The 135,094-nt window shown below is 39.7% G+C and overlaps 6 protein-coding genes across 6 annotated transcripts; 2 read left to right on the forward strand and 4 right to left on the reverse strand.

Moving 5' to 3' along the window:
* Nucleotides 1-6,686: 6,686 nt before the first annotated feature.
* Nucleotides 6,687-28,998, reverse strand: LRP3 (LDL receptor related protein 3; the record flags this gene model as incomplete). The annotated part of the gene is made up of 7 exons (XM_079541228.1): nucleotides 28,920-28,998; nucleotides 25,301-25,348; nucleotides 19,064-19,202; nucleotides 11,532-11,740; nucleotides 10,165-11,251; nucleotides 9,304-9,436; nucleotides 6,687-7,490 (listed from the first exon to the last, which is right to left on the reverse strand). The coding sequence occupies exons 1-7, from the start codon at nucleotides 28,984-28,986 to the stop codon at nucleotides 6,687-6,689; spliced, it is 2,487 nt and encodes an 828-aa protein (XP_079397354.1). The 5' UTR covers nucleotides 28,987-28,998.
* A 15,857-nt stretch (nucleotides 28,999-44,855) lies between these two features.
* On the reverse strand, nucleotides 44,856-54,355 carry WDR88 (WD repeat domain 88; the record flags this gene model as incomplete). The annotated part of the gene is made up of 11 exons (XM_079541277.1): nucleotides 44,856-44,993; nucleotides 45,351-45,443; nucleotides 45,859-45,927; nucleotides 47,629-47,711; nucleotides 48,271-48,455; nucleotides 50,466-50,595; nucleotides 50,836-50,974; nucleotides 51,469-51,532; nucleotides 52,899-52,984; nucleotides 53,553-53,663; nucleotides 54,242-54,355. 11 exons carry the CDS (start codon nucleotides 54,353-54,355, stop codon nucleotides 44,856-44,858), a joined length of 1,212 nt encoding a protein of 403 aa, XP_079397403.1.
* Nucleotides 54,356-55,743: 1,388 nt separating this feature from the next.
* Nucleotides 55,744-68,668, reverse strand: GPATCH1 (G-patch domain containing 1; the record flags this gene model as incomplete). The annotated part of the gene is made up of 20 exons (XM_079541246.1): nucleotides 55,744-55,765; nucleotides 56,949-57,094; nucleotides 57,633-57,757; nucleotides 58,203-58,313; nucleotides 58,648-58,855; nucleotides 59,572-59,741; nucleotides 60,101-60,234; nucleotides 60,501-60,628; nucleotides 60,898-61,079; nucleotides 61,451-61,741; nucleotides 62,089-62,293; nucleotides 63,267-63,346; nucleotides 63,981-64,128; nucleotides 64,939-65,184; nucleotides 65,519-65,577; nucleotides 65,766-65,863; nucleotides 66,207-66,367; nucleotides 66,787-66,872; nucleotides 67,167-67,301; nucleotides 68,596-68,668. The coding sequence occupies 20 exons, from the start codon at nucleotides 68,666-68,668 to the stop codon at nucleotides 55,744-55,746; spliced, it is 2,808 nt and encodes a 935-aa protein (XP_079397372.1).
* Nucleotides 68,669-74,465: 5,797 nt separating this feature from the next.
* On the forward strand, nucleotides 74,466-99,683 carry RHPN2 (rhophilin Rho GTPase binding protein 2; the record flags this gene model as incomplete). The annotated part of the gene is made up of 15 exons (XM_079541589.1): nucleotides 74,466-74,522; nucleotides 84,041-84,156; nucleotides 85,736-85,864; nucleotides 88,660-88,735; nucleotides 89,790-89,867; nucleotides 90,355-90,479; nucleotides 91,392-91,558; nucleotides 93,694-93,881; nucleotides 95,162-95,318; nucleotides 95,786-95,905; nucleotides 96,003-96,197; nucleotides 96,786-96,862; nucleotides 96,959-97,105; nucleotides 97,921-98,076; nucleotides 99,432-99,683. 15 exons carry the CDS (start codon nucleotides 74,466-74,468, stop codon nucleotides 99,681-99,683), a joined length of 2,040 nt encoding a protein of 679 aa, XP_079397715.1.
* Nucleotides 99,684-102,625: 2,942 nt separating this feature from the next.
* Nucleotides 102,626-104,503, reverse strand: FAAP24 (FA core complex associated protein 24; the record flags this gene model as incomplete). Its single annotated transcript, XM_079541430.1, has 4 exons — nucleotides 102,626-102,868; nucleotides 103,364-103,516; nucleotides 103,824-103,963; nucleotides 104,392-104,503. 4 exons carry the CDS (start codon nucleotides 104,501-104,503, stop codon nucleotides 102,626-102,628), a joined length of 648 nt encoding a protein of 215 aa, XP_079397556.1.
* A 412-nt stretch (nucleotides 104,504-104,915) lies between these two features.
* On the forward strand, nucleotides 104,916-123,229 carry CEP89 (centrosomal protein 89; the record flags this gene model as incomplete). The annotated part of the gene is made up of 19 exons (XM_079541278.1): nucleotides 104,916-104,954; nucleotides 105,812-105,918; nucleotides 107,132-107,287; nucleotides 107,848-108,055; nucleotides 109,222-109,324; nucleotides 110,052-110,080; nucleotides 110,532-110,586; nucleotides 111,616-111,834; nucleotides 112,171-112,313; nucleotides 112,672-112,722; nucleotides 113,817-113,900; nucleotides 114,776-114,879; nucleotides 115,288-115,403; nucleotides 116,464-116,644; nucleotides 117,306-117,473; nucleotides 118,130-118,271; nucleotides 119,082-119,171; nucleotides 121,733-121,902; nucleotides 122,998-123,229. The coding sequence occupies 19 exons, from the start codon at nucleotides 104,916-104,918 to the stop codon at nucleotides 123,227-123,229; spliced, it is 2,397 nt and encodes a 798-aa protein (XP_079397404.1).
* Nucleotides 123,230-135,094: the final 11,865 nt, after the last annotated feature.

Raw genomic sequence — 135,094 nt, forward strand, 5'->3', positions numbered from 1 at the left:
ACATTTGCCCTTAGATCAGAAGGCTGAATTTAAAACAGGAGGGTTGGGTAGAGCTTATCTTTGAATTATATACCAGTCTCCAAAAGCTGTTTCAAGATGTCTCATTTCATTTTTAGAAAGTTTCATCCGTGCTCCCAACATCATGTATGTTATTTTTTTTAAGGCTTTGCAAAAGTTACTTCCTAGCGCACACTATTTCAAGCCATAGAAATCACCATACGGAGCTTGGAAGACAAGTTCATATGCTGACTGAAATTCAGCAGCGTGCTTAACTTTGTTCAGGTATGACTTTTTTCAAAAAATGAAACAAAAATCCCACAGAAGATGTAACCGCTATTACTTCTAAGCCCACTGAACAAAAGCAAAATCCCAAGACAGCCGACACTACAAATATGTCAAGAATGTTGCATGATTCAATGCAGAAAAGACAGCCTTTTCCAAAAGAAATGTTTTGTAATTTTGAAGTGTTTGCTGTAGTGATACAGCTCTTGCTGATTTTTGTTTCCTGCAGCATTTTGATGTCCCCTTTACTGATATGTAAATCATGATAACCTGTGTGTTAGCTTTTCTGAAGGAGAAACTCCCAAAGAAAACAGAGCAAAGAACATCTCCACCTCAGCTGCAACAAGTGCACCTTCTCCAGGTCATTTTCTGCAGCTTTCATACAGTTTTACAGTCATCTCCGTACAAAATAAATTGGCACCACCCTAGCTGAATTACACTAATAGAACAGCAGTGTTAAAATGAGTTTAAAGCTTTAAAAATCAATCCATTTCTACACAAACCTGTATTTTACATACTATTATATTTATGTAGCAGCACACATACACAAAGTATGAGAGGCTATAATGCAGAAAAATACTCTGCTGTTCATTCTTTTAGTGCTGGCAATACCATTTGGCAAATTTCACAGTAGTAACAGAGGTAACTTAGAGCTCTAAGCATCACCTGTAAGTTAGCTTTTGAGACTGAAGCTAGGAGGAGCTGTGTTGGATTGTTCTTATTGCATTATCACCATACGATTATCGCAGATCACATTGTCATTGTGCCATGCAGTGCACACAACAGTGGGAAAACAGTCTGTCTCCCAAGAAGGATGGCATCCCATAGGCAACAGGAGCTGTGGGGCACAGGCAGGAGAACGCAGGACTAATGAGGCTGAGCTGCACGGCACAGCTGCTCCTGCAGGCTCCACTGCTCTCCAATGTTTTCATGACCTCCGTATGGGAATTGGCTGCTTCCACATGACACCGGTACATCAGGCAAAAGACCTTGATCTCAGCAAGGTCAAGATAGAACACTCATATCAGTTCAGAGCTTTTACCCAACTCAGCAAGGATCCATGAGTCACTGTGTATTTAATATTCCACACACAAGCATATTAATTGGAAGTAATTTTATAAATACGTATTGAAAGATACACAAGCAATCTTTCATCAGCCGAGCTCAATGATTTGCTGTCCCACACAATTTTCAGAGGTCTTCAGAAAAGATTTTCTCATCTTTCATTCTCTAAGCTGCAAATTCTGGGAACAAAATACATTTTCTTTTTGGCTCTTTTGGGAGCCAAATGAATGACAAGACAAAAATTACTGAGCTTCTGAAGTATGCATCATAAATGAAAGCTTCGTTTAATTAAAAAAAAAAAAAAAAAAAAAAAACCAACAGGGTAAAGCCTTGCTTGGAATTTGTCGTTTCCTAAATCTGAGTTCCAACTGCTTTGGCTCCTCGCTTGGGAGCAGGCCCGTGTGTGGAGCAGGGACTGTCTCCTGTTACTAAAAACAAAGCATCTTTTGTTTAATTTTAAAACTTCTCATTCCTCAACACTTCTCACCGTTGCTCTTACTATGCAAGAAGCTTCCGCATTTGGACAAATGACAAAGGAAAATCCAAGGAAAAGGATTTGAAAGCAGGCAAGGGACACTGTTTTTATTAGAGATCAAAAATAAATGTCTTATAAACCTGGGATAAGAGATAGGAACTGAAAGGAAGGAAACTTGGCACACCAAAGCAGGAAATGTATGAAGTGCAAAAAAAGGGAAACTTCCACCACTCAATCCAGCTAAGACTATTTGATCCCTGAAGACAAGAACACAAGAGCCAGAATCTGAAATGAGAAGGGTGGCTTATTTAACAGTTTGCTATGTTAACAGACTAACAAGAGACATGAGATGAGGCATGCTACCTGGAAAGTTTGGGTCATGGACAGAGAGGCTGCATCTAAATCCTACTGCCTGCTCGGGAGATGAAAAGACACTTCCTGTTCTTAAATAAGCAAAAGCAATTCTTCTCTCAAAAATCTGTTAAAAGAAATACATAAATTACTTAAGACTTTTCAAGCTAGCTCCTTGGTTTGTCACAAGATACATCTGTTGTGCTACACAGGCTTTCAGCAAACACTGCTGCAAGTGCACAGGTATCATTTATTACCCTGTCTGCCTTTTATGGGCTCTATTCATTTCAGCCACGTTTACATCAGTATTAGGGTTGTAGTATTACTGCTTGTGCCACTGCTATTGAAGCTGGATTAGCACTTCGTGGTGAAGGAAAGCAATCACCCTTCCTATGAGGTGAGGCACTGTCAGCCCTCTATATCAAGCTGTGCCCTCCTATCCTTCATGGTTATGGATAAGTCCTGATGACCACGAAGTCTGTACAATTCTCTACTACACAGATAAATACTTCCAAGTTTGCAGAGCAAACTTCTGCCAACACGAAAGAACTCAGCCTATGCCTTCTACTAAAAAAAAACAACCACAGCAGAATAGAGCCAATGACATAAACAAAAGACATAAACACTGGAGAGAGGAAGCATGAGCAAAACAAATACAGCCCCAGCAATTGGCAGTGAGGTGCTATGTTTCAGGAACAGGGCTTTTTGTCTGTTTTTTTCTCTGCAACAGAGTCATAAAGAATCATGTACTCCACAGCTATGTTTTGTTATTTGGGGTATATGTGTTCGTCTTTTAAAGACATCTGTACACAACAGGAAATTGCTACTGGTAAGATTTCACGTGTACTTTCCAAAAAAACTGACGCACATCTACAGCTTCAGATACCAGCAAGAAGCATACAGCCAAAAAAAAGAACTACACACCAACTTCAGATCTTCACACCAAAGGCTCATAACTGACTCACCATATGGAGTCAGCAATGGGCAGTGCTAACAGATTGGCACTCTCAAGTGACAGTCAGAAATCCACAGTCTCTGGACACATTAAATTTTATTAAAAATTAAGAGATTGAAGCAAGAGCAAAGTATGATGATGCCCAGCATCTTACTTGTATTGTATCATTGTCCAGGAACCAGCAAACACAGGTAACCACGATGCCATACCTGAACCATACATCTGTACATACACATTATGGTAAAATGTATTTCAGTGAATATATACAACACACACATACCAAAAGAAAAAAAGAAAAAAAAAAGGCAGAGAACAGAAAACAAGTACATTTAAGGGATGTTACAGAGTCATACACAAGCTGGAAAGTGTTGCAATTTCAAACAGAAATACAGCCCATGTTTTAATAGCAATAAAAGAGTAAGAGAACACTTTAGTCGTGATGCTGCCGGTGAGAGGTTCTTCTTAGATCAGGAAAAGGCTTAAATATTCCTCTCCATTCAGAGTTATTTTTAGGAAACTATTTTTTAGGGAGATTGGACAGTGGAGTTTTGTAGGGTTTTTTGGTGTTATTTCTTTTTTTAAAACTTTTTCCCTTCTATGAAAATACTTAACGCAGAAAAGCACTATTGAAATATTTTTTTAAAAGATAAATTCACTAGCTCATTAGGTTACGTAGTCATTGAAGTGCAATCATAATTTTCCACTGAGCAAAGAATGAAATTTTCTGTTCACACTTCTGGCATAGTAGCAGTTTTCCACCTTTTTTTTTAGTAAGTTCTGAATATACGGAGGCAGCTTGCATGGAACAGAAGCTGGGTGAGCTTCAATGACAGTTCTCTGCTTAATGCTTACAAGGGGTGGAGAAAGGAGGGGTAGACATATACTAAGGCAGACTCTGAGTTTTCCATCAAGTGTCAACATTTCAACACATTTGTTTGTACCCACAGCACACATGCACACGTTTCTTCTGCAAAAGTGACTCTTGCCTCCAAGGAATGGACTAGGGGAGCTAGGAGAGAATATTCCATTGCAGAATACAAAACATAGGTGTTTACAAAAGCACCAGACTTGTATGTCTCATTTATGCAAGGCTGTAAATTCCAGCAGTGATAGCTGTGAGTATTTCTGTACACTTCAAGCATCAAATTTTCATTAACCTGGATGTTTGTCAGTTTCTAAATATAAATCCTTCTCACTGAAATTTCTGCTGAGTTACCAAATGGATCAGTACGCAAAATATGCATTATATATGTAAGAAATTATGTTGTTACATCTTAAAAGAAAATACAGTTCAGGGTTGTTCCCAGAATATAGAGTAATTTAAAGTATATATTTCAACTCTAACATTTCAACATATTTTAACTTCAAGAGCCTTACAGTGATGATAATTTAAGGCATAGTATGATCAAAATTATTTTTCTATAGTAATACATTTCTGTAAGAGAATTAAACAAACACTTATTCTGAAGATCCTTCATATCATCACAATATTAACCCTGAAACAATCCTCCTCCCCACGAAGATTAGGCTTACTGTTTTAAAAATAAAACTACTAAGTATTTAAAGTTACCTTTGGGAAAAAAAGATGACACTAAAACCTGCAGCCATCGATGCAAACAATCTGGCAGCATGATGACTACAGTACACAGCAAAGGTGGAATGCATTTAAAATGTTTATAAATGCTATGAAATTAACATCTTTCAACGCTTCATTTTCCTTGATGAAATGAATTCTGATCACAAAAGCACTTGAGAAGAAATGAGTAGTACTTAATGTAACTATGACTCTTGCTCATTATGCATTTTGCTACAATCCTTTCTATGCTCTTACAGACTTTGAATCTTCCGCCTCTGGAAAACACACTATGAAACCAATTTGCAACTGAAAACAAAAAAGTAATTTCAAAGACGTTCCTTCACATTACATTTCAGTAAAGCAAAAGTCTTAATGCTTATTTTTTTAAAGCACTCCCACAGGAAGTCCTAGTGGAAGATTCAGGGCACATACAGTCCATTAAAAAACATCTCTGACACTTCAGTGTAAACTGTTCACTGCAAAAGCCTGCAAAAACACCCCATTTCAAGTCCACCCCAGCTTTACAAGCTGAAGTTACCAGTTAATAACTTCAGGCAAGTTGAATTCCTACAGCATTAAACAGCATCAGAGCACTTGGATACTTACAGAGGAACAGCTGAGATAACTTCTTTGTAAATTTCTGTATGTAGCATTCCAGTTTGTTACTGCCTCACCAGAGGGCCAAAACAGAGCTCCTAAAAGGGCGGGGAGAAGCCTGGCTCACGCTGGTTCATGGCACCATCCTACCAGCAGCAGGGCCAAACTATCAGACCATAACCAGCTGTGACTGCACCAGGTCATTCCTGCTTCAGTAACGTCAACTTTCTTTCAGGTAAATATCTTGCTTGCTTCTAATTGCACTCTAAATTTAAAAAAAAAAAACAAAAACACAAAAAGGCACCAGTTTAAAGCAGTATACAATTCACACAGTGTCAGCTTTGAAACTGGCACTGTCCTACTTCAGTTCTTAACAGAAAGTAAAAGCAAACCCCTATAACTGACTAGAAAAACAAGTTTCAAAAAGCTGCACCTAGATAGCAGATTTACGAGAAAACTTGTGAAGTAGATTTTATTACAAAATAAAGAATCCAATCCTGACAGTTACCAAGTGCTCAGTGCTTCCTACTGCAGCTAGCTGTGAAGTCTCAGAAACCTTCAGAGCACAACCAAAGAGGTGTAATCATAAAAGTCCCTGAAATCAGAAGGGAGGAGAGGAAAAAGGGTAGGAAGACAGCAAGCGATTCTTCAACCTTTGCTACATCACTTTGAAAAGAGTAACATATGACAACTAAAAAATATTGTTGCAAATGGGGTTCAATGCATTTCACTTGTACTGAACATTGCTGATCTCTTACTACAAAGCCATAGCAGACAGGAATGTTCTGCATACTCTATATAGAAACTTTGGTTCTAGTGGATGTTTCAAGATCTATATGGCCATCAAAACATTTCTGAAGGGAGCAAAGGAAGCAAGCTACTTCTAGAAATAGGGAAAAACAAAGGATTTTATTTCCTCTCAAACATTTTAATGATATTATTAAATTTTAGTTAAATAATGATGCCTAAAAGGACAATGTTATTTCTCGACTGGTACTCACAGTCACAACAGGTGCCTGCTCCAAGTTCCAACAGTGTTAATTTCTGTAAGACCACTTGAAAAAGTAAAGAAATACCAACTCCCTGAATGGAAAGTCAATAAAGCACAGAAGAAATAAACAGTGGAGATGCCTCCCAACTACAGTGACATATTCTTGCTCTCTGAGCCCCTGACATCACATACTGGCCTACTTCTGCCCCCACTGGAGTTTCAGGAATAGCAACAAAGAAAAACTTGTCCCATTTAGTCCTGTGCTGTACTCCTGGGGATTAAAGCACACCAGTTTTGATGGACAATCTGAGAGCAGAAACCACCTAAAATCAAAGTGCACAGTCATATAAACAATGAAGTTACAAAGTTTACAGGGTCAAAACAAAAGCTTCTACTAGCAAACAAGTAAAGACTCATCATCACTTGTACTGATTTCAGAGAGGGGAGCAGAGGACTCTAACATTGGCACTTCCACGGAATGGCAACAAGCCGCGTGAATACCCAAAGGCTCCTCCCGATGGGAGCCAGGGCAACACCGGCTTTGTCCATCCACTTGGATATGAACATTCAAGGGGCTATCTGAATAAGCAGACTCCCACTTTAAGGGTAACCTACATGGCTCTTCACTTGGTGGATGACTTCTACTTAAATTATTGCCCTCTAGGACAGTCCTCCTGGGTGCTGACCCTCCACGGATCGCTTCTGTGACACTTTCAGACAAAGGATCTCTGAAAAGCTTTCCTGAATCCACTTTATTGGGCTGCTTGAGCTCGCTGCCCGAGGTCTCAGCACCTACAGATTTATCAGCGTGTCCAGACTCAGGCTCTGCTTGCGCAGCAGTGCAAGTGTTCTCTAAGACATTCGAAGGCAATGGCTCTGTGATTTCAGTCTCCGGCTGCAAGGTGCTACATCCAGCTTCTTGCAGGTCACTGGCGTGGGCGTCTGCCTCTAAACTAGGTCCTTCAGGTGAAGGCGGAGAACTCCTGATAGTCCCATCAGCGCCGTTGATGATTCCATCACCCAACGTCGTCTGCGAAGCGCGGGCAGGTGTCAGGAGTGGGATCTGTCCTCTCACCCGAGGTCTGTGGAAGAGTCTGTTCCAGAGTCGGCCAAGGCGCCGCCGAGACGAGCTTCGTCGTGACGAGTGACGTCTCATCTGCCTCCTCATGGCTGTTCGGATGTTCTGCAGCACGGAGGCCTGTCACACAGAGGCAACCGATTTAGCACACACTCAAAAGACTTCTCCCATAGCTCATTCACTAAGATCTCCATTTTAAGAGAATCCTCCTCATTAAACTTGTATTTTCTAATGAACTACTAAGAATGTCAAAGCTAGCTCTGTCTCTACCAAAACATTCTCCATTAAAATGTTTCCTTAATGAATTTAATTTCTTCTTGTTTGCCCAGCGAGATGCTTCCCACTTGCTATCAGATCACCACCAAAGAACAGGCTACAGACCACCAAGTCCTCTGCCAACAGAAATAGCAGAGGATTCTCAAACCCTGGTAACAGTGGAGAAAGGCAAACATAGTACAGCTGCACCTGAGTAACAAGCTTCGAGTGCTTTATCACACTTGGAACTGCATCACAGTGGGATAATTTTAACAGTTTGTGAGAGACTTTTGAGAACTCAACAGTAAAACATCAATATGACTTAACGGCTTCCCAGTGTAATGTATTTGTAAATAAAAATTAATTCTAGAGTTTCCCAAAAATACTGTTAGAGACCTACTTTCTTATCACCTCAGACATTCACAGTTTCAGCTTGGAAAGCTCCTTTTCTTTTTTTTTTTAATTTACTTTCTCTATCTCTGTTCATTCTGTCTTGACATACAATAAAACAGCATGTTTTTCTCACTGCTGATCCCTAGCAAATATATTTAATGTGTTCAAAACTACCCACAGCAACAAGATACAAGACTACGATTCTACAGCTCAAAGTAAAACATACATATTTCAGTAAGAGCATTTCCATACAGTTAGCGGAGCTTCTCTGCTACTGACAGAACACAGTTCCAGACCAGTTCTATCTTATAGATATGTGAATATCTTATATTCACCCTCAGTAAATTCGCAGATGACACCAAATTGGCTGGAAGCGTGGATCTGCCTGGGGGTAGCGACGCCCTACAGAGGGATCTGGACAGGCTGGAGAGCTGGGCTGGAGCCAATGGGATGAGTTTCAACAAGGCCAAATGCCGGGTCCTGCACTTCGGCCACAACAACCCCAGGCGACGCTACAGGCTTGGGGCGGTGTGGCTGGAGGACTGCGTAGAGGAAATGGACCTGGGGGTATTGATTGATGCTCGGCTGAACATGAGCCGACAGTGTGCCCAGGTGGCCAAGAAGGCCAATGGCATCCTGGCTTGCATCAGAAACAGTGTTGCAAGCAGGAGCAGAGAGGTGATTGTTCCCCTATATTCAGCACTCGTCAGGCCGCACCTCGAGTACTGTGTCCAGTTTTGGGCCCCTCACTGCAAGAAAGATATTGAGGCCCTGGAGCGTGTTCAAAGAAGGGCAACGAAGCTGGTGAGGGGTCTGGAACACAGGCCATATGAGGAGAGGCTGAAGGAGCTGGGAATGTTCAGCCTGGAGAAGAGGAGGCTCAGGGGAGACCTTATTGCTCTCTATAACTTCCTGAAGGGAGGTTGTAGTGAGCTGGGGGTCGGCCTCTTCTCTCGTGTCATTAGTGATAGGACCAGGGGGAATGGTTTCAAGCTACGGCAGGGGAAATTCAGGCTGGACATGAGGAAGTATTACTTTTCAGAAAGGGTGGTCAGGCACTGGAATGGACTGCCCAGGGAGGTGGTGGAATCACCGACCCTGGGGGTGTTCAAGGAAAGACTGGATGTTGCGTTGAGGGACATGGTTTAGTAGGAGCTATTGGGAATAGGTGAACGGTTGGACTGGGTGATCTTTTAGGTCTTTTCCAACCTTAGTGATTCTATGATTCTATGATTCTATAGCAGTCTGGCTGCTACTAGGTTCATCAGCACTCATGTCACCATACTTGTGATGCATTGTACACAGGGAAGTCTTCGACTGGGGGGATCAGTCCTTGTGCAATCAGCTGCCCATAGGAAGGTGGAGCTTCCCGACGCACAAATTCTGCCTCAAGTCGTGTCATCTGGGTCTCAAATGCTCTGGGAACAGAACCACAGTAGGAAAAAAAACAGAAGAGAAGTTACAGTCAGTTTGTCCTGCCTCCTCTCACATTAACGCACAGACACAGTGCAGAGGGCTTCAAACTAGCAGCAAAAAGGCAAATCTTTACCAGGGCTCTGTGCAAAACCTTATCAGGATGCTAAAATTAATAAAAGGAACAATAGTAACAGTGAATCAAATCAGTAAACCCAGTCTGAGTTTGGACTCTGAAGTAACTGCACATTTTCCAATAGGCCAACTTACATCAATAAAGGTATTAATTTGTTCTGCTTATTTTTGGAAAATACAGCATGAAGCACTGCAACAAGCACACATCATGGACAGGCTTGGTGCATATGACAAGAGACAGGCACCAGGAAGTCCCTTCTGACTCTCTCCAAAAGGGCACAATCACAGTCGCACAAACATACAAAGCACAGGCAAAGAAAGGAAATTTCTCAAAATAGTTTTGATATTTGTTAGATTCAGGTCTGGCAGGCTACACAAGAGATGCGTATTTTCCACAGATCATAGAAGAGTTGACATTTCCCCTACTTCTGAAAATCTCAACTACTCTTCTCTAAGCCTAATGCAGTGAGTACTACTTAACATATTTCACAGTATTTTCTGAATTCTTTGTTACACAATTTACTTTTTTTCCTCCTTTAATCAAAGAAATACGCAGTCTGTTACTAAAGAATCATAAAACCAAGATGTTTCTATGTACCTGTATTCTCTAGTCCTCAGGGAATATAATTTAAATGCACAACCCAGCGCTATCACCAGCAGCAGGCCACACACGAGACTCCCGATCAGAGCAGCCGTGATGACCTTCCTGGGAACAATCACCAGGCAGTTGTGCTCATCGCTTCCATCCTGGCAGTCTTCTTGACCATCACAGCGCCAAGTCTCAAAGATACACAGATTTGTCCCACAATGGAAATTCCCTGGCTGGCAAGTAAAGCAGTTTTTTTCATCTGAGCCATCTGGGCAGTTCTTTTGGTTATTACAGCGGTCAAGTATTGAGTAGCAAAGCCCACTGTTTCCTTCACATGGATATTCATTCTTCTGGCAAGCTGGACAGTTCTCCTCATCTTTGCCATTTGGACAGTGCCACCAGCCATCACAATGTTGCTTATCCGTGAAACACTCCTCATCACTTCCACAGGGGTGTTCCCAAGGAAGACAATAGCCTTTCACCTGGTAGGTTGCATTGAATCCATGGCCAGTGCTCTTTGAGCGAGCATGATACGAGACTGTGAGCTGGCCCTTTGATGACTCCACGCTCACCGGATGCCTATTGTTGTGAAATGAAAATGTTTGCAGTAATTTATCACCTCTCTCTTCAATGCCATCATACACCTTTACGTAGTCATTGTAGCCTAACTGCAAATCAAGCTGCAACAGAACATGTCGATTATCTTGTGTATCCACATACCACGTGCAACGAAGGTCTGATTTGCTGTGATCAGCACGAAATAAGTCTGGGGAAGCAAAAGATCCATAAAAATTACCCAGCCTTTTGCCACAGGAAAGATCAGGACAATTATCTTCATCTGAACCATCGCTGCAGTCTTTAACTGAATTACACCTCAGCTCGTTCATCAAGCACTTGGTGGAGCGGGCTACACTGCACTGGAATGTTCCTGAGGGACAGATGCTGGACGGAGGCTCTGTTGGAGGAACAGTGCAGTTTCTCTCATCTGAGTTATCCCCACACTCATCCATGGAATTACATTTCCAAGTACTGGGAATACACTTTCCATTTGCACAATGGAATTCATCTGACTGGCATGCAGCCTGGCCGATCTTTCCTGTGAAAGAGGACAAGCAGAAAAAAGTCAGTATCAAAACTTTTGTAACCATCCAATGTCACATTTTAATGTCTACCCTCTCTGTGTGTCACAAGTCAATAGGTCAGGCCAGTATACTTCAAGAAAACCAGTAAGAAGCTAACTGGAAAAAGTAACAGTGTTACCACGCTAACACTTAATAACCAAGACTGGTCCCAAGACTCTCATCAACAAATAATACTCCTGTCTTCAAGTTTTACTAGAGTGCTTAAGCAAAGCCAACAAAATTGCAAGGTTTTACCTCTAATATAAGAAAGGCGAAATCCCTGAGACTGTCCTGAGCTTGATGCATCTGAGTGAAAAAATATCCAAACATGATCCCTTGCAGAGATGAAAGATGGAGGTATGGAAGATCCGCATACTTTGTACTCCTCTCTCTTGGAAGATGGGCCAATCATCAACCAATCTACTGCACATTTCTGAGATTCTTCTAAATCAAAGTTCTTAAAACTGTTAAGAACAAAAGAAAACACAAGTAACAAAAGATATTTATCTGGAACAGTTAAACAGTGAAAAAACAGAATGTAGCAGTTGAGTTTCTGCACAAGCAGTGCTGACATAAAGAGATCACATTCAAAGATAATGAAACATCTCCAGTATCTTGCATACACATAAACATTGCATTCAAATTCTCCCAATTTGGAAAAGCACTCATCTCACTGGCATAAACAGCATGCCAAGCAGCTCCAAAATCTGAAAGAATGCATCTCTTATTCAGAGCCTGTAGGCAAAACTACTTCTTAAAACACAGATCTGAGTAAAAGAAAAAATAGCAAAGAACATTACATGGAAGCATAAAAAATGATTTCAACAATCTTTTCCGACCTTAGAAGCTATTAAAAGATGGCATGAGATTAGAAGCTATTGTATCAGAGTAAGAACAATAGGAAGCAATATAAAGAACCCTAAGGGGACAAAGAAGCAAGACAAAAATCAGTTTTTCAAGCCAGGGATAAGCAGGGAGAGGACAAGATGAGAACAGCAAGAAAGGAAATGGAACATGAAGTCTCTCTAACTGTATGATTATTTAGTTCAAAGAATAACACATTCCCTTTCCGGGAACGCAAATGCAGAGCAAACGAGCTTATAACCTTTCACCATCAAACATCCAGCTCTCGTGCTGACCCAGGGCCAATGGCTATTCCATAGCATCTTACCCAGTGCAAAGAGGTGTTCCAACAGCTGCTGAACACTGAACACAGCCGAATAATACTCCCTAAACTGGAGCTCAGAACCACACTGGGTGTTTGTTCACGCCCTGATGAAACACATTGCATTTGCTTTCAGTAATCTGCAGTAAGGGAGAAGCTTACTGTGAAAGGGCACACTGTCCAAGACACTTAGAACTGTACTGTGTTCTTCTTTACATACCTCAGCTACACACAATTAACTTGGTAACAGACACTGCATACTCCACACAAACACCTGAACAGAAAAGTCAGAGAGACTGAAAAGCTGCTATGAAGTAGGAATCTCCTTCCACAAAGGACTTCTCAGAAACACAGAGGAAGAACTATCTGAAAAAGATAAATGGAAGATAATTTTCTGACACCATGGTGTACTTACAAAAGGCTATAAAAGCCTGCCAGATCTTGCCCTTTGAAGGTGAAAGGGAAAGAGCAGCAACTTTGTAAACCAGCCAATTCATTTTAGAGCAGTTCAAGCCTACACGCACCCCAGAGTTCTGCCAAATGTACTGACTTGAAACATTTTTTTGCAGTTTTCATGAAGAGAATGAAAAATAAGAGCCACCAGGATGTTAAATTAAAATGGAAATTAAAACATGATCAGCAACTTGTTGGACACAAATATGCCCCCCTCCTCTTTTCTAATTCTTTTTCTCCTATTATGTTCCACATATCATTCCAGCTAGGAAGAATTCTTCCACAGTACCCACTTCTTTGCTATGTAAGCAATCTCATCAAGCTTTAGAAAACAGCTTATTTTGCAAGGGAGTCTTAAGTGAATCTGAAGTAAAAATAAAAAACCTCAAGTATCAACCAGGCAAAGAATTTCTGTCCCAGGTGTTCTACAAAAACTTCTTAATGACCAAGTGTACAAAGAGGCACTACAGCACGAAAAGGAGCTACATGAAGCAGCTATGAAACTGCCAGCACCCACGGAAAGTCTCCTGTGAGAGATCTGAGATGGCACTACTGAGCTTCCACATTGGTTTCACTTTCTTTTTCTTAGCTACCAGGCACCACGAAGAGTTTCTATCATCTACTTGGAAAATTATTTGTAGAGTTTTCTTGTCACAAAGAATTTTTATGGTAATCATTGGAAGTAACTATTTGCCCAACAACATTTGTAACAAAAGGGAACAGTCACTAAACCAAGTAATGGAAGCTCAGAACTTGGGAGTGGAGGAGGGGGAAATAACCAGAAAAACCCTTGCTTGTGTGAAACAATGAGATCATTTACTACATCTTTTAACTCACTTCTATGGAGATTTCAGATGTACCAAGAACAATCTTACAGAGCTGAGCAATTTGTTCTCCTACCCTGCCAGCTCCCAGCACTGCAGCCAAGTCTCAAAGCTCACACATTTTCCCCACTGCACTCACGCTTGGTTCACAAACTCTTCTGCAAATGAGCAATCTACCCTGTATTTGTAGATAATTATCAATAATTACCTCTATTTGCATATTCAGAATGTTATACTGCTAATAAAGAGCAAAGAGGAGATACGAATGAAGAAGAAAGTTTAGTCCCACCTTTTAAAGCAGAAACATACAGACGTGACTGATTTTCCTGAGTACTGGCTGTGGATCTGAGATTCAGAACAGAGTCCCACGTTCTCCATCCAGAAACACAAGTGTTAGGCACAAAGCCATCCAAGTACATGAGCGGTGAGGCAGGATATATATGAAGAAGGCAGCACGTTTAACAGCCTCCCTGAGAACACCAGCACACAATGCCTCGCTGCCATGCATGAGCTACTGAAACAACTGCCTCACTGTTCAGTAAAGGGAGATAAAGAACACCGTGAAGAGCAAACTCCCTGTTTTCTCAGAAGCAAGAAGCACCTCAACCACATGCTGGCACCTGAAAGTTTGAAACACACTGAATAAACACAAGTTCTCTGAAATATAAGTGTTCTAGTTTTGATGTGAAGTTTTATATACAGTAAATGCCACAGCAATTATAAAATTCCTTCAGAGGGCAAAAGCAAAGTCAAAACAGTTACATTCCATTTCATGCAGAGTATAATTGAAACACATTTTGTTTCAATTAAGGCACTGTATAATAACTGTATAACAACTCTCCACAAGCACCCTTTTACATTACACTGTTATCAATGGAAGCAAATTTTGTCCCATCTATATTGATAGTGACTTCACTTAAGACCAAAAATATCATATATTTGAGTGGACTGTCAGTCAATCTCAAACAAAAAAAATTTACAACAAAATATGAAACAACACATATGCATACATATGTGTGTAGAAATACAGAAAACTGGTTTTCACTTTACAATCCATTTGCAACGAGGTTTTGTGCAAAAAGCTTCTGCCACATTGATCTGACATTAAATAGCCTACTGATTTATTTAACCTAGGAGTTCTGAATAGGGCATTCAACTTCTGCTGCTTCACTTCTTTCATCACCTGTAATTAGATCTAGTGTTGCTGTTGTAGTCTTCTGAAGAATAATTTAATTCTGCTACCCACAAAATAGAGCATGGGGACATTTGCTCATTCACTTGAACTTCCTCAAACAGGAATACAACTTTTTGTGCCAGAAGGATCAGCCCAGCAGCTGAGTGATTGATGGTATAGAGCATAAGTAAGGGAGAACATCCCTTCTGCTGCTAATTCCTTTTAAAATAATAACAGTAATAGCATACAGAAGTACAATAATAGTCAATCAGGCACTGGGAGCATTCAAATCCCAAGTTCAGAACAATTCAGCGGGAATGGACAAATGTGGCACAGTCTGCTTCTACAGAATACTGCAGAAAGAAAAGGTAAAATCATCTCATTTTTCTTTAAAGGTATGTTACTGGAAACAGGTTACCTCCCACACTGAGCAGGACTCTGGGAACTTGCAAGGAATTACAGGACAGGTTGTGATCAGATCTAGCTTGTAACATTACTCAAATGAAACAACAGTAACTTACAACAACATTCACCTATTAACTGTTAAGTGTTTGTGAACTTCTGGATAGAACTTCACTAAACCAACTTGCCATAAATACTCATTTACACTCTATAACTAAGATAAAAAGCAGACTACCCGCAAAACTAATCCATAGCAGAGATTTTTGGCATCTGCACCAGAGAGCAGTAGCTACTAGGAAAAAAAAAAAAGTACTTGTATAAATAATGTGGGGAATTCCTTACAACCTCTACGTAGTTGAAGCACAAGCAAATACAGATTAAAGCTAGGAAAAGCATTCTTAACTGTAAAAAGATAAACATGGGATGACCATGAATATGAACAAGAATGGTTAAATGCTTCAGACCCAGCAGTTGTAAAACCTGAATGAAAGTAAGAATTTAAAAAATGTCCAACTTGGCCCTCCAAAGTCATTAAATTTGGAGAATAAATATCATGGGTAAATTAGGAGAGTACAGTCCCAAAATAAATCAGAGAGGCCAATTAAGCAAGAGAAGTTACTTCTATTTGCCGGCCTCTCACAGCAAGTGCAGACTGCAAACAACTGATGACTGAATTGGCTCATTAAAAGCTTTTGTTTACCCACTGGAGCACAAGGACCTGAAGTCAGGAAAGCTCTATTCTACTCCCCACTTCCAAGCACCAACCCTGCAACCTTAGGCAGGAGATATGGCAGGTTTTAAAAAGCACAAGAAACTTAATTAAGTACATGGCTATTATAAGTTTTTCCAATTAATGTCAAATTCGGAATCACCATGTTCAGCAAATACAGTATCAAACAGCCCCTTGAATTTGTCCATAAATACATGCCAGAAAGTCTTGACACAAACACGCCTCGGCTTTACTCAAGATCTCAATCTCAGCTGGCACCTTGGCATTTTTTTTCCCAAGCCAATGACACAGATCACTGAAGTGAAAGCTGGTGAGGCCTCCCCAGTTAATACAGAACTTGAGAAGGTCACTACGGAAATAATTTCTCAACGCTCGTATCTTGAATTCTGATCATGGAGAACATTTTACTCTCAGTCTCATTAATTCCTATAATAAAATGCAATTATTCATACTGTCCCCACATCAGGGCCAATTGCAACAATCAGATAACAGCAACTGATAAAGAATCTTTAAAAAAAAAAAAAAAAAAAAAAAAAAGATATTTTCATCAGATTGGTGGAAACAAACAAATACACCCTGTTAAGGATGGTGCAAAAAAGCAGTTAAAGGGTATGACATCCCTATTACAGGACTTACTCGTGGTCTTCTATGAAAATAAGACCTAAACAGAGAGGAATTCAGACCAAAAAAAAAAAAAGTTTCCAAAACAATAACTTACTAATTATCTGAATATCAAGTGACACAATATAAATCCTGGAAAACAGTGGCTACATGTGTTCCCAGGTCTCAACAGCACGATCCTATCAGAAATAAAAACTTGAAAGAAAGGATGGAAACGTGCAAAACTAATAAGCAAGAAAAACATACTTCTCATTCTTGTGAAGATTCTCCCAGGGATTTCTAAAAAGTAAACTACAGAGCAAAACAGTGGAGATGTGAGGCTATGAGACAATCAACACAACCGCGAAAGGTAGATGCCAAAACCAAGCTTCTAAAGGACACATCCACAGGAGACAGCACACAACATCCACGTGTGGATCTGCGTACTGCTCTATTAAAAGCTGCTGAATAATGAGCTTATTAAAAAAATGACCACTGACTGCATGTTTTAGAAATCAAAACCACTTTCAGTTGCAATTTTATCCTTCAGTGACTCCTGCTGTATCCCAAATACGCTACTTATATAACACTGCTGTCGTACCATCAATGAGAATCCAAGATCAAGGCAAATGTTTTCAGTATGACATAACATAAAGAAGGTGGTATCTTCTGTTTTGTGAACCTGTTAAAAACTAGATCTCACCCTAAGAATTATTTTTTATTTTCTTTGGAATATTTTCTATGCCCCCATCAGCACACAGCTATGACAAGAAGCATTCCCCACTGTTAAGAAGAAAAAATGTTTTTATTTGAGCCCTGTTTTCCAGTTTCCTAGGCTGGCATGACATAGGCAAAGTCAGCTGCTGCTTTTACATCTTCGGCATTAAGACTGCTACAATATTCTAAAGAAATCCTCTGATGCTGTAACATTTTGTATTTCCTACACTGGAGCGAATCATTTCAAGGACATTTATAGTCAGAAACGTAGCACTACAATACGTCTGCTACCCACAAGGCAAACTACTCCCTAGGATGTAAACACACAGCTCCCATTGTTCACATGTGCAGAGGAGGGCAGGATATGGCTTTGTATCCAGTGGCAGAAAACAAACTCATCAGAAAGAAATCTTTCAAAACTATTGCTAATGCACACATTCAAGCTGTGTACACATTATTACTGGTTTCCTTATCTCACTTCCCTTCAATTCTTTACCCTCTGTTAAATTCACACTTGCTAAAGAGATCCTAATTCTAACTAGGAGCTCTGAGACTTTTCAGAGCATAAACTGCAGCACTATTCTCCAGAGCCAAGTCCTCTCTCTCATTTATATGCTTTCTCAGAGCTTCCAACAATCTCTGCTTTGAAATAAACTCTGCAAGTCCAATACAATTTAATGGAGTTGAAAAGCATGTTTCTATTTATGGTGCTTAAATGTTGGCAGGTATCTACTTCCTTACGTTTGATGAGTAGATCCTATTTTGAACTAGGAATGGTGGAGCCCTTCTATTATTCCATCTGTGGCAGATTTGTTTTTAATTGCTGAGCATCTGCAGCTGAAGAGGTTTGTAGTCCTTTTAAGCAGCTGAGCAAAGAATGAGCAGATGGCATCAAATAAAAAAAAAAAAAAAAAAAAAAAAAAAAAAAAGCACTAAAGAAAAAACAAACAAAAAACCTTTCCCAGGTTTGCTTTTTTCTTTTTTTTTTTTTTTAAACAAGCAGTTCCTGGTTTGAGAAGGATACTGCAATTATCCAAGAGAAATTAATCAAATTTACACTAGGCTAAAGCTCCTTAATAAACCATTTGTAATATATTTTAGTCTTTTCTGCACAGTATTATTACCTGAAATTGTGCAACAAATGCTAATTATTATTTAATTCTGTTAGAAATAAGAGTTATACAATAAAGCACTTGTATTTTAGTTAACAAGTGTCAATAAGAAGTCATTATCTTCATCTGCTAACTAAGTATAGCATCATACCAGGACATTACAGACAAAGCCATTTTTGCTCTAAGAAACCTAAGTATCCTACTGAGGCTGCTCCATGTTCTATAGCATTCATCTATTCCTACTTATAGGCAATAAAGAGAAAGGAAACTATTTAATTTGAGTAAATATATCACTGCTTCCCACCTCGTCATCTATCAGAGGTAGATGAAATCTCACAGGTATTACGAAGACAAAAATATCAACAGACTACAAATGACTTGAATATAAACAGATGTCAGAGGTAACTTACAGAAACAAGATAGCAGAACATTTCTAAAATGGAGATGCCCAACCTGCAACCCATCCTCCAATATGACCAAGTTTGCTGTCCATCTATTCAGCCACTTGGTAGCTCTGGCAAACAGTTCAACATTGTTACATCAGATCGAAACATACAGCTTCATTTCAGCAAAGCAACCAATTATCCCCACAGAATATCACAAACCATACCTAATTGTTATCATGTCTCCACGATCTCCTTGAATGTACCAGCTGCAGTTTACTGCTGGAGGATAGTTTCGTGGCCAGGAAGGGCTGTAGATGACGCCCCGTCTCTCTGTGTGCTGTTCGAGTTCTCCACTGCAAGCAACTGTTAATAAGAGGGAAAAAATATTGTTAATGCTTCACCTAATCAACAACTCACGTTAGCTACAAGAGCTTTCATCAATTTCTGGGGGTTGCAGACAGATGGGAGTCAACAGTTTCATCCTCTTATTGCTTTCTTCCCTGCCCAGTTTTTAATTAAGGCACCCACTTGAACTGCAGGTAAGCATAACCTGCATTTCAATGCAGGATCAATCAATAACCTTGTATGAATTTACTGAAGGCCACAATCAATATCACCGAACAGATCTGCAAGAGAGGATGTAATGCAGAAATCCTCTTTACCAGCTGCCCAAAGCTGGCTGTGACTCTCACCAGCTGGAAAAGATCCATATTCAGTGCAAAGCACCTAGAAGCCCATTTTGCTATAACCTGTTCCTGGATACGTTCCTTCTCCTAACCGGATGACAGACCTGCAGAGTGTCATGGTTAAACCAACAAAAGAAGACAAAAAGTTAACTGGACTTCGATGTCAAATGTTTTCACTGAAAATTCCTGAGTACTTTAAATTCCTCCTGAACTCTAACAGATTGAAATTTTGCAGAAAGGGAAAGCTCAGTATTTTCAAAGTCTTTTCAGAGCTTCCTATGGAAAGCTGCAGGCCAATCAAAGCTGCATCAGATAGTTATAATTTGTAATTAAGCAATTCAAAAATGGCAGTGAGCTGCTCCAAGGACAAGTGGGAAAGCTGTTCTGCTGGGAAGATGTACTCTCAGCAGACTACAAGAGAGGAAATTCTCTGTAATGCAAAAGCTGTTCTGAACACTCTCCAAATATATATTTAAAATTATTTCTAAATCAGATGACTATCCGGAGCACGCCTTTTGGATTACAGCTGAACACTCCCATTTTTACACGTTTCATTCTTCCCAGCTTATAATGAAGGGGAAAAAAAAAAAAAAAGGGATGCCTACACTTTAAGGTAAGTATACTCTGATGTACATCACAGACTTGCAGCATTGCTTGCACGCAGGCACAAATGCATCATTTTGGGTTCAGAGCCAGGACAGCACCAGCTGCACAAGGATGGGCAAGGTCCCAGCAAAGCCACACGGATGCAGGCACTGCAGGGCTGCCCTCAGAGCCCGGCCTGCAGCATCCCCTGGAAAGCCAGTGCTGGAGCTCACCCATTTGCCCACAGCAAGCATTTCTCAACCGAGAGCCACGTGAATACAAAGCACCTGAGGCAAAACAGAAAGAGCCATTATTTTTACCCTCCAAACAGGGAGTTTCACTGAAATACATGTATGCAATTCCTACTAGTTTCAAAGAGCACAAAAACTTCCCAAACGCATAAACACAAGTAAACATCTATTTTCCAAGCAAATATTTTGCAGTGAAGTCGTTATAAAAATACAAGAAAACCTTTGTTAGCACATGTCTAAAAACAGAGAGGCTCCACGCTGGACACTGACAGCTACAGAAACAAGAAAGCAAATGTAAGACCACAGTACTTGTCAGCTTGGGCTCTCAAGATGTTTCATTACACACACCAAAGCAGCCTACCCAGGCCTTGAGATGTGCCCCTCCACACACCTATCACTGCACAAACATCCCACAGCAGCAAGGGAGGACACAGAGCGAGCAGCAGTGCAAGAGGAACTGGGAAGTGCATGTCCTACCGCCGAGTTACTGAAACTTCTCAACGGGAGGGAAGCAATGTGCACACAGAACAAACACAGCATGCAGCACTATCCAGAGGCTTTCTGCAGAGCCTCGCAAAGGTTTCTGTTCCCCTTGTACCAACTTTTGCTCTGGATTAATATGCTGTGTTGACAATAAATACAGCAGCACAGAGAGCAAAACCAGCTCTCACACAAAGCTGGTTAGAGCTCATGTTCTGAGGAGTCCCAGTGACACACTGCTGAATCCCTACAAGCACCTTCACTCACATTCATTGCTGCAGTTTAGCAGAGAATTTCCCCAATACTTTCACCTGAGCTCTAGGAAATATTTACAAAAACCTGACCAAAGGCTACGTGACACCTCCCTGATTTCTGAAGTAACGTCAGTAGCAGGTTTTCTTTTTCAGCAACAGTTTCCCAAGTCTTAGCAGCAATCGTGATGCAATGTGACAAGTTTCTCAGTGAGAAACACCTTTTCTTATTAACCCTGCACATCTGCCACAAACATGGGACAAGGAACAAGAACGGACAAAGGAAAAAGATTTTTGATTTTAGCAGAATGATGGTTGCTGTGAAAACCTGAGGTAAGGGCTGTGCTAAATGCTACTTATGGCAGCCCAGTTGGCCATGGCCATTGTTTCTCAATACCCCACAGCAGTCTACACTCCTGCCATAAAACAAACATTTCAGACTCACCTCATTCAGAATTAAAAGGAGAATTAATTTTTCTCTTACAATTAATCACTCTTACAGGGACTGCTCAACTAACAGGCTGCTAACCTTATTACCATTGCCAAAACATACATACACTATTTTAAGGGTATGTGCATAGCCTCTGAGCCCACGGGGGAAAACTGGAAGGGGACACACACACAAAACTCCCATCTTGTCTACTCAAACCTCACTCTAATTGCCAGGTGCTTTAGACACCCTTCATTTCTTGTCAGTGCTCATTACTATGGCACTTGCAATTGACCAACAGATCTCCTTCCTAATGATTGTCTTCCTTTGTGCACTGACTGCTGCGTAGCAGTGAAGGTGAAGTCTTCAAGCACTGCTTCTGAGCAGCTGTTCTTTCACCTGCATAAATGACAACTTCATTTTGAAAGAAAAACCCAGACTAAACAGAAAAACCACGAGGGCACACTGCCATACCATACTGTTGGTGTTTCAGTGCTGACAAAGGGGCCTCAATTCCCTTCCTAGTTCCTGTGTGAATTTTGCAGAACCACAAACCCACATGCAGTGCTGTGATACTAAGCTGGGCTTCAGCACAACACTGAGTATCAACCTTAAGGAAATACAAGCCTTCTCAAATTGCCAAAACATCCTAAAGGAAAAGGGAAGTCTCTAAATAGCAAGGCGTGCTTCTGGATGAAGAAGGTCTTATAAGCAACAGTGCATAAGAAGAGTAGTGACAACTTTTCGGCAACAACTGTTTGTGCTTTTACATACAAACACAGAAGCAAAGTGAAAACTCAATTTACAAAACACCCAAAATGGCTTACATTTTCCACATTCTGGATGTTTGTTCATTAAAAAGCAAGAGAATATCAATCCCTGGACAAGCCAACCAACCCAACAAAATCTTACTGAGGTGATATTTTTTGTTGTTGTTTAACAAATTCTGAAGATAAACAACAATTTAATCTTTTATAGGTTGTTTTTTTTTTTTTTTTTTAAGTATCATTTCAATGTCAGAAGTGGTTTGAGTTTAGAGTTTTCATCAAGAAGGATGAGGGAGCTGGGTTTTTCAGCCTGGAGGAGAGAAGGCAGCAAGGAAACATCACTGCAGCCTTCCAGTATTTAAAAAGGCATTATAAACAGGAGGGAATCAGCTTTTTACTTGGGTAGACAGTGATATGACAAGGGGGAATGGTTTTAAGCTCGAGGAGGGAAGGTTTAGATTGGATGTCAGGAGGAAGTTCTTCACAGGGAGAGTAGTGAGGTGCTGGAACAGGCTGCTCAGAGAGGCTGTGGACGTCCCATCCCTGGAGGTGTTCAAGATTAGCTAGGATGGGGCCCTGGCAACCTGGTCTAGTACCAGAACTGGAGGTTGGTGGCCCTGCCTGTGGCAGAGGGGTTGGAATTTGGTGATCTTTGGGGTCCCTTCCAACCCAAACCACTCTTATGATCCCACAGTAAGATGAAAAATCTTAATATGAGGCTCTTTCAGTAATGATCAAATGGATTTCTTATACTGCAAACAGCAGTAAATTTCTCCCTCCAGTTAAATACGCCACTAATTCTTGCTACTAAAAACTTCCAAGAAATTTTCCAAAACATTACACAGAAGGTACCAGTCCTATTCTTTCCAAGAGCAACTACAACAGATACCACACTTCACCAGAGGACAGCACAGTTTGTTCTGGGGTTACTAAGCTGTGCAGGAATAAATAGGGTGAGAGCAGAGACAAGAGAAGTGGTGGAGTCACCATCCTGGAGGTGTTAAAGAAAAGGACAGGTGCAGCATGGACAGACACGGGTTAGTGGGCATGGAGGGATGGACTGCTGGTTGGATCATGGCCTTTTCCAACATTCATGACTCTATTCCATGAAATTTTTAGATGATCCCAGCAGAAGATCAACCCTGCATCTTTGCACCCTTCTGTAACAGGGAGTACACCTCAACCATCTGCTCCAGACTAAGAGAAGCCACGAGGAGCTTTCTCTCAAGACTTCATGTTTAGCAAAATATGCCTTCTTAACAGCTACCTCAGGGCTGGCAGAACACTCTCTCCTCAGTTCTCTAACTGCTCCCTCAAGGAGTGCTCTCACACACTGCTTAGCACAGACCCCTTATGCCTGTAGTCTGAAGGCTCTGCCTGGTTTTATCCATCCCACAGCCAGCTGCTGCTCCCCCAGCACCAGCACACACACAGCTTGCTGACCCTGCAGAACCTGAGCACTCTGTGGGACCAAGAAGCAGAACCTGCTCGACTGAGGCAGGGGAAGAGCACGTGGTGGGAGAACTTCTCCCTTTCAGCAGAGACAGCTTTGATGGCTTGAAGTGTACGAATACAGCTGAGAAGGTGGCTTGACCTGTGATCTCCAGAAATTTTTATTTCTGCCACTGCGAGCTTTCTGAAGAGAAACCCCACTACACCCTTCTGTAAAGATATGTCTCTAATAGATGCTTTGTAAGGATACGTTCAGGACAGCAACCGCCCCCCTCCACTTTTATTATGGCTGCTAAGGAACACCTCCTTCAAGAGGGTTCTCAGCAGAGTTATCTGCCTTGCAATTGCACTACTCTCACCTGTTATCTTCCAGCACACAGGAAAACAAGTAAGATATGAACTGCATTATGGCAATGACCTTTTATGATCATTTTTCACACTGCTCCAGTTACTATGTCAGCAATCAGAGTAACTCAAAGCTGTATCAGAACAAGAAATCATGAAGGCTACAGTATTACAAGGTTTTCCGAATGCTCGAAAGAATAAAAGTGAAATGTTACAACCCTGTTTCTAGCAAAAGGACAGCATTAAAAAAGAGCAGAGCCAGCAGGAAGAAGTGTTACCTATTTGAGGCTGAAGTAGCAGCAATCTAGACTGTATAACTACTCAAGTTACACTTTGTAAACTTAAATACCATACAGGCAGGGGATGCCAAACTCCATCAGAAGCTAAGAACAATCCAGGCAGAACAGATCAAGACACAGATCACATTCTGGTCTTTTTCTCATAGAAGAATGGAAATATAGTTTCCATTGCAAACAACACACACCCCATGTGGTGCATCCAAGCTACCCTAAAATAAGCTTAAGGAAGTCATGTAATCATACAATTACTATCCTTAAAACTCCATGTTGATTTGAATACTCAGACTCTCACATTAATCAAGTGACTGCCTTAGAATTATTTCTGTGTTTTCTCAATTCCGTTTCTCCTGCCTCCCATATTTGGTTATTATGTTTTATTTAAGTTGTAGCCTCTTCAGGCTTAAAGTATGCCTACCAACGTGACTGTGGATTGAAAGGCACAAGAGTACCCTTATCACTAAGAGGACTCTGATTATACTCCTCCAGTAACGTCAGTAAGCCACAGTACTACTACAGAGAAGGAAATTACACTAAGTGCCAGGACTCTGATTGCATTTCCACTCTAAGAATCAAAAGATGTTCTTAACATTCTGGTTTTAGCTCCTCTGGGAATGGGCCTCTGCCCCCAGCTTGATGTTCCCAGGCACATCTCCTAAACACAGATTTTCCCCCAAACATATCAGTACATACTGTGACCTTGGCCTCAAGCTTAAGACTTTTTTCCAACACAGAGACACTGATGGAGTCCAATAACCGTTCCAGCAAGATTTGAAAGTTCTAAGCTTCCTAAAATGTCATTGCTACCCTTTCTCAAACAAAGGTCATACTGTTTTGCTTAAACAAGTCTTCAAACAGTAAAAGAACAGTAACAACTTCAAAACAACAATAAATATAAATAAGAAAAGTGTATCTTACCTAGTGAGGTAACAGCACTTTCTATTTTCCCAGTCAGAAAAAGATTCACTGTAAAGATAGAAAGAAAAAATGTTACCATAGGTTCCAGCGGCACAGTGAGGCAGTTCATAGTCTGCCATTTCTAAGTGTTTGCTGCCATGTTTATATAAAGGTATTACAGTCTTCCAGTAAGAATTCTATTTATCTCCACTGAGAATTCACATGAATCAACTCTCAACTTTCAACAAACAATATCAGTTCAGCATCAATCAAATATGCTAACAAGAGAAACGACAACTCAGTTGTCTTTCGTGGGATTTTTTTTTTTAATTGGGGAAGACAGAAAAACAATCACACTACAACATCCATAATCACAGCTGGTCACTTTAACAGCTCAAATGTTGTAAAATAATTTATAAGGTTATCTTGAAATGTATCCTCGCTGAATAAAGCAGTTTGTTCCTATCAGGTAAATGTCACCTTGAAAACAAGTTGCAAAAGCAAACACAGTTAACTTGGCTAATCAACAGCAATGAAGTTTTTAAAAAAGCCTATTAGTGACATCAAAGCAAGATGAGACTTGCAGGGTGCCTGCAGTTCACATTTGACTTCCAGGCGGGTCTTTAGATGCTCCCCACTTTCTCAGAAGTCTCCTCTCAGAGAATACACTGTTAGAACGATCTGATAAGAGGGGCCATCACCAACACTTTTTCCTGTGCTGTTGTTACTGGAGAGCTCAGTGTAGCACACACTTCCACTGGAGTTTCCTCGCAGATTCTTCAAGCCCTTTTCTGGTGATTACACTGCATTTCACTAACTGCTCTCATCTTAGCAGTGTTCTGTAACCTACAGTTTACTAATAACATGACAAACACTAAAGCAAATTAGAAAGGTTTAAAAGGTTACCAACACTTCATTCACAACACCCCAGCCAGGCACCCTGTTGGCTTAATTTTGCTTGTGTTAAATCCAAAATCTTTCTATAGCCAATCTGCAGCAAGTGTTTAGAAAAAAAAAATCATTAAAAAATGAACAATGGAAGAGGAACTGTCTGTGCTCGCGGCAGTGACTGGAAGCCACTGACAATTAGCACTATTTCTGTATCATGGAGGCATGCTGACTACAGGCCCTTTTGTCTTAGCACCCTTAAAACATTGCAGGACAACAACCCTGGCTCCAACCACCTTCTGGCCTGACAGACCAGCACAAGGGAAAGAAGCTGTGGAACAGTGCAAGGGAAGGAGGGCAGCTGAGGAACAGCTGTGGCTTCAGAACAAACAGGCTCGAGCTACTCATTTGCACTCAAAAGTATCAATACTATGTTCAAGGGATGTTAATAGTGCTGATTTTATTACATAATTAACGCACAGCAGCATTTATTACACAACCAGGCCAAGGCACTGTGTAACCACACTGTGCCAGGGGCAGCTCCACACCTGAGCTGCACGACAGGTCCTGGCCCACAGCAACGCTGTGACACAAAGTTCCCCCATGTGGCATTAAGCACCGCTGTTCCTGTAACCATAGTAATTCAGTCACACAGACTGAGAAGACATCAGCCAGCAATTAAGTCACAAATTGACAGATGTTATGAACATTAAAATATTTTGCTCCCAAGTACGTGAATGTACTCTGTCTAACAATAGGCAGAGTATCATCCCAACCAGGCTCTGTCACTGCCTTTCTGCACATGTCCTGCCTGAGTTTTCCCAACATGACAGAACAAGCTCCAAGCAGAGGTTCCTGAGAGGGGTCCTTCAGGAGGAACTCGCAGCAGGGCAGGGCTAGAGGGAAGAAGCAGCACACACGGAGCTCCCAGCTCCATGTGACAGCTCAGCCAGCAGCCCTGAGCACAGCCAGGCAGACAGTGATGGGCAGCTCCACACACCTGGCAAACAGAGCCCTCCCTACACAAACCTACTGGCTGGTACTGCAGCTCTCTCTCATTTCCAAGTTGCTCCATAACAAGCAGCCAGTAGTTGAGAACAGTTCTTCAGAACTGCCTCACATCAGATGCTTTCCTCAACATGGTCCCTCACTGTTCCCCACTCCCACCCAGGCCCTCAGATCAGAGCACTACAACCAGCCCTGATGCACTCCCAGGAGAGACACCAGCCCTGCTATTCTGGTTATTCATCCACTTTCTGCATTCTCCAGCATTTCTAAGGAACAAGGAATGAAACAGCCTCACCAAGAACAGCTGCCACAAAGCAGCTCCACACTGCGGCTCACAGCTGAAGTCAAACAGCCACAGGCGGCAGCAGTGTGTCTACAGAGACACCAAACCCCACAAACAGCCCCAGGAGAACAAAAAGTAAAAGCGGAGAAGGGCTGGAGAAGTGAGAAACAGGAACTGAAAGCAACGACAGACCGAAAGGCCAGGCAGGCATGAAGTAGCACACAATAACAGCTAAAGCACAGTGCTCTTGTGGGGTCTTCACTGCACAAGAAGTGATAAGCTTCCCCCCTCCCCTGCTTGTTAACTTTCACTACTGTGCAAGGGACAGGCACAAAGCACTGCAGAGATCTACCAAACTTCCGACCTCATGTCACCTCCAGAGAAGGACACAAAGTGCTCTCGCTTGGACTCTGGAACTCACATGATCTTCAATGATAGTATTAGTCACTTTTAGAACAACTATGCTATTTTTATTAAATAACAGAAGTTTTCACAAAGCTCTGACCAGGCCCCAAGAAAAATAAATGGCTGGAACTTATATTTTAGACTTAAGAGTCCAGCAGGCTCTGCCCTCATGCTGCACGCACTTCTGGCAGCCCTTTATGTCTCTGCAATACAGCAGCGGCAGCAGGCAGAGATGTTTCAGCTGTTCTGAAGCTTACAGGGCTTTCTGCACTGTATTTCATAGTTAACACAGAGATGTCTTTAGTCACCAGAGCAGTCTTTAACTTTCCACACTTTCCTGGGCAAGCGCTGACATTAAAAAGAACTTCCACAGAAAGAGAATAAGCAGTACGGCCACTTCTGACAGTTTATGTAACTGATGCTACCTATCACTCGGCATTACCAAACACAAACCCGCTTTATCAGCAAGCAGCAGAGGGTTTCACACAGTTCCGCAGGCAGTACGTTTATCAGACAGCACTCAGAGCCCTCGAAAGAGCTGGGATCAGCCCAGCACAGGCCCCTGGGACAGGCAAGGGCCGGTAACCCAACCGCCGGGCCGCCGGCTGCGGGCACAGGGCAGCACAAAGCCCCAAGGAAAAGTGCCTTCCGCCAGAAAAAGGGCTGCCCGCTATCGGCAGGGGACGCGCCTCCGTGCCGCCACAACCCGGCACCTGCCGCGGGAGGAGAGCGGAGCATCGGGGAACGCGTTCCCCCCCGGCCGCTCACAGCGGCGACGGGCGGTGTCGCGGTTCAACTCCGTGGGGGCATCGCTGCCGTCCAAACTTTCTTTTTTTAAAGCTCCGCATGGGGTCTAGACTACTAGACTCAACCCAGGAGCGAGACGCGCGACCCGGACGGAACGCGGCTCGGCCCGCACAGCCCCGCCGGCCCGGCTCCCCCCAAAGCGCCCGCAACGCGGCCCCGAGCCCGCCGTGCCGCGGAGGCCTCCGCAGGTGCCCGCATCCCGGCTCCGTGCCCGGACGTGCCCCGCGGGGAGCGGCCGCCGGCACTCACCCAGGCAGATGGCGGTGAGCGGCACCAGCGCGCCCTGCCGGAGCTCCGCCGCCGCCGCCTTCTCCATGGCGGGTCGCCGCCACCTGCCCTTCGGCAAAGGGGGGAAGCGCTCGCTTCTACGCCCGCCCGCCGGCCCCCGCAGCCCGGGCGGCCGGCGGCGGGGCAGCCGCCTCCCGCCGCAGCCCCATGGCCGGGCCCGCGCTCGCCGCTCCGGGGCAGGTGGAGGAAAACGGAGCGCAGCGCCGCCGCTCCACCGCCGCCGCCCCACGTGACGGCCCCGCCGCGCGGCTGCGGCGCTCGGGCCGGAGGACGAAGGGAGCGCCGCCCCGCTCCGCGCACACCTGGGGGCCGCCGGCAGGCGGAGCGCGGCCCGCGGCGGAAGGGAAGGCGAGGGCCGGGCCCTCCCGCGCGGCGCCGGGCGGGCGGCTTCCTGTCAGGCGCGGCCCGCTCCGCCGCGCGGCCATCGCGAACCCCGGGCCCCGCGGCGCCCCTCCGCCGGGCGGGCTGCGAGGAGCCCACGGGCCGTGGCGGGAGGCCGCGTCCGGCGCCGCCTTGCCCTCCGACCCCCCCTGCCGGGGGAAGCTGCCGGATTTGCCTCCGCCGCGGTTCGCCCGAAGGAGACGGGGTAGGGTTTTTAAACGGGACGGGGGGCGGCAGCGGCCGTGCCCGGGGAACTCCCCCGGAGTCTCCGTGCCGGTGCTCGCAGCTCCCCGCGGCGGGACGGCGGCATCCCCCAGTCACAGTGCGGGCTGCTCCCGGCGCGGCACTGCTAAGCGCTGCGCAGTGCCACGGGACAAAGCCACCGCGGAGGTTTACACCGAGCAGCAATAGAACAAAGTGAGCCGGGAACTTCAGGAGATAAACCTAAGGAAAGATGGAAGAACTTCCTGCAATGTACCAACTCCACCTGAAACATTCCTTGCCCTTCCCTTGCTCCCGAAGTGCCTCACTAACAGCTTCTCGCTCCACAAAGAGGTTCTCCCTCAGTGCTCGACCATGCGCCTGCACCTCGCCGGCAGCACCATCCCTGCCCTGCTCCAATGAAGGCCCTGCTGCCAGCCACCTCGTCACCTGCCAGGTGAAGGGTCACTGTGCTCACAGTGACATTTCTCTACGTGCTTTAAAAAAATGGCATAGTTACAGAATGTAAGGATGACACAAGAGACAGCAGACGTGTCTGTGGGGATACCGTCTACAGCAGAGACTCTCCGATCAATATTAAATACCGATCAGTATGGACAACATCACAGACCAATCAATAACATCCATTATTGTACTCAGTTTCCCACTACAAGAATGCAGTTTCTAAGTGAAACTCATCCTTAGGGGCTGCCCGTTCAACATTAAGGCCTACCTGGACTGGCGGTGCCTGAAGGAGTCTCTGGCAGTGCAGGAGCCATAGGGTCACAGCAGCACCGACGCAGGTACGTGACTGCCTCTTGCCCAGCAGGCATCATGGGCCATGGCAGCAGGTGTATCAGAAGCACAGCAGGCTGAGGAGGAACACAAAAAGCAACAGGCACTGTGAGAGGGAGCGGGACACTGGGACGTAGCTGTGCTCTCAGTGAACATCTCAGGCATTTGTTGCTGTGCATGCCTTACCTATGGTAACAGCTGCACAAACCTAAACATCTGGTGTTGTGGGAGGAGAGAAAAGCGTATTTAATTTGCCTGGTGTGCCATACAGTTTAAAATTATTAATTGGAACTCTGGTTTTCATTTGCCCGTAAGCTCACGAGTGCAATTTTAAACACATATCTCAGTTAAACAAATACTTTTGAACTTGTCTACAATAAAACCGCTCCACAGAGCTTCTCTCATGGCACTGTATCATGCTTAAAATTAATCCACTCAGCAGAAAGTTTTGGCCAGGGAAAGAAAGAAAAAGACTAAATTAAAAAATGGGAAAGGAAACACCAGATAAGGAAGAGAAGGAAGGCGGCAGAGAATGGGAAATCACTGGGCCAGACAGAAACTACTTCAGGGCATTGGTGGTGACAGCTCCATCCTGGAGTCTGGGAAGCGCATCACGTTGGCTGCAGAGAGCGCATTAAAGTCAGAGCACGGAGTCAGGTTCCCTTTTGCTGATTCTTATTTGATAGTGAAGAACTCTGGCAGAGTGGTGAAAGAGAGGGCTGAGGGCTTAATGCCTGAAAGCACCAGAGTTCACCAAAGGACGTCTCTCGGCACACTGAGATATTGCTTTAGACCTTTTTATTTCAGCAATATAAAGTGTGGCTGCAGCAATATCTCGGGGGTTCGGCTGATCCTTATCCTCGCTGAGTTACAGACTTGTGCTTTATCTCAGCAGCTCTTTGATGGAATTATTGTAATTGTAATTCACATTTGTCTATCACTCTGGATCTTAATGGATGCCTAATGGATGACTGGCCCGAGGATCAATAGTACCACGTCTTGTCTACTTGGGATGAGAGAACTGAATGTTAAAACAAATACGCCTACTATGCTAAAGATGCAGAAATATTAAGCAGATCAATGCAAACCAGGTTTGCTGGGAGGTGAGGAGGCCCCGCACGCAGCATGGGAGGACCTGTGGCCCTTCTGCCTGCTCACCCAGCCCTACCAGCACGTGGCCGTGCGCTTTTTAAGGAGCATAATAAATCACACAACATTTTCCACAACTAAGTTCTTTCTAATCTAGCCAGACAATTCTTAAACCTTTAATGGGCTGATGATTGTAAAATCACTTCTGTCTGGGTTTCTGAGCAGTAATCTTCAAATTATGGGTTTGAAACAGCAATAATGGAATGTGTCATAAAAGAGTTCTTCCTCAGTAAGTCTATTATTGTAATAAAATAACATATCTAGTCACCTCTACATTCTACATTAACCCTTTTTATGGTAATTATGAGTAAAGCGTATCGCTCATTTCCCTTCAGTAAGATTCTCACAGATCACTGAAACAGCAGGCTACATAGGACTGAAAGCAAAGTGACACCACCTTCTTTTTTATCCATGCCAGAAACTTGTTCAGGTAAAATCCACTCAGTTTAGGAATTAATCTTGCCATTTGTGTAAGATTAATTTCAAATTCTGAGTCCTAATTTTGAGTCGCATACATTTGTTTTCAAAGAAATGTATGTACCAATGAGACAAGTGCACATGAAATGCCATATTCCTGTGCTCCCATATCTACTGTTATCACAGAACTCACAATCACACCACAACACCCACACAAACACCTTGAAAATGCGATCACTAGAACTTAATCAGGATGATTTATAGATCACATTTTAAAATTACTCTTAAATAGTTGCACAAAGCTAACCCTCAGCAAGCTGAAAGCCTTCATACTCAGTGTCAGAACGTGTGATATGGAGGAGGCTGCAAAGAACTTTCATTCCTAGAAGTCACACATTATGTGTGCTGAAGCTATAGCCATGTTCATTCATTTTAATGCTTTTAACAGAATTGGATCATAAAAAAATCATGTTGTTAACACCACCAAAACAAAGTTTGATAACATTTTAGGAGGTAAAATCAAGGGATATTTTTAAATATGTAGTAAAGATGAAGACATCCTAAAACAATATAACAGTGTTGACTAAAGATTATGGATTTCATTGATATTAGTACTAAAAAAGTCAAAGGAACTTGAGATCTTATCCTGTTCATGTGAGTAATCTGTCCCAGACTGACTACATGCACTTTTATTACATACTTCATGTCACTTCCATCTGCATCTGATTTTTGTAGTTCATAAACATTTATGCTTCTTTTATAAACAACTCTTGAATTACATGAATTTGGTTGAGATTTCTTTAAACTATGACCCCAGTATTACCTGTTCCACAAGTTTGTTGTATTTATCTCCACCATAACTCAGTTTCAAAGGAGAGGCAGCAAGTTCAGAGTTGTGTACATAAGCAAGCCTGAAATCCTGTATGTTTTCATCATCTCTGTTCTCTTTTGAAATCTGGCATTAAAGAAAAGTCAGCTAGAAAATATTAAGTTCAGTGACATACATAATTTGTTTCAATCTCACATGGTTTACTGCTGGCTTTACTTTTTAAGAGTTCATATTGCACCACCACACAGTGCTTTCTGGCTGGATTTAATAAGGTTTACATTTAGTGACAACAACACTCTTCCTGAAAGGGAAGAAGAAAATTCTCAAGGGTACTTTTGTACTGACCTTAACACTACTCCTGTCTTGATCTATCATAGATCATTACTAAACTTCAGAGGGAGCTGCTTTCCTTATTCTTCCTTAGGAATTTGTTATGCATGTATTCTATGAAGAGCTGAAGAGAACCATTGTAATTCACATCTGTTTTATTAAATGTGACAGGAATATATAAGCACCTTGGTATGACAGGAAAGTGAATCCAGGTATGTGATGGAAAAATACTATAATAAGGTCTCCAATGTACAGGTTTTTCCAAAGAAAATGCAAAGTTGTGATATTCCTTTGCGGCACTATGATGTTCAATAAAAGCTTGTATTTATAATCTGGTTTGCTTGATACGAGTAGCAATTACACTGGGGTAATTGCTTGAAAAATAGAATGATTTTCTCTTGAAAGGGCCATCCTCTGTAACTATTATCAAGGCAGCATTAATTGCATCTTCATTTTTTATACTTAACTCTCTTAACAAAACAGAAAGGTCCACATAACCTGCTCCATTAAGTACGTAAATTAGGACTCCTGATTATTGAATGGTGTTACTGAGATCAGAGTTTTGAATCATAGAGAATAATTACAGAAGAAGATCAGAATTGTCTTCATTTCTAATCTTTGTGTAAATAACTTAAGGAAGCTTATCAGAGTTGTTTATCAAAATTGTTAAACTGCACTTTACAAATAAGTTCCATTGCACAGCATGTCATTCTGAACAGTAGAGAAAGCCAGGCCAAAAGCAGCACTGTTTCATTTCTCTCTTCTTTTTGCCTTTAAATATTTTCATCATGATTCAGTTTCAAATGTGTAATCTCATGGCACTGCTTCGTGCCAGCAATTATGTCCATTGTTTCACAAGGTAGTAGGCTGTCACCTGCCAACCAGATGTGGTGGTGCCTGCAGCACACTGCAGTCCCAGCTCCTGGATCCTTCAGCCGCTTCCCAGTCCCACTGCACAGCCATTGTGCAGCTTAGCAGCACCAGTTCCTGCAAATTTATTTCACTCATGACTCCACAGAAAAGGGCTGTTTCAACACCACACCTGCTACCCCCCTTGGTGACTTACCATTTAATAACTACATATGGATTGATTCAGGCTGCGGTGATGCTCGTTCTTATCATGTACTGGAAAAGCACTACGCACCAATGGTAAATCCATGAACATGAACAACTAAGATGCTAAATTGATTTCTTTCTTCTGGCTGTTCTTTCATATCTATTGATGAACAGAGTTTGGACAATTTAATTTAGTTTATAATAAATCCTTTTATGCTGTAGTTGTGATAGGGCTTACTCTGTGGTAGCTAGAGTCATTAAAGGATTTACTATTCTTGACGTACAAAATCTTTGGTGGATGAGGGCTGAAATAACTCAGAATCAAGTTTCTTCTGCTTGTAAATGATAAAAGAGCAATGCCAAGATACAGCTGAATCACATTTCAGATGTACAAATGTTTTCAGATTTCTCTTCACAATTCAGGGAAATGGTAGGATCAGTAAAACCTTGCCATGGTTTATGATTTTCTGTTATCAGTCTATGTAAAACCCCGCCAAACCTAAAGTTATATTTATTTTATCTACTTCCTACAGAAGAAAATGTCACAGTGTCCCAAACTATCAACACGTTCTTAGCCAAACATGCACTGGCTGCACAAGTTACCATAAACTTATTTTAGAATTTAAGTGGGAGATCAAACAGCTTGGAATCAGAAACGTGAAATCTCTAAGTCATGGGATGAACACAGTGAATGTGCATTATAACCACCTTCTAGCAAAAGTACAAATACTTTCTTGGGTTTGTATGCATGTTGTTATCAGAGTAGATGAAAAGAGCCATTATGACTCCACAGGTTACTCAGCACTGCTGGCAGTGCAGTCCCCAGTTTCATTTAAATAATGATTTTTAAAAAGAGTAGACATTTAAAAAAGGTGTTGCATGCAGTCAGGCATATGTCAAATAAAGCATATGTGGAAAAGCAAAACAAAATTAGAACTGAAGAGGCACCTTTAAATGAGTTTGGTCCCTGACTTCTGTATTGGGTGAAGAAGGGCTGAAAACAACACAGCTCAGGAGATGAGGCTGCAGAGCAACTTCCCGTCATGAACCCCTATAGCATTCCCACTGCCAGCCTGGCAAGTGTCCTTTGGTGTAACACTACCCGTTGGTTGGAAACGCTGGTAATATTTAGAGCTGTCTTCCATCCCTCCCTGTGACTGCGAAACTTGCGCAAAGATCCAGGACTGGTATCCATTAGACAGAGCACGAGGCTCAGTAGGCCGACACGTGAGGAGAGGCGCAGCAAGGAGTAAGAGCTGGTGCTCTACCACGCCACCTGTGAGTGCCAGGGGAGATCACTGAGCTGCCCCCTGAGCACTGCAGCAAATTCACTGTCAGCTGAACTGAGCAATGCTCCGTGCTACCCTCTATGCTTACTACAGATTGACATCTTACTTGTATTCAACTACCAGCTCAGCAGGAAAAGCGCAACAAGCTAAGGACAACCACATTCTTCATGCCTTACTGATAACTAAATAATGTTGTCTGCTGTTTTGTATTTTAAAAAGTACTTTGTATTTCTGACGCCTAAAAAATAACTGCTGTGGCTGTTCTTTTTCATGGAAGCTTGACCCAAATACTTCCTTAGATGCTAAACTTCATCTTAGGAAACATACTTGCGTTCTAGCTTTCCCAGGGACTGTACCTAACACTGATTCATTGCTCCTTTTCCTTTATTTGTCTACTGCAGTTATATTTTCTACAGTTCTAGTGGCATGTTTCTGTATGTAATGTTCTTCTAGACCCATGTTGCATGAAGCGCATTTCTTATTCACTGTAACACCCCACATAGTTTAAAGAGTCTTAAAGATTTTATACTACAAGCATGTCCTTGGAAGCATCTAAAGTCATTATTACTAACAGTTCTTTCACATTTGTTTATAACTTCTCAATACATATTCATAGCACAGTGATTTTTGGGTTCATAAAAGAGCAAATTACAGCTTATTTCCCAAATGATTGCAAAGCTCTTCTTAACAGGCATAGAAGAGTAACACAGCAAAATTTGGAGCTGTGCATCAGTGAGGCAGTTCCACAGAAAGAATGAGAAAGGATGTTAAGGAATGCACGAACTCACCTAGAAAGTTCTCTCAGTTTTTCACAGGGATATTACAGCCAGATTCGTAGTACATATAATATATTAACAGGGATATGAGGATGTTGCTATACTGGCTCATCAGAACAACAGCCTGTCAGCTAATTTTGCTAAAAGTAAAAGCAACTTTAAAGCTTAAGGGGACAGAAATACCAGCACATACTTAGGTGTGAACGTGAGATCATTCTGCAGACCGTGTGCCAGTACTTACAGTTAAGGAGATGCAGGACGTGTTGATTTCTACAAGTCATGAGGTATGCTCCCGTGATAGAAAACGCTCTGGAATATTTGCTGTGTTGCTGTGAATCAATGAATGTTTCTCTCTGGCACCTTCGTGATATAACCGTTAGCTGCAGGAGCAAGAAGTACAGTACAAACACTCAGTGTTCCAAATAAAAACTGAAAGCATGTGGTCAGGGATAGGGGGTTGGTAGACATAGATAGGAAATCGTACCTGCCCTGAAGGTGTGACAATTTCATCTCTATTCCTTGTTGCCTGGGCTAGTTTTCAGTATTAGGCTGCATACAAAACCTCAAACACATTAAAGCTGTCTGAAGTGTGCAAGTGAACTCATTGTATAATGACTAATATAAAAATGAATAACATGACGACAAATGAACATGCTTATTCAGACCACACTACTGAAAGGGCTGAGAAAACAAAGAACAGAGAATAGGAATAAACCGTGGAGCAAAACTAAACGTCAGATTTCCAGAAGAATCAAAGCTGCTTCACTCTTCAATGAAGCATAAAAGCATGGGAAGTCGGATTTTCTTTTGCATAAAAAGAACCAAATAATCCAATATAGCTTTTAAGTGTGACTTATTAGGCACAGCACAGCTATGGCTGCCAGCTGTACATTCAGACCAAGAATAAAGAAGAGCTTGTGGTAAATGAGCTGAAGAATGTGAAGGAAAAAATCATTGCAACAATTGTGTAACAACCACATTGTAAGAAAGCAGCAGAATAAACAAGATAGCAGTTCTATAAACTCATATGCACATTGTCTACAAATGTGCTTGGAGAGAATTAAAACCAAAAAGATATCTGGCAATTTAGAGATTGAAACTATTTTATGAGAACAGGGTATTTGTTTTCACAAAACTTTCGTGAGGTATTCGATAAATCTTTCGTATGATTTGAGATCTGGACTACACAACTGTATACATTGTTACAGTACAACATAATATGGAAATATGATGCCAGAAGAAGTAAAATATTTGTCAAAAACTGAGAAATAAAGTCAAGAAAAATAAAAGAAAATTCTGGTCCTTGTAAGTCCCTTTTTCTGAAGGTAGTCATCCAAGATCCTCTTTCATACTCATCAACTCCACATGCAGGATCAATGGTGCTCCCCTGAGCTGACATTTGTTTATTTATCCTCGAGGGCAACAGTGGCATGGCTGCGTGCTCTGCTGCCCAGAGATGTCATCCCTTCCCAGGATAGTTATGTGGCTGTCAAATCATTCTGGTTATTCCCTTAATCGAGTGGGAGACGAAGGTGCCAGATAGATAAGCCAACTAAATTATTGAAAAATAAGGAAATAAAATTGGAAAATGTACAATAGATCAACTTACAAAAACTCTCACCAGTATCTAGAGTAGCAGTTGCAACAAGCAACAATGAAAGAAAAGTGTGTAAAGAGATCTCTCTATATTTATATTTCACACGTTTATGAATTCACCACAACAAAAAGCAGTCAAACAGGTAGATAGAACCTGCAGAGTCAGAAATTCTAAATCAAAAGTAGGTAACAGAAATATCCTTTGATCTTTGTACAGATGTGCAGGGTAACGCAATATACATAGCACAGAAACTGCCAAGAGATCCAGCATTACATGCATTTACAGCTATCAGTGCTCAAATATTCCTCATTATAGCACTTCTTCCCATGGCAATACACTCCTTGTTGTGCCAGCATCTGGGGAGGCATTGTGAAGATTAAACCAGTTTTAAAAGTATTTCAATAAAAGAATTAGTATTTATTTATCAGTGCATTTATATTATATTTGTGCTTTTCAGAATTATTTATAGACAGGTTGTGTTGATTTTTCAGTTAGTAACTCAACCAACCAGTTGATTTGGGAGCTCACTGTAATTAACTTTTAGGAATCTATCATTTTTCACAGACCATCTTGGAACAAATGAACAAAAAAAATTGTATGCATCCATGCCTATGCTGTTGTGCAGCAAAAAATATAGCAGCTCACTTAATAAATACCAAGCAAGTCAGGAAAACAAACCTATGTACTTATAATATTATTCTTACAGTAACTTGTCAATTGTCAAAAGTGAAATTAATTACAATAATTGTTTATTTATCTTACTTAAGCAATGTTCTTCTACTCAACTATACAAGGTACTATTTAAGCCCATCAAATGGTGTTATGCTAAAGAAATAGTAATCCAAAGAGCCAGTATTTAATAACATTATTTCATTACACAATATGGCATCGATCCATTTACTCAGCCGGAGGGGCAGCAATTGTGAATTCAATGCTTCTCGTTTCCCTTACTGCAAAGAACTTGGGTGCTCTGTGTTAGCTCATTTGTCCTCAACCCTGCATTCACTGAGCATAATGGCAAAGCAGTGCCCACTGACTGTAACAGCATGGACGTATGAATCACAGAGCTTTCCCATTTCTCCAAAGTGAGGCCCGTGGCAAATATTTAACTGGCGAGGGATTTTAAATATTTCATCTCATGTCTATAGATTTTCTGAAAGTACAGTAATCCCAGTTGGAAACAATTACAATTGCTCACTGCAGCTCCCACATTGAGCTCTGCACAATTCTAGATGGATCTGCGGGCAATTTACCCAGTGCATTCCAGTACAGAAGGGCTCCATAGGTATTCTGTAATGCCCAGAGTTCAGGGGACAAAAAGGTAATGCAAATAACATTAGTGAAACACAAATCTTGACGTGCAAGCATTCAGATTCTCAATATAACCGCAACGTAATTTCATTTCTGAAATACTTGCATTCACTGAATAAAGTATGCTGTTTTCTTCAAAGCACTGTCACTCCAGCAGCCATTAGTGAACGTTCTTCCTCAAGTTCTTCACAGGGAAGAACAGAGACAGAGCAAAGGCTTGGATAGATTTCAGATTGCACAGTACCAGCCGAGAGCTCTGCAGGCAAATTAGCTCTGATCAGTGTCAGGCAGGCCTAAAGCCACTGGTGCCAAGACAGCCCCAAATCTATTTTTAAGCTCTCCTGAGGGCCCCATGTTCAAAGTTGCTGAAATACAGAAACCAGCAGCAACCATGTAATCAATTTATGTGAAATCATTTGGAAATGATTGAATCAGAGATTCAACAAGCTGGTATTAAACCAAATGACTAAATCCTTCTCTTATTTTTATTACTGACCTGAATCTGGACCATTGCATCATGTTATAATGGCATGGGTCTTACTAGCACTGTTTAAAGGGATGCGCCAACTCATGGTAGCTCTTGGCTCTGCTCATTCCACGTTTGCCTTTGCAGTTACTAATTCATTCATTCATTCTCCCCTAATCTTCCCAGTTACGTTCCCACAGAGCGCAGTCAGACAGACTGCCAGCAGGAAAAGCACTTGGCCTTGTGGAAAGAACATGGAAAGAAGGTCACCCTCCTCTCGCCATCCTAGAAGAGAGGCAGATTTTGGCCACGGCCAAAAGGAATTTGCAACAAATATCTGGGATACGTTTCCTCAGCCTAAAGAAAAGGATGTCATGTGATAATGGCAGCTGTACAGACTGGAGAATCCCAGCCTTCATCACACATGCATTTGCAGTTATTGTGGTTAAGGACACACAGTTCCTACATTTTAAATGACATTCTATTAAGAGAAAAAAGCAATAATTTTAGAATGCAACTAATATAGATAACACTGTAAAAAGTTGGATTTTGGCTGCTTAAAAGTTATGGAAATAATGGGCTATGGGTATGCTGCTCAATTAAGATAAAGCATAGCTATTATATAAAGACAAACCAAATGACCACGAGAAGCACTCAGTGGAAGAGCATAGCCCATTTCAAAGGGGAAAACATGTTTATTTTGGTGATTAATTCTGTTCTGCATGAAAATGCAAATTAAAATGTTAATTAGGGCGAAAATGCACAACAAAAAGAAGGTGTAGTACTAAAAAAACCAGCCTCTTAGGGCTGGCCAAACAGAATGACTTCAATGTGGTTTGGAGATTGTTTTGTTACTGACAGCAAATGTTCTAACAGGAAGGCAGGATACATAGTCATATAATTTGTCAAAAGTCAGAACCAAAAATTAATTGATTAGTTCATATAAGACCTTTTTTTTCACAAAAACCTACATTAACTCAAATCAATAATTAGAGAAACTATATTTAATTGTTCCTGGGCTACGATGTTCTAGTAAGTTTATTCAGGGAGAAGCATCAAACGAAATTACAGGTACAAGAGGCTGTATTTGCTATTACCATACCTTCAACCATTAAATTTTGCTTTCATAGGACAAAAAGAGCAGTGTTTTTAAGTAGATAGCATGTATAATAAAAAAAACCATTTGTTTAAAAAGTCATCCAGAAACAATACCAAATCAACAGTTATGTCATAACAAATGTTATTCAGATGAGAATTCTCAAATACCTGTGTTAAAATATTATCAATAGATTTTCAGAAAAACTCAGTGCTCCATAGTTTCCATTGACCATAATGAGAGCTCAGCACACGCTTTGGCAGGAGTCACGTGAAGGTTAATTGTGTTCAGTCCTGTGTAAGTAAAGAAAAAGCACAAATTCTACAGCAGATAAGGACAGACCTTGTTGTTTTGATGCCAGTGCGCTGTTAACAACACAAGAAAAACTCTACTCACATAGCTTGGCTTGACTCATCTTTTCCTCCCTTTATTATGAATCAGATTCTTTGTTATCTTCTATTGAATGAAAATCTGCTGCAGCACAGTCAGTGGGAGTGGTGCCATTGATGTCAGCGAGATCAATTCTTGATTACCTCACTAATATTAACTTTTTAGGTTCTAAGGATCTTAGGCTAGCTACAATTGCTTGAAGGAAAGAAAAGACTTGTTGCAATAAGGAATAAAGATATTTCCCTGGATTGCAGCCTGTTGCTCCATTTTGCAGGAGTTGGGCACACAACTTACTATTTTCTAGCTAACCTGTCTCCTTCCCTGAAGAGCCTTGGTTTTCACTCCCAACTGAAATACAAACAGGCTTTCAAAAATGCAAATATTTTTTTCTATTCAGCTGTAAATAATTACAAGCTGGGAGAATGGAACAACAGCACAGGTCCTAAATGACAAGAATCTAAATTGCACTACTGCCCTCTGTTGTGTTTTCTGTCATTTAAGCGATGCTTTGTGGGATATCCATTTCTAAGGTTCCAGACCACTTTCACCTCTATAAAGGTCTGAGCTGTGAATCTCAATGGCAGAATGAATACAGGTGAGGAGCTGATGTGCTGGGTGGTGTGGGGCAAGCCTCTTCCTGCTCAATAGGACACTCAGTGCCACTGCTTACCTTGTAAGAGCTGACAATGAAAAACCTTACAACAGTCCCACAAACAACACATGTCATTTCTGCAAATTAGTTATAAATGAAGAAAAATTTATCCCAACAAAGTAACAACCGGAGAATGTCATTTTCTTTCTACTACACAGACTGCAGTGTCCCAAACAGTTCCCCCCCGACCCCAAAGTTCAAAGCTGATGATTTACACTCTGGCAGATCCTTTCATGACACATGCATCACATCACATTATATAGGCATGACACTGTCATGGTGCATGCCTGTCAAAGTACAACACTTTGCAAAGCAGCATGTCAGGGAATAGGAAAGGGCAGTCTTGCAAACTGGGGTTAACAGGCGATGTGATTTCACTCAACGTTTTCATCAAATTTTTTCACTCAAATCTTTGTGAATAATGTGCAGGCAGCAATGTCAGCCCTTGCAGACAAACTGCAAAAATATGTTCCCTTAAGCCTACAGTCACTGCTACAATAAACAGCCACTAAACATTTGACTGCCTTTAATATTTCCCTTCTTGAGGCAACTGTCCCTACGATATAGATGTCTCCAATATGCACATCTGCCGGCAGCAGTCACTTCACTTCTTCCTACCCACAGACACGGAGAAATGAAAAATTAAATTTGATCACGTCTGTATGTGAGAGCTCAAGACCCCTGGCTGGAATTCACTGGAGGCTGGCAGAGCATTCTGGCAAAATATCACCGCACGTTTGCCCTGTGTTTATGTTCTGCCTAAGACATGTACTGCTGGCCACAGCTACAGAAAAACCATGGGGCTAGATGTACCTTTGGTCTTCAATTTGCATAAGAAAATAATTATACTCTAAATGATACTCAGCACACTCACTTTGTCAGTAGCCCAGAATCAGTGTGACTATGACAGACTGCACAGCAAATACTGCTCCAAGGAGGGCTCCTGCAGATAGCTGTTAAGCCAGGCGCTGATCCGGGATGTTAGGCCCATACTTTGCTCTTGGGGCAGCAGAAGCTCCATCCCAGCAACAACTCTGCGCTCCAAATGTGCCAGTGACTACATTTACTCCCATCAGCTTCCATGTGGGCCAAAACCTGCCTGAGGATGCAGCTGCTGGGCTGGGATTTGCTGTGCTAACTGGTTTAGAGCCTCCTGAGTTCAGATGTGAGGACAGATTGCCTCTGTTGTACATTTGGAAAGACTGCACTGAACCTCATTCACCTGCCCAATGGGGAGGGTTGGCCTTTGACTTCCAGGATGTCTCAGAAAGTTCTGTCACCTCCTGCCTCAGCGGTGGCCTGAGGGAGAACATGGGGCTTCCACACAGCCTGCCCTCAGAAAAGGCAAAAACAAAACTGAAAAAGGGAATAAAGAGAGGTGGGGAGGCCCGGGTAAAGGGGTGGCACATGCCTCATGTTGGACACCTGGCCAGCGGTCACAGAGCATGGGAATAAAACTGAACAGTGAGTGAGCGGATAAAGATTTAGAGACAGGAAGCAAAGACATCTGACAGAGGAATTCTCTCCGCTCTGTATGACGAAAAAATTCCTCTTTGCAATTCCTTAGGAATCTAGGTGACCAACCAGCAGACCCACAGGTGGGCTGGCTGCCTGGAGCGCCACAGGCAGCTGCCGTGAGCCGGCAGAGAAACCGGGCAGCAGGAGCAACGCCCGGCTGCACAAACACATATCGCGTGCATAAACATACCGCGCGCGCAAACAAACACATATCGCGTGCAAAAACACATAAGACATTGCGCGCATGCACGTCATTTCACACACCGGCCGCTTTTCTCCTCACTGCTGCCCGTCGCAGCACACAGCCGTGGCGCAGCCCGCTCCCCTTCAGCCCCACCCGGCCTTCCCGCGCTCCGAGCTGCGGTAAAACGGCGGCCGCTCGCAAAAGGCGAACGTCTACCGCGCAGGCACCGCTGGGATTCGAACCCAGGATCTCCTGTTTACTAGACAGGCGCTTTAACCAACTAAGCCACGGCGCCGGGCGATAGCGATTTGTGCTTCGCGGGCTCAATACATCGACCCGGCTCCTGACCGCCAGCCCGCTTCTGCGGGGAACTGAAATGTACCTCTGTTCCAGAGTTGAACTGGATTCCTGGTTCAGCTATCCTCCCTCTTTTAAGTACCTCTTGGAAATAAATGTTGAAAAGTCTGAAAATACTGTTTTTAGGAACAAGGCTTCCAGACATTTTGAAACACTAAATATTTTATTAATTGATATTTGCACATACACTAAATAGATGCAATCCCTAGGTTGCTCCCAAGAATACTGTGCTCCTTGCTGGGTGGACCCTTATTAGACAGAAGTAGTTTGTACTGAATTGTGTCAGACATGAACTACAGCTTCTTCTCATGGCTGGAAGTTATTGCACAGCAGTTTGTAGGAGCATGGCAGCAAGAGGGAGAATCTGACCATGAACTTGTTCATCATTTTACTTAAAAAAATTCTTTGTAAGTATCCTTTGTTTGTCCACTGAAAGCAAAGATTCTGTATGTGCCACAGTCAAGAAGAATTGTTTATCTAAGAAATGGAAGGAAACTTGACAATAATTTATAATTCACACATATTCATTAATAAACTGAGCTTGGAACTACTGTATTCATTAAAAATTGTTTAAAATTTACCAACAGGCAAGTAAATAAGTTTGTTCTCTAGTACCATACTATATAGACTTCAACTACTGGGCAGTTTCAGTCTTTAGGTGACAAGGCACAGCTGTTCAGGGCATAAGGGAAGCATAGAATCACAGAATTGTCTGAGTTGGAACGGACCCTTAAAGGCCATCTGGTCCAACTCCCCTGCAGTGCCCAGGGACACCTACAGCTCCATCGGATGCTCAGAGCCTGGGTGTATCCAGGGATGTGGCATTCACCAGCACTCTGGGCAAGCTGTTCTAGTGCTTTACTACCCTTATCATAATCTTTCTTCCTTATATCCAGTCTAAATCTCTCCTCTCTTAGTTGGAAACCATTTGCCCTTGTCCTGTCACAACAGACCCTGCTTAGCAGCGTAGTTTATCATTCTTGATACAGAACACTGTAGCAGAACAAGATTAAATGTTCAGCTTTATATGTGCAGTACATGAAGGTGTACAGATATTACATTTATACTTACATATGTTAACATTCAAAGACTGTCATACGAATTTAAAGATCAGGAGGGATGGAAGGTGGCAATGGCAAAATACTTCTTGCTGGAGAAGACAGACGACAGAATACACACTTGGATATCACTTCAAAGCCACCATGCTGCAGGCTTAAGAAAGGTCTTTCACATTCTTCACACTGGTATAAATACAATAAAAATGGTAGTTCAGCCACACACATGAAGTTTACTCCATTTCTATTAGACTCTATACAGCATTAATTTCAAATTCAATAGAAAATATTTACAGAAAAGTTAATGGCATATTTTACTGTTTGATGCACCTTTGCACATGAATTGGTGTCCTTATCACAACCACTTTTAAAAGAGAATTGTTACTACTACATTCTACTCCCCCCAAAAAGATGTGCATATCTTCACAAAGAAAGAACAATCCATTAGTGCTTTCAGCTAGCAAAACTCAAGCTTTCCTTTAAAATTCAGGTTTTGTTTCTGAATAAAATACAAAGTGTGGTTAGAAAATAAAATAATATAACCTGAGCAATTTTTGAGCCTTTTTCTTTTCTGCTTTCTATCACTGAATGTATGCGATCCATCCTTTCAATATTCCACAGTCTCAAAGTAGAATCCTGAGAAACAAAGGCAATCATTTTTATATGTTTGTGTATCACCAAAACACTGATTTACATAATTTCCAAGAAGATGAGCTCTTATTTCTTCAGATAAGTCTCTCAACAGGAGAGTGCTAAACTCTCTCACCTTTAAGAATCACCTGTCTCACGTTTAAGCATATCTTTGGAAACAACCTGTAGCAATCTTAAAACTGCATGGACGTTTTAAGATAACAAAAATAAACATAGTCATCAAATTATTTTTAAGATTTTCTATAATTACTTGATGTAGATACTGATTAGAACACAGAAGTTTTGTGAGCAATTGAATTATTTTTAAATGTCGTCAAACAAAACCTGACACGAAGGGATGAAATCTTCACATCCACTTCTAATTTAGCTCTTGAAATCGCTTGAGGAAAGTGGTGATCACCTTTGAGGCTGAAAGAATCCACTTCTTGTCTTCACTAATTGCAACATCTGTCACCCAGTCCCAATGGCCCTACAGTAAAGCAAAATCTAACTTTAAGCCAAAAAAAAAAAAAAGCACATAGTTAATTTTCTAATAATAAAAATTACTGTCGGTACTATGCACTCATTTTGAAATGCAAAAGGAAAATTGTTATCTACGCTCTTCATGGTCAGCCAGAAAAAGGCATTGCTAGAAAGCTCATGTTTTCTCACGTGTACCTGAGAGCAGTTGCTGTTACAAGCCGTGGGAGGCAGCCCACTGGTAGCAGCAGCCAGGGGCAGTGCATCTGTCAGTTACCATGAAGGTAAGCTCCACTGAAAGACTTCTTTTCTACTTTTTAAACAGCTTATTAAAGAACTGTAAGGAGAAAGAGCTGATTCCTAATACTAATTACTTCAATAAATAAACAAATAAATAAACAAATAAATAAAAAGAGGCTGCTTAGCATGCAATAACAGAGGAAAGAGCTCTGGGAACAGACAGCAGCTTCCCCCCATTTAAAGGCCGGGAACCCAATGCTGAAAACAGGCCAGGTCTAGCAGCTGTATCAGATACCCTCCTTCTGACAACAGCAGCACTGCTGATCTCCAGTGAACAACACTGAGCTGGCATAAGAACAGAGGCAGGTTGAAGTCTAAAATGACGTGCTTACTCCAGTGATGTAGGCTGTATAAACATATATGGAATCAACAGATAAAATCCCTAAGGTTTAGGGATCTAAAGCCCCTATCTGCCTAAGGGCAGATATGGTGTCATTTTTATGATTAACACCACATTCAATAAATTAATAAATAAATTAAAAGACAAACAATTGTGTATTTTCCAAGCACAGAGAAAAAGCTAAATATGCATATATAAAACTTAAGTAGTTTTTTTACAGCAGAATCTTTAAAATGTTTTTAAATTTAGTCATGAGCAAGGAACAGGAATTCTCCATAGCTACAAAGACATTAACATTTAAACAGATGCCTTTGTGTTTAATGGGAAACTGAGTTACTTACAGCGATTGCTGTGAACTGGGATATCTGCAGTAATTGCATCTTGCAAAGCACCAGTGGAGAACATGTGCTGCTGTTGTTCAAAAGGTTTAACCTGTACAGTTCCAATTCAGGAGGGTTTGTAAGCCTACATGTAAGGCAACCAGCATGAGGCACAAGCTTATAAACTCCCCCAAATAGAGATACTATCTTGAACGCAGACGACAGTGGAAAGTTATTTTTGAGCTCAAAAGGCTTTGAAGGAAAGCTTTATTTTCTGACACATTCCAGGTGGGCTTTTTCATGAACGTTTTAGCTAAGCCTTCAGTACTGCATGCAGTAATTCAGAAAGAAAGAAAAAAAAAAGTCCACTGAAATCAGATTTGCAGAGGACAGGAAAAGAACCAAGGTTGCAAATCTGTACTCTGACATAATTGCCTGACTTCTGTGAAATTAACATTTGCAAAATGGGCACACAAAGTTATGAACAGTTTTAAGTATGCCATAAAATCATATCCCATAGTTAGCTGGAGTCTCATGTTTATAACTGACCTGACAGAGGTAGTATCTTCCTGACTGACTGTGTATGAATATATTGTTCTAACCAATTACATCACACAAATTCAGTATGTTTTGCTGCCTGTATCTGGAAAGGATGGGCAAGGATACTGTGTAACAACAAATACAATGCTTTTAAAGGAGCACACACTTTACAGCTTCTCATCAAACTACTGACAAAATAAAACCGCAGTACCTTTAAGCTTAACTTCTTATATCCTGCATCTGTTTCCCATATGGTTATAGCGTTGTCATATCCACCAGACACTACAAGTGATGCTGAAATATGAAATCAGAATATTTACTGTATATTTGCTTTGACACACAGACTAATAAGAGACTCCTTCTAGCACTGTGTCAGACTTGGTTAATAACATGTAATTAATGAGCTATTAGTCATGCTTTGACAAGATGCTAGAAGTTCCTTTTGGCTATTTGTTGCTAACGTTCTTGATTTTATAAATAGTAAGCATAACTTGGCATAATAGTAATGTAACAGTAAACAGTAATAGTAAATATAGTAATAGTAGTGAAGAAGTGAAGCTGCAAAAGGGAACAGCTAATTAGACCAATATGTAGAGAAACTCATATCAGCCCATGCCAGTGAAGAGAATCTGTTCCAGTACAATGGCAGTTTGCAATAATACAAATTTCATGCCTGTAGAGGGGCTGTGGTCATCAACTTCAGTTTACATGGAGATCATTTTCTTGAAATTAAATATGCTATCTTGGAAATGACAAATTTCTTACGCGATTGGAGTGGTCGCTTGTGGCTCACCTGCCATGTCACGTACACAGATATTGAGTTATATCGTGTGCTGGTATCAAGATAACTCACCATCTTGGCTAAAGCAACAGGAACTAACAGAACCCTCATGTCCCTGGTTCAAGGTAACAGGTCCACGACTCCGAAATTCTCCTGTCTTTACATCCCATATTTTTAAGCTCCTGTCCCAGGATGCTGTGCATAAGTATCGACCATCAGATGTAAAGCAACAATCTGAGATAGCATTGCTGTGTCCCCTGAAACATGAAAACACCCCAACAGAGGTTTTGTAAGCATTATCAAACTCTCAGAGAGCCTCCTGTGGCACTGAGCACTCTCTCCATCCAGTAGAGCATCATAAGCACATTCTGAATGTTAACTGTATGGATAGTTCTGTAAAGCCCCTGGAGCTGCTCACAGCCCTGCAGCCTGCATGGGTTTGGGCTCCTTGCAGAGTGAGCCATTGGCCAGAATGAACCCAAGCAGTGAGCGAGCGATGACATTGCTTTGCAGCTACAGAACAACCACACTTCTTTAAAAGCAAGTTACCAAAAAAAGTCCAAAAAAATGTGAATTTGTATTCTAATACTCAGAGGAAAGAGATGAATCAATTTATATTAAAGTCTATAAAAGGAATCTGGAAGCTCTGGAACAGGTTGAAAACTTTGGGGCTTCATGCAGTCTGCACCAGGGGAGGGATCCCAAGCCTCTCTTACAGGAAACAAGGCTGTCGTCACTGTGATTTAAAAGAAATATTATTACAATGCTCCAGATTGAATTTCCCATCCAAACTAACTCCTAATTCCTCATCAGACCATTTTATTACTGTTTAAAGGCACTCTCTGTTTACTGTTGTTATAATTCAAAGCTAAATTTGTTGAGTTTATTAAAAGCTATTGCTATTTTAACAGCTCACTTGATATCTATCATATAATTTATTCTTAAAAATGATAACAATGCCCAACATTGACCTAATTTTTAAATGTTAAATGTTTTAAATGCTTATTTCAGCGAGAGATGTAAGGGTTTAGCACAGGGAGCTGTAGGAGCTCACTGGAGCACATCTGCTGGTACTGGGCATGACACTGTCCAAAAGTAATGCCTGTTATGGTATCAGCCCACATCAGTGGTAGAGATTGGTGGTATGGCATCACCACAGAGACTGAATCTTCCCACCGATATTGTTGCTGTGTGACAGATGCCAGCAGAGGGACAGTCTGACAAAATGGCATTTTACATGGAAATGCACATGTAGCAGAGGCATGCCATTGAATTCCTCCATGTGGAAAAAATGGCACCCATTGGCACTCATTGGCACTTGCTGAACATTGGTGGAGACCAAACAGGGGGTGTGAGCACGGTGATGCAGTGCATGGTGCATCCCAGCAGTGGTAACAGTGACAGTGGGTCACCTCCACTGGTGCAGGCTCTTGTTCATTGCTGGTGAAAATGCACATCTGATGATGGTGCCTATGCTGCAAAATAGCACTTTGTAGCTGAAAAATGATAAATTTATTTTAAAATACATAAATATATAACAATTTTAAATAACCAGTGTTCTTGTGCTCTTTTGTTACAGTTTCCATGGAATTAAATAGGAGGGATTACTTTTGCAGCAAGAAATCACCTGGAAAACCTGTACCTGAACTCAGAGTGACCACAATTGGTTCACTGTGAAAATATAAGTACATGCTGAGCTGGGGTCCAGAGCATCTGTCCTAGATCCAGTCCTGATTCATACTGCCATTAACAACATAGATAATGAGATAATGAGAGATGAAAAGAAGCCAAAGAGGGAAGCCAAAGATGGCCCTCAATTATACAGGAAAAATAATTAAAATTCAAGATGACCATTGTGTTTCTTCTCTTTCATTATATAATATTTTTAAAGACTTCTTTTTTCTACGTAATATTTTATCTTCTCACTTGTCAATGATTATAAATTCTTCCTAATTAGTAGGAATTACACCAGTAAGTTTGTACTTCAGCATTATACTGCATATGCTTCTTCCAGTGTATTTAAAAGAACCTAGGAGCTCTAAAAACTAGCACAAAAACGCTGACAAAATGCAACTTTTCAATAATTTACAGCGGGAAGCTTGAGTGGAAATTTTCATTCATGCATTCCACATATATCACATATAACTTAATTCAGTTCAACAATTACAGTTCATTTTCTCCAGTACAAATCTTACCATAACTCTCACTGATAATTGTCAAGGATGCAAACAATACCACGCATAATTAACTACAGTATTATTTCTTACTCTTTAATTGTAATTGAGGTGGATCGAGCTACCATATCCCACAGCTTTATAGTCTTATCGTATGATACTGAAGTCACCCTCTGATTATCAGGATCAAAACAGCATCTTGTGATTGTACTCCTGTGATGACCTATGGAAAACACACCAAGAGGAACTATTGCAAAGCTGCTTCCCAGCTTTGAATCATTAGCTCTCCATCTCAGTGCACAAGTCTGAAAGGCAGAACTACCCACAGCAGCTGTGTGCCAGTCTATCTGCAAAACACAGACATTTATGAAGGAAGGGCATCTGAGCAGAGTTCATTGCTATTATTAAGAAATACAAGAAATCAAGAACCGAATAAACAAAATTTAAAAGTCATAAATCTTACCTTGGACACATACCACCTCTGTTGCACTTACTGCATCAAAAACAGATATGGCATTGCCTTTATCTGAGCCAGATACCACATATTTGCCATCATGGGAAATATTACATGAAGTTACGATGCCTTCATGTTCTATTGTCCACTAAAAAGAAAAGAAAGGCTTTTGGAAACACGCTTGAGGGTTTGAGATAAGAGTCTTTAACAGCACTTGCTTTAATCTGTAAGTAGGCTCAGAAGAAAGGAGTTTGGTATTACTTTATTTCAGCAAAAGGTGATAGAAGTATTTATATCCAATTCTATCTTTAAAATAGTAGTAAGTTTAAAATTAGACAGGGATACCCCGTTCAAATCCTAAAATGTTAATTCAATCAGTCTAACATATCCTCTGAGACAGATTATTACTATTACAGCCATTTTTATCTGAAATAACTGAGACATCTTCATCATCAAGGGACTTACTGTGATCAAACAATTAATCAGACCAAAACCTAGACTAAAAATCAAGCCTGCCTACCCTGACTGTAGTGCATTGAGCAAAGAATGCTTTTGGTTTTTTTGTTCTTTGTCAATAACTAAGGAATGCATCTGAATTTTACAGTTACACTTTCTTGAGGATGCACTCAAAAGGATACATACAAGCACTTTTCCTGTTTCCATATCCCAGGTCTTGACAGTATTATCATAGGATGATGTCACCATCCTAAAAATGACCATGAAAACAGCATTCAGTGCTCTCACTCAAGAGAAGACATTTGAAAATAAATGCTAACTTTTAATTCTGACAATGATTTGACATCCTCACACTCATTACTTTAAAAAAGATTTGTAAGCACTGCAGCAAAAATTGCCTTTTGCAGTTTAAAATATGTAATTATTTATATTTCAGATATAAACTACAATAAAAATGTCACGTATGCAATTTTCAGACACTGCTCTGCACAAACACAAACCCACATTACACAACAAAGCTAACTGATGACAAGTGGCAGGTTTCCATGAATGAGGAGGTCACCACCAAGTTTGCTTTCACATTGTTTTATTAGAATATTTCCAAATATCTAAAAAGTAGCATTTATATGGGCAAATGTTTTTAGTCCCATTGTGGCTTTTTCAGTTTTTAATCAAGTTCACAAAAGGTCACTTTCACAAATTTTGCCCAGGAAGCTTCATGCAAACTAAAAATAAATTCTCAAACCTTCTATTCTTCTCATTATGCACACGTTTCCTTCACTTGCATGATCTCTGCTCCTAAATGGAAGCACTTAGCACAAGAGATAACAAGAAGATAATGAACTGGTGGCATTTTTGGTTGGGAGGCAGCAGGCAGAATGGCACATACGCAATCCCATGGTCAAAAGGAGATTAGACAACTCTTTAATTTGATAAAAATTGATTTAAACTACACATTAATGATAAAACGTAGCAGAAATAATAACCCTGGTGGCAACGTATGACCTACTCAATCAAATGTTAATGCATGCTGCAGTTGTTTTAATTATTATAGCCAGAGATTGACACTAGGTAAGATGCATTTCTTCTTAAATTGACATTACAGGCTTAATGGAAAGCATATAGATTATTAATAAACAATACAGAACTTTTATGACCATATAAATCTCACTGACAGATGAACCCCTGTGCTTCAATGTTGCTCTTCCATGCAATACCTGTTTACACACTCCTTTCAGAACACAAGCCACAGACTTCCAGCCACAAATAACTCACAAGCAGCAAATTCCTTTGCCCTGCAAAGGTCATGACTTGGACTATTCCTTCAGTGGCCACCAAATGAAAACCAAAAGACTTCCACGAACTGTAGGTGAAATCAACTGGAGATGAAGGAGTCTGGCAGTGAACAGGCTGCCAGACAAAGACAAAGGAATAATGAACAGAAAATGAAGCAAAAGAAGTTTCACTTTGATGAAATAGAAAACCATAGGAACAACTGAAGAAGTAACTGATCTGTTTCAAATTTGTCTGATGTTTTCCAATGTGTGCAATCACATTTAACCTTGAAAAATCACATTGTCCCTTTTTTAAAATAAATTGTGATAGAAAATAGTCACCTTCTATCGTCAGGACTCAAGTTGCATTCAGAAACTGGGGCTGTGTGTTCTTCAAAAATTTGAACAGGAAATCCTTCGGCAACATCCTTGAATAAATCCAGAAGAGTTTGATTGGGAAGTGCTTTTTTTGTGAAAAAATACACAGCACCACAAAACCAAAGCAAAACAAAGCTTGTGAAATAATGTTAGCCTTACGTGTGTGCCTTACATGTTTTATCTAATCTAGAAATACAAATGAAAACTTATTTCTGTGTATTCTAAATTCAATTGTGAATGTTGTGTTCAAATAACGAACAGCCAATCTCATCAGTACTGCCCACCCAAGTGTTGCCTCATGTTTCACGAGCGTGCCTCCACACCAGCCTGGTCCAGGCACTGGTGCCAGGACTTTTTGTTGTTTGTACAAAAACAACCAGAGATCCATTGTTGGGCTCCTGTGTACTGCAGTGATACAGATGAAGACTAATACTGCAAAGAGCCCAAGATCCATCACACTGACCAACATTTCACTCCTTGCTCATTTGTACTCTGCCATCTTCCTCTGTGAGGAACTTCAGATTCTTTACAAAATATTCCACCTATCAGCAGTCAAATCATATTAAGACATCACCATAACAGATTTTTTTTTAATTTGCTGTTGTGTTCACAACATACCCAGAGCTTCACTGTTCTGTCATAAGAGCATGAAAGTACTTTTGAGTCTTCACAGCAAAAATGGCAGGAACTCACAGTATCGCCGTGCCCTCTTAGAATTTTAAATTGAATCTGTAAGCAAACAGAGCAAAGTTTAGGAAATCTTCTACTGGCAACCCTTGGGGCAGCCACTTCCACGCAGCGGAGCACGATGCAGCAGCAGAGCTCTGTATGGAGAGGTCAGTCCTGATCTGGCACTGGGCTGCAGCTGCTCGAGATGGTCACCGCCTGGCGGAGAAAAGAAGGTCGGTGGATTTGATTCTTATTTTCTGGAGAGAAAGGGCAGGGTTGTTTCCTTTTGTTTATTTTTCCCAGTTTCTCTCAAGCAAAGCAATATTTATTTTTAAATCTCAAAAGTCTCTCTCAAGTCTTTCAAAAACCTTTCTGTGTGTCGGTGATTCTGGCCCATGGAGAGGCAGTGCCAAAGGCCTTAGGGCTGTGCTGTTTAGCCACGACCACCACGAGTTGTGTGAAGCACTCTGAGAAAGCCTTTCTTCAGTCACTGAGCGCCCACCACAAGCCTGTGTGAACTAAGCCACCAAAAAGCCCAGCTGCCCCAAGCGTTGGTGCTGAGCTTTCAGAAGCCCTGACCAGCATTCCGCCAGCGCTCCCTTCCTCCCAATAGCCCCAACTTCCCTTTCCCAGCCCACCTCTGCCATTTGCTCCTGGTCCCCCCCGAGCCCCTCAGCCGGGGACATCTCGGGCTGGGGCTCAGGCAGTGGCTCTATGGCCAAGGGGTCCCCACGGCTGCCCCCCGCCGCCATGCTGCCCTCTCAGCCTCAGGCTGCGCAGTGGCGGGAATGCAGCCCTGAGGCCTGGCTGCACAGCGTGGGTTTGCTCTGTCACAGCTGTGCTGGTGCAACGCAGGGTCTGTTTTATATCTTCCTTGCAGCGGAGGCAACCTCAACGCCTCAGATGTTTTTTCTCCCCTCCCCAGGTGTTCTTGTTGGCTTTATTTTAAAAACCATGCATTCTGCAATTCACCACACAACGGTTAACCACCTTGCTCTAATCAAGAGCTGCTGTAAAGCTACAGATACCTAAAGACACACCTGAAGTCAGACACGGAAGAACTACTACCTACAATAGAGGATTTCAGTGAAGGTTTTTGTCCGTAAGTTTAAACAAGGTTGTTCTTGAGCCCTTGTGCACCTGGGAGCTGAGAGGCTGCAGGTCTACTTAACAGCTTGCTGGGTCGTAGCTTACATTAATACTGCAAGTTGTACTTCATAAGTACTTTCTAAATGTACCGCATGAAATAAAAGTAGTGTTTTCATTGTGAATACATGTAATAGCTGAATAATGCAGTTTATAATTATAGTACTAATGTATTAAAGCTAATACTGCCTTTATTTCTGTAAAACTGACAGCTTATTGGTTTAGGTCTGCTATGACAAATGCTATACGTACTTGGGAGATGTTCCAACTCCAGTTACAGCCAGATGCTGGGAAAATGCAACCTTTCTGCATTAGAAAGGTTAGAAGAAATAAAAAACACACACAATACATATTTTACATTACTTCAGTTTTTAAGTCCCTAACTTAATTCTGACAAACATTTGCCCTTCAGAGTGAAGGGAAGAAAGAACAGTTGGAAAAGACCTTCGGAAAGACCTGATCTCTTCAGGGCTAACCAAAGTTTTAGGCATACTATTGAGGGCACTGTCTCTGAAACACTGGCAGACACAGGGAACCAGCCACCTCACTAGGTGCTGACTGTGTCTGACCACCCTTGCGGCAAATAAATTTTTCCTAATGCCTTATGTAAACCTCCCCAGAACTTCTTGCCATTCCCATACTTCTTAAGAGATTGAAGTTTTAGAGGTCTGAGGTTATGACTTGCTGTACAAAAAATGATTTGTAATACTTGGTTTATTAAAATATCTTGCTTCATATTAATTAAAACAGAACCTGCAGTATTTAATATTATGTTACACAGAAGAGGTCTTTTTCAACATTCCATAATCATTACATTTTAAACATATGAAACATCACAAAATAAACATATAAACATTTACTTTCAAACAAATTCAATATGAATACGTTATCTACAATGCTTCAAAGCATATATACAAGACTGATCTACCATCACGGAGGAGATCAAAAATTTGAGATCTAAAAGCCACACACAGCAATGAAGAAAGATGCCTCTTCAATACTGAAGTTGTTTCAATCTAAAAGAAAGAAAGAAAAGGAGGATAAACTAAATAGTCATATACATCATTAAGAATATTTAATTACTTGAGAAGTTAAACCTTAAATTAAGAAAGATCAATGACTTTGGATAGAAGCACTTTATCTCAGTGCTCAGCAAATACAAACACTTTCAAATTATCAGCTTGTACAATGAAGTCAAACTATTCTGTGTAAAATACACTCAGACACATTTTGGCTATCTACATAATCAAAAATAACACCTTGTTTTTTAATACAAAAAGACAAACACATAACTGAAGCTCAGCTCCAAAAAAATGAAAGACAGACTCCTTAGGAATCCTGACTTTTCCTGTTGGTACATTTCCACTCCACAAAATAGCTAGATGACAGTAATTTTGCCAGAACAGCTGGATGCAATACCTCAACCAACACATTCAGACCTCTCTGCCTGCTAATAGGAGGCTCAGCATAATTCAATGCAGTGACAGTTCCACATGAAATGACAGAGGCTTAAGATGACTATGATCTCAACCCGATGCAGTTAGTTTTAATTGCATTTCAAGTGTGGAGCAGAACAAAGTTTCAAACTGTTTTTTTCTTATTTTCACATCCCAGGTAGCACTGTGTTCAAGTCTCTCTGTATTCTCTATTTATATAAATAAACAACAGTTTAGATTTAGCAGAAACACACATGAAGAGCATCATTCTCCTTGCTTCACTGCTCCTTGCTGAAGTGCAGAATCATCCCAAGTATCAAAGCCATACAGTGAATCTGTCTGGTCTCTTGGTGATTATCAACAAAATAAAGCTGACTTAAAACATTCTGGAGCAGACAACATTGCTTCCAACATTTCCAAGTAAAGACTGTAGACAAAGTCACGGAAATATGACTCACCATCTGCACTTCTTTAATTTTTAATTCCTTCAAAATATCATTCATCTGTAACCATAAACCCCATCTGTAACCATAAACTGTGTTAACTAGCACAGAGCTGTATTTAGAGCCTTTTATCTCTAGAGGCTTAAGACACTTGCAACATTTCCTCCCTTCATTAAACAAACTAACAGGCTTTATAAACATAGAGAGACCTGCTGATCCATATTTGCTATGAATAAGTTTACTGAACTGCAAACTCCTATGTTGAGGTTTCAGTTATATACTGCAAAATTCACAAGTATTTCAGTCAACTTTCTATTTACCTTCTCAGAAGTTCTTTAGGTGACAGGTTTGTGGAATCTATATCACTAAGGCTATCACTACTGTCTGTAGTATCTGAGCTGCTGTCCTTTTCTGACTTTTTATTCTTGTGTTTTCCTTTGGTTTTGTGTTTCCTGTGTTTCTTTTTCTGTAAAAAGAAAAACAATTCATTCTACTACAATTTTCATTTTGAAAGAGCTGGTTTCTTCTGAAAGGCACTAACAACAAAAAAGCAAACATCCCTAAAAGTCAATTTCATTGCAGACTCCACATTCAATTGAAACACTCAACAATGACTTCTTTTTGGCACTATCTAGCCTGAGCTAAAAATTAAAAATAAATGCCAAAACTACTCATCTCTTTCCAACTCTTAAACCTCATCAAAATAGATGTTTGATTAGTAGTTTATATAGAAGTTGTGAATTATACACAGCTCTCAGAATATGCCTGACATCTTCAGCATAAAACATAATGTTTAATGTCTGTACTCACATTGTACAAATGGGAAAAGCAGCACCCTAGCTAAATAATGTCCTGTTTTCAAATTCTAGTCTGAGATCACCTGAGAAACCTCAGTTGTTCCAGTTCAGACACATTTGATTCATTTTCTACAGCATGGCATAAATCACAAGAAAATTTGATTGGTAGATCAAAAAACCAATAAACCAATTATTTTAATTAAATACCTTTTCCTTTTTATGCTTGTGATCCCTCTTAGTCTTGTGTTTCTCTCTGCTCTTTTTATGTTTTTCTTTCCTGCTAGGCCCTGGAGAAATTGCTGGCACCACTGTTTCTTGTTGCCATGTAGAGCCTAAAGTACAAAGCAAATGCAGAAACAAAAATACAAATACAAACAATAATGAAAAGGTCATTTTAATATTTAAATTCTGTATTAATTTAATATGCTAATTTAAAAAAAGCTTTCAAACAGGTGTGAAATGTGTAAACTCCTAACTGCAATGTTCCCACTGTAACTAAACACCTTTTCAATCTGTTAATAAGGAAATTGTAATGCTCATCCTGTATCTCCATTACAGTTCATAAACCCTGCCTCTGTGGAACTACACCAAAGCAAGCACAGGCAAAAAGATTCCTGCTAGTCCCTCACAGCTTGGTAACAAAGCGTGTGGACACATCTGACACAGCACAGGCACTTAAGAGGCAAGGCACTGCTTCACAAACATTTACTGAAGATGTATGTATGATATTTCTCTTTAACGTGTAGAATTCATATGCTACAAGTCTACAGAACCTACCAGAAGAAAAAGACGGAGGCAACTTCGGTCCAAACTCCTCCGCATTATTCTGTTCCTGCTTCGAAGAAGGCAATGAAGAAACACCAGGCTCAGCTTTAACAGTCACAGTGTCTATGAAAAAAACAAAAAACTCATTTATTTGAAAGGAAATACTTCTTTCAAGAATTAGCAGAGAAAGTTAAAGCAAATTGATCAGCATCCTTTATCTCTGTGGACTGCCTGAGCCAACTGCATAGCTGACATCCTGAATGATTTCCACGTATTGCCTCTACTTGTTTTTGTTTGTTTGCTTTGTGTTTTCTTTTCTTTTTTCTTTTTTTCTAACCAAAATAGACCTATTATACAAGTTAGTTCAGAATATAGCACTGTCCTAGCAGTCCCAGAAGTACTTGATTCATAAAGTTTTACAAGATGCTTATAAAAATAGGCATGCATTAAGAACTACCTTGTATGTTAGATGAAGAACTATCAAGCAGACCAGCTTGTCCAGTGGTTTCTGAATCTACTACTGAAGTAGAAGGCTGCTGTTCTTCATCACTCTCTTCCTCAGAGGAAGATTTTTCATCTGAGGAACTCACAAAGATGGCCTTAAATAAGTCCATGGACGGTCTGCTTTCTTCTTCCTGTTCCTGATCCTTATTCTCATTATCTACCTGCAAAGCAGTGTAACAAACTACATTTAGACACCTAAAGAAACTAAAAATCCCTCTCTGATCAGTTAAGCAATATAATAATTTCAAATATGCTGGGATGTATTGACTGAACAATCAAACATCACATAACATAAGCTTCATCACAACAACAAAGACATCACAAACACGTAAGTTTACAATCTTAGTAATTCTTAGTTCAATCCACTGGAGCACTGCTAAGCTCAGTTTCCTGTAACGAGTACTGAAATTCGTGTTCCATGCACAATTGAAAGCAGATTCCAAATTATTATAAATTCTAATTCATTACTTCAAACTTTACTTACACACCAGAGTAAATTTATTAAAAAGGAAAACATTACCTGTCTCTACAAAGTATGCATCCTCCTCCTCAAAGCAGAAGACACATATATATCCTGTGCCTGTGAGCAAAGTGGATGCACTGAACTTAACTCCCAGACTGTGAGTGACATTTTATCTATCCCTAAGCTGTTACTTCAAGTATAGCCATACTTACTATCCTTGTAAACTGTGGAAGTTTCACATCTCAGATTTATAACCTCAAAATTTTTCCAAAAGCAATCTCACTTTCTTTTTCCTTACCCTGAGTTGGCCCTTTGGCAAACTAATTTTTATTAAACCAATTCATACAGTACACAACATTATTTCCAAGGTTCACAGTCATTCTCCTTTATATTCCAACACCACTAAAAACCCACCTCGCTGGGAAGTGTTTCAGCTGCCTTTGTTCCACTTTCTTCTGTTGTTGGCACTGCTGGCTTCTGCAGAAGATCAGCTTTTGATCTGGCAAGACTAATGAATTCACTGATAGAATCTTTTTTCTCCTTCTCTTTATCTGATACATCCCATCTTGAAGGTTTCTTTGGTTCTAAGAAAGTCCCAAACATTCAAATCACTCACATGTCAAATTCTACTGCATTTCATGACCTACTTGATTTTAATTTAGTCTACTTCTCCAGCCTGATTTGATTTTTCTATCTTTTTAATGAATATCTGACCTACAAAGGTCTCCTAGGTGGAATAAATTAACACCATCTCACTGACTTCAGCTTTTATGTTTGAATGGAATGTATTGGATATATTTTCAATTTTTATACCGGTTTTTCTTTTACGAAAAAAAAATCTCAGATGGATAAATTCATTCTCCGTAACAAAGACAACCATTTTCATTACTTCACAGCTATTTAATTTAAAAAAAACAAACAAACAAACAAAAAACTGACTTACTGCTCACACTGTTATTCTCTTGTTTTCTTTCATTTGTTTCCTGTGTAACAGATGTAGTAGGCTCAGACAGAGTTAAGAAATTAAATACAGAATACTTGTCCCTCTTCACTTTTGGTAAACCAACAATGGAAGACCTGCAGGGAAATATTTTTTTTTTTTTAAAACACTGTTTTCCATGCACAAATTAACTACAACAAGCTACAGTAATACTTAAAATATTATTTTGTCAGAAGCTATTTTACTACGCTTCATAAGGCCAATTAAAACATTAGGAGAGTCTATCATACATCTATTACAATACAAAAAGAAAACATCAAGCCAGATTTTTTCCACATTAATATAAAAACTCAGGATCCCCAAGGAGTGTTCAAAAATTTAAGAATTTAATTCATCATCTTACTCAGGATATGGATCAGGAACATTAAATCTTTTGCACAACAGCTTTTCAGGGTGCCATTCAAACTTGTCTCTTGTGAGTTTGCCAAACATCTTCATCTTCACCGCAGATTCCTTATCATCAATATCATTCTGAAAAAGTCAAACATGGTCTGCTAGATAACTAACAACTTGGTGAATTAACTATTACTGTTGTCATCTTAACATGACAAATAAACATTTCAGCACAGTTTAACAGATCACTGCTTTACATGCATCAAGTCTTTTCAAAGTTTACTTAACAGGCAACAAAGCATTACTGACATAATGACAAAAGAGTTTTAAAGAAAAATACTTTTGTAAAGCAGCATTAAAGTAATAAATGTAGCTTCGAAGTACTGAAGTACTGTGACAACATATACCTCCTGGTCCCGGGGAACTTCAACTTTGTCAGCATCATCTTCATATTTGGCCCGGGTAAACCTGGATGCCAGCGCTGAGTTGGAGGACTTGTAGAACATCGCTGCACGGAAGAATTCCTCTTGTTCTCTCCCTCGTTCCCATTCAGTCATGCTTGGGTCTAAGTAGCGCTCCAACGTATCTGCTGTAAGGTAAAGAAGTAAATACTGAAGGCATGAAACCTTACCTAAGTTTGATGCTTTTCAAGAAAAAGAAAAAAAAAAAAGGCATTCATGAATATTTATTTTAAAGATAGTATTAATCTCAACTGTATTTTTCCTTGACAAGTAGAGAGTTTTTCACAACAGCAAGAATGATTTGCTAAATGCAAGATAGACGTTTTAAACAATTTTACTTGTAATGCTGACTCTTTACTTGTTGCTTTTTAATACTTCATTTCTTTAATAGGTGTTTAAATTCAAAGCTTCATCAAATAATTAAAACATAGAGGAAGCAAAAACAAAAAATACTCTTTCAGAGAAAACCGAAAGTGTCAGGATTTCTCACTTGAGTTACCTTTTTCTCCTTGTTTAAGGCTTTTTACAAAACTTTCATATCTTTTTTGTTTTTCTGGATCTCTTGCAAATGGCTTGAAGTCACTAGAACCAGCATTTGCTAACATTTGTCCCCCCAACAACATTTGCCATTTATGAGAAGCATCGTTTGGGGAGGCTGGCTGGAATCTGCTATTTCGGGGCTGCTGAGGCAACATTTTTGCTTTCATTTGTTGTTCAGATGCTTGTTTTACTTCTTTGAGTCTTTCTCTGTCTTTTTCAGACAGGTATTCCAAAACAGAAGGAGCTGGACCTATGAACCAGAAGTAGAAGTGAGAGATAAGCGAAAAGGAAGAATTAGTTCAACTATTTCTGACACTTCAGTGGAGTAGAAAGTCTGTGTATACACAGAAAATGCTCTTCTGCAACACAATACAATGGCAGAAATAGCAGATGGATACTATTGGTCACTACTTCATCTTTTAGGCTATTTGCACATATTTATATTGCGTCATAATTTTTATTATTGTATATAACAACACAAGTAAAACGTACAAGTAACATTAGAACAATGTTCAAGTCTGGACCAAATTTTTACTGCTATAGGAACAAATTGTGGAGCTAAAGAAGCAGGAAAGGCACAACTGTATGTATCAATACCTTTCAGAACAGTCTCTCCTAGTTGTTCCCTCCTCTGAGACGCATTCAATGCGTGCCTGCCCTGTTGTGCGGCGTCACTCCCCAGTTTTCCAGTTGATTCTTCTAACACCTTTTGCAAATGGCAGTTCTCATTCCCAGCTGCTATTACAGGCCGAAAGTAATGGACTGGTCTGTAATTTCGTGGCAGATGAGGTGGCAGATAAATCTTTACAGAGTAGTGGAAAACAAAACAAAACAACCACAAGAGCGAGATAAAACTTGGTATTAAACTTTTAGAAATGGGATTGAGAAATGTAACCTCAAACTAAAAATTCCTCAATTTACAAGTAACAGCAGAAAGAGATACCGCATTCTTTCAGACTGAATCAGTGAGTGGCACTGTAAAACAAACTTCTGGAACAAATTGTTGTTGTCAGTAAACATTAGTTATGCGAAACAGAAAAACGTGCACATCAAGCAGCAGCAAAAATTAAGCAGTCTTAATATCATTGCTTTGTTTGAGAACAAGTGCTTCTGATTATATTTTTAAAAACAGAAGTCTCATATGATTTGGTCAATTAAACTGTTTGTGTACGTCTGTGCTTAATGTATTTTCCTGTCTTTCATCAGAGTTCTTTCTCTCCATTCTTCATGCAAGCTATGACTTCAAAGATTACCCCTCTGCCTCTTATAGAATGCAATTTTATATACCATACAAATGTTTTTCCTTTCTGCATCAGCAAAAGGACCTTGTCACACAACTCTGATAATCATTCTAATTTATGGAAACACTCATGGCATACAAGATGCAAAGCAAAGAATCAGGTTGATAAACTAGCTTGTCACCAAAAACTATGAAGGAGACGAAGTGTGCAGCCTGATTTTTACAAAAAAATGGACGTTACAGCTGAAAGATGTAAAACCAGATGTACATTTTTATTGTGAAGTTAAATCAAATTATTATTCCAACTTCATGCAAAATAACAGTGAATGCATTTGTTCAAAGTCTGAACATGGGCAAAATTTAAATTTATCCAGTAGTTTGACATTTTTGTTTAGACAGAAATCTTTATTGCTTATTAGAAGTTCCATTTTCAAGAACATAAAAAAGTATCATACCACAGTAAAATCCATAGATTTCACATGTCAATTTTGCTTTGAATGTTATTCTTACTGCAAAAATGTCATTATATGCTTACCTTATTTGGAGCTGATGGCTTTGATGCCAAGGAAAAGCCATCCAAGATTTTGCCTATATATTTCACTTCTGTCTCAGACCCTGCAAAAATAATCACAGAGCTGGTCAATATTCAAAATACACACATTTTGTAAAAACACTTCTTCCTTGAATATTTTACATTTTGCAGAACATTTCATGGAAAGTAATTGAATGTGGCTACGAGGGAGACAACGGCACCGTTACTCGCACGCCTAATATCATAAGTGCAATTAACTGCACACAGCAAACATTAGGAGTTGCTTTAGGAAACACTTAAGTATTCCATGCACTTAAAAGCTTCACTACAAATAGAGCATTATCAAGATAAAGTTTACAAATATTGTCATCTGAAAATAAGCAAGTCTATCTAAAAAAAAATCTATTTACAAGTACTGGGTCATATTTACAGCCATACTTCATAATAATCTCTTTCTTCAATGCAATTGAATACTGTATTTCATGAGCAGCACATATAGTCCCTTCTCAAAATGTAATTTGCACACTTAATCTAAATTGGCATTAGTGGAAAATTAAAATAATTATTTCCAGAATTAGAACACACAGATATTCCAAGAAGTCTAGGATGAAGCTACAGATATCACAGCTAGAAGATAGCAATCTACTAGAAGCTTTTGCAAAGCTGGGTATGTTTTAAATACAAATCACACTAACCCCATAGAACTACAATTCTTACTTTTTTTCGATCTATACTCCTTAGGTGCTGTCCAGCCATACAAGCCATCTCCAGGTTCTTCATCTTTTAGAACCGTATCGTATTTTGACAATGTTTCAGTTGCATAAATATCATCATCTTCCTCCTCTAAAGCTCCTACACCAAAAGCCTACAATATATTTCACACAAAAGCAATGAGAACTCAAAAATGTGAAAATAGCATTTTAAGTCACTTGTTGGAACGCATCTATGTCAGTACCTTACCATCTACAGTATGTAAGATGCCCAATGCATATTGGGAAAAAATGTACTCCACACAAAAAAACAAGTGGTCCCAACTGGGGGATGAGAGGTGTGGGGGAGGAAGCAAAAATATTCTACTTGTTTCAGCTCCTTCAGAAGGATGAACAATAAGCTGGGTCTGTACGAGGCAAGGACAGCAGCCTAATTCTAGTGGTCAGATTTGAGTCTGATTAAATGCAGGTAAAATTACTGAGGGGGAAAAAAGGCATGAAAATTAATGAAGTGTAATTCTCAAAATTATATAAACTGACCAAGCTCTTTCTACATAAGAACTACAAATACAACAGGAGAAAGTAAAACCCCTGACAGATTCAACACCACTGAAAGAATTCAGTAAAATTGAAGAAGAAAAAAAAAAAAAACCTAATATCATATTCAATATCAACTTTCTTTAGTCAAAGTAACACAAGAATTTTCTCAGTTCAATCAGTCAGCCAGCTATTTTCACCCTACTGCCTTTTAAAACACTGACAAAAGAAAACAGTTAAGAGATACAAGGTTTTGTTTAATATGAAGATATGGACAAGTTAAACAACAGGAAGAAGGCAGACTCCTAACCCTGTTTTCAAACCACAGTTATGCTTTCTTACAGTAAGTTTACAATGATTAGGTCCCACTCTCACTACATTTTAGATTTTATCACACTACTAATAAAATACCTGAAACAATATCTTACCTGGCCTGTGATTCCTAGTTTTCTTTGTCTATTGTTTCTCACATCACCGATTAAATTACTTGAATCTTCAGAATCAGCTGCAAACAGATTAAGATGCTCTCTTCCAGATGCACCAAACAAAGCTTGTGAGGGGTCCAAACCCTTATAGCCAAGTCCGTGGACATTCTCTTTTGGAGTCAAATCTACAGGCATTACATCTTTTGGTGCAAACGTCACATTTTCTGGCTGGTATTCATCCTCTTCATCCTTGTACAAAATAAAAGTATGTAAGAACAACAACAAAGTTTTGTATATGTGGCTGTTACAACATCTAGTTAATATGAGACTAGGCAAATCCGAGTTTCTGTAACTATATGTTAAATTATCTATGAACACTTGATCAACTAATAAAAGAATAAATGTAGTTACATTTTCCATAATAAACGCAGTAAATATTTATGAACACTTTAACAAAACTTTAAACTGTGTGTTAAAGTTTAACTTAAAATACTTAAAAATATAAAAAGCTTCTTATAAAGGGTGTTAACACTCAGAAGTTATTTATACATAAGTTAATAAATAACTTGTGTCTGCACAATACCTCGGAACCTTCCGACAGCCCGGGTGGTAATGCACAGCCATATATTTTCACATCAGGGTCTGTAACAGACACAACAGCATCAGTGTTAATTTAAAGTATTTTAAATAAATTAAAATAAAGCTTGCTACTAAATTTCTCTAAGATTAAATAAACAGATTAAATAAAAGGAAGGAATAAGATGAGCTTTCTAATGGGTGTGTGAATGCTAGCTTTCTACAACTGAGTTCAGGCACCTCAGTGAACTTACCAGGCTTCTGCCTACGTGGCTTTCTCTTGACTCGTGGTCCAATTCCTTGTCCTTCTTTCCAGCCCATTTTTCGCAACAGTTCAACCCCAATTGTTATTCTAAGAAGAAACAAAATAAAGCAAAAATAAAAAACTGGAGTCACAATTCCAACATTCCTTGAAATCTAACAGCAAATCAAACCAATTGAAAGTTTACTTTTGTACCATACTTCCAATTAAAATCTGAATGCATCAACGTTTGCATATATGCTGCATCGGTTGTAGGCATGTGCCTGGCACAAGTCTGCACATGCAACAACATCCACAAGGAGGCCTCACTGGAAAGGTAACACTGCAGATCTTGCAGCCTCTTTCATGAGTTACTCTAGTCAATTGCTTCTCTTATCAATGCACTCGTATGCAAAAGGAATTTCTAAGCTAACTTTTATTTAAACCTACTTACTTTGACGGTCCTATTAAATCATCAAATGCACTAGTTCCAGGAATGGCAGCAACTACTCCTGCAATCTGTCTAGCTTTCTCTTTTATTCTGTCCTTAGCTTTGGATGCAAAATCATCTGTGGTTGTAATATCTTTTGGGGCTATCCCAAATTCACTAAGATCCTAGAAAAGACAGGCAAAACAGAAAAATTACATTAGAAAATGTTTTCCTCAAAATACTTACTGTAACAATAAAGGAAAGAAAACAGGGTGCAACCCTTAATTGGCAACATTTTAAGACATTTATATGGTTGATTTCTGTGTAACTTGAATGGTCATACTTAAAACAGCTTTGAAAGTGTTTGGATTTCCTGATAAGAGGAAATGAAAGATAGTGGTTTTTTTTTTTAATATTGAGATTATATGAACTTCCTAAGTGAATCTGTTAAATATCCTATAGAATCCAGAAGTATAACAACATACACATGAAATAATTTTAAGGTTACCACAATTTTTGCTGTTTAAATTCTTTTTTCATGGCCTGAAAAACTTACAATCATGGCAACAACTTCCAAAAGGGATTTATTTCTTTCCAAATTTACCTCTTCATCCATGAAGTCTTCTGGTCCAAGAACAGTTCTGTCTGCTCTCTTCTGCCGAGATGATATAAAAGCTGAGGGCGTCCATCCTTTAAAGAAGGCAAAGTAAGGGACATCTAAAGTAAGGGACTGCAAACTACAACACAGCATCTGAAAACAATTCAAACATTTGAATCTTACACCTAAAGGATACATCAAGAGAACATTCACGTAGCTGCAGTCTGAGAAGCAAAGTTTAAGTATCCCCAAAAATTACGTTCCAATTATTTACATAATAACAAACAGCAGGGGAAAAAATGATTAATAACATTTCTTTTCACTGATGTTTCGCTGACATTACAGTCATCAAGCAACTCCTCCTAGCTGACAGAGAAGTATCTCACCTTCCTTAGTGCCAACAGTGTTAAAGTATCCAGCAGAGAAGCCACCAGTAAATGCTCCATGAAAACGCTGATATCTCCCCTTTGCATCTTTAACAGTCTGCTCTTGAAGAGGAACTGGCTTCTTAATTCGTTCACCTACAAGGAGATAAATCAGAAAGCAAGTCATAACACCACATAAAGAACGGAATCTCTACTTGGTCCAGAAGCCATTTCTTCCCTTGCAATTAAGAACAGGACTGAATAGCACCTATCCTGAAGTAGAAAGCATCAGCATCACTTACTCCCTCTCTACTTTATGTATTTGTGCACGCTGTTGACATACACTGACAGCATAAGCATCAAGTGTTCAAATAGAAAACCTAAATTCTTACCAGTTCTGTGCACGTTCCTTTTTCTACAATCAGACTAATAGATTACCAGTCTGCTTAACAACACTTCTGATCTGTAAACGTTTCCCCTGTTTGTGACAGATACTTCAGAAAGATTTACAAACCACTAGAAAGCTTTAAATACCACCCAGATTCTCCTTAATATTGACAAGTTAACTACGCAACTTTTTTATATAAAGTTTTTATATAAGAGCAAAAAAATCCTACTACTACAAATTTTCAACAGAATCAGTTATTCCACTGACAAAACATAATGCTTGAAACACATTCCATTCATAAAGAGAAACTAGTGAAGCCCACACCGAACCTTCTGAAGGATGAAGGCTTTGTGCTGATAACAAACTCACACACTCACAAGGCCCAATTCTCCTCTCATATAATCTCAGTCAGGCAAGTGACACCATTAAAACCATTTACTAAGAACTGAGGAGTTCCTGCCTTGGCAAAAAATAACGTGTAATACTGCTGTTTCTCTAAGGTCCACCAAAACAGTCACTCCCAGATCCTGTTAAAGAAAGTCCTCTCTTCACACAGCACCTGCTGCTTTCCAGCCCCTGATAGGCAACAAAACCTCTCTTTACCGTCAGGCAGACAGCTCCCAGGCTCCACTGGTTGGCTGTTAGCTTAAGAACGTCCCAGGTGGCACAGAACTCCTGGAACTCCAAACGCAGTCGGAGGTTTTTCCACACGCAAGCTCCCTGCAGCTCGGCCCGCAGCCCGGCAGTAACGTTAGTTAAGAGGTAGAGGCTCTGAGCCCACAGCTGTGCACAGGCGCTCGAGCAACGCTCAGTCTATGCCGCGAATACAAGCGTAGAACACGGCCACGGAACCGCACACGGCTTACAAGTTATGGTAAAGGCCTGAGTAAGGGACAGACTCAGGCCGGGACACGGGCCCTGCGCGGGCAGCACGGCCGCTCCCAGCCCTGGGCCGGGCTGCTTTATTTCGGCAGGCCGCTCCTCCGGGACACCCGGACACCCTCACCACAGCGCGGGCCAAAAAGGCGGAATAGTTCAGGCGAGCTGGCCGGGCTCCCTTACCTTCCTGCAGGGGCTGCAGCGCCGTCCCGTAGTTCACCAGATCCTCCTCGCCGTCGCTAGAGTCCGCCGCCATCTTGCCGCGACGGCGGCTCGCGCGGGACAGCGCGCGGTCACGTGAGTTGCTGGGCCGGCCGCCGCTCAGCGCTGCGCCGCGAGGCCGGCCTTGACCACGCGGGGTCCCCACTGAGCACCAAAAGGAATTTCCCGAGCGGGACGCTGTGTGGAGGCACAGAGGCAGCGCGCTGCGTGGTGACTTTGGCAATTAATACCGCTAAATAAAGGCATACGCTTTGCATTCACACCTCTGTGAGAGGCACCTCACAAGGGAAGCTTTCATTCAACACATTTTGTATCAGAACAAATAAATACCTGCCAGTTATGAACAAACGTTCCAAACCGACGTTCTAATTTTGCGTTCCCCACTATTACCTGCACTCATATGGCAGTTATGATTCATTTGATTTCTCCACCTCCCAGTTTTCTGCCAGACTCAGATTCACTCAACGTTTTATAATTAGAAAAAAAAATTAACACGTTCACACGAAAGATACACGGTGCTTCATCCTGTGAAGTAGCGCCAGGCTCCATTCAGAACTTCTGCCAGCCGAGACCACCAGTTTATTGAATTCCTTCGAACTAAATCACAACACAGCTGTAAGGGACTCACGGATAAGACTTCTTTAAGCTTAGCGGTGCACTCTGTAATCCAGCCTTTGTGTTTGTTTGTACGCACAGAACTGGTTTCTTCCAAAGTGAAACTTCCCCAGTTTCATGTGGTTTCAGCTTTCCATAGGAAATATTTACCCAGTTGTATGCAAATAGAGGGCACTCAGTTATTGAGGTCTGGGATTGGCTCAAAAACAACTCGGTGGAACCACAGGCATTTATCTACGTGCATTACCTTTCCTCATCGTTACTAATTAGTAGGCAGTTATCCTAAAGCACATAGTGCAAAATGAGTTGTTAGCACAGTTGCTTTTTCTTTTTGTTTGGGAAATAATTGCTGCTAAATAGTCAAGTCTGAGGGATTTGGATGCACATGCTTAACTTTTTTTTTTTTTTTTTTGCACAATGTTAACAGAAAATCTTTTGAGTGTTTTGTCTAAGTTCAAAGAGATCGGGTAATCAAATCTCGGAGGTTTTTTTTTCCCTTTAAAGCTCTTAACAGATTAGGAATACTTTCGCATTATAGTGGTATTTCCTTTCCATGGTAAACTATGTCTCCAATTTGCATTTGTTAAAGCAGGTGACTGCTACTATCTGTAGCTGAAGCAAGTGACTTTTGGTAATGGTAATGCAACTAAAAGTTGTGTAGGTTTGAATAATTTATGTTTGAAAAATTAATATACATATTTTTCAATATTTGAGTGGTGAAAAAAAACAAAACAGCATTTTAAAATGAAAGCTCAAAGCCAGTACACATAAAGCTGAATTTGGGCTCCTAACCTCTGATGGAGATCGGGTTTTATTTTCTAATATGTTTTCAGCATCTGTTTTTTAATTAGTTCATCAAGGAGGAACCACAAACATTACTTCCCATACCCTCTGTAATGTTCTGTACTCTTTAACAGCAGTCCCTCAAATAGGTAAGTTATTATTGATTAGTTTTAAGTTACTGCTACTAGTTAGTAATTAGTAATTACTAATTAGTTAAGTTACTGCTACTAGAGACTGAAACCAGCATAATCCATGTACAAACGTAGAAAACAAAATTTTGATTCTTCTACAAATTAAAAAAATAAAAATAAAAAAGAAAAGAATATATAAGAAGTTCAAAACAATATTAAATAGACTACGTATTTACTATTCAAAACAGGGCAAGAGACAAATGACTTCACTGCTAACTTATCTTGGGTCAGGGGGAATAACATTCATCCTAATATCCCTCCTAGCAGCACACAGCTATGTATCATTTCAGGAAACAGATGCACAAAGTACAGGCCCTGAGGAGTTAAGCTTTTACAGAGTTTACAAAGCTTATTTTAATATTCTCAGGAATGAACAAACAACAGCAACAAAGGAGATAATGCATACGGTCCTTAAATAAACTGATTTTTACCTTGGGGTTTCAGATAAAGGCAAGGCATTATCTGGAACATGTGGTGATAATTTTGCCCATGTCTAACCTTACATTATTTATCACATCTCACTGAAACTACAATGTATCATTTTAAATATGATAAAGCTCTAGTTAACCCATGTAACTCTTGAAGCAGTGAAATGCCGCACCTGCAGCCAATTGTATTACAGACTTCCATTGAATTTGCATAGCACTTTTGGTACCATTTGGTAACACTCTGTAGATTTCTTGGTTAGGAAAACTTGGGGCATTAGTTCCTTGCCATTCCTGTCTGGTCACCTTTCAATTCTCCTGTCATAAAATGCAGAAGGGCTTCTTTTGTTTAAGAGAAGTCCTTCCACTCTTTAGTCTCAAAACTTTACAGTTTGAAAAACTACATCTGGTAAATTTTAACAGTCTTTAATGACACAGACATCACCATTACCACTGTGCTCCCATGCCTGTTTTTACCTTTTTTTTTTTTTCTTTCTTTTGACAAATATGGCTTTGCAGAGAACTGAATGAGAAACAAAAATCTCTGAGTGAAAAACAAAAAACAAAACAAGACCTTTTTCTCTCTCCTCACCTAAAATGTCCCTACTGTACCTGGACGTTCCCTTACTACAGAACTACAATCTTCAAAAATGAAGAACTCGACAACTGTAAAGTTACAGACTGCCAGGGATGCTGACAAAATCTTTTTTGCTCTCAGCAAAATATTTAATATGAAACATGAATATTTAATATTCCAAGCCAACAACTGAGGGAGCAATAAACAACTACGTGATCTGCCCAGAATTCAAGAATCTACCTGACAAACAGCACGTGTTGGAAGCATACTTCTCTCTTCACACGGTATCATTCTGATGTGCTTTTGTTGATAAGCCTCCCTGTCTGTCTGGGACAAAAAGTGCTTCTGAAGCACCTGTTACCATACTGCAGCCACAATGTTTGTAGTCACAAGAAAAATAAAAGGTTCACTTCCCACGGAGTAGTACTGTTCCTACAAAGGCAAATGAGATTCAGATCTTCAGTGTACAGCTGCATCAACACAAGTCACGGCAGGAAATGAATTTCCCAAATTGAGACCCCTTCCTACTGGCCAAAGAGAAATATAAGGACTAAAACAAGGACTGGAATTTCATATATTCACTTTTTTTTTTTTTTTTTTTTTTTTTTTAAAGATGAGGGAGGGCAAGGACAGGACTGACTGAGCGAGCAGAATTACACAAACACGATAGAAACACGGCACATAACGTGTACATATATATTTATATATACACCATCGTATCTGTGTATGTATCTACGCATACTACCGTGTGTCTGTGGTAAGCCTATTCCAATTCTGACCTCTCTCTCACCTTGACTTCTGTGGGACAAAAACTGTGAAAACTCCAGCTCTGCCTTTCAATGCCTGTTTTCAATGCAGTCATTGTTTGCTTCACCTGGCTGGTTTATCTGCGAAAATGCAGAAAGCCTGAAGCACAGAGTTCTGGAAAACAAAGAGAGAGATTTGATGCAGAGATAACATCAGTTGCTTTCAGCTTCAGTATTTTAGGCACAGCACACTGATGCAAATCCTTGAGCATCTGGTAAAAAATGCTTCCTCAGAGACAGTGCCATGTCCTGTGCACCAGTTCACTGAATTTGGTCTTCTAAGGTTACTGATGCCAACCAAACATCTGCCTCTGCGGATCCCTTTTTCTGAGTGCATGAGTTACTGATTCCCAGCCTGTTATTGCTCAATCTCTACAATGCAGGAAACCAAACCCTCTGATTAATACAATTGTGAGAAACTGAGAAAGTCTGTGGCATGAACCCACCTCTATTTCAGAATTCTAATAGCAACCAAAGAGCTGCTGGAAACAAGTTATTTAACCAAATGCTTAGAAGAGTAGGGACATGTTTTCTGAGATAAATCAGTTTTTGGAACGTTCTAAGCTGCAATTTACATTCCAGGGTCATGGAGTGCTCCTACTCCATCATTACGCAGCTCAGCTCTAAATACTGAGACCATGCAATCAGCATGTCTTCTGAAAAAAATCGTATTCACTAAGAGGAGCAATCCGTAGACAGACAAAACTTACTGAGACTTACTTAGAAATACGAGATAAATCCTGACAGTCGTGAAGTACTCTTATCAAAGAGAGGGCAAGGCACAGTCTGATCTGGCAGTTCGGAAGGTGTTGGAAGATATTCTCAGGGTGCTCACCAGGGGGGAGGAAGCCTATAAGAGCTATCTCAGATTCTTGAATTTGCTGGAAAATTTCACTGTGTGTAATGCTGCTGACTTTGTTTCATTCCAAGTATCCACCAGCAACTGACAAAGGCTGCAGTCTGCAGTCTGTCACCGAGATAGGCTATGAGTACTTAACTTCGGTACCATTCTCTGCAGAAACTTATGCAAATTAGTGCTTTCCACACACCGCAGTCATGGTCACTTGTCTCACTGTTAACCATCTGACCCTTTAACCAGGCCACAGACTCTTATGACTAAGCTGGAGTAACAACGATACCCTTCATGTTAAGTCCAATTTCAATAAACCCAGCAGAAGCAGTGCTGTGCCGACTGCCCGGCTGCATCAGCACATCTGACAATTTGCTAATTTTTCTCTCATTGATATTAATTTGAACTACGTTGGCTTATCTTGGTAAGACTAAGTTTTTCAAATATTTTTCTTTGTTAGGTCAGTGCATTTTCTAACAATGGAAATAATACTTTAAAACGAGATTGAGGGAAGTTAATCTACTTTCCCATTTCGCCCAGTATTTTTAGAATTAATGGGGGAGGGGGGGGGGCCTGTAAAAAAAGTAAAAGGTACAGTGGTGGGTGCATATGGTGTGTGGAAGAACAAAATTCAGCTGACCTCAAGAGAGCCAACATGGTGTCTCTGGATCCCAATCTGAACTGCTGGCTCTTGTGCTCTTCCTTCTAACAGCAGCGGGCGCAGCTCAGCCGCAGCGCTCTGCTCAGCTCCCTGCTGACACCCGCACTTTCAAAGGGAGTTTTTGGGAACTCGGGATGTAATCCCAAAGATATTTCTCTTTGATAGGGAAAGGTTGTCTTTGCAGACACCTTCCCGGCTCCTGAAAATTACTGCTACAGAAAGACAGAAACCAAGGAAGGACAGGAGACGTTTGCTAATAATCGCTTAAAGCACTCTGATGCTTAACGTCCTCGCATGCTGGAAGCCCACATAGCTATAGCTTAGGCCTGGGCAGCAGTAGCAGCCGATGCTGCCCATTTCCTTACTCGAGCGTCCAACAAACATCTGCAGAACCGGTTGCACAGTGGAATTTTCTGAAGACATGACGTTCGCGCTGTGAACCCCGCAGATCTGCGCACGTCTGAGGCCGACCTCACAGAAATCTCCGGGGCGGGCAGCGACCGCCGCGCTGCCGGCGGCCCCGGGGACGCGGGGGTCACCCGTGATGACCGTTCCGGCGCGGGGACGCGGAGCGCGGGAGGCGAGCTGTGCTCGGGGGTCTCAGCCGGACCTCGCCGCGCCTCAGGGCAGCGCGGGCCGGGGAGGAGCCCCGCGTCCGTCAGCCGCCGCCCGCGTCCCGACCTCGCTCCGCCACGCCGGGGCCGCTCCGCCGCGGAACCTCCGCGACGAGCCCGAGCCACGAGGCGGGCGGCCGCGCGGGGCCAGGCGGTCCGGAGCAGCGAGGGGCACGGCCGCGGGGCGGGGCGGCCGCTCCCCGCCCGCCGGGGGTGGAGCCGGGCGGCGCCGCGGGGCAGCGCCGACATTTCCCGTGGGGTCGCGGCTCTCCGCAGCAGCACGGCCGAGGACGGCTCTCTCGGTCGGAGATGATGGACGCCCTGCCGGCTCGCGGCTGCCCGGAGGAGGACTGCTACTTTCGGAAGGTGAGAGGAGGGCGGAGCCTCGGGGTTCGGTGGGCTCCGGAGCTGCCGGCGCCGTCCCGATCCCAGGCGGTTCCGCCGCCCCCGGGCCGGGCTCGCGCGCACCTCCTCACGAGGAGCCCGGTTCCGCCTGGCGGCTTTTCTGCCTTTCCGTCCCTTCGTTCTGTCGTTCGCGCTCCATCTCCGCGCTCGCTCTCGAGTAATTGCCGCGTGTAGCTGTCGGAAGCTTACTCGAGCGAGGCGGCGAAGTTAGCAGAGTCGTTAGGAAGCCTTTAATAAACATCTGCCCTCATTACTTCTCAGACGACGTGGGCGGCTCGTGCCGTGCCCGGGCTCTCGGCACGGCGGCAATTACCGCTCTGCGCTGCCCGCGGCGCTCCGCTCGCGGCCCGCCGATGCCCGCAGAAGCGCGTCCGAACGGCGCTGCCCTGCAGCGGCTGGGAGCGGCGCGGTGCTGCCGGAACGGGCGCTGTCGCGCGGGGAGCCAGGCGGGCTGAGGTGAAACTTCCCATCTCGTCCAGTTCTTTCATTTGAGTAATCCTCATATAGTATCGGGTGAGTAATCACTTAGCAGTCCTGAGCAGGAAATCGCGAAGTATGGCAGAGCTGTAATCGTTCTGAATTCTCGTAGCTGTGCTCTGTAGCACCAGGTGCTGTGGGCTGCCGCCGTACTTGACGCGTTAGCAGAGCCCCGCGATCCCAGAGAAAGCCGAACTTGTTAAGTTAGATACAAGTTGTCCTTTTCTCTAATTTGCCTTGTTGTTGGGGTCCGGCTGGAGTCTGATGGCCAAGCTGCGTGCTGTAAGGAGTGGGAGGCATACGCTGCACTCAGACCGGCCATAGGATGGGGTCCTTTCTGGTTACAGCATTGTACATTACGAACAAGGTCTCATAAACAGCATCAGATCAGAGCCATCTCCATGTGCTGAAAAGTTATGGAGCTATTCCGATATGAAAGAACTCAAAGATAGATCTTACACCTTGTTATGAACATCTTCCCCACTTTTGATTTGCTTATCACAAACAAGTGCAAAATGGACAGAAATCCAATGTTAAATCTGGATGAGCTGGGGCTGCACTGGCACCTTTTCCTCTGTTCACTCAGGAGATCTTTGGAAGGCTCATCTGGCTCTTCGGTACCATTAATACGGTTCTAAATGTCAGATTAGGTTAAAAGCTGAAAGCCTTCTGTCCCTAGAAGTTAAATCTAAACAGAAAGCCAGTATTCCTTGTTACACATTAGTTGAATGGTCTCAAAGATCAGAGCTTTCATTCTAAGTAGATTCAGGAGAAGAAAACAAGCAAACAAGAAGAAAAACCTGGAATCCTGAACAGACTCACCCTGTGAAGCCAAAGCATTAACCTGGACAGAATATCTTTCTTTGGACCTTACCTGTTCATTTGAATGGTATGCTAGATGGCTTCGTGTAACAAACTGGTTATTGAGCTAGTCGTGTGTGTCCATGGGCTCCCCGCCTCTCCAGAGTCCCTTTGCATTGTTTTCTGTTCCCTTAAAAAAAATAAATAAATCACACTCTTCATTCCCTGAAGGAGTCTGAGAGTTGTTCTACTTGTTCTGCTGGTGCAGAAACACACCAATTTCCAAAAGCCATTGCGTGTGTTTTGAGATGAAAACATTTGCTTAGTTGACCTTTCTAATGTATAAGCTGCAGAGCAAGATGAAAATACTTTTTTGTATCAGGACTGCTCATAAAAGGGCTCCCAAGCATTCTGTATGCAATGAGGTTGTCTTCGATACTGTAAAATACTTTTATATATACTCTGAGATCTTAATATTGATAAAATTGAGTGGTCCATACAATATTCATTTGTTCTATGCTTTTGATATATTTTTGTGATAAGTGGATTGCTGTGGGACGTTTGCTCAAAGCTGACACAGTGCCCTTTTGCAGCCTCAAATACGAAAGAGCAGACAATAACCCTCGCTGTACCCAAGATGCAAAATGTAAGACTTTAGGAAATAAGTTTTTATTTTCTTTGGGTGGAGACTGGCTTTGTGTAAAGGGCAACAGGCAGAAATGGTGTAACAGAAACACAATCCTGTTTCCTTCTTTCACTCCTGTTGCCACACTAGGAAGTTAGGCTTGCTGTGACTGCCAAGTCAGTCCCAAGTGGGATGGCTGGCAGTTTCTTCTGGCAACTTTCCGTGCAGCCCTGGGGCTCTCTTCCTCCATTCATTCCCAGCCACATCAGCGGCAGCTCTGAGTCCATTCTCTCCTTTCTCCTCATGGCGAAGGCCCCTCATCTTTGCATATGCAAACTATGATTTCCTTTAAACCATTGACTTCCTTTGAGATGGTTCTGAAGACCACTCCTCCCTCCCCCCTTTTCCTTTTATAATACCTAGTTTTGAAATAATTATGCAACCATGCAGCGTATACACAAACTCTGTCAGTAATGACACTATTCCTCTTCTCCTGGCATCTCCCCTGAGAAAGGGGAACCTCTTGCAACTATTTGATTAGCCACAACTAAAATTCTGAGAGTAATTTTAGGTTTAAGAAAAATAAATCCTGCTGTTGCTCTGAAAAGGGTATGGCAAGGTAGAAGGGGCACCCTACTTGGGCTTTCCATCAAAGAGGAGATGGAGATTCTTCTGGAAGTTTTTTTTTTTTTTTTTCTTTCTGGGAATACAGTGCCTAAGGAAACTGGTTCTGCTATTGTTCTGTCTATCTCTGCCATCACGTTTGTAGATCAGTATACCCTGTGGTACAATATCAGGGCAGACTGTACCTGCAGTTCTGTGCGCGCTCCTGGATGACCAGCCTTGTGCCACAGCCTTCTTTGCATGGAGTTCCACATTCTTCTCCTGGCTCTGGTCGTGAGCCTGTGAATCAGCCATGCTTATACCATACTCTGTCAAGATCCACTCCCTGGCATTTTTTCCCATGAGAGAATCTATGGCCAGTGGGAAGTACTGACAAAACTAAAGATAAGAGCAAAGAACTTGTTTTGAAAGCAGAGCAAGGCCTTCACATAGAAGGATTTTTCAAAGCACAGTACTTAAAGGCCCATCCTCACCTACCATTTTGCTTACCTGAGATGCTTATTCCACTCCAAACGACGTAGCCTGCCATAGCTCTGCATCAGATTGCCTGTTCTTCATTTACACAAGTTCTTGTGAGGAAAGCAAAAGCAAAGAACACCTTGAAAGAAGAGTTTTCTTCATTCTCTTTATTCCAGAATCAGCCCACTAAACCAGCATGCATTAGCAGAGTAACCCAAAGAGCAGTCAGTATACAGAATTCAGGGTACCTGTGAGGCTGTGCTTGTCCACTCACAGGATTCAAAACCAGAGCGGTGATCTCTTGGTAGAGTTTCATCAGCCCTAGAACATTGTTTGGTGAGTAGAAGCAGAGCAAGGAAGAGATTTCTAGCAAACTTTTTAGCATACAACTTTTCTATTTTTTTGTTAATTGCATTATAATGCATTACACAGATTGGAACTTTTCAGGTTTCTTAATTAGGAAGCTGCAATAGAAGGAAAAACCCATGTTTATTTTTCAAACTTACCTTTTTTGTAGGTCTTCAGACACATACTGGTACAGCACTAAGCATCCTATCTTCAATTTGGTTGTCTTGGAAAGCTGTGTGGATAGGCCAAGCAGTTGAACAGATAGCTTAAAGAGCCTTGAAATTCATGTCAGTTGAGTGAAGATAATTGCTTTCTTTTCCCTTTCTGAAAGTCTGGAGACAAGAAAATTATCATGTAGACCAAGCTGATTCAGAAGGAAGAAGGTATGGTAGTCCTTCCTGCCAGGATGAAAAGGCTAAAAACAGAACACAAGTAGTTTTGTAAATAGAGTGCCAGGCTGAAACTAACAGTGATGGTAGGTATGATAAGTTGCTTGTGAATCAGCCCTAATTAACCCTCTCTCTCTTTAGCTTTTGGGCTTTCTTGTGGAGGATTTGCCCCCTGCCCTGCTGTGATTTATGGATCAGTTTACCAACCTGCTACACCTGTGCTTCCACTGGGGCTTAGCTAACGTGGCTGGTTTTAGTCATTAGTAGCCAGGCAACAATCAACATTAGCATTGACACAGCAATATTTGTTTGCCTGTTTGTTCTCTCCCTGCTCGTCTAGCCAGGCCAGAAACAACATTGACGTGATTCACACCCGGCATCAGGCCATGCTCTGTCCACTCATTATATACAAATTAAAAAAAAACAAAAAACTGAAAGTAGGCCTTCATGGCCAAACCAGGAATCATTTGGAACTTGGGTCATCAAGGCACAGACTTCTCAGACCCAGTATTAATTTTGATTTGTGAGTGGTGTGACAAGATTGTATAGATGGTATAGAAAATGTTTGGAACAATACAATTATTAATTATAAACTATCATTGTTAGTCTTTGAACACTTAGAACTGTAACATACCTGAATATGGAACAATTAGATCAGGCTCTGGAATATCAGTTCTTCCTTAACTCTCTCCTCCTTATTTTAAGCACAGATTAAAAACATCTACTGTTGAAAGGTTTGTGGTATGTGCCTAAGATTTCAGCATTGAACTAAGGGAATCTCTCAGAGATGCTTCAACTGCAGTAGTAGGAGATGGTAAGGAAATAATCATTTAGGAGCTATTCAGAGTCCTACTGGAACTACTGGAGTGTCAGTGGTGCCATGTACCGTGACTTCTATCGCAGCCAAGGAATTTACCTGCATGAGTGAAGTTGCGTACAGGTTTAAATGCCTGGGGGCTATGGCCATTTGCATGCTCTGCAGGGTACAAGCAGCACAGGTCACACTGGCTGGGAAGGAATGTTTTATTTTAGGTAAGAAGGCACACCCAGTTTCAACTCTGTGTCACCCTGTGTGTGTGACTGGTCTAAAAGTTCAAACCACTGCCTCATAAGTCATATTCATGCTAATTTCAGATGCCTCCTTTGATTGCTCATTGTTAGGCAGTCACAATTTTTGTGTGCATCGCAGCTTAAGTTCTGATGTTAAAAATACTCCTGTCTTGAAGAAGGATCTGCCAGGCACTGAAGCTAAATACAGCTCTTCTCTGTTGGGGACCTAGACTTTTGACAGCTTGCTTCCTTCTGTGGTGGGCCACTTCGAAGCTTGGATAAACATGAAAATATTGCCTGTATCCCTTAGACTGGGGATTTGAAGGCTCTGTCAGGTGGGAGGTAGAGGCAAGATGCTGTCCATTGACAGCTAACCTGCAGTGCCCAGCTACAGGCTTGTCTGACTGTCTTCTTTGTGTCTGTGTAATCCATAGAATAAAATCTCTCCCAAATCCCGTGTGAGCCCCATGGAGCCCATCAGCCGCCCTGTAGCTCTGCTTTATCTCCTGCTGCGCCCCATCTGAGAGGCAGAAAGTTGCAGCGAGATCCCAGAGGCATTCATTATGCTGTTTGCCAAATAAGCATGTGTGGGATAATGTTTAGAGGGTTAAAAGTACAAGGTGAGATATCCAGCCTCCTAAGCTCAGGCATTAATTCTAACAAGAGATGAGCAGGAAACCCACTGGAATCTGTCTGCATGCTCCATTAATTAGTCAGAGGATTGCTACGAAATGTGCATAGGCCCTGCACAGCCTTCATCAGCAGATGTGTGTTTATTTTTCTCATACCAGTGTCTGTTTCTTCTGAGCACGTATCTACCAAGGTACACATATAACATATGGTAAGAAATTGATGTGCGGGACTTGCTTTTGGTAAGGACATAATAAAAACTTACCAGCTTCCTGACACTGCAGTTCAGCCAAGCAGGAAGAAATCAAGTAACTAGCTAACAACTTCAGGTTTTAAAGAGACTGTTATTTTTTTTTTTCAGAGGCTAAGAACTATAACATTTAAGCACTTCAAACAAACACACCTCTTCATGAAATGCAGCACTCGGAGGGGAAAAGGGCTCTAAAACTGATAGCTGAGTTTGAAATGTCTTTACAAGAAGTATATTTACTCTTTTTTTTTTCCCCATCAAAACATGCAATGAAAACTTCAATCATACTTTATTCTTGATCACTTTTGTGACTTCATTAGAAATAAGTCACTTTGTTAATGAACTGATAACACTGCTAGTGTGTGAGTGAGGGTAAAATCCCCTTTGCTCTCCGAGTTGTCTTGCATCTGCAAAGAAATAAACAGTAATTAAATGAAACATCTCTCATTCTGTTGACAAGAAATGAAGCAGTAGGTGTGGAAACTGCTGGGAAGTTTGGCTGCCAGCTATTTAATGTACTAAACATAAGCATTCTTGGGAATGTCCATATGTGAGCCACCTACAAATGGGGGCTGAGAAAGGACCTTTGTCGTGCAGGAAGACAAAATGGAGCTTTTACTCAGACCTATCTCTTAAATGATGTTTAAGCACACAGAGGTTGTGATTTACACGAGGAGAAATCTTCTCTGGATTGTCTATTTCCCATAACATTTCTTGCTGATGTTGGTTATTTTCAGTGCTCTCTCTGCATCCTTGTACCTTTCAGTATTCTGGCATCCTATACAAAGAAGAGTTGAAACCTGCACATGAGCATGAACTAGCTGAGCATCCCCATATGCTATAGAGGGGATCTAAAAAGCAATTTTCCATGAGGTCATATGCAAGCTCCTTGTTGGCATTGAAGTAGATGGGAGGTATGTGCAGTAGAAGAGCCTACTCTGAAAACATTCTTCTGTTCAAAGAAAGTCTTTCAGAAGTGAAGCACTTGAGACACAAGGGGGTGATCCCGATAGTTAGTGCCTTCTCCTTTTAGGCCTCAGGGGATTCTTTTTGCACTGGGGCATCACACAGTGATTAGAGGTTGGCCTTGAAATGAAGGGAAACACCTCTGCTGCTTTTGTTCTTTGCAGAGTTTGAGGTCGCTGCAGATTTGCACTCAGTATTCACCTGGAGTCTGTTTGATTTCTGGGCTGGATCTTGATTTGACGTCCATGGAAATAAACCAAACACTTCTGCTGAGCTTTGTTGGCTCGAGGATCGGGCAGGTGATCTTCCTGAAAAAGTTCCCAGAAGTAAAGCTGCAAAGGATTGGAATGACAACAGGAAACTTGTTGTGCGTGCAGAAAGGGCAGGGAGTTCTAGGAAGGAGCTGCAGCCCTAGAGAGAAAATGAAGTCTGGGCAGGGGATGATGCACTTAGGAGTGGTGCTTGGACGAAGGGGTTTGGGAAGAATGGCATCCCAGGGGTACAGAGATGAAAGGCCCAAGAATAAAGTGTTCAAGGTGAATACAAGATGCAAGACAAAGTCATTGGCAAGGTTCAAGTGCAAAGGAGCATGGATAGATCGGAAGGAGAGAGACTTTGAACATCAGTGGTAGAGAAAGACTATACAGTGTAAAGTGAAGAAAAAGCAAAATTGTAAGAACAGCAAGAGCCCAGAACAAGATGCAGGCTAAGAGCAGAAAGCAACCTGTAGGTGCAAGGCCATGTTGTTCCTATGAGTGTGCCTTGCTTTTGCCTCTGAGTAAAAATGTGTTAAAGGGCATAAAGTATTTTGTACTTCAAAGACTACTTTTAATCTGACATGAACAAACGAAATTGCTTAATATGCATGGACTCTCCAGTAAAAGTTCATCTTCTTTGTATTCTGTTTGCTACCAATGCTTTCTCATCAAAGACGGTATGCAGCACACATCTAAGTTTTGGCCTTCTGCTGAAATTGGTGCTTCATTGTAGAAATGTTTCTATGATGAGAATAATTTAATGTGACATGTTTTTTCAAATTATCTGGCACACGATGCTTCAGAAAGCATTTACACAAGCTTTGTGTCATCTTACCTATTTATTATAAACTTTTAAAAGTAAGGATTTAAAGTTAACTGTATTAGGCTATGTGCTTTCTCAGATAAGCTGATATAAACTGGATTGATCCTCTTGTTTCTCTGTTGCCAAGTTAGTTTGCTTTCACTTGCCAACCCAAATAAAAATGTTGTGGTCAGAACTTTGTGTTCTATTTAAATACTTGTTTTTGATGTGCTGGTATGTTATTGCCTGACCACTCATAATTAGAGCTTGTTGAGAAACTTTTCAGTGCTATTGTGTCTCAGCCAGATTTTTCCAGTTACCATGTAAGAGGGGGATCCCAAACTGTTCATAATCTAGTGGCTGGAGGACTTGTGGGAAAACTTGCGTCAGACAGATTTGAACCTTTTTAGTGTATAATGCAAGATTCAGCAGGACCCAGTTAAACTTCTTAACAACACCCAGCAAGGCCCCTTGAAAGGGCGCGCTTCATTTAAGGGTAAACCTTAAGATGGAGTGATCTGTTTGCTTCAGAATCAGTAGTCAAGGCTGTGGGGGTGTGCTGGTCAGCTGTAAATGAACATAAAAAAAAAAAGGTGGGGGGCAGAGGCAAAGAATTGGAAAAAAAAAAAAGTGGAAGGATTCTGTTTATTAAAAAAAAGGTGTTAAGATTGTGTTCCTCCTGGAAAGAACAGAAGTCAGACAGATACACAGTTCTGCTTGTCCGTAATCGTTTTATCTTATCAGAGCTCTCTCTGAAATACAATGGCGTGGCTCTCCTCATGTAAATGTGCAGAACCTTTGTTCTTCTACTTTTGTGTAGGTTTGCACGAACACAGAAGTATTCTTGTGAATTGTGGATTTAATGATTTACTTTTTAAGGGCTCAGTTTGCTAAGTATCTGAAGGTGCAATAACCATCTTTCCCTGTCCAGGTCTGTTGTTCCTTTATCCCATATTATTCCATGTTCCATCTTTTTTGATGTTGAGGCAGACATATGTCATCCTTGTTTGTCCAACAGATGATAAGATAAAGTAGTGGGCAGATAATACTTGGCACTGTGATAATATACAGATGAAATATTGTAGAGAGTTTATTCATATTTCACATTTTTGGTGCAGTATGCAAAAGTGATGTTGCGTTAGGGCAGGGCAGACTTAAAGATCTGAGAGCATTCCCTAGATCTGAAGAAGACTGATGCAGATAAGCAGTACTGTGCCAAAAATGAGTTTAAGGTATAAAGAAAGGAACTGGGGGAAAGAGGGGTGGGATTGTACTGAGCACCAGAAGGAACAAGAGAAGAGATCCTTTCAAAAGTTCCTAAGTCTGTGGTGCCACAAATCCTGCTTTCCGATAGAGTTGTATTTCCAGGCTTTATCTCCCAGTATGAAACTCAGATGTTTTGGAAAGGTTAAGCAGAAGCATTAGTAAGATTTACTGCCTTGCCAGGCAGCAGTTTTACAAAACCTTTAGGAACTTAATAGCATGCTGTCAAATTCAGTTGTAATTGGACAATAGCTTCAAAGGATTTTTAGGAGAGAACAGACTGGCTCACATGTGCATAAGCTCTAAACCAAATACTTTCAGCCTAGATTTTAATGTCGAAAGCTTTGGTTACAGTGTTCCTTACGCTTTTAATAACCAAGTGTGAGAAAGGAAACGCTGTCAAAACAGTCATTTGTCATTGTTGTCAACACAGGTAACCGGTATTTGTACAGTACCCATGCCAACGGAGTTAATTCAAATGCAGGATTACTCATTTTTCAGAATGGTGTAACAACAAAACTTGTTTCTTTCATTCTAGGGATGTAATCCTCTTGCTGAGACTGGTCGAAGCAAACTACAAAATCGAAGAGCTGTCCTAAACCAACAGATCTTGAGAGCAGTAAGAATGAGAGCTGGTGCTGAAAACCTGTTACGGTATGTGCTGCCGCTTCGCAGTGCTTTAGCCTGAGCAGCAAAATGGTTTTTTGTGTGGGGGAGGAGGGAGACTTACATAATTACTGCCGGACACTTTGTGAATCTCCCTGCTTGTCTCTGCTGGGACCTTACCTGCTGTAAAGTGCACTTCCAAAGCTGCGCTGTTGTAGCAAGTGGCTGCATGTTGGACTTGCTCTACCAATCTAACTCCGTCTTGCTCTGTTTGATCAACTTTATTGCTAGTAATAATGGCAAGAGAACCATGTTGAGGGCAATACAGCCATATTTGAGATGTTTACCTGGATAGAACACCAGGGTTTCTGAGGGAGATGCTAAAATCCTTCCTGTGGGGGCTGGTAAGCTAGACCAAACACAGAGCCTTAAAAATACTGTAACTAAACTGCTTCTAGCATCAGAGCTCACCCAGTTATCTACATGGTGCTCAAGATCCTTTCTATTCTGTATTTACATCCAGTGTGGATTATGCAGACAGCAGATTTAAACCCTGCTCAAACTGATCAGCCTCAGGAATACAATAGAAATAGAGAACTTGCAGATAAAGCACATTTATAATGTGAAGTGCAAGGTTAGAATTTAATCCTTGGGATTCCCAGTTCTTCACTAAGATACTCTGCAAAACTGGAGGATGTGCCATGAGAAGCCTAGATGTATCATAAGGTTGTTCATGAATATTTATGAAGGTTAATTTTAACTTCAAGTTAAATATAAATGCTGCAAATTTAAACTTATTTTAAATTGTTGTTGTCTGATGATAATCTATCTAAAAAAGGGGTGAAATATCTTAAAGATGGATATGAATCACTCCAGTTCACGTCTGTACTTACTGGTAATAGTTTAAGTCTCTTGTAAACAGTAATGCTGGATGGAGAATCAGGTTAGAAGTATGGATATAATGAAATATGTAAATAATAAATGGCGCAGAAATGCTGTATTAATTTCCGCTGTGCTCGCGGTCCTAGAAGAATGTAAATGTATGGATGGCAAAGGAACAAGCAAATCCTATTTGCATAAGAAACAATATTATGAACATATTGTATTACAAAATCTTCCTACCTGTATCCTTGCTAGTAATGCATTATGTAATAACAGCTTCCCCATAAAACAGTTTTCTTTCATTCTTAAGATCAGAAGTCACAGCGGATCATTATTCAGTTAATCAAGTGGGCGAATCTCTTTTGAAAAAACACTTCCAAATTCCCTTCTCTACCCATCATCCTCTTCTAGGAGGAGACCACATAATCTTAAAATAAGATAGGGATTGTTTGTAAGATACTTTAATATTTTTGATTAATGTATCTGAAAATGATACTGACTCTCTATCTCATGAAAAAATTAGCATGTGACAAACCTTCTGTGTGTCTGCATGCTGCTATCTGGAAACTATTGTCCTCTTTCGACAGAAAAGCTAATAAGTTCTGAAACATGAGGTCTTGTATCATCTCTTAAGGGATAAAAAAAATCTGAACAATGCTGAGAATGCTAGCAGAGGGGTCAGCTCAGCTTATGTACAAAACCTGTTCCTCAGCAATAAAAAAATGATGTCTCTTTCTTTCTCCAGGGCTACCACCAACAACAAAGTACGAGAACAGGTACTACTGGAACTGAGTTTTGTAAACTCAGACCTGCAGATCTTAAAGGAGGAGTTAGAAGGACTTAATATCTCAGTAGAAGTTTATCAAAATACAGAGTAAGTTTCAAGTTACTAAATTATTAACAGAACTTGTATTTAGCACTGAAAAAGGAAACTGTTTCTAGATGAATCTGAATGCTGGACAATAATAACCTGAAAGAACACAATACTTGATAGGAAGAGAACATATTTGATGGTAGATTTGTTGACTAAGGGTTAGTCTGTGTTGTTTGTCTTTCACTTGGGAAAGGTATGTGCCTCTAATCCTTAGATACAGAGTCCCTTCGTGAAGTGGATTACGGTAAGAATTGAAAGGTCGTGGGGCAATATGGAGAAACACGTGGGACCCAGCAGCATTTCCAGTACTTGACTAACTGGTTCAGTGCGTTCTAAAGAGAGCAAACCTAGCGAATCTATCTGTTCTCAGATGCAGTATACACAACAATCCTCCTTAACTGGAGGATAAAGGACCAATGCTGCTTTTGGAGCTCAAAGCAGCTTTGTAATTCTTAAGATGTGTACTTCGGCGGCAGAAAGGCATAACCTAACAGACTAAAAAGAGATAGATGAAATTGGGATTGCATCAAGATGTTATTCCAGCTTTGAAAAGTATGCTAAATTTCAATACATTCCTCAAACATAAAACTTTGAAGTTAAGCATTATTCACTGCCTGAATACTGCAAAGCTTTCTCTACCGGTTAGGTATCTTACTGCTCCTAGAACTAAACTTTTAATATTTGATTAACATTAGCAGCTCAAGACGCAAACTAAAGTGCTTTGTGGAGGGGGGATAATTTTTGTTCCCTCTTAGCACTTTTCTCAGTCAGGGTTAACTTCTGGATGGATTATAGAGAAGCCTGAATGCTGAGGAGCTAAGCACAGTTTCAGTGGGGTAGGTTTCAACTGAATTCTAACCTGATGCAAAATATCTACATTTCATTTTTCTCAAAAGAAACTTTGTACAAGTTCCTACTGCCCAACCCCTTGGCAGACATTGACAGCTCTATTTGACAAAAGAAGTTTTCTGTTGAAAATTTTGCTAGTCTTTATATACATATATCAGCAATTAAGTAGCAGTGAAAGTTAAGGCTGTGGGAATGAGAGACTCCAGCTGTGGTAATCCTACTTCTAGCTGAAGAGGATTCAAAGTATCTGCATTCTCAGTGAAGAAGGAGCAGTAGGTCATGTCCTAGGTTGGGTAGAATTGTTGCAGCTGCGTACTACTATGACTTCTCTCCTGATCCCACTTCCCAATCTGTTTTATGTTGCCTTTCTGTTGCTGTTCATTCTAAGCTGTAGATGCTTTTTACTCGTCATCCACTAAATTAATCCACACCCTCTGCAGCTGCTCTCCGGCCTTTTAATAGCAAATAGCTATGAACAATTATCCTCTGAATCTTTTGTGCATGCAGTCATCACCATGAGGTCACACCCATGCTACTAGGTTACAGGGTATTGAACTGCAGCAGTTGGAAGTGTTGGCCTTCCCAGTTATTGCGCACATCTCAGTTAGATTGAGGAACTTCTGCACTGATATGGAAGGTGCACCTCCCTAACTGTCCAACGCCTCCCTGATGCAATCCATGTTGACTCCATGGGTGTGACACCTTGGAAACTTGAAAAACAGAGCTTCCTCTGAGAAACAAATGCTGATGTCAACAGGAATTGTGGGTGGCAATTCCTGTAGGATTCATTAAATCAGTAAGTTAGGATTTTGCTTGCATGCATCACTTCCTTTTGATGGAAAAAATGTCGACTCAAAGTGATGTAAAAGTGTTGTGGCTTCTTCTAAACACCTCATCAAAAATAAAATCAATTGCACTGCCTGTAGTGATGTTTTTTCACTGTGTCTCAGAAGCCCTTTCCAAGCTAGCAGAACTGCTTTCTGGATCATGTCAACCAGTTCTAAGACTCCTCCACTGCTAAGGAAGCTGCACTGCTACTCCCATCTCCCCCAGGTAGACTTTTCACCAGTGAGAAAGATTTTCCTCTCTTTGGTGATAAGACCATACATGAATCACACCCACGCCACTTTGTGCTGTAATGAAATACTCTGACTGATGATTATGCAGCTTGGAGGAAAAAGGAAAATATCAGATAAACCCCATAATTGCCAGAAACCAATCCATTAAACCTACTAAACAGACTATGTGCCTGGAAGCAATCTTGATCTCACTATTTTGTAATTGGGTAATGTGCTTAGAGGAGAAGCAGTATATGTAGTAGAAGTAGCTTTCATGCTGAGGTGTAAGCGGTATTTTCTTTTTTTCAGTCATTGATGGTTCCATTGACTGGTGTTTAATATAGTGTGATCCAATTTTAAATCCATATTCTCTTGAAGTTAGATTTTTTTTAATGTTCCAGTTCTCATCTTTATTGCCGTTTGATATTTTATAGCTGGAGTTGTTTATGAGGTTAATACCTTGTCTAGAAGCTCAGTTCTTCTAGTTTTAGGCCTTTCATTGTTGATACACTCTGGCCCTGCTTTTCCCTGTTAGACACGTATCAATTCTCTATATGAAAACATGGGTAGCATGTAAAATAGTAATGATGGTTGTTGTTAATTACTGTACCTCAATCAGGCAGATTCGTAGCAGCTGTCCACATAATTGTGCAGGTAAGTAAAGGCAGAGCCGAGTGGCAGCAATCCAGCTTTTAGGAGTTGCCTTTTCTTAGTGGAAAAACACTTTCAAATGAAGAATGCACCTCACTCTTTCCTCCAGAACTCGCAGGCTTTCTTGGGAAGGACAGAGCTTTTGTAAACTATACACTTTTTGCCTTAACCCCCATTGACATGCTAGCTTTCTGTCAACAAATGAAACAAAAGTAATTATCTTATTGATTTCCATAGAGGGACTTTCAGCATTCCCTTGGTACCTCTTGGCCTAAAGGAAACCAAAGAAGTAGACTTTACGCTCCCCCTGAAGGTAAATTTCCGAGACATATTTCAGAATAAATAGTTAATGGAGTAATTTCCACTTCAAATTTGTTTGAAGAAGTAGTTTATGTATAATTTTGTTGTTGTTGTATTTGTCTTAGAACTGAGATCCCAACGTGTTTAAAAATTACCCAGCGATTAACTGGGCTGTTGCCCTGCGTCTTAATTTACATTCCTGTGAAAAGAGAAGTGGGCATGCAGAAGCTGGTGTACTCAGTGGAGATGAAGGTTTTAACATCTGTGCAGTGCTTCACACGCACTAAGCACCACGTCCTTTAAGTCAGGCAGATCTTCCTTGTTGAGAAGCTCTAACAGTCTAAACAATGTAAAAGAATTTTGTGTAATTTTATTCTTCTCAGCCTGCGGTGAAACTATGGGATGGTTTTGTCCCTCTAGGGATAAGTAGATTCTGTCTTTATTTTCAGACTTATGTTTTATGTTTTAGGTGCAGGAGCGCTTTAAGCGTGTGTGATTCTAAGTAGCATGTGACTTGAAAAAAACAATTTCTTCAGTTTTTCGTTCCCCTAAGACTGGTGATTCCCCTAAGGCTACTCCAGATGCCAAAGGAAGCAGTAACAATGATTGTACTGAGCATAATACAGTGATATTCCAGTTTCCTGTAGCCAAGCCAGCTCAGTTGGGAAGCTGTGTGCATAATTATCACTGCTTGTTGTGGGCTTTGCCAGCTGTTCGTGCAACCTTCTGTATTTTTGGACTACCGTGTATTGCACAGTGCAGATTTTACCTCATGGAAATTGCTTCTTGTATAACCATAAAAGTTGCTGCTTTTACATCTGGAGGTTAATTTGTATGCCAGGTTATTGAGCCTTTGCAACTTATGGCATTGCAACTATGTAATTTCAGTGGAATTGACAAGAATTTGGCAGTGTCTTTCTGTTAACAAGTTTTTTATGGTCACTTGATTCCCTTGTTATTTTAACACACAGAGTTCATTTGTCCTTTTCAAAACCATTACATGCTGCTGTTTTAAAACTCAGTGGAGTTGATTTAATGACTTCCTGATTCATTTACACCTTTTCTAGGACTTTATTCTGGAACATTATAGTGAAGACAGTTCAGAGTATGAAGATGAAATAGCAGACCTCGTGGATCTGAGACAAGTAAGTTTATGTATGGCATCATGAGATTTCTTCCATCAGGTCTTCTAATCTGAAGTTGTAAATAATAACATTTGTATAGAATCAGTGTATGTTTTGTAGCTTACCATATTCATATTGACTTCATTTCTGAGATACGGAACGTGAATCTCTGCTGTCCCATAGCTTTACAATCTTACGTCTCCAGTATCATGCATATAATTTCTTTGTACCTTTCATAAAATACCTGCAATCTCAGTTTAATTAGCTGCAAGACTTGCCAAACAGAACCTTCTTTCTATAAAGATTATGTGCTGCTTTGTGCAAAAGAAGACAGAAATAAAAACTTCTTTGCAGTTCATCCATATGGCCTCAAGCTTACTGTTCTCACATTCCCCACATTTCTGTGGTACACAGAAGTCCAGAGGAAGTAGAGCTTTATCCTTGGTATTTCAGTATTCATTCTGTAACCCAAGCAAAAGCACCATATTCTGATTTGTTGCATTTTAAGGCCTGCCGCACTCCTAGCCGCGATGAAGCTGGCATTGAGATGTTGATGAGCTATTTCCTTCAACTTGGTTTTATAGAAAACAGATTTTTTCCACCTACCAGACACATGGGAGTGTTATTTACATGGTAAGTGTGGAGTTCATGTTTGTTTGTTTCCACCCCCCAGAGCACCGTTAATCTTGAACTGTCTTCAGTTTAATTTGAAGCATTTCTGTGTTTTTCCCCACCCTCATCCCACTGTTGTCAGTGTTTGTTTTTGTTTTTAATATGAAGTGTAAACCTGACTACAATGTAGCCCTTTTCGTGCTGTGTTAAATTATGATCTGGGTTACAGGTTTACACAAGGGAAAAAGAGCATAATTTTAGACAACTGCACATATTCTCCTGGACTCTGAACTTTGTTGCCTGAAGCAGATGGGGGTCAGACCTTCCTTCAGTTTGTTGGGTATTTGGGCCAGGAGTGAAGAGTGACTTACTTTATTATAGTGGAGCGTTTGCTAAATGTTTACTGTATGTATGAAGAAGGATGGACTCCTGAATTCAGAATTTTGATTTTTTTGATTGCAAAAAGGGGACAACTGCAGCGCAGCCAAGAGCCATTGTATTCCCAGTCTAACTGCAAAAAGGAACTTCAAAATACTTGCAATATAGGGTCTGACCATGCCAGTAGTTAATGCATGGCAACATTTAATAGTGCATCCTAATAAAAGCTATGAGAACACAGTGACCACATAGGAATACTTCCCCAGTATGCTCTCAGCCCCTGAAGTTTTATAGCCACTTCATAACATGCTTCTGGAGACCCTGCTTAAAAGCCTTTTGAAAGTTAAGGCTTAAATACATTCTCTGTTTTGCTCTAGACTGTGGCACCTAGATTGTCCTCAAAGAACATGATGGTATTTCTAGCCACCTTTTATTTTCACTGCAGCAGAACAGCTATTAGGAATTACACTGTTCTTTTGGAAAAACAGAACAACAGTACCTGTAGTTCAGTGGACTCTGCACATCGTAACACGTATTCTCATTATTTTTCCAAAGGTATGATTCCTTCACAGGTGTTCCTGTGTGTCAGCAGAATCTGCTGCTGGAAAAAGCGAGTATTTTATTCAATATCGGAGCCCTCTACACCCAGATTGGAACAAGATGCAATCGTCAGACACAGGCTGGACTTGAAAATGCTGCTGATGCTTTTCAGAGAGCTGCAGGTAGAGATGCATAAAAACTAGGAAGAACTTCATGCAAATGTTCCTAATCTCAGCCTGACTTCCTGCAGATTTCTGCATTTCCCTCTGACTTTTTTACACAGAAAAGATGGAATAGGGAAATTTGAGAAGCCTAGTGAAGGGCTGAGATGAAGCTTTAATTCAAAACCTGGAAGTGCAGTTCAAGCATGCTGGTAAAGACAATGAATGCTGCGGTTAACGATTAACGAGCTGTAGTTCAAAGGTCTGAGTAATAGCCCTAATGCTGTTTCATTTTGTTCATTCTTTGTTTCATGTCTATAGCTGCTCTAACCTCAGTGATACTACGCTGGACAAGAAACAGTTTTAAAGGATGATAAAAGGCTTAGAACCTAACTTTTCATATGGTCTCTTCATAATTAATCTCGCTTTGTTGTCTGGTGAAACTTGCAATTCATTTCAGTTTGACTGCATATTTTCCATAGAATCCAAAGGCGAACTTGGAAAACAATCTCTCTCTCAAGCAAAGAAAAATGAAAATTTTTCTAATGAAGGGAATTGGGTGCCCTAAAATAACATTACAGAAGCTGATGTTTTTTCTTCAAGTAGATTTTCTAATTTTTTGTAAATGTCATCTGTACCACAAATACTGCTTAAAGACATTACCTACGTAATTAACACGGACTGTAAGATATTTTTTTGAGCAGCTGTTTTTCACTGTATTCGTAGCTTTAACAGCCACAAATTGTGGACTCCTTTTGAATACATAGAATGGCTATCCAGAAGATCTGCCAATGTTTCTTCATGCATTTGTTAAATAGATTTTGCTTTTCAACCTTTGTATTTCATTTACAAGAAACTTGAAAGAAATTTTTCCATTCTGCTGCTACTTCTTCCATTTTGCAAGAAAAGTAACTGATTCTTACTTCAGCATACTTACAGAGCAGAACTAATTCACAAATTGAAAGGCATCATCTGTACCACAGTACCTTTGTGGGGCCCTGAAGCGGAGCGCTGCAGCGGCGTTTCACTGTACCTGTGCGTGATATAGAACATGTGCTAACCATTGCTCTGTTCTGAATGGAAATTGTTGCACAGAATTTATCCTCAACAAAGCTTTCAGTGTGTACAAGGTCCTGTGGGAGCAGAACTGTGTTGAGAACCAAAAAAAAGGGTTTTTTTTTTTCCTGTACTTCAGTTGCTTTCAGTTGGGTACTCAGTCAGTACGTGGTCACGCCATGCAAGAGATACAGATATGGCCAAATTTGTGTGAGGATGTACAAGATAAAAGATATCAACATCACATAGAAATTGAAAAATACCAGAAAGTGATGGTAGAAAACATACTGCAACATGGCAGAACAAAAAGAAATGATAAGATGTGAGATTACAGAAGGTGGGACGCTTAGAAAGCAGAGGCCTTATCATTACGCTTGGTAGCATTATCAGCAATTAGCAGGCGAGTAGAACCAACTAGAACAGTTGGATGACGTGCGTGCTGAGGTTACACTTTTGTCCATGAAACTGTTACTTAATATTTGCACTACAGTTAGTGTTTGTTTCTAATTTGATAAATGATAAAAGTGATTAGGATGTTGATGGAACCAAACATCTAGAACAGAGCCTTATTTTTCCCTATTAAATATATTGTTCTAGTTTACTTAAAGGGATGGAACTGAGCTTTTATTCAGATACACTGTGAATTTAGCAGCAACTACAAAGGAGACATAATTAGTAAGTTTAAATACATTTTTCTCCCACCACTGAAAGGTTCTACTACTTAAACTTGTGCAGATGTTTTTTGTTTCTTGTCCTGTATGTGGCTTTGGCCTACCATTCCCATATAAAAATTGCATTCAGTTCAGCATAGCTTTCTGGTCAGTGCCAAGAATCATTACAAGCAAATCTGAAAGTACTTCTACCCTTAGAAGCTGTAACTTCTGGTGCTCTCCTGAATTGTAATTTTGAGATCTGCGTGTTTTATAGGAATGTAAACCAAAATCAGTAGGTCACTTTAATTTCTGCGTGCATCAAGAATTCCTCAGATTGCTATAGTTCAATATGAGCAAGTATGTTTTCAATCTTCTTATCATACATGGTAGAATTAAGATCAGTTCTTTCTGTTTTTGTAATGCCAACGAATAATGTTGTCATTTCAGGAGTCCTAAGCTACTTAAAGGAGACCTTTACTCACACACCAAGTTATGACATGAGCCCAGCTATGCTGAACGTACTCGTGAAGATGATGCTTGCTCAAGCTCAAGAGTGTGCTTTTGAGCAGATCAGTCTCCCTGGAATACGCAATGAATTTTTCACACTAGTGAAAATGACACAGGAAGTTGCCAAGGTAAAATAAGAGCCTTCATATCTAGTCTTTCAAAATAAGTATTTCCACTGCTGAGTTACAAGATAAAGCCTCTAGGAATATTATCAGAATTTGTTAAACCTAAATGTTAACAACCACTACTGAAAACCCAAAGTAGCAAGGGACAGCGCTGAAGTTGTATTGAGAATTGCAACCCTTCAGAAGATGAAAATGTAAATACCTGCAATTCAATTATCATTACATTAGAATTAAGAGCTATTTTAAGTTGAATAAAAACATCTAAAGAACACTTGGACAGCAAAGTTGACAAAGGATTTTTTAAAAGCAATTTACTATATTGTTCTTTCAAACAGTACAGTCTTGGCCACAGTTCAACACAGAAAGGGGCAGGGTTGTTTGCGGGTCCTTCCTTTAACTGCTGAACGCTCAACCTGTCCATAATTTCCCGACAGCTTGAGGTTATGCAAACTTAAGAAGCTAAAGTCCAAAAGAAAAACTGAATTGTAACTGGGAGAAGGATGCAGAATCAGATTGGTAGGTAGTGCAAGGCTGTCTTGGAACTTGTATGAAAAATGGAGTGGTGGGCTGTGCCTTAGAAGTTTGAATTAGTTCTTGATATTGTTGACGTCAAAATGAGGATAGGCCAACAGATCTGGATATGCTTTCTGAGCCAGATGTATAAATGGCTCCATACTAGCTAACATGGGCAAGGCCTTTCCTACCAACCCTGCAAAGCTGCCATGAATTACTTCTAGAGTTGTTAAGTAGCAGGGAAAGATTTTGGGATTCAATTAAAGCAGCATTTACTGCTGGAAAAGCTATTTCCATAAAGGATAAAAAGGAATCAAGGATAGCAGCCAGATTTAACTTGACCATACAAACTTAAGGGTGGATGTGACTCCACAGTTTCAGAAGTGAAGTGCAAATCTAGTAAAGTAATTGACATACTGAACTCTCTTAGCTGAATTAACATGATGAGATGTATTTGCAAATTAAGTTTATTATATGGCATTTTTGTGGAACTCTGAAGCCATATTGATCGACTAACTTAATCCATCTGTTCTTGTACAGAATCGGTTCATGTTTTTTTGTGAGAAAAAGAAATCAGGTGGAATTTCATTTTTTCTTAAAACTTCATTTCAATCCTTTTCAGCAGCATTTGTAGCTTTTTCTTTTTCTCCTCTTTGATGAGATGCGTGTGAAATTGTCTTAAGGCTTAATATAATATCCCTTGGTTGAGTAGCTGAGCTGCTACCAAGTAATGTTAACTTCTCATACTTCAATTCTATGCTTTGTTTTAGGTGGGAGAGGTTTACATGATGCTTAACGCTGCAGTGACTCAGGAACCAGTGAAAGAAAATATCCCGTATTCCTGGTCTAAACTGGTACAAATAAAAGCAGACCACTACAGAGCTCTGGCACATTACTTCCTTGCCACCATTCTGTGTGACCATGAATGTAAGAATGGTAGATTTATTATATATTCATGTAAAGAACACCAACAAATGCAATAAACAATTATAATTTCTGTGAATAAGAGAAGGAGCCTGGAACTTTGTGATTTCAATCTGTTATTTTGTGGTCATTTTTTGTTCAGATATGAGGCAGTCTTCTTTGTCCTTCACAGAAGAATGGAAAATTCAATACACAAACTTTTGCAGAAACAGAAGATATGTTATATCCATTAATGCATTATATGCTACGAAGTTGTTCAATTCTTGTGATTCTGTTCTGATATATAAGCATTTTTGCATCCTGATAAAACTTACATGAGCTCTAAAAACTGGAAATTCACATCAGTATATATCTGTAAAAATATTTGACCAGATTTGCAAAGAAGTAGTAGCTACTGCACAACAATAGACCTAAAGGAGTGGGCTGTGAAGAGATGTTCAATGACTAAAATTCTGTGTCAATTCTTGCAGTGCAGTCCAATGATGATGAAGATCAGCAGGAAAAAGCCTTATCTCAGCTGTATGACTACATCCCAGAAGGTGTGATGATTCTCACCATTTTAAAGGACAAAGTTCAGAGAAAACAACTAGGTAATTGCCAGTGTCATCCGGCTAATGTATAAAAGATGAAAATAATCTTTTCTTTTTGCATCTGTGGAAGACAACTCAGTTCTGTTTTTTTTTTCAGGGAAGGCCCATTTACACAAAGCCATTGTTTACCACGAGGAAGCTCTAAGAGTCTGTGGTTTGTGCAAAAAACTTCGAAACATTGAAGTTCTTCTGGAGGTTCTGACAGCTGCACATAAGCGCTCGCTTCTCAAATATGCTCAGCAGGAGACAGAAGATGACTTTCTCAGTCTAATCCAGGCTCCAGATATTCTTCGTAAGTATCCACAGTGAGAAATAAAGGCATCTAACAGAGTGTTTCATGATGATCCCCTTCAGGGGACTAACAATAATCTTCAGATCACACTAAGAAATCTAGGAAAGGCTTGAAAGAAAAAAGGAGGGGGTAGATAATGGATGTGCCTGAAGGAGGTAAAAAAGATGGTGTCAGAAGATGAATTCTTCTGTTATCTGTTGTGGCATGAAATATTTGCATGAAGGATGAAATAAGTACTTGCACGGGGATATGACTTTATTATACAATTTCTCTAATATTTAAATATATTTAGATGTTTACTTATCTGATTCTGTGATACATGTGTATGTACATGTATACATATGCATATAAAGAGGACAATATCAGTGTTTTGTTGGAAAGGATTATTTTAAACTTTCTGTATTGATACTATGATTTCTGAAGGTATTTTTAAAGGTGATTTAAAAATTTGTCTTGCACATTTCCACAAAAATGAGGTTTTCTACTAGTAAGAATTTAAGGTAAATTTCTATCTAGCTTGGAACACAAGAAATTCATGTCTTAACTAATACTGGAGAGAAAATGAATGTGCTTTTCTTTTTGTTTTAGCTAAAACAGAGCATAAAGTAGAAATGGTTGCTCCTCAGTTTTCCAAGGTGAAAGTTAAAGACTTTTTTCACAGACTGGTATGTAACATGCTAATGCCCACCAGCCTCTCATGCACGTTACGTGTAACCATCAGACAAGAAAGCACTACATGCTTACTGCTGTGTTACCTGCAGGGCCCGCTGTCAGTGTTCTCAGCCAAGCAGAGATGGACGGCTCCACGTACCATTCACTTCCACTGTGAAACAGGAGAGCTGGGATTCAGCCTTAAAGGAGGTTCACCAGTACAGGTTTACTGTCTTGATCCAGTTTGTTCTGCAGCAGTAAGTAGATTGGTGCAATATTAATGATTTATCTTTAGCACTGCAGTCTTTTAAAAGTGGTTTTAGTTTGTTCATATCTGTGTATGGAGTATTTACTGAGATCTAGTGTGTCAGTGTAGTCAATTAATGCAATCTGAACACACTTTTAGTACAATATACACCTTAGTTGCTAGAGAATCTATATCCTTGACATCACATTACACTACTGTACATTTCTTTCATTGTTTTCAGTAGATAGAAAGTCCCAAACATAAAAAAGCAAGTATGTTATTCCCCATCTAATTTGGGAAACTGGAAGAAACAAAGAAAAGTAGCTACAACAGTAAGGATGAGGCTCAGGATGTACCCGAGGAAAAAGAACACTTCAGTGGTTTTTGATATGTTGTCGTTTTATGAAAGGGAATCAACACATAGAGGTTACTACAGCATAGTTACAGCAAAGGCAGAAGCAACCACATAATACAAAAAAGCTGACAGAACAGAAATAGAAACTGGAGAACATGCCTCATGGGAATGATAAGATAACAAAAAAACTTGGGATTTAACTTGGGAGGAAAAAAAAGGATGTAAAACTAGCCAAGAGAATACCAAAATCACATGTATCAACAGTAACTCCACAAAGTATGTAATTTCTGTACTTGAAATATCTGCACTTTTTATGCTAGTTATAAGTTTTTGTTCCACATGTCTGACTAGACAGTGGCTTCATGGCTACTGTGAGGGAAATGCCTTTAGGGCAAATACTGCCTGATGACAAGAAACATTTTACGTGGCTTTATGATTCCTGATAGTAACTCATGCAAAATTTTTGACAGTCAGCGGGCCTAAAAGACGGTGATTACATTGTTTCAATTGGTGGAGTGGATTGCAAATGGCTTGGAGTGAATGAGGTTCTGGAAAAATTCGAAAGTGTGGGAGAGCAGCCCATTGAGGTTGAGGTTATCAGCTGCCAGGATACAACAGCATCTGTGGTACGTAAGGAGGCAAATACATTTGTGGATTTGATGCGGGAGGCTTTTGTTGTTTTTTTTCCCCTCTGGCTTCAGTCCGTGATTAATGTTTACTTTCAATTCACCTAGATATCCCACTTTGCAAGTGAACAGGTAGTGCATTTAAACATCTGGTACTTTTTAAACAGTCCATTTAAAATCAGTAGAACTTGCATCATGACTTAGAAAGCTAAAGTGAAGTCTGTGTGCATAAGAATGGTTTGTGGCAGTTTTTTTTTGTTGTTGGCAGCTTTACTTTTGTGTCTCTGTGTTAGTGGAACTACTGGGATTAAATATGCCCTAGAATTCATATTGCAATTAATTTTCCCCTAACTTGTTGCAGAGAATTTTAAAAAATTACCATCCTGTTTGGCACAAGAAGAGCCATAATGAAACAATAATTGAGTGCAGTAGAGCATCCAAGTCTACATGCTCCTTTTCTATTTGCTGTTAGCATAAATGACCTATATCATTTGTAGAAGAATTTACAGATTGGTGTATGTTTTTATCTTGGGGTATTTTAACTGTCTAGTCAGTCACAAAACTGCCATAGAAGCTTTAGACTAAGGAAATGTGATCACAAGTTTAAAAAATGTTAAGCCCTAAAAACATTATTTGTGATAAGGGAACATGTAGTTCAGCTAAATCCAGTGCTTCATGCCTCTAGCATTTCCTGGCAAGCTTAGACACTAGAATACTTGTTGCCTTAAAAGTGATCAAGGTGCCCTCACTGCCACTGGATTTCCTTGTTTGAAATTCATTTTCCTTACTGACCACAAGGAATTGCATGCCTGTCATTCCAAGCTGCTGCTGGACACAAAAGGGCTACATTACAATCAGGCACAGCTAAGAAAAGGCAGAGGGCTGTGCCTGCCAGATAACCCAAAACATTCTACATTAGCACTTGTTGTAATAGCTGCGGTCAACATGGAGTTTGTTCAGAGCATTTACCAAAAACTCTAAAGACTTTCTGGACTCCAGGGACAACAAAGACTCGCCTTGAGGGATTTGTGCAAGAACTGCATGCCCAAGTGTTGTAGAGAGGTTGCTGTATATGTCATGCAGCACTTACTGGCTTTTGTGTAACTGTAACAGCACCACCACTGTAAAGGGACTTGTGAATCTTTTAGATTTGCACAGTAAACCCCTTCAGTCTGCAAGGGCAAAACACCAGAAATCCCAGCGCGCTGAAGGACTTTGTGTTCTGTACTAATTAGCACAGAATGCTTGCTGTAGTCTGCCTTGGAAAACTATTTGCACAGTAATCTTTTGTTGTCTTCAAATTGTTGACCCATTTTCAGTGACTGGTGCTTATAATTCTTCTCTCTTTCCTACAGCATAGCAAGAGTGCCACTTACTCTGTGGGAATGCAGAAGACATACTCCCTGATCTGTTTAGCCATGGAAGAGAACAAGACTGATCAGGCTAAGAAAGCCCCACTCAAACTGCCTTTTCTAAGTTGGGGAACTAAAAACAGACAGAAGGCTGCAAGCACCCTCTGCCTTCCTTCAGCTGTGGCTGGAAGTTCTCAGGTTAAGAAAAAGTTTTCTCCCTTCACGTTTCTGGGTACAGAAAGTTCACTGTACTGAATCTTTCTGAAGGAGCTGTTACCATGAAGATTTTTTCTTTTAAATGTATATAAAACACATTGATCAATGTTATCTTTATCTATACATGTGTATAACTTCAGACAAGTGCCACTGACTTCACTTACTATGAAGATCAGAGTTTGGCAGAAACTGTAGAACTTGAGTCAATTTGAAGGTTAGAACAAAATGGTTTGAGAGATGGAAAAAAGTTTGTGGATAAAATGGCTTGCAGAGACAGGATTCCTTTGGAATTTCAAAATACAGTATCATCACCAGTTTTTGTAACTATTGTAGATGGGAGTTATTTATTACAAACTTGATGCTGCATGCAAAACAGTAGGGAACACAGTGAAGGATGATTTTACTGTAAAAATGTAGAGTTCATAATAAGTTGCTTAACACTACTTCACAGAATTATCTTAAAGAACAAAGGAGAGAGGAAGCTGTTAGAGAAAATAGCTTTCTGTGAAGGGTGGTCTAACAGTTGTTTTTATGCATAAATGTTCTCTGAGAGCACGAGGTATATTCTATGGAATAGCTGATATGACTTAGCAACAGAATTAGAAGGCTCAGAAGTCATACAGTCTTTTGAACTACAAAGGACTTTGACTCTGCTCTTTTCTAATCGAGGTTACGTGTGCATTATTAAAAACAGGTTGTTTGCCAGACTTGAAATTATTTAACCTAGTTACAAGATGATCTGCATTTCATTACTCTTGTTAAAATTGATAGTTGTGGAACAAATCTCAAAACTGACATTTTCTAGTATATTGACCAAGAATATGTAAGTTGTAGTGACACTTTCAAAACATGAGGAAAAAAAGTACTTAGAAATCACAGTGGGAGATTATTATTGTGCCAGGTAAGAAAACTGATATGAAATCTTCTACTTCTTGGAACATCTCATGAGCATGTATTGACAAGGAGATGAAAAACCTCTGAGTATTTCTGCTAAACTCTTCTATTTTATGAAATTAATTGAAAGTTGCTAACACTTTAGTGTTAGTTAATGTTGCTATCTACAGAGTAGATATTTGCTGTTTGATACTCAAAACTTATGGGAAAGCTTGTGTCTGGGTGTAAACTTCAGAGGTGTCATTTTTAGTTTCTTAATAATAGGTGTAAATATGTTAATGACTTATTTAAGAATAAAAATCAGATGCTGCCATTGGGTAATGACTCTTTGATTCTACTGCTGCTTGGAAAATAAAACGTGTTACAAGTTTTTACTACTTTCTGGTAACATACCCCTGCAGGTTTCTGTAATGCTCCTTTCAATAAAAGTATCTCCATTCCTTAGGTCTCTCAGCTGCATGCCTTCCCCTTCCCACCATCACTGGTCCCTGAGGAAACACAGGGCTGGGGGCCTTCTTCACACTCGAGCAAAAATTGGGGCTTTAAGTGCCATATGAATCCATATTTACTATTTTCTAGCAGCTATTTAAAGATTAACTTTACAGTGAGTGGCAGGCAATAGCTAACAAGATAAATACTCATTTCACAGCAAATTAAGACTTCAGCACTTTCATCATATGCTTCTAATGATATGGAATATACAAGGCTATTTTAAAATCCTATAAAATCAAAGTTTGCCACAGATTAGTGCTTCAGCCTTTAACTTTATTAGTACTAGTTTTTACTGCTTCAGTTGGAATTTATTTGGTGTACTGAGCCAGGTGGTCACTGGAAGAAGTGCAGAATGTACCTTGGTGTTTGCCTTGCAGTATCAATAGCCACACACGTTTTGGGTGTGAAATCCAGTCTCCATAGCAACATCAGTAACCAGTGACAGAAAAAAAGCTAAAACATTTATAATGAAGTTCAAGTATTCCCTAGTGAGAAAATAGTATCTTGTTTTCTAGTTGTGGAAATTCTGATGTTTACTATCAGTACATAAAATAATGTAAAGCCATCTTGTAACTGTATTTTCAACCCAAGAAAGGAATCAGCGTAAGTAACAAATCCATCATGGCATGGATGATTAAGTTGGTTACAGAGGTTCTCTTAATGAACAGGAACTGACAACTGCTCAACTGCCTTCCTGCTGTAATCCAAAACCCAAGTGATAGCATTGGAACTTACAACACCTCCTTAACGGGTGCATAGCAACAATAAAAATTACTAGATGAGATACCACTTAAAATATAATGCAATATGTCAGGAACACCAGTCCACTTCATAAATAACTCCTGATTAGTACTGGAAGCACAAGATACAGAACGGTCAAAGCTTTCCACTGTAATATATGGTAGTTGCTATATTTAATGCCATAATTAATCATCCCAACCTATATAGAAAAGCATATTAATGTCTAAAATCTTAGTTAATTTGATACAAAGGAATAAATTTGGTAACGTCCTTTGGAGTGAAAGAACTAGGGAAAGGAGTTAGTGTAGTCAAAGATGTATTTAGGCAGCACTAAACACAGTGTGATGTTTGAGAAGCCCTGTCATACACAGACAGGTGGAAATAAACAGCTAAAGCAAACTGTGGAGCCGATATCAAGTGCTGCATTGCCTTACTGGTTGTGACATGAAGTAATCACTGTACTCAGCTGTGTTTCTCAGCAGTGTACAGTGCAAGAAATGTTTGATTTAAAAGGTCCTAAAAAACAAACAAACAAACATACTAACACCAGCAGTGTGAATTGATCTCTTACCAGTTACTTAATGTAACGGTTACATAAATCCCAAGGCAGTATGACAGCATTACCTTCATCTGAAACTTCTACACAATAGAGCACAGTTCTAAGGAGGATGGTACAAGCTTATATCCAAACGACCAGAACAGCTATAAAGAGGAGAGCAAGCCAGGTGATTACTCAGCACCCTCTAGTTGTTGCTGAGATTATAGAAATTACCACAGTAAGTTATCGTTGAGAACAAAACTTCAGAATTCACAAGAAACAGATGCAGTTTTTCAAGAACAGCATAATATGCAAGTCAGGAACCCAAAAATGCGTGGATTTGTTGTGCCACTGTTGGTCCAACTACGAGCTCGAGTTCTTTGGCAGATGCATTACAAATCTGATGGATGCTTCCAAACTGCTGCAGTAGAAGCAGAGCTTTCGTTTTCCCAACTCCTGGAATTTGTTGCACTGTCCGAAACACTGACGCCTCAGCCAGCTGTGAGCATTGTTTACGCAGAAAGGGGTTACTGGTGTGATCCTTACTTTGTTCACGGACCTGAAGCAAAACAAAACCATAAGCAACACCGAACGCCCTCTACTGGAGCTCTGTATTTTTGCTTCAGTGCATACCCACAAAGCCTCACCAGGAAACTCAACGGTTTCTTAACTTAAATAATGAATTCAAGCAATTGATGCAATCAAGAAAGAATAAAGTAAATAAGAGAAACAACCTAAGAAATTTCTTCAGCCTGACACAAAGCAAGAAAAAAAATAATCACAAGTTGGTTTTGACGGACAAGTATGGATTTCCTGGTGCTATCCAGTGGCATCTCAGTGCTAGATCACATACAAAAAATACAGTATCAACTTCTTCCATTTTTTTTCCTTTGCTACTGAACTGCACTACCTATTAGCATTTTAGGAACAAATGTTGGGCTCCCTTGAAATCACATATATTTTTTCCACAAAACAAGTCATGATTGAGTGGAAAATAGGTAATTTTCTGCCTGTATTATATATTAAGCGACTCTCCACTAACATTAGAACTTACAAGTTGAGTAATAAGTTGAGACGCTTCTTCTTGATTTGCCACAGGAACCAACGCCATTCCAAGTTGCAGCACAACGAGCTTTTGCACTGCTGGGAAGTACTGCTCACTTATTGGAGTCTTCTCGACAATCACAATTCCACCAAGGCTGCTGGCCTATATTGAAGGGGGTGGGGTGGGAAAAAGACCTCATTAACAAGCTGATGTGACGCAGCACAGAACCAACCTGTCAAATGTGAGTTAGACAGAAGCAAGTCAGAGGAAAAATGAAAGCTGCACAAGCAGCACTGAAGCTAAATAAAGCACTATTACACCGATGTGTAATCTTTCGGTTTTCAGGTGGAAATACCACAGAATTTTAGCTCCACCAGAAAAAAGAAAAAGTCACGATGTGAATGTTTTCAGAAGCACGGAATATGCAAACTGCAATTGGAAACTCTTCCTCTTCTCCTGTGGTACTTACGTTCCTAAACCGCACCAATCTCCGCTTGAATTCATCCCCTGCAACCAAATCTGCTTCAGAAATATATAAAACACAGATTCTGTTGGAAAGATGGAAATCCACGAGTCCCAAGCCATCTTCAAAGACGAGTTTAGTTTTCCCTTAAGGTTAAGAATAAAAAATACAGCAATTTAAAGACACACACAAGCACTTAGCCACGCAGCTCTCCCGATACGCCAATAATTCTGTTGGCTCGGCTACCAAACTCATTTTAGCAGTCGTTCTTCTCTTCAAGTAAAACCTGCTCGAGGAAGCTAAACCGATACCTTTGACAATACCGATTAACAGCTCTTTGAAACTACAGATTCCAGGCGGTCTCTCGACACACTTCGGCCTTACAGAACCCTGCACCCTGCCGTGCCTCGGTGGAGCTGCAGCCAGCTGCTCAGCGGCAGCAACGCAAACACGGCAGAGTTTATCACAGCCACGAACAGCTGTTCGTCTTGCTCAGACGTAGCTACGACCGAATGAAGCACATTCCAGGAAGTTCGGCACCAGCGAGGAACAGAGGGCCGCTGTTCCCTCTCACCTTGCAGCCTGCGGGCCATCTCGGATCCCCTCCACTTCTCGTTCCCAACCACGTGTCCGTAAGGAACAACCACGGATCCCGCCGCGGCAGGGAGGTTTCCTTTGGCCGTCATCGGACCTCCCTCACCTTTTTACTACAGCAGCAGTTACGCTCTTTGAAAAACGCGGAAGGGAATTTATAACTCCACAGACCAGCCGACAGAGCCCGCGGCAGCGGCCCGCTGCGAGGCGCAGAAGCCCCACTTCACTCAGCAGCAGCTGCAAACCGCCCGCCTCGCAGCGCGCGCCTGATTGAAGGCGCCAGGCGCGAAAGAGGAAACGAAGCTCCACCGCCGAGAGCGAATGAGGAGGCGGATGGGGGCGGGGCTTGCCCCTGGTAGGTTGCTATGGCCGCAGTAAGGCGCGCGCCGATTGGTGGAGCGCAAATTCCCAACAAATCCGTCGCGCTGTTGCTGGCGGGTCGGGCTTGCTGGGAGAAGCGTCCGCAGGAAAAGCGGAAGGCGGTGGAGCGCGTTGTCAGCCGCGATGGCGTTCGTCTTCAGGAGAGGTCGCGAAAGGCCCTTCGTGAGTACCGCCTCGGGCAGGCGCCGAGCTCCGCGTAGCAGTTACCGCAGACTGTTCCCTAGGAACTATGGAGTTCTACCCACGGCCCCGCCCCAAACCCCAGCCACGTGTCTGAGGGTGCTGACCGAACGCGCTCGGGGCGGCGCGCAGCGCGCCGGGCACGAGGCAGCAGGCGGTGCGCAGGGTGCTGCCGGTGCGGGGCTCTGCACAGCTCCCTGGAACGCAGCAGTCGTTCCCCGTTTTCCTGTTAATTATCCCGTTGGAGAAGATACAGAAAAATTCTCCATTTAAAAAATCTGCTGTTCAAAACTCGTCAGCATTTTTTTTTCTTCCCTATTCAGGCTGAGCCTTTATGCTGAGCCTTTATGACTCTTGAAGGACAAGTCTTATGAGACTAGTTTAGTGATAACACTTTCTTCATCTCCTATTGCCGTGACCGCAGGTTTCAAACCTCTTGTACAAGACAGGGAATAATAATTGTTACTGCGAAGTAAGGTTCAAATAATTTGAAGTAAATTAACATCTGGTGCCTTTCTTGTCTATGTACGAAAATAAGACTTTAAATGAGTATATTGCAATTCTGATTTTGCAAATAGTGATGTAATGAGTGGAGAAGGTACAGTCACTGGTATACAGTTGTTGTAAAGTACATTTCTAACCTTCATTCATACTATTCATACATGCTCTGAAGTTACATTTAAAACCATTTCAAGTTTTCTGTTCACATTAATTGCATGTGAACGTTCTTCCCTTCCGTATTATTTTGTGAAGTTAGTTTTTGTGCATGTTCGGTTCTGTACTTTATTCATTGTTATCCTTAAATTCATTGCCAACTAATGTTATTTTAAATTGTTTAGAAACACATAGCTCATGGCCTGGTCCCTGCTGCCACCATAGCTCCTAAACCTGCAGTTCCCCGCACCCCTCCCCCTCGTAGCCCAAACCCTTCTCCAGAAAGGCTCAGGTAGGTTTTGAGTTGTTTCTTTTTTTTTGTTTCATCAATTGCAATAGCACACTAGGAATGCATGATGAGCAGAGCTGTTGTTGTAGTGTTTACGTAAGCCTTCTCACAAATGAATGTTTTTAGGCAGAGCTGTTCTCAAGTACGATAAGCAATTAAGACAATTACCTTTCTATATAACTTATAAATCTGAGTCAATCAAAGACAAATGGACTTTTCAAAGCTAGGGCCATTTCTAAATTGGATGCTACAGTGCAGGACTGTAGGTGTGCTAGTACCATGAATGAAGAACTTTCTACTCCTTAGAAAAGCTAAGTTAAACATTACTAACCTGCCATTCTATTGCATTAAAAATCAACAACAACAAAACAGGGACTTAAAAACTTGTATGCAAGACCCCTGCTAATCCGAATTAGCAAGGCAGGCAAGTAGTACAAAGGGAAAATAGGAATTTAGTTTCATTTATAGTACCTTACAGTTTTTCGTCTTTGATTTCTCTGCATTTAATTCACTTCTGGTTGTTTTCTGTGTTCTTGCTTCTGTCCATATTATTCCTGGTCAATTGCAGTTCATTTCTGCTTTTTGATCTCCAGCTGCTGTCATTCCTGTTGCAACCCTCATCATTTGATCTTCATTCCCATTTCTTTTTCATCTTTATCTTACTCCGCTCTGCTCTGCAGCATCCCGCTAGCAAGCACTTCCATCTACTTACACTTGCACTAGTTTGTAACGCTTCAGCATTTATGCACAGCTTCACAGCCATCAGTAATGACATCAACAATTCTGTGTAGTTTTCTCCTGGGAAGTAGGAGACAAAATAGTAAAATATGGAACAGTTTCTCAACCTACCTCCAGGTACTGTTATTAGGACTGAAGTGAATGCTAAGTACTGTACATTTTTGGTGTGAATTTTGGAAATGTAATTCAGTATATTGTTTTTTTTTTCCTGCATTTGAAAAACTTATTAGGTATTTAAACTGTACTCTTAGATTGCACTCATTAGAGTGCATTGTTAGAGCACACCTGGTTTTGTGCGTTACCTTGGAGTTGACTGGTTTAAATCTGGTCCCTTCGCAATGTCAGTGATGTTTTTTAACTTTGAACTTCTGGCTTTTCTTAAATAGTGAAGACATTTTACATTGGAAGAGGATATAAGGTGTGCAGCACAGAGATGACATTAGTACTGTATTGTTTCGTTTCTTCTATTTTCTTCCAGATCTGCTTTAGCAGCAGCTATCCTTGCAACAACACTGACAGGGCGCACGGTTGCTATTCCTCAGCCTCGGCAGCGATCACTTTCTGAAGGTGATTCTGCCCGTGCAGAACAGGAGGGCTTTGAACCATATGCTACAGTCACAGAGCTCAGAATGGGGTAGCGTATGCTTTGTTTTGCTCTCTTAAATTAGAAATGAAATCTTCCAATGAAATAATTTTAACCAAGAGTTACTGAGAACTAATTCAAATCCTTAAACCAGTTTACTTCATAAATTAAGTCCAAAGTCCACAGCTGTTATTCTACTTCTCATATAGTGATGTATACCATCCCTAGAGAGGGAGGTCTGGATTGTACAGCTACTGCACATAAAAACATGTTATTTCTGCCAAATGCTTATCAGTTATACAGTTAATCACCGAAGAATCATCTGGATTATATAAGGTAATTCCTTTGTGCTGAATTATTATTTCAGACTATTTTTGCTGTAGAATTAGCAGCCTTTGATCTCTAGTGTGGTATTTTCTTTAAACTAGAGAAGAAAACAGTTTTGGTCTTGCCTGTTTTAAAGCATGTGCATAACTTAGGCTCCTTGCTTGCAGTTAAAGCTTACATATTTGTTTCTGCTGTTGGACTTGTGTACATTCTCCAACAGATGACTTGACTTTACTGGCATTTAGCAACATTGAAGCAGGCTTTGAACTGTTCTCTACTTACAGGCCTAACTGGAAACTTGATGGCAGTGACAGATCTCCTGTGCAGTCACTGGAAATAACAGGCAGTTACTGTGAGGATGAGGACATGGAAACCTATCTTTCAGATGCTGGCAGAGAGGCAGAGGCAGAGTCCAGCTCTGAGAGTAATGAGAAACATGGAGAAAGCTTTAGCACCAGTGCGATTTATGCAGTTCCCTGTAAAAACAAAAAGGTAGTATTTTTAATCAGTTAATTCCTTTACTGTATTGTAATATATTAGTGTGAATATTAAATATTACTATAGCTTGTCATTCTCTTATTATTTACTTATTTATTCCATTTTTATTTACATCTTCTCACAATCACTCTTAAACATGCTAAGTTTGTTGATCCTCACATATTTCTTATGTAGTTATTAGCACATTTTTCTTAATAGGAAATCACTGATATTATTGCTCTTACTACAGATTTAAAGGAAGTATATGTTTTAATCTGATAAAGTGTCCAATATTTTACTGAGAGTGTGATACTTAAGTACTTTTAGGCGTAATGAAAGCTCAGTAATTGATTCAGATCCTGCTAAGGAGCAGGACCCATTCAGAGAGAACATTCAGAATCAAACAGAAGACATGACCTTGTGTCTTAAAGACCAGTGGATCTTTGTGTGTTTAAAGCACAGAAGCAGCAAGTGCTACAAAAACAGAAGTAACTGAGTAGTACAGAAGAAATACAATGCTATTTTTGTGAAAGGAATTGGAAAACACACTGAAGTGAAGAAACAGTAATTAGGGAGAAGAGAGGAGAGGGAAGAAGGGGTGTGTTGCATACTGGGATGTTGCTACGCAATCAACAAGGGAAAACAGCTAAGACTGCTAAAAATTACTCATTAATTGTTTGAGTACTGTAACATCATAAATGGCAGAGCTTTTTTAAAGAGTAAGTTTAGATATAGAATGGCCTGGATTGGAAGGAGCCCTAAAGCCCACCCAGTTCCAAGTCCTTGCTGTGTCAGGGCTCCCCCCACCAGCTCCGGCTGCCCAGGGCCCCATACAGCCTGGCCTTGAATGCATCCAGGGATGGGGATCCACAAAGACTAGCTTCAGGGAAGGTAAGACTGCACTGGGCAGGGGATCTGAAGCAAAAAAGGCTGACAAAATCGACAGATCGTATGATCCAAGTTGTCCACCTCCTGCTGGTTGTGTTAAGGCTATATTTTATGTGTAGTCATGAAGCCAAACATTATGTTGTTTCATTTATTATCTTAAAATTCTGGGGTATAATTCTAAATGTGACTAAGACATTATTATAGTGAAGGTTTCATACACATATCAAGATGCTCTGTCATGGGCTATTTTAACAGTGTTATGATTTAGACAGGCTTGTCTTATTTATATACAGGAAGAGTTTCAACCATCTCCTACTAATAATGCTAAGAAGAAGGAAACATCTCATGAAAGTCAGTTTCAGGTGTTGGTGGATGAGTCCAACATGCATTCTGAAGGTAAATAAGGTTACTGTAAGGCAAAATGCCTTACCATTTAATATCATGGGAGAAAAATTTTGAATAACCTAAATTTAATACGATAATGATATATTCCCTTAAAAAAAAAAAAAGAAATGTTACGAAGTAGCCACTTCTAGTAGTTACAGAAAAATAAGAATTTGCTTAGAGGGAAGATTGTTCCATATCCACTCTATAATGAAACTCTTAAACATCTATTAACAGTCAGCTTTAAAAACAAAACATCTAAATCGAGCAATAAGCTCTGTCTGGTCTACCACATCTCTGATATGTGTGCCAGAATCAAACCATTCTATTCTCTGAATGCTACTGGAATGTTATGGTACTCAAAGCTTTAATAGAAGAAAAAAACCCAGACGTTCCAGCAACTACCAATGTTAGAAGGGTTAAGTAGGTAAAAAGAAAATATCTTTAGTCAGTCATTTTTCTTGGACTAAGAAAATGACATGTCTGAAAATCAGCTGTACGAACACTTTTCTGAAAACATAATTTTGTTTCTTCCATGATTGTATTTATACAGTGTGAGTGGTAAAGTAAGGTATCACATCAGTATTCTAATAAACCACCAAGGGGATTTTAGAAGGACTTTCTTGTGCTTATTTGCAGTACATAATGTGTACTTAAGTATCCATATGCACGCTTAGAATTTACAGGCTTACCAATATTTCATTCTTAATTAACCCACAGATCTGCTTTTCTTTAACAGAGAACGAACGGCTTGGCTTGAATTCAAAGGTAAGACTTATAAGAAGGTTTATTTGTGACGCATTATGGAAAATATTGTGCTCTGGTGTTATAAAGAGCTGCCACTTTACAACTATCTTTTATGACTATCCTAGAGTCTCTCATACGAACTAAAAAGAGGGAGCAAAATTCAGACTGTTAGGACAAGAAACCTGGTTTATTTTTAAAGCCATTATGGAATTGTTTTGAGAACTGTCCATCTTTGACAATGAAAGAAAATACTATTTCAGGTGTTCAGGAGTGAGCAGTAACAGTAGTAAGTAAAAAGATGGTGAGACATAAATGACAAGCGCAGCAGTGAGTTCAACCTTCAACTTTATTGATACCAAAGAATTGTTTCGAAAGTTCTGTTTCTTAAGTTCTCTAGCACTGATACTGTTCAGTGTATTTCAGATACAATAACTCAGAGCAAACTGTCTCTTTTTTGTTATTTCCATGGTAGGAAGAAAAATCATTAGCTGAAAGTCCTATCCGGGAGAAGCCTCCACCATCCCCAGGTACTTCTGATTTTTCTGTGATGTTACTGCAAATCTTCACTTTAAAGAATGCATGTTTATAAAAATACATTTTCCAGCTTATACTCAGTAAGCCTAATTCATGAAAAAATATATTTCTCCTGCACAGATAAAAAAAAATGCTGTGTTGTGATATGTATTAAAACATTAGCTGTAGGTTTTTTTATGTTGGGTATTTAATTTGTTTTTATTTTCCAATCTAAGTGATGAGCAATGTCATGAAATGAAAGTTATAATGGACTTCTTTAGTCCCCTAAGTTTCATCTATGTTAAAGACTGTCACCATTACTAAGCATCTCACTGCAACTGAACTGGTTGACATGAGGTGTGTGGGCTGTCTGCAGCTGCTGCTGTTAGACTGTGCTGTCTCTTGAACTCTGTCATTAATGGTGAAATTGCAGCTTTTATTTTAATAGGTAAGCTGTTTAGTCCATATGGCAGGAAAGAAAAAAAATGAAGTAGATCCCTTATTGCTAATGCAACGATGTATCTGTATTCCTTCAGAGAATCTAAAGTTTTACTTTTTGAGGACTGCGAAGTAGCTTCTGTGCATAACAGAACACTGAAACTTGTTCAGTGGGAAGAAGAGCAAAGCTTTAATCACATACTTGATTAAAATAAAAGGGGGCACAGGAAGATCAACTAACCTATGCAGACATGGACACTTTGATTCCTGCAGTGCCTATTTCTGTCTCACCACTCTGATTACCCATGCTAAAGAGAGGAAAATCCACATGCATTTTCCTTGTGCCTTACAGAAAGTTGTTTTTGTTCTTTTTTCCCCCAGTGCCTCAGAGAAAAGGGAGCCCCTGCTCTGTATAGCTCTTCCCACACACACACACACCTTCTACATTCTTTCTTACCTTAATCCTCTGGAAGCCATTAGTTGATTTATATATCTTACGTAGTACCGCTCATGCCAATAATAGAAAAAGTGGATTATAATTTGCTGAAATTTGCTGTACTGAAGTCTTAATATAATTCAGATATATTGAACTTTGGCATCTACAGATGTCTCTATTCGTGCAAGGCAAGCACGGGAAAATAAGACTAGAGAAAAGCTCAGAGAACTACAACAAGAAAACTGGTCTTTGAACAAGGCATATCAGGCTGTGGGTCAACAACTCGAGGGAATAAAACAGCAAATGGACGAACAGCAATTAAAAGTGAAGAGATTAGAAGAAGAAAACAGAAAACTTAAAGAAGCTGCAAAGACGACACATAATGAAGGTGGGAGACGTACTACTAGTGATCTTGCTTGATTCCTTTTAACCCATTATTGGGGCAGCAGGTTTTTGTGTTACTAATTTGAGCAAGTAGCTCTGCAGAAGGATTTTTTGTACAGTATTTTTTGTATTAATTTTGTCAAGGAATAACTAGAGGCTCGTGAGAATGTTATTCCATGTTCTTTGTGTTAGTAGTTTTTCACAGGTTTACTCCCTAACACTTTCGGGAGATGTCCTCTTGTAGTTCTGGCTTATTGAGATTTTTTTCCTTAAAATTAACAAATCAATGTTAGCATTTCTTGAAGTTTGATTGAAATGGATAGCGTATTTCTTTTAATAGGAGACACTACAGAATTACTTTCTCTGAGACAACAAGCACAAGAACTTGTAGATGAAAATGATGCTTTGAAATTGACAGTCCATCGTTTGAATGTAGAGTTAAGTCGCTATCAAACTAAATTCAGGCCACTGACCCGAGAAGAGGTAAGAATGTTAGTTGTAACAGCAGTCTGTATGGAAACGTCCAATTGTGCTTTAATTCACCTTTGAGTTTTTGGGGGTAAATCCAGATAAAATAACTTCAGTCTGCACATGGTGTAGGCTTCCTTTCAAAATTGAGAATAAGCTCTTACCTTTAAATCTAACTTTAAAAAGTTAGCTCACATTAGTAAGATGCTGAAATTTCAGTTCTGCTGTGCGTGCATTACATGTGCAACACACATCATTAGAAACATAAGCTTGTTTGGGGGTAATAGTTATGAGTCGTACGCTTTTGCAGTGACTGATGTTGGTGCTTTAAAAAGCAAGAAATAATTTGTTTCTTTTTAAATATCTTTTTTAGCATCTAAAACTAAATAGTTTACCCACTAAAGGACCACCACCCCCATGGCTGGTAAGTAGTATATTTTTGCTTATCTGCTCATTCCTTTTCAAGTAAAGCAGTAGAATTTCTTTACTAGAGTCAAAATACTCAAACTCTCAGGATATTACTTAGTGATGCTGTTGAACTGTTGCATAATGGTAGAATTTGATGAACATTTGCTTCACGAAAACAGATGCAATGCAAAAAATTTGCAATGAATATGTGCATCTCTGGGTGAACTAATGATAAGTTACAAGTTGCATACAGTTACCAAATTTGCACTCATGAAAGCAATGCAAGAACAGCTACTGTGAGAACCATAAATACCATCTTCACTGAGTACTGTCTGTCGTACGCTTTGCTTCAAGGTCTATTGCTTAATTATTAATCTGAATTGTTATTCTTCTCCAGAGATGATTTTAAGTAATACTAGAAATACCGTATTTTAGAGATTCTAATGATAGAAATTATCACAGGTCCACTGGTAGAAAGTGGTATATAATCCATGAAATGTGGAATCCATGAAATCCGTGAAAAGTGGTAAATAATCCATGAAATGCTTTATTTCATTGATAAAGTTAAACCATACCTCCTTAGTCAGAATGACAAAGAACTGGTGTTGGGCAGTGCTCCGTGTGGCTGCCTGAGCAAGGAAGTTGCTCAAGGTGACCTCCAGAGGTCCCTCCCAGCCTCACCAATTCTTTCTGTGATATGCAGCATGTGAAGATGGATTTTCCAAGTTGAAATGACTAGGTTATAAGTAGCTGACTAATTCTTCTTTATGGACAGATTTTTTTTTTTAGTATGCATTCCTATGAGAAAAAAAAAGCTTGGTTTCTAGATTGAATTGCAGAGCACTAAGAACAAAGCACTTTCAGGTCCCTTTGAAAGAAATGGCATTTTGACTTTGTGCAAGTTTATTTAAATTACTTTTCTGTAATTTAAGGAGCTCTTGAACTATTTATTTCACCTTCAATTATACACACAATTAATGGCACCTGAAAGCCCTTAATAGTTTTTAAAACTAGCAATGAAAAACTACTAGGATGAGAAATTAAATCTACTGATGAGATTACAGTTTCTATCTGATTTATGAGATTTTTTTAAACTTTTTTTTTCTTAAGCTGGATATGAAGTATTTGTCTCCTCTTCTGTTGGCATATGAAGACAGAATAAAAGAAAAGGAAGATTTAAATTTTGCACATGAGGCAAGTCATCATTCAAAGAAAAAATACTTCTAAAATAAAGCAAAAAGATCTACTTATGTTTTCCAGGGATTTGTCAAAGCTGTTTTCTGCCTAAAATTAAAAGTGACCTTCTCTTTAGCAGACATAGTAATTTTTGTCTTAAAATGCTTGGTCTGTTCTTTTTTTGTCAGGTTGTTCAGATACAGAATGAGGCACAATATTGCAATGTATGGCAATTGCAGTTTCTCAGTAAACCATAAAAAGTCAGCCAGTAGAAGAATTTATTGCTGCCATTCATAATGGGGATGCCAGTGCCCTGAATTAGCTGGGCTTTGGATTTAGTGGAAGTAGTATTTTTATTTCAAGTTATTTAAGGATCAGGTACTGCCTGTTTTTGCTCTTTATAAATGTACTTTATCACCAAGCCTTTAAATTAAAGAAATTGTTTCTTGAGAATCTTTTTTCAAACAGTGATCAATAGGCAAAGAAAGATTACCAAGGCACTCCTCTTTTCTCATTTAAACCATATATAACCAAATCCAAGGAACTACATGAGCTTCAGAGCAGAACTGTTATTCAGCATAATTTATTTCCTTCAAAAACTGAAGCCAGAGAATGAGCCATATTTCATACTGAAACGTATACTGTTATCTGGTAGATTGCAGAATTCATGTTCTTGAATCTATGTTTCAATTTTAATTTGCTTAATTCAAATTACAACAGACAAAAAAAATCTCAATTCAGATATGTACATGAGTTCAAGATGAGTGACTAGTCAGATAACATTGTTAACGTGGGAATTATGAAGGCACCCAGACATACATCTTCTGTTGATGTAAAAATCAAACCAAAATATTTACCTCTAATATTTTAATTTGAAATCCTTTATCTTCCAGGAGGATATGAAGAATTTTAAAGTACAAGTCGAAGAGCTGGTGAGGGAAAATGAAGACCTGCATGAGCAATTAAATACGAATAACTTAATTACCACTACAGAATGGCAAGTTATTATGAGAAATACATGAAAAATAACTAATTGTTTTGCTTGATCCATGCAAACAAGATTACAGATTTTAAGACTGGCAGTGGACTAGATCAGATGATATACAGAGGTCTCTTCCAGCCTAAACCACTCTGACTATAATTTACACATACCTATCTTTCCTTTCTTCTACTGTGAATTTTTTATTTAGTTTGTAAAAAAATTTCTTCAAATAATTTACATTTTCAAAGATATTTTGTGTCTTTGGTGAGCTTACCTTACATCTTGAGATTGCTTTTGATGAAGGCTTTTCATTTGTTTTTGAAGGGCATTCAAATACAGTTTTAAGTTTACACTGTTGGAAGTCGGTTGTTTTCTCCTTTGGACATAAACTTGAGTCATTTTATAAACTGCTTGTTATTGCAGGCACCAGCTACAAACTCAGGCCAGACTGGTCTTGGAAGAAAACAGGTTGTTGATGGAGCAACTTGAAATTCAACAAGCTAAAGCAAAAGATAGTCACAGACAACATGTTCAAGAAGGTATGTGCTTGAGCTTCTAGTCACAGCAACTGCAGTTTGTGATTTTTTTTTTTTCCTCAGCTTGCTAAGATGCTTGTAGAACACTGCTACGAAGGCAGACTCTGGCTGTCAGCTGACAGGAAAAAGGAATGCCACTATCGCTTACTGATTGCTATACAGGACAATCTGTTTTGACTTCCTTCGTCTGGAAGAGTGACCAGAACTGAAAAAAAAAATAATGAAATCAGTAAAGTGCATTTCAAGAGCACTTAAAACTTCACAGGCTTTCATGTTCAATTTAGAATCTGTGGGCTTTATCGATTCATTTTTCTACTTCCTAAACCAATCTTTATTACTGATATAATAGTTGATTATATCACAGGTAGCAGCATGTGATTTTACTTTCATAGTTTGATATGGCTTAGATTTATATGTACATGTCAAGTAGTAATCAGTTTGGTTACTAATTGTTTTGTAATCAGTTTGGTTACTTATTGTTTTATCAGAGGCTTGTATTTAGTTGAATAATTATGCTCTATATCAACCAATTCCTCTTGATAATTTTTGATAATAGAATTCTGAATGAGTATTGAGAAAAAAAGTCTGGCATGTTACAGTTTAAAATCCTAGTACTGAGAGCAACATTTCTTAGTAATGATTAATAAAAGCAAGACTGAAGGTACGAATTCTGTGAATCTTAATTCACAGGTTAGGATGTCCTGAAGAACATGTAATTCAGTTGTTAGTATAAAGTTGATGATGAAAATCATTTTATGAAATGAATCTATATAGCCAATTTTCAATTCTGAAATTCTCTGTTTATCTGACACGTAGTTCCAGAAATAGTTTCCTTTCTGCTTTCAAAGTTTGACTTTCCTCCTATTTATAGTTACCTACCTCACTGTGGAAAAATTTGGCACATCTAGACAAATTAGGACAGAAACAAACCAAACTGTTAAAACATAAAAATCCACTGTTAGATAATGCTATAAAGAACAATGAATGAACATATTATTGGTTTGAGTTCTAAGTGATTGAATTAATTCTGCTGTACCCAGTTGTGCTTTTTTCCTTCCAAAAGCTTCAAAATTGACCAAACAGATAATAATTTTAGAAGAGAAGAAACAGAGTCAAGAAGAACAGATCAGAGACTACCAGAAGCAGTTGAAAGCTCTACATACTACTTGTGAAGAGCTCAAAGCCAAACTGGATAGCAGAATAGCAGCAGAGGAGCACTTTGCTTTGGTGAATGACTTAAAAAGGTGAGTTTGCATTTGGTGCAAAAGAAAAAATTATACAGAACATTCACGTGAGCACATCCTCATATGCATGCATCGTTCTGTAGGTAGAAATGTGCTGGTAATTCTCTGTATTTTGGTAGTTATCTCTACACGTGAAGAAGGGTCAGTATTTTCAAAATACTGTCTTGATTTTTAAAGACGATTAAAATTATAAAAGTGAATCTCAACCCTGAAGGTATGAAAGTGATAAAACAAAATGTCTGTCACACGTATTTTGGGAAGTAATGCTTTTCTAAAGACATTCTGTAAATTTGTTTTCTTTCACCTGAGGATAGTAATTTCATTGTTTCTTGGTATGATCCCTTCCCTAGAAGTTCTGCCTAACAGTTTCTTCGAAAAAAATATGCAGGAAATGCATTTTGGACTATATGTTTTATAAGTTATAGAATTATTTCAAATGCAGCCAGGATGAATTTTCATTTTTATTAATTTTTGGTTGTGTTATGCTTCATTCACAAACTGGTATGTCATCAGATTGTAAAACCATTCTTTAGCACCACTGAACACCAAATATTACTAATGTACCTTTTCCATACCTTCAGCACGATACTCTTACCATAATTTGACTTTATACTGAAGTAGGTGTACACAAGAATCCTGTTCTGCGTGGTTGTTTTTGCAGCCATTTACAGCAGGAGCAGGAGAAAAAGCGCTCTGAGGTGGAAGATCTCATGGGAAAGATTGCATCACTGCAAGCTCAAAACAAGAAACTACTTTTACAGAAAAATAACTTCCTGGCTGACAAGACAACCCTGGAAGCTGAGATGGAAATGACACAGAAAACAAACAGGTTTTTCTTTTTTTCATTTTGTATTACGTTCTCATTTTCTCACTACTTAAATTTCTAAAAATACCACAGCAGTAGTACCTGTAAAAACGTCGTCTCACATCCCAGTGTCTTTTTTCTGATTACAGAACAACTATATCTCTAAAAAAAAAAAACCCAAACACTTCACCACACTTATTTGGCTTGGTTGTTAAATAACTTTTCTAAACTTTTTACATTTGCACATGCATTTGTCTTTACATGCAAATCAAGAATGAATCTTCAGTGATGGTAGTTAGCTGTAGTGATTAATCACACGTGCATATCCTGAAAAGCAGGATATTCCAGTAACTGTAGACTTTCACATATACCTGAGTGGTTCAGAGGGAGAACAGGCTTTTAAAAAGTAGCAATAATATTATTGTTTTTTTGTGAGCTTGTAGCCATTGCAGAAATTGTTCTTGTGAATAATTGTTACAGTTGCTATTCACAGGCATATTATAAAAACAAAGTTATGGGCAGTGATACTTTCAGCACTCAAAACATTTCAAGACAGCACATCTTTAGTAGCGCATCTGATTGGTTTTGAGACTTGTGCAAGTTGACCTGCACTTAACATGCAAGTTCTCTTAATGCCATTATTAATTCCCAATCTTTAGATTCTCCTGTTAATTTTGTAGGCGATTAAAGAAGAAAATAGGTCTTTTGAAACAGCAGTTGGAGGAAGCAATTGAAAAAGAAGTTGCAGCCCATCACTATCTGACAAACCTTATCGGTTTGGTGGAAAAGATAGCGCAGGAACGCGATCATCTTATTTTTTTGGTAATTACCTTTCATTAATTTGACTTGATTGATGTTGCAGTTACCATCTTACTAGCACAATTCTTAATATTAATTTCAGTTACTGAAAATAGTTAATTTCAGTTGATTGATTTAGCTACATAAATGGATATAGGAAATAGGATAGAAACAGAATTTTATAGAAGGGTGGCTAGAACTAGAAGCCTGGTTTCTTGCGGTAGCGTAATTAAGCCTTAATTCACAGCAGTATTAGGGTCTGTAATAGTGCCTGTTATTCAATCTCATTTAACATACTGGCTTCAAATGCCAAAATGGCATATACTGAAGAACAGCATGAAACCATAAGTACTTTGTAAGCATTTCTGATTCGGATGGTAAGCTGTGGTTATTAGTGATACGTATGGACCTTCTACTTTGGATGCAAATACACATCAATGCTTCTTTTCAGTGAACAGTTATTTTGACAAACTTGTGGAGAGTTCTGGAACAACTTCTATTTAGTCTATTTGCTTGGCTTTGTCTATTAGCTGGCATTTTATTACAGATGCATTGTTTTATTTACAGTATCTCAGGGATGACCCACACTGAGTGAAAAAACACCTGCCTAACATTTAACCTAAATCTTCTTTAAGGTTAAAGCTATTCCTCCTTGTCCTGTTACTATTAGACTGTGTAAGAAGTTGGTCACCCTCTTGTTGTTAAGCTTCTTTTGTGTACTGATTCTTAGTTCTTAACACTCAAAACAGAACAGCTTTGTCTTCCTCAACTTATATATTTTGTTTGCTTTAAATAATGATTATATTTCATTATATCTACACAATATGTTTGCAGGCCAAATGCTTGGAAAATGAGAACCATGGAGTTCTAAACAAAATAGTAGAAGGCAGTCTACGCTTAGGAAGGTTGGAAGAAAAAGTGAAGGTAAACAATTTCTAACCTGAACATTCTGTACAACTATTTTTATGATAAGTCAAGTCAGTAGCAACTCTGTGCCAGTGCTGTTATGAAAGATGCTGATTTTGAGTTTTTAAAAAATGAAATCACAGTCATCATTCATCACAACTAAGTTCTTACATTGTACTTGAATACTGCATGCGTCAGCTAGGTCACTGAATGAACACCATTAACAAATCTGACTATGGAGCAGAACATTTATGCTATCTCCTTTTCCCTTTGTAATCAGAAAAGATGCAGCTCAAGGGTACAGGTTTTGCATTTTTTTTTTCTAAATAATCATATGCACCATGAACTATCCTGCAGCGACACCTGTTTGTTTTTTTTAACAGTATGTAATTGATAAAAATGGTTTTATTCAACAGTTGTTGTAAATAAACGCCAAATATTTATTCTATTCACAGTTACTGAGATGGTGGTCTAAAACTGTTTGTTGCTCCAGGAAGAGAAGTAACAGAAGATCTGTACTATAATATAAATGGCTCCCACATGACTCAGTATGCAAAGCATAACAGAATTAGACTGCCAAGAATGTACCTTCTCAGAACTTCTTTATAGGAGTGTAGGTTATGTCCCCTTCAGTACCAGCTGCTACATCCAACATCAGTGCTCATCTTCACTGCTTGTTATATACCTATGATGCTGTGATCTCAGGCAGCCTACTCTTTAAACCCTAGAGAAAATATCACCACTTCCAGATGTGTTATCCCCCTCTTCCTGCAAATTGTTATCTCCATACACTACTGCCTGCTTTATTTGAGAGAAAATTAATGAGACAGTTCTGGATAATTCAGGAGCTTGCTCTGAAGGTTCTGTTGAGTGCCTGCAGTTTCACATATCAGCATTCCCAGCATCACACCAACTTGGTCTGGCTCCCTCAAAATGAGCATGGGTCCAGCTTGGGCCTCTTTAGCCATCCTGCTGAAGTTCTGCTGAGGCAGCTTATACATTTCAAATCAATTTAGCTATAAGCAATTCTAGAACAGTGTATCCTTCACACCTAGCATTGTATTTTAATCGTTACACCAAAAAGTAGTGTATTCTTGCCTTTTGCACATATGGCACAAATGCAATTGGCAAATAATAAACAGGCAAGTAAAGCTGACAAATGCAGCCCATGTGTTACCTATCAGACACAGCTTTGAAGCATGTCAAGCAAAATAAATCTGAAAGAACAGATTTACCTTTATCCTCACATTCTATTTAACGTGCAGTCATATCATCCTGTATTTTGTAGATTTCCCTTCGGGAATCTCAAGTTAAATATTCTTCTCCACATAAGGTGTACTTAGACTTTTTTGCTCTGATTCAGATGAAGATGAAATCTTAGTGGCTAAAGCCTACGATAAAAGTTCATATTAAGACGACATAAATAGGAATATTTTCAAGGCTTCACAAAATATTTTGCAGTTTTACTGAAGGAGGTGTTTCTACCCCAAAAATCTGGTCTTAGAGAATGTCAAACTTTACATTCTGTAGATATACTACCACTTTAAAGCACTGTGTTGCAACCACAAGAAAAAAAAGCTGATATTGGAAAACATTTCTTTTTATCATATGAAAAGTACCATAGAAATATGTAACAATACAGGGCATGCCGTATTTTTCAGTTCCTCACATAGGTATGCAACCAATTGGAAAAGTTATTTCAAAAAGCAAAATCACTTCACGGAAAAAGTATTTGTCGTTATTTTGAGATTACAGCCATATATTTGGTTATTACTGCTAATGTGCATAAAATGATTCGTGCCCTCAACAAACCGAACAAACTATTATGCGAAACAGCAATATTATTTTAAATCACTAAGGCACTCTGTCCTACCTCCTGGTGTTACAATTAGAGAACAAAACACGCACTTTTTCATAGAACGCACTGATAAACATAATTGCTGGACAAGTGGTAAGAACCATCTAGCTTTCAGTGGCCTGATCTAGTGGCGGGGGGGTAGGGGGGGTGTGTAACTAAAAGATCTTTAAGGTTCCTTCCAACCCAAACCATTCTACAATTTTGAGTTCTGTGAAGTATAGCTCTGCACAAACGTGTTTTTTTGCATCTGATTCTTTTCACTCAGAATCATAGAATCACAAGGTTGGAAAGGACCTACAAGATCACCTAGTCTAACTGCCCTCCCCCTACCACTGCTACCACAAGCCACTAGACCATAGCTTGTAGCTCCTCATCCAAACGTCTCTTGAACACTGCCACAGACAGCAACTCCACCACCTCCCTAGGCAGCCATTCCAGTGCCTGACCACTCTCGGAGAGAAAAAGCTTTTCCATACTGTATGGTATTCAGAGAACACACTGGTTTTATATGCATAACAAAGTGCAAACGTAATGCCATAACAAATAGGTTAAAAAAAAAAAAACAACAAAAAATGTAATGCAACATACCTGATGGAATTTTAAAGAAAAGCGTCACTGCTGAAAATATTAAACTGCAAATGAATCTCTCACAACTTCCTTTTGGTGGTAGTAAATTGCACTTATTTCTCCTATCATAACATTTTTCCTATTAACTCAACAGCTGTATAAAAAGAGAGCAGCTGGGAAGCTTGGAGATATCAGTCTCAAATTGACTGAGCAGGAGAAAGATTTTGCTGGGAAGACTGCTCAGTACCAGCAAGAAATGAAGCACCTCCAGCGTCTGCTGCAAGACAAACAGGAAACCCTTGATGAAGTGCTGCAGCAAAAGAAGTAAGTCAGAGGCAGAAACAATCCAAATAGATCTGAAATAGATATGAAAAATAGCAATCTGAGTCTTGTTTCTGATGAGTTAGGGGTCTACAGATCATCAAATGTGTTAATTATTTAACAGCATCTTCTACTAAAGGCTGAACATTTACCCATCCCCCCTCCACAACAGCTTTCACGCTGGCATAAAAATCAATCTAATGAGTACACACGTCAGGTTTCTTTTTGAATGTACCTCACTGTTTTGTTAACAAGTGACAGATCTGCCACGTGCGGAATGAAAAGAAAAATAACTATCAACAGCAGGCAAGCTTCACTATAAAATACTTCACTTTTTTCTTTAAACAAAAAATGCAGAAACAAAAACCTACCATTGTGCAACTGCAGTTGTGTTGTAACTGTTGCTTCTTAGATGCTTACCTGAAAAAACAACTTAACTGTCAAAAGCTGTGTATTACGCCCTGCTGAAGTCTTACTTATGACTGTAGTACACTGTGTGCAAAGTCAGGAGCATCCACAATATGTTTCTTTGACAATGACATGCTTTGACAGCTTATTCCAAAGTGAAATCAGCAAGCACTTTCAGATTCCGCATCTGTTGGATTTGTTCAGAAGTTAATCTTCTAAGAAAAGTTCAGACACACCACTCCCTCTCTAAATGTATCTGTTTCCATACACCACCACCACACAAAACCAGAAGTTGACACCATTGCTGTTTGGCCTCCACAAAGAGGTATTAGCTGAGCACAAAACCTGAACTGACCTGTTGCTTGATCAGACTTGTTTAGCTGGTAGACAAGATACAGAAATCATATCTGGCAGAATAGGGGGTGCATGCATTACAGAAACATACCCGCTGAGGAAGCAGGACTGCAGTCACAACAGCCTGATTCAAAGGCATGTTGTTCTATGTGTTGAATTAACTTCAGTCCTCTCTGATGTTAGCTACTAGGATTTTAAAAGCAAAATAAGACTTAATTTCAAATCAGAACATTTCAAACATCTAAATTTATGCACTGTATAATTTGCTTATGTGCATACCATTATTGCATACGGCTGAGAAGTGGTTTTAAGATTTATATTTATTTTTCTTCCTAGAAAAGTAGAAGGTGAACTTGAAGTCATTTGGGAATCCACATCCAAAGAAAACAGGAGAATGAGAGAACTCTTACATAAATCTTTGGGAAATAACAATATGTGGAATACTGTTACAGGTAATGAGTCGTACTTGGATGAAATCTCTCAGAAGGATCTTCTTTATGGACATGATTTTAGCTATTGCGATGTGAAACAATCACCTACTAAAAATGAAAATCAACAACAATCCTAGCAATAAGAATAAAGATAGCTTATGGATTTTTATCATCAATGATAGGACTGTTACAGAAAGAACTCTGTGCCTGAATTTGACAACACTGAACAATAGAACAGTTACCATCTTCAAAATTAATTTATTTTTCAGAGTCATTAATATGACAACAGCATATTTTCTAGCTATAGTAATTATGAATATAAATCTATACTTTTATTTTTTGAAGAAAAAGCTGTTCCTTACTCAGGCAAAATGTGGTGCAATTCCAAATTAAAACAAAACAACTATCCAGTTAAAGAGAAAAAAACAAAGCCGCTGATAGGCCTGGAGTTGTAACACAGGCAAAGCACGTTCCTGGCTTTAGATTAACTGAACAGCAAAAAAGAAAGCCTCTGTGTGGTAAATAACGTCCCTTATCATACATCTTTATTAAAAGGCCTTTTGAAGGCAATTCCTTCAATATCACCAAATAAACTATAGATGAAATAAAACCAAAACTGAAGAAAAAAACCAAACAATTTTGATGCCTGTTCTCTGATCTTAAACATCCTGATTTGCAAGGATGTTCTTATATTGGATTGCCTGCCAAAGATCTTGTTCTTTCAAGCACAGAAATATTTAACTGCAGAACAGGTAAGGACACAAACAGGTTTATGGTGTGTGAACGCACAGCTGTCCACAAAGCAGAATTGCAGGAATCTAGCCATCAGCACATTTCCTCCCAGCTGTACCAAGGTTGATGAAATGCTGACAGAAGATGCAGTCCTCCTCCTGACTGAGCGGTCTGAATCCCACTTTGGATTCAGCTGCTTTGCAGGAAGTCACATTGACTTCTTCCACAGCATTTTCTGTAGCAGTGCCAGTCCTTAAATTAGAATGATGTGTATTCATCTTCATTTTCCTAAGAATTGCTTTTTCACAGTACTACACATCAATACAGAAGTATTTCAGTATTAAGTCTCTTTATACATTACTTCAATTTAGGAATTCATACATATTTTTTGGGATCAGCTTTTTGTTTGTTGCTTCCTATCCATAATAAAAACCCAAATGGAACCAGAAAATTTAACTGCACTGAAGTCTGTAACTGTAGAGGCTGTATAAAGCTAGAAATGTTTAATCATTACATTGACTTTGATAAAGGTAACAAAAAACATAGAAAAAGTTAAATACTAGGAATACATACTGTTACTGTAAGGGACCAGAAAATTTCCTGCTTTCTTGAGACATTTTCTTTCATAGTAAAGTAAAACCATGAGGAATCTGTACTGAGAATTTACCACTATTAAAAAAAAAAAAAGTTTTTAAAAGTTAGAAGATTTTTAATTTGTAAAACACGCTCCCCATGCACACACAGCACCAAGGTCAACTGCTTGTAAACATCACCCAAGGTGGATGAACTCAGAATGCGGACACCAAATGCTGTTAAGAAACTTGAAGCACTTTTACAACTTCTAATTACAAATCAAATGAAATGTAGTTACATGGTATTTGAAAATTGGTGTCATAAAAGTGAAAGGTTAATTAGTGATAAAAGTTCGTGCACATTGGATTTTCAAAGCTTTCCAAATACAGTCCCTCTCATTACTGCTTAATCCATTTATCATGCAGTACAGTAGTGTCACTAGGGCGTTATCTGCTATCAGCTGAGGTAGCACCTAGGCAGGTTTATAACCAGCTGATCTGGCAAAAGTTTTGGTAATACTTAAGAATGGTGATTGAAGTTGCCCAAAATAAGCTTCATTCTTTTAGTTACCAAGAATATGTACAGTTTTTCTTAATATACTTGCATATATGCATATACTTGTGTGTTCAATAAAACTGCTTTTTTTCCCTACCTCTGGAAAATACAGGTCCTTCAGTCTGTCTTTAGGTTAATGTATCTATAAACATAGTTGCTAAGTTACATTTTATTGCAACTTGGATTAGGTACATGAACCCATCTAGAACAAGAAAAAAAATGCAACATAAAAAGCACAGACACTGAATAATAAGTAGAACAGACTGAACTTTACTATTCCAGTACAAGGTCTTTTTATTTCACATGCTTTCAGTATGTGGAACATACTTTTTTTCATACACTGTCACAGAATACAGGCATTTAGCCAGCAGAAGCCTTGATTCAACCCTGGTCACTAAAAGAAGTAACAGAATACTTTGGTTCCATTTGAAATCAGAAAGATGGGTTAGGTAACATTTAGGTTACTATGTGGAGAATTGAAAGCTTTTGTTTCTTTACAAATACATGCTATCATAGAAACACAAGATCCATCCTTCTGAAGCTGTTAGAAAACATTCCTCTTCATTTTTCATTAATTCCCATAACAATGGACTTTAACAACATTTTTACACCACAATAACCATGGAGTTAGGCACTACTGCTGAGAAGCATACACTGCAACATAACTGACATGACATTCTAGTCAAGTGAGTGATAAAATACAGTGTTTCTGAAACTTAATTTAGGAAAGGAGCATAAAACCAACCAATTATAAATAAAGCACTGGCAGGCAGATGAGTTAAGAGAGAAATGTATCTCACAGTGGTGTGGAATAATAGTAGAAGAATGCAGGATCAGCAGTTCTGAGAAATAGCAACCAGGAACTTCACATGATGACTGTACAACTTCATATTACACTCTATTTCAACTGTCAGATGTGACTAGCTTCCTTACTGCTTTCATTTTACAACCGTATTAAACATGCAATTAAAAAACACTGTGTAGCAGAAACCAGTATTAGCATTTGAAAGATACGACAAAGAAGTTTATCTTGCAAAAGGAATATTCCTCTTGGCCAAAAGCTAGTAGTCTAGTTGTCTCCATCTCTCACTTCTGAAGCAATACTGCGATTGTCATTGCTGTGGCACCACCATAGCATCAGTTGTGGCAGTTAGAAAAGTTGCTTACACAGTCCATCACTGCCAGGAATGGGTACCTGGCCTTATTAACTTGTAAATGATCGTATGGAGTCCACTCTTCCAAAGCACGCACACATTCTTTAACACTGTTTTCCTTACCTAATTAATTTATTTGAAACTGTATGGAAATCAGGTCTTCGCAACCCCTGGGCACTGGGAAGAGGTACTGCCAGAATGTTCTCTCACAAAGATGATAGTTAAAGCTGTGTCAGACTTGGAATCCTGATAACTGCTACCTCATGCTTGAAGTGACTGTGACTCTTCTTTTTCTGTTGTAGTAGTCAACAGGAAGATAGGAAAGAGAGAAAGAGATACTATGCAAGTCAGAAGCAAACAGGACAAGACAGAATAAGACTTGAACAAGGATCAATAAAAAGTAACTGACTGTTGTTCTTCTATTTAAAGTAGTATCAACATTATATTAAGAAGAATATTTGTGGTCTGAACACTGAAGGTGAAAAGAAGGGTACCACTTTCAAAATAAGCACGGATCTGTTCTTTTCATCTTCAATGTTAAGCTGTATCAGTAGAATAGGAGGTCCACGTTCACCTTACTTCAGCAGAGTAAGTGGTTAAACAAACAAACAAAGAACACTTTAATGAAAATAAATTATGCAAAAGAATAAAACCTGAACAGTTTAGCAACCTGTAATTCTCTACACATTACAAATTTAAAGATATTACCTCTCACTGTATTAGACATGATTACAGGACCCTCCCAATTAGCTACCAGAATCTGCTTATCTCACCTTTTCTCCTCTGAGTGAAAAAGATAGTTCCTCCCCACTGTAATTTTTTTGAACTTCCTAATATTATCCAGTAGTTTAGAGTGACCAGTTTAATTGTTTCTATCTCTGCTTCTACGAACAAAGAAGCAATTGTGTTAAATCACAAAGAAGCTTGCTTACATCTGACAAAAATTACTTCCATTCCTCTTTGGAAGGAGCTTTAGGGAAATACAAAGTTTCAGGTCTTTAACTAGCATTCAAAAGACAAAGGAAGAAGCAAAACTTGTAATCATTCTTCGCTTTTCTGTCAACATCAAGGATAGAAATAATTACTTCAGCAACCTTTGAACCACACCAAACTAAGCAATGGGATGAAGTTCATGAAAGAAAGCAGCACTGGGAAGAAGTGTGGAAGGCAAAATCTTTTGAACTGTGAAACAACTATCTTACCCTCAAAATCTTGACACTAGCAGAGGTTGCAGAGCTTTTATCATACATGTTCATTCAATCTGTTCTCTTAATTCTAACTATTACCACATACTTTGTGGACATTTTATGGATATTATAAATCTCTGAAAACTGAACTTCTCCAGCTTGTATGATTTGCATAGAGATCACTTTGTACATACCAAAGCACGTGCTGTGAATCCTGCTCACTGTTTAAACACATGCTCTTTAAGAAGACAGAACAAAACAGGAAAGAAACAAGAAAACATACACTCTGAGATGTTTAATAACCAAGCAACCATGAACATTCCTCATGATTCAAACAGTTATGAAGCTTTTTTTTGGTATGGCACATTTGGTTCAGATTCTTGCCTGTGCTGGGATTAGTTTTAATACCACAAAACAAGTCTAGAAACATGGGAAAATACTGTTGGAAAGAAAACATGTATTAATGTGTCCTGCTTCAGTTTTAAGTGCAAGAAATCTATTCATACACATCATGAAACTGAGAAAGGATTATTACTTTCCTTTCTGAATGAAATTTTATTAACCATCCATTCAATGTACTCTTTAACCTAACACGCATCAATTTAAGACTTTGATGACAAGCATTCCAGAACAAGCATCGTTTTTGCTGACAGAATCAGGACAAATTCTGACCAAAAAACCCTCTTCCCAGCCTGACAGCGAGTCACTGCTTCTTTCTTCCTACATTTTTTGCAAATTAGTTTTCATGTACTCTGTTAGTTTTAAACATACTTTCTAGACTTTGCCACTCCAACATACTGGTGAGAATATCATGAGACACATCAATAAAAGCCTTATAAAATTGATACTCCTCATCCACTTGGCTAATTATTTTTAGAAATAAAGCCAGATTTAGATTGACTGATAAATGCATACTTACTGCAGCTCATTCTTTCAGAAGTGCAGGGCCATGGCTGCTAATGCTAGGCGTTACAGTAATACAAAGTACTCTTTCCTATTTGCATAAGCAACACAGTTTTCATGCATCTTTGAAGTGAAGATCAACTACCTATTCTGAGAAAATAACCTTTTAATTAGAATCAGTCACTCAAATGTGAATGCACTGAAATTTTGCATCCTTGAGTGAATGAATTTGTCCCGTACACAAGCGTAAAAGTCTTTTTAGTTAGCCATTTGTCTTTGCATTGTCTACTAGTTACTATACACATATACTACTATAAAGAAGTGATACAGAAAAGATGTTATTGCACTACAAAAGCTTTACCCCTGACCATTTATTTTTGTTATGCACTGACATTAGCTACTACTTTACCCCAACCAGTGCTTGACAGAGCATACTGACTTTAAGTGCTCTCCTTCTTACAGCTTGCTGACTGTAAAATGAACTCATTAAGCACTGCTACAACTTCCTTTCACAAAATAAAATAAAAACAGGGGAATTCTTCAATTCTTACCAAGAAACAGAGATAACAATTCAGAATTTGTACTCCTGTGGTCATGTTAGTTTCATCACTTCATTTACAGACCATATTCTGTTCGTAACAACTAAGCATACTTGATTTTAACTTGAAATGTAAACACCACCACCTAAGAACAAACAAAACTCTGTTGAGTCTGGAATAAACTCAAGCAAGACAGATGCATCTTCAAAATACTAATAAAATAAGGTTTTCAGAGGTGAGCTGCAGAGATACTGGAAAGATTCTACTACTCAGACTGGCTAAGAAAAGTGTGCCTTATAGTGTCCCATGCTCTGCTGGTGATTCATTCTCTAATTTATAGCCTATGACAACAACGTTATCTGTAGAAGCTGATTTCAGATTCCCTTATGCTTATCATTAAGTTGAGGTGAAACAGCAGACACAGGTTTTTCAATTTTTCTTTGTAATGATTACCAGAAAGTGTGCAATAAGTTACGTACAGATCAAATTATTTCCCCAAATAACAGCACATTCAGAAGAGAATTATACCCAGCTGCTGACCTTTCCCCTTCATGCACTTTTTAGTATAGAAGGAGCTGCATCTTTCTAGCTTGAACACTGGCCTTCAACAACTCAGAAGAGAGAACCTTCTAGCGTTCTTAAGCCATAAGAAATTCATGCAATTATATGGGCAAACAGAATCAGGCGTCCCAAGTGTTTCTCCATTGGGATTACAAATCCTTGTCTAGAACAAATCAGTTTTGACATTTATAATAGCTCTGTGCACTCATCCTGCTCTGCAAATATAATGGAAATAAATAATAAATTTACACTGACAATCAGCTAGAATATCGAAAAGATGCATTTTGAGGACTTCTGTCTTTAAAAATGTAGTTTCTCACCGACACCTGTAGAGTTTTTTTCTTGTACTCAATTTCAACACATCTCTACTCTCTAAAGATATACTGTAATATTTGAAGTTGTTTTACATACCAAATATTTGGTTTTGATAAATTTAAACTCAGATTAAGTACTGTAAACATAAAAAAAAACAAAATAAAAACAAAAAAAACAACCCCACCTCGGTTCCTAAACAGAACACACAGCATTTCTGACTTATTTGTAGTGGTTAAGATACAGCCTAAATTTTGGCACAGATAGGAAGTGATTATTATTTGAGAGAACTTTAAATTCTGATTTTGAAACTAATGAAGAATCATCATGTCAATAAAAAACATCTACATACTGAGATGATTAAAACCCTTCTAAATTATTCAAATAATTACTGAATCAGCAGACTTCTTGTGGCTTATCTTCAGTTATACCTGCTCTGAAAGATGTTGTTTACCTCCCTGTATGAGGGAAAAAAAAAAAAAAGGAAAAAATACAACAGATCTGGAAGACATTTTTATCTACCTCATTATAGTGATTTGTCAGAATAACTACTGAAGTAGATCTACCACCATTAGCAAACCTGAAGACTTTTCCAACAGCCTCATTCCTTTTCCTACTTTGTCACAGGTGCCCAAACAAATATACTGTGAGCAAAAACAAAGGGGGAAAAATATATATTTCAAAAAATATATATACTATGGGCAATGAAAACAACACACTCATCTAATCTTTCCTATTTACATAATAGTATGACAGTCAGTGGGCAGCTAAGGTCCAACAATCCACTCTCACTCCCCCAGCTCAACAAAGCAGGGCAAGAAAATATAAAAAAAAACACACTGATGGGTTGAAATAAGGTGGAGTTTTATAAAAGGGGAAAAAAAATGCAAAGGCTGCATATGGAAGCAAAGAGAAGCAAGTTATTCTCTGCTTCCCATCAGCAAGCAATGTTTTGCCAATGTTTAGTTACTTCTTAGGAAGCAAGGCCTCAAAAAGCACAGCAGTTTCTCAGGAAGACAAATAACTGTCTAACAAGAGGACCCCCCAGTTCCCAGTTGTTATTGCTGAGTAGAATACCAAATAAGTGTTGGATATCCCTCTGTTTTGGTTGGCTGTCCTGGCTGTGTCCTCACTGCATCTCCTGCCCACCCCAACCTCCATGCTGCACTGCTCAGCACTAGCCATAACACTGCTGTGACATCAAAACTGTTCTAGCTACAAGTCAAAGCACAGCAATGTATGGCCAGCCAGTACAACTGCCACAAGACACAAGGAACTTGAAACCATGAGCATGACCTGCTTGACACAACTATTCAGAAAAATTGTTTTCCTACATTCCACTAAAACATACCTGGAATTTCTCGTGAGAAAAACGAAATGCACTTAAGATCAACAGAAGTGAGATAACTTCTTAGAGCACATCTGTTAACAGCAGGAGTCAAAGAAGAGCAAGTGCAAGTAAACACACTATTCCTCTGATAAAAATGAAGTAACCTGTTACGCAGCAAGGTAAGAATGGAAAGTATCTATTCTGAGATACCACTAAGCTATAAGTAAAACCTCCAACTTAGAATAGTCATTACCATTCATTTAAGAACTGCCAGTCCAAAAAAGAATACGTGCAGTACTGCAAGCAATAAATACCAGCCCCAACAAACATTAACCTTTATTATTAGTGATAATGGTAATAAAAGCTAGATGTATATGCTGTTTTCTTGCTGTTTCCTGAATTCAAGTTGAAAATTACTTCTTACGATATGATTACTAAACAGTATTTGAAAAGGTTCAAACTACACTGACAGGACTAGCCCACAGAGCGCTTCATTCTGAAGTCCCTTGAAATTTGAACCCCTTGATCTCTTCATAGATAATACAGTTGAGAGGGAAAGAGTCTTCCCCCATTGCTGTAGAATGTAATTCCTCCTGTCCATGAAGGAAAAAAGAAAAAAAATCAGTATAATTCTTGAACTCAGTGTTGTGTTTTGTTGCTGTTTTTCTTTTAATTTTAAATGGTTCAGAAAAGGATTGCTGATAAAAGTCCTTTAACAGCTCTATACCATCCGAAGATTAACCCTTACAATAAAAATAGATAACAAATGGATATACTCCATTTTTATAAGGAAAAAGGCTAACTCAAATCAAGCCACTCGCAGAAATGTAACACGTCCATTCAGTAAATGAGAACTTTCCAAATGCTTCCTCAATACTGATTCAATAAATTGATTGCTCAGTGAAAAATTAAGATATTCAATGTTGCCTGTACTGTATCTGAACAAACAAAATAAAGGCTAAGTGTGATGCAGAAAAAAATCTGAGAACATCGAGGGATGCAGAACATGTACCTGCATGTAAAATTCAAAGATTACTCACTCTAAATACACTGCAGAACACAGGAATACATTATATAATATTCAATACAAAGCTAGGTATATACAATTGATAGATGTAGAAACATCACTGTATCACAATAACAAAGATAAATTTTTAAGTCCTTATAAAAGATGCAGAAAAAGGAGTAAATTGTTGATGCCTGACTTCTCATCCGCTTAAAGTAAGATTCTGACTTTAATATTCTTTATTCTCTGTTGGTAAAACAAACAAAAACAGCACACAACTCTGCTGTTCAGATGGTAACTTTTGAACAAGTTGGTTACAATGAAAAAGCTTGTCCTGAAGTTTAACCCTGCTTTTAATTCTTACCAAAATAAAGTGGGCAAATAAAATTGATAGCTGCAAAAATGCAGCTATAACTTTGATTTCAGTACTGATATTATTTTGCAATTCTATCCTCATCAGTGAACTAGATGAAGGGACAGAGTACACCCTCAGCAAGTTTGCTGATAATGTGAAACTTTGAGGAGTGGCTGACATACCAGAAGGCACTGTTGCCATTCAGTGTGACCTGGACAGGCTGGACAGCTGGGCAAAGGAATCAGATGAGGTTCATCAATGGTAAGTGCAGCGTCCTACACCTAGGGAGGAGTAACTATGTGCAACAGTACAGTTAGGAGCTGACCTGTTGGAGAGGAGCTCTCCAGAGAAGGGCCTGGATGCCCTGGTGCGCAACAGACTGGCCAGGAGCCAGCAGTGTACCCTTGTGGCCAAGAAAGCTAGTGGTATTCTGGGATACATTCAAAAGAGCCAGCAAGATGACAGAGGTGATCCTCCCCTTCTGCTCTGCTCTGCTGAGGCCACATCCGGAGTACGGTGTCCAGTTCTGGGCTCCTCTGTTTAAGAAGTGCACAGAACTTCTATAGAGAGCCCAGCAAAAGGCCACAAAGATGACTGGGGCCTGAAGCAACTCCCTTGTGAGGGAAGGCTGAAAGACCAGAGTGTTCAGTAAGATGAAGAGGTGATCTTCTTAATGCTTATGAATATTTAAAAGACAGACGTTGAATGGATGGGGCCCAGGTTCTTTTCAGCTGTGTTTAGCAGCAAGACAAGGGGCAATGGGAACAAACTCGAACACATATATACACGAGGGAGAATCTCTTCACTTTGAGGGTTACGCAGTACTGGAACAGGCTGCCCAGAGAGGTTGTGAAGTATCTGGAGATACTAAAAAAAATGCACTAGGACTCTTTCCTGTGCAACCTCCTCCAGGTTACTTGCTTTAGCAGATGGGTTAGACTCAATGATCTCCAGAGCTTCCTTCCAACTCCTATGATTCTGCGATTCAGTCTCAGAAAAATGGATGCTGCACTGACCGGCTCTACCATAACAAAACATGATAGACATAAACCAATATAGGGTTGTCTCACATTTTCTTCAGTCTATTTTTTTAATCACAGATTTATATTAACATTACAAAAGCCAGGAATTTCTGTTGATCAAGACTGCATGCTTAAACAGAATAATAAAAGGGGAAAAAAAAAAAAAAAAAAGACTGTCAACATGCCAGCATACAGCTGGGACAGAATGGTAAAGTTTGCTTCTCTCATTCCACGTCATGATTAGTTTTTGTGTTAGCAACATACAGACAACCTCAACTCTTGACTAGTTTTGATATTTAGATCCAACAACGTGGACTTATTTCCAATCCTGTACTACTATTTTTCTTGAGGCATTGCCGTAACAGTAAGTCTTAAAATGTATTAATCACATTGAAGTCTGTTAGTTTAACAGTAGAAATAAAAAAGTTGGTTCACATTTGACTTAATTAGGACTTGCAGCTTGCATTACTAAAAATGATGTGAAACACACAGGTTTTTTTGCTAGTAGTTTTGGGATGACTACCATGAATGAAGCTACCTTGTTTCAGCAGACAGTATTAGCAATGTTTTCCTGGATATATAGTTGTACAGAAATTGAGACAGGTTTTCTACCCCTAAAGCAAGATTTTTAAACATCTACAAAAATGAAAACTTGAAATGCAGATGAAAGGAACACAAGGTGCCCGCTCAGCTGTCTTCAGGTTAATGAAAAACAAAGGAGAGATTTCTGCTCACACTTTTCCATCTCCTCAAGATGAAACAAGCTGTTTGTATGGGATGCACTTAACATCTGGACAGATGCTTTTAAACACATCCACACTACAACAATTACTTCAAGTTTATCTTCCACAGTTTCTAAAGCAGAAATATCATGACATGAAATTAAAATCCACCCAAATTATGATTTCCTCTCACTATATAATAAAACGCTTAGGTACTGGACAAACATTCTTAACAAATGGAAAAAAAACCTTTTTGTTTTAAAGATAAACTAATTGGACTATTGGTTTACCTGTGGTTCCCATCTCAAAGCTTCTTGTCTGAGAACAGGTTTAATGATTACCTTTTATAACCTCTGTACTTAAGCTGCTGTTGCTTCTGCATATTCTGGTTTCTGTGTTGCTCTCTAACTGGCTGGTAAATCTAACGGGAGAAAAGAGAAACACTATACAGAGCTCCCTGGATCCCTGAATTACACCAAGGAAATACAAATAAGGTAAGTGACAGTATGAATTACTACAAGATGACAACATATTCTAGACAAAAAACTTTAAAGAGAAACATTGGGCACAAAGCTGTAAGAGTTCAGTGACCCAAGCCCTACATTCCTTACATGGGCAGTTTTCCATTATAGCTTGAATCTTAAGTTGGATTACGTTGATTCTTAAAATCTTTAAGTCATAAACCAGGTTTTTCTATAACAGAAACATTTCTGAAGACCAACAGTACCGAGATGGATATTCCATCAATTTAAAAGGCTACAAAAGAAGCCAATTAGTGGATATCAGCTGAATTGTCTGAACACGAAGCATACCTGAATTATTGTCTCTTCAGCTGCCAAACAATCTTCGAGGTTCAGGTTCTAACAACTACAGGTGGAGAGTCTAAGGAGAGAGAAGATTGACTGAATCAACAGCGGGAATTGGGACTAATCTATTTTAACCTCCATTTCCATCACTACTTCAGGTTGGATTTTATTCTAATACTGTGTGAAACAAACAAAATTCCCAAGAAAATACTACATTCACAAGTCTAAAATTAATTTTTTTGAAG

This window comes from Tetrao urogallus (genome assembly GCF_951394365.1).
Source record: "Tetrao urogallus genome assembly, chromosome: 12".
In the NCBI taxonomy this organism is placed as follows: domain Eukaryota; kingdom Metazoa; phylum Chordata; class Aves; order Galliformes; family Phasianidae; genus Tetrao; species Tetrao urogallus.